This window comes from Antennarius striatus, chromosome 5, assembly GCF_040054535.1.
Source record: "Antennarius striatus isolate MH-2024 chromosome 5, ASM4005453v1, whole genome shotgun sequence".
Classification (NCBI taxonomy): domain Eukaryota; kingdom Metazoa; phylum Chordata; class Actinopteri; order Lophiiformes; family Antennariidae; genus Antennarius; species Antennarius striatus.
Window position 1 is genome coordinate 21,201,023 of NC_090780.1, and position 137,750 is coordinate 21,338,772.

The 137,750-nt window shown below is 42.6% G+C and overlaps 13 protein-coding genes and 2 long non-coding RNA genes across 26 annotated transcripts in view; 9 read left to right on the forward strand and 6 right to left on the reverse strand.

Moving 5' to 3' along the window:
* trpc4apa (transient receptor potential cation channel, subfamily C, member 4 associated protein a) overlaps positions 1–8,504 on the forward strand; it is a 9,359-nt gene extending 855 nt beyond the window's left edge. The window contains exons 2-18 of the mRNA XM_068315915.1: positions 842–970; positions 1,070–1,186; positions 1,269–1,326; positions 1,406–1,461; positions 1,661–1,789; positions 2,754–2,955; positions 3,053–3,238; positions 3,328–3,470; positions 3,551–3,682; positions 3,786–3,844; positions 3,926–4,111; positions 4,232–4,322; positions 4,443–4,583; positions 4,699–4,810; positions 4,891–5,003; positions 5,127–5,333; positions 6,234–8,504. Of these exons, the coding sequence (XP_068172016.1) occupies positions 842–970; positions 1,070–1,186; positions 1,269–1,326; positions 1,406–1,461; positions 1,661–1,789; positions 2,754–2,955; positions 3,053–3,238; positions 3,328–3,470; positions 3,551–3,682; positions 3,786–3,844; positions 3,926–4,111; positions 4,232–4,322; positions 4,443–4,583; positions 4,699–4,810; positions 4,891–5,003; positions 5,127–5,333; positions 6,234–6,371 (2,199 nt within the window). The 3' untranslated portion in view covers positions 6,372–8,504. The remainder of the gene's footprint in view (positions 1–841; positions 971–1,069; positions 1,187–1,268; positions 1,327–1,405; positions 1,462–1,660; positions 1,790–2,753; positions 2,956–3,052; positions 3,239–3,327; positions 3,471–3,550; positions 3,683–3,785; positions 3,845–3,925; positions 4,112–4,231; positions 4,323–4,442; positions 4,584–4,698; positions 4,811–4,890; positions 5,004–5,126; positions 5,334–6,233) is intronic.
* Positions 8,505–8,888: 384 nt separating this feature from the next.
* myh7ba (myosin, heavy chain 7B, cardiac muscle, beta a) lies at positions 8,889–22,019 on the reverse strand. The gene is made up of 43 exons (XM_068315914.1): positions 21,942–22,019; positions 21,456–21,615; positions 20,897–21,000; positions 20,652–20,795; positions 20,399–20,555; positions 20,285–20,312; positions 19,903–19,999; positions 19,312–19,332; positions 19,111–19,203; positions 18,933–18,996; positions 18,749–18,847; positions 18,560–18,663; positions 18,339–18,477; positions 18,139–18,257; positions 17,730–17,879; positions 17,407–17,577; positions 17,147–17,326; positions 16,920–17,052; positions 16,749–16,825; positions 16,338–16,425; positions 16,136–16,253; positions 15,927–16,050; positions 15,492–15,628; positions 14,010–14,265; positions 13,687–13,929; positions 13,354–13,530; positions 13,118–13,263; positions 12,948–13,038; positions 12,475–12,864; positions 12,268–12,394; positions 12,055–12,173; positions 11,763–11,959; positions 11,493–11,676; positions 11,189–11,354; positions 10,962–11,086; positions 10,743–10,858; positions 10,466–10,658; positions 10,173–10,376; positions 9,862–9,987; positions 9,587–9,757; positions 9,379–9,483; positions 9,182–9,277; positions 8,889–9,059 (listed from the first exon to the last, which is right to left on the reverse strand). The coding sequence occupies exons 2-43, from the start codon at positions 21,550–21,552 to the stop codon at positions 8,904–8,906; spliced, it is 5,832 nt and encodes a 1,943-aa protein (XP_068172015.1). The 5' UTR covers positions 21,553–21,615; positions 21,942–22,019; the 3' UTR covers positions 8,889–8,903.
* Positions 22,020–38,577: 16,558 nt separating this feature from the next.
* On the reverse strand, positions 38,578–41,016 carry snai1a (snail family zinc finger 1a). Its single transcript, XM_068316254.1, has 3 exons — positions 40,700–41,016; positions 39,657–40,172; positions 38,578–39,008 (listed from the first exon to the last, which is right to left on the reverse strand). Exons 1-3 carry the CDS (start codon positions 40,773–40,775, stop codon positions 38,824–38,826), a joined length of 777 nt encoding a protein of 258 aa, XP_068172355.1. The 5' UTR covers positions 40,776–41,016; the 3' UTR covers positions 38,578–38,823.
* Positions 41,017–43,462: 2,446 nt separating this feature from the next.
* LOC137595889 (uncharacterized) lies at positions 43,463–45,329 on the forward strand. Its single transcript, XR_011035472.1, has 4 exons — positions 43,463–43,618; positions 44,229–44,419; positions 44,530–44,632; positions 44,741–45,329. It is a non-coding gene; the product is annotated as an uncharacterized lncRNA (long non-coding RNA).
* A 3,062-nt stretch (positions 45,330–48,391) lies between these two features.
* Positions 48,392–55,285, forward strand: cyld2 (cylindromatosis (turban tumor syndrome) 2). 3 transcript variants are annotated; one of them, XM_068315533.1, is made up of 15 exons: positions 48,392–48,509; positions 48,725–49,236; positions 49,476–49,605; positions 50,143–50,378; positions 50,459–50,627; positions 52,205–52,337; positions 52,929–53,030; positions 53,107–53,186; positions 53,294–53,360; positions 53,506–53,635; positions 53,718–53,826; positions 53,919–54,037; positions 54,120–54,321; positions 54,644–54,882; positions 54,940–55,285. In XM_068315533.1, the coding sequence occupies exons 2-15, from the start codon at positions 48,805–48,807 to the stop codon at positions 55,054–55,056; spliced, it is 2,265 nt and encodes a 754-aa protein (XP_068171634.1). In that variant the 5' UTR covers positions 48,392–48,509; positions 48,725–48,804; the 3' UTR covers positions 55,057–55,285. The 3 variants fall into 3 exon arrangements, with proteins under 3 accessions (XP_068171634.1, XP_068171632.1, XP_068171633.1); XM_068315531.1 differs by having other exon boundaries at positions 54,644–55,285; XM_068315532.1 differs by having other exon boundaries at positions 48,410–48,509; positions 48,764–49,236; positions 54,644–55,285.
* Positions 55,286–56,774: 1,489 nt separating this feature from the next.
* Positions 56,775–66,181, forward strand: top1a (DNA topoisomerase Ia). The gene is made up of 21 exons (XM_068316186.1): positions 56,775–56,912; positions 57,406–57,430; positions 59,304–59,400; positions 60,066–60,186; positions 60,459–60,505; positions 60,599–60,691; positions 61,250–61,319; positions 61,403–61,494; positions 61,631–61,746; positions 61,823–61,944; positions 62,023–62,145; positions 63,229–63,416; positions 63,498–63,642; positions 64,179–64,322; positions 64,491–64,676; positions 64,749–64,817; positions 64,906–65,020; positions 65,181–65,308; positions 65,570–65,664; positions 65,749–65,898; positions 66,028–66,181. Exons 1-21 carry the CDS (start codon positions 56,880–56,882, stop codon positions 66,128–66,130), a joined length of 2,262 nt encoding a protein of 753 aa, XP_068172287.1. The 5' UTR covers positions 56,775–56,879; the 3' UTR covers positions 66,131–66,181.
* A 1,375-nt stretch (positions 66,182–67,556) lies between these two features.
* Positions 67,557–82,501, reverse strand: zhx3a (zinc fingers and homeoboxes 3a). Of its 2 annotated transcripts, none has more exons than XM_068315029.1 (3): positions 82,118–82,501; positions 70,027–72,907; positions 67,557–67,759 (listed from the first exon to the last, which is right to left on the reverse strand). In XM_068315029.1, the coding sequence occupies exons 2-3, from the start codon at positions 72,711–72,713 to the stop codon at positions 67,687–67,689; spliced, it is 2,760 nt and encodes a 919-aa protein (XP_068171130.1). In that variant the 5' UTR covers positions 72,714–72,907; positions 82,118–82,501; the 3' UTR covers positions 67,557–67,686. The 2 variants fall into 2 exon arrangements, with proteins under 2 accessions (XP_068171130.1, XP_068171131.1); XM_068315030.1 differs by lacking the exon at positions 67,557–67,759 and adding an exon at positions 68,324–69,517.
* Positions 81,966–84,994, forward strand: LOC137595151 (uncharacterized). The gene is made up of 3 exons (XR_011035390.1): positions 81,966–82,097; positions 82,182–82,286; positions 84,722–84,994. It is a non-coding gene; the product is annotated as an uncharacterized lncRNA (long non-coding RNA).
* A 1,698-nt stretch (positions 84,995–86,692) lies between these two features.
* Positions 86,693–90,705, forward strand: fam83d (family with sequence similarity 83 member D). The gene is made up of 4 exons (XM_068315031.1): positions 86,693–87,242; positions 89,042–89,209; positions 89,340–89,464; positions 89,536–90,705. Exons 1-4 carry the CDS (start codon positions 86,781–86,783, stop codon positions 90,224–90,226), a joined length of 1,446 nt encoding a protein of 481 aa, XP_068171132.1. The 5' UTR covers positions 86,693–86,780; the 3' UTR covers positions 90,227–90,705.
* Positions 90,706–91,143: 438 nt separating this feature from the next.
* On the reverse strand, positions 91,144–115,119 carry mafbb (v-maf avian musculoaponeurotic fibrosarcoma oncogene homolog Bb). Of its 4 annotated transcripts, XR_011035397.1 has the most exons (5): positions 114,929–115,119; positions 113,285–113,356; positions 112,982–113,127; positions 91,681–91,751; positions 91,144–91,569 (listed from the first exon to the last, which is right to left on the reverse strand). XR_011035397.1 is itself a non-coding variant. In XM_068315167.1 (4 exons), exons 3-4 carry the CDS (start codon positions 112,982–112,984, stop codon positions 107,391–107,393), a joined length of 954 nt encoding a protein of 317 aa, XP_068171268.1. In that variant the 5' UTR covers positions 112,985–113,127; positions 113,285–113,356; positions 114,929–115,037; the 3' UTR covers positions 106,145–107,390. The 4 variants fall into 4 exon arrangements, 2 of the variants coding, with proteins under 2 accessions (XP_068171268.1, XP_068171269.1); XM_068315167.1 differs by lacking the exons at positions 91,144–91,569; positions 91,681–91,751 and adding an exon at positions 106,145–108,341 and having other exon boundaries at positions 114,929–115,037; XR_011035396.1 differs by lacking the exons at positions 91,144–91,569; positions 91,681–91,751 and adding an exon at positions 111,219–111,347.
* On the forward strand, positions 110,502–114,009 carry si:dkeyp-97e7.9 (DEP domain-containing mTOR-interacting protein). 2 transcript variants are annotated; one of them, XM_068315165.1, is made up of 9 exons: positions 110,502–110,884; positions 110,978–111,156; positions 111,275–111,398; positions 111,599–111,777; positions 111,948–112,169; positions 112,529–112,666; positions 112,785–112,855; positions 113,037–113,141; positions 113,240–114,009. In XM_068315165.1, the coding sequence occupies exons 1-9, from the start codon at positions 110,802–110,804 to the stop codon at positions 113,363–113,365; spliced, it is 1,227 nt and encodes a 408-aa protein (XP_068171266.1). In that variant the 5' UTR covers positions 110,502–110,801; the 3' UTR covers positions 113,366–114,009. The 2 variants fall into 2 exon arrangements, with proteins under 2 accessions (XP_068171266.1, XP_068171267.1); XM_068315166.1 differs by having other exon boundaries at positions 111,359–111,398.
* adnpa (activity-dependent neuroprotector homeobox a) lies at positions 114,324–118,395 on the forward strand. Its single transcript, XM_068315164.1, has 4 exons — positions 114,324–114,700; positions 115,145–115,257; positions 115,478–115,570; positions 115,671–118,395. Exons 2-4 carry the CDS (start codon positions 115,150–115,152, stop codon positions 117,996–117,998), a joined length of 2,529 nt encoding a protein of 842 aa, XP_068171265.1. The 5' UTR covers positions 114,324–114,700; positions 115,145–115,149; the 3' UTR covers positions 117,999–118,395.
* A 2,462-nt stretch (positions 118,396–120,857) lies between these two features.
* Positions 120,858–123,964, forward strand: LOC137595375 (bcl-2-like protein 1). 3 transcript variants are annotated; one of them, XM_068315436.1, is made up of 3 exons: positions 120,858–120,969; positions 121,524–122,144; positions 122,869–123,963. In XM_068315436.1, exons 2-3 carry the CDS (start codon positions 121,647–121,649, stop codon positions 123,007–123,009), a joined length of 639 nt encoding a protein of 212 aa, XP_068171537.1. In that variant the 5' UTR covers positions 120,858–120,969; positions 121,524–121,646; the 3' UTR covers positions 123,010–123,963. The 3 variants fall into 3 exon arrangements, with proteins under 3 accessions (XP_068171537.1, XP_068171538.1, XP_068171539.1); XM_068315437.1 differs by having other exon boundaries at positions 120,873–120,969; positions 121,492–122,144; XM_068315438.1 differs by lacking the exon at positions 120,858–120,969 and having other exon boundaries at positions 121,622–122,144; positions 122,869–123,964.
* Positions 123,965–127,662: 3,698 nt separating this feature from the next.
* Positions 127,663–131,163, reverse strand: gata1a (GATA binding protein 1a). Its single transcript, XM_068316153.1, has 6 exons — positions 131,011–131,163; positions 129,649–129,889; positions 129,055–129,564; positions 128,568–128,713; positions 128,309–128,434; positions 127,663–128,224 (listed from the first exon to the last, which is right to left on the reverse strand). The coding sequence occupies exons 2-6, from the start codon at positions 129,860–129,862 to the stop codon at positions 127,937–127,939; spliced, it is 1,284 nt and encodes a 427-aa protein (XP_068172254.1). The 5' UTR covers positions 129,863–129,889; positions 131,011–131,163; the 3' UTR covers positions 127,663–127,936.
* Positions 131,164–136,511: 5,348 nt separating this feature from the next.
* Positions 136,512–137,750, reverse strand: part of hcfc1a (host cell factor C1a) — a 13,310-nt gene continuing 12,071 nt past the window's right edge. For all 3 annotated transcript variants that reach the window (XM_068315901.1, XM_068315902.1, XM_068315903.1), the window contains exon 28: positions 136,512–137,750. This exon is cut by the window's right edge and continues 258 nt beyond it. The gene's annotated coding sequence lies outside the window, so the exon portion shown is untranslated.

Consider the following 137,750-nt stretch of genomic DNA (forward strand, 5'->3'; position numbering starts at 1 on the left):
TTTGGTTAGTTATGATGTCAGTTTTGTTGACGTCATTTATTTACTGGGATCTTTTGTATTCGAGCGTCACACCTGCCGCGGCTTATTCAAGCCTCTGTATGTTAAAATCTAAAGAGCTCATCTAAATCTCAATCCACATTTAAATAGCTGCATATTTATTTAATATTTTCCTTATAATCCGGATCGTGCAGGTGAATTGGTCACAGGTGTGTTTGTGACAGGGTATGCACCTGCCTATCTTCACCCACTGGGAAGTCCGGTCAAACAGATCAAAGCGCTTTACAATAAACGAACCTCATGGAAAAAAGTGCTTCACCTAAAAAAAGACGTATATTTATTGAATTCAATTAGATATAACCCCTGTATGGTATGTCATCATCTAAAGAATTTTGAATACATCCTGTTTCTTTTACGAGAATTGGAATTTTTGTTGCATATTTCTTTAGTTACATCACTGTCAGAGCCTTTTGCTTTACCTTTTCACTTATTTTTGGTAACTGTTGCACAATTGTCTGTTTTTAATTTAATCTGGGTTTTATTTCAACTGTCATCTTATTGAATAGAAGAGTCACGCACTCCGTTTGTCAGTTCATATTTTCTGTAAAGGAAAATGATCGAAGACTTGGGTTTTAAAATGCAGTTTGTGTTGACTGTCTGCTCTTAATCGACGATTTTATAGAGGGTTATCTCTATTTTGTTAAACAAACATCTTATTTGCCTGAAATCCGTTCTTAATAAGAAAACACACAGCTTTTTACACATGTTTCATCACTGCCAATGTAAATATGTTTGTATTTTCACTATGTGTCATGTGATATTTTTGTCTACCTCTCTGTTATAGCTCCCGGGAGGATTGCTCCAAGAGAGAGATAAGAGAGCCAAGTGGCATGGCATCCCGACACTGCTGCAGAAGCTGTATGAGAGCAGCCATCCCAACAGTGACCTCTCCCATGCACATAGTTTTCTTAAGGTAACCGTGTAGCATGAGCTCATCCAATGTTGTGTGCATTACAACACAACATTTCTCAATGTTGTGTTGCAAGTTTCAAGTGCATTGGCTTTTTGTCAGGTGTTATCATCACAGCTTTCCATGGAGGCCATGTCTTTTGTCACAGAGGACAGGAAGACTGCTCAGGAATCCACCTTCCCCAACACCTACACCTTCGATCTCTTCGGTGGAGTCGATGTAAGTTTGATACTATTTTTACCTGATGCTGTCTGATTCTAGAGAACTTCCACCCATATTTGCTTCTTTCTTTTCCCTGTAGCTGCTGGTGGAAATCTTGATGAGACCCACTTTAACTATGCAGAAGAAAAAAAGCAAAAGTAAGACTGACTGACATTGTGTAAATATGACTGTCATGATCTGACGATGACACTAATGTTTGTGTTTGTACTGCAACAGTGAATGATGACTTGGTCAAGGACTGCCTTAGCGTTCTCTACAACTGCTGCATATGTGTGAGTATCCGATTGCATTTTGTTGGGACCAGAAAAATATCAAAGGTGCACCATAACTTGCTGTCTCCGACCACATGTATTTAACCATGTACAACACTGACTTTGTTTGTGTCGTTTTACTGTCTAAAACCAAGATGATTTTTACAGAAAGAATTCCGAATGTATGACTTGAAGTACAAATCTTTCTTTTGTTAAACAGACAGAAGAAGTCACAAAGAGCCTGGCAGCGAGGGATGATTTTGTTCTGTTTCTTTTCACCCTGATGACAAACAAGAAGACCTTCCTCCAGACAGCGACCCTTATTGAAGATATTCTGGGAGTCAAAAAGGTCAGAGGTGTTCCTGTTTTAAATCCCCAGGTGTCGTTTAGATTTGAACGACTCGGATTCCAAGTCGTGTTCGGCTTTTCTTTTATTCTGTTCCTCAACAATTCTTGATTCCATTTCTTTGAGGGGGCCAGTGAAAACTAGCCACTTGTTTTATTTTTTAAATTTAAAAAAAATCCTGGGTTTACAATAATAACAATCTGTGTGAAGATGGTATTGTTCATTTGAAAGACATCACAGCCATGGGCTTAGCTTTAGGAAACTGGCTTATAGTGTCTGAATTTGAAATTGATTCTTGATACCTAATCCTGTTTGTAGGACCTTTGACCCTGTTGTTGGGCAGTGACACTGACAAAGTCGTTATTTCTCTAATATATTTATTTAAGAAATAGCATTTCCAGGTTTCATGAATAACGTATATTGTTATTTACTTACTCAGGGGTGCAGATACCTCTAATGCCAGAGATTCCTTCTGCCACCTGTCAACCTCATGACCCAGTTACATACCAAACATGATTGAGAATGCTTTTTGCTGGGTGTTTTACATTTTTCGTTCTGGTATTGTTAATTTAAAAATAACACAACCAGGAACTCAACTTCTTCGTACCAAAGCTCCTCCATGTGCTAGCTGCCTGCTGCTTGAGGAGTCTTCATAGCATTCCTCCATTATATTTTATAAATTCCCCGAAGCGATTCTCTTTGCAAAAACCATTTATTCCATAGCTGTCCTCGCTAAACCCTGAAGTCCTTATCTTCACGGTCTAATTTGATAAATTAATTGAGGTTATTCAGCCAAGGTATTTGTGTGATATTGCACATTCTAAATCATATCCATCATGAAATTACAGAATATCAGTGGGAATTCTTTGGGCACAATGTTGCCTGATAACTTGTTAACTTTGTTCAGTCAGACACATGATCAGTCTGCTTTCTTTTTGTTCCAACTTTCTGCGTTTGGATTTTTCAGGAGATGATCCAGTTGGAGGGCATCCCCAACCTGTCAGGACTGGTCCAGAGTTTTGACCAGCAGCAGCTGGCCAACTTCTGCCGCATCCTGTCCGTCACAATCTCTGAGCCTGACGTGGGAAATGATGACAAGCACACGCTGTTGGCCAAAAACGCCCAGCAGAAACGCAACGCCAGCCCCTCACGAGCGGAAGTCAACCAGGGTAGGTTTTCTTTAGCGCAAAATGTCCAAACTGAATGTTTTTAGTGTCGTCGTGAAAGAACATGGTAACGAATGACAAATGGTTGCGTTCCCAACAGTTACCCTGCTGAACATTCCTGGCTTCATTGAGCGGTTGTGTAAGCTGGCAACCAGGAAGGTGTCTGAGGCAACAGGAGCTAACTTTCTGCAGGAACTGGAGGACTGGTACACATGGCTGGACAACGCTCTGGTGCTGGATGCCCTCATGCAGATGGCCACCGAGGAGGCCGAGCAAAGCAGCACAGGTAACACCACACCTGCTGTTTTATGCTCACTCCATCTTTAAGCCTCTGAACTTTGATTTCAGGATGGGTTTTTTATTCCTCACCTTCAGAGTCAGCAGATGAGAGCTCTCTGGCCTCCAGCCCTCTGAGACATCGGCTGCCTCAGTCTATGAAGATCGTCCATGAGATCATGTACAAAGTGGAAGTTCTCTATGTACTATGTGTCCTCCTCATGGGCCGACAGAGGAATCAGGTAAGCATACATCTCCTCCCTTCTGTTTGGTGTCTCTGCAGAGCTAATCTGTATCACTGGCTCCTTGTTACCTTGCAAAGGTCCACAAGATGCTGGCGGAGTTCCGCCTCATTCCAGGACTCAACAATCTGTTTGACAAGCTGATCTGGAGGAAATACACGGCTTCCAATCACGTGGTGCATGGCCAGAATGAGAACTGCGACTGTAGTCCAGTATGAAGCTTTGACTCATTCATCTTTTTGGAGAATGAACAAAGTAACATATTTGAAGTTTTAACATAACCATTAACTGTCTTTATTTATGTTCATTGAGCAGGAAATTTCCTTTAAAATCCAGTTCCTGCGGCTACTTCAGAGCTTCAGTGATCACCATGAGTAAGTAACCACAAATCCATTGTGACTTCTCCTTCTTAAGTCGTGTTTCTTCTTACAAAGTGTTTGTCTCCTTGCGTTCAGGAATAAATACCTCCTGCTGAACAGCCAGGAACTGAATGAACTGAGTGCCATATCCATGAAAGCCAACATCCCCGAGGTGGAAGCGCTGGTCAACACGGACAGGAGCCTGGTGTGTGATGGGAAGAAGGGGCTCCTCACACGGATCCTGACTGTCATGAAGAGGGAACCTCCAGACTCCTCCTTCAGGTCAGCATCGCTTGGGGCGAAACAGGAGATCAAGATGTTGGAAGTTTTGACTTCCATCCTTTTTGACAGCGTCAAGCACCTCTGTGTTGGAGACTCTTAATCTTAACCTTGTTTCTGTAGATTCTGGCAGGCGAGGGCAGTGGAAAGTTTTCTCAGAGGAGCCACATCCTATGCAGACCAAATGTTCCTCTTAAAGAGAGGACTGCTAGAGGTAAAACCACAGCTTGTTGTTTCATCACACATACAGAGATGGTCCACATTAAACCAATCTGGTCTTCATTGTAACCTCTGGTATGTTTTCTCTTCTTTTTGTTTCTTCTTCTCTTGGCAGCACATCTTATTCTGCATCATAGACAGTGGGTGTACATCTAGAGATGTCCTGCAAAGCTACTTTGATCTGCTAGGAGAGCTTATGAAATTTAATATTGATGCCTTCAAAAGATTCAATAAATATGTCAATACTCCAGAGAAGGTACGACTCTAGTCATTATAAAAGATATAAACTGTAAACTCTTTGCTTGCTGTAAATGTCATCTATTTTACAACGCAGAGTGTGTCCATGTTGTGTTTTGATTTGTCACCTGTAGTTTCAGACCTTCCTGATGCAGATCAACAGTTCTCTGGTGGACTCCAACATGCTGGTGCGCTGCATCGTCCTCTCATTGGACCGCTTTGAGAGCCAGACCGAAGACGTTAAAGGTAAACCAGGACAGGAGGAGGAAATGTCATTCAAGAAGACTCAAAGCAGTTGGTTTAACCTGTTGTGTGCTGTTTCCCAGTGGTGGAGGTACTTTCTGAGTGCTGCCTGCTTTCCTACATGGCCAGAGTTGAGAACAGGCTTTCCTTCCTTTTCCGTCTGGTCAACATCATCAACGTACAGACGCTCACACAGGTCTGTCACACTACCTTCAATCACGAATAGATAGAAAACTGACAAGATTATACTTGCATGCATTTTTTTATACACATTTTGTGACACAGAATAATCCCTTTCTGTACCTCCTTCTTCCCGTAGGAGAACGTGAGCTGTTTAAACACCAGTTTGGTGATCTTGATGCTCGCCAGAAGAAAGGCTAAACTGCCCTTCTACCTCAATGCCCTGCGAGAGAAGGAGTATGCAGAGAAATACCCGGGCTACCTGCTTAATAACTTTCACAACTTACTGCGCTTCTGGCAGCGCCACTACCTCAACAAGGACAAGGACAGCACCTGTCTGGAAAACGTGAGTAACTCTTGCTCTCATCAAAACAGTGGAAGCCTCATGAATGACGTTCTTTGACCAAATGTCTGTAAGGGAAGCCTTTTGCAGGTAGGAAGTTGGCAGCGTGATGCGAGGCTCCCTTTTATAGACTGTGTTTTGTGCCTGTTAACCTCAGTGTTCTGTATAAAGGGTTGTTGTTCCACCTCGGAACCAACAGGTGGAACGACTATTCTCCATATCATCACACTTCTGTAGGAAAAGCATGAATTCATGCATATGGCCAGAACTATTTTGGGTCCTGGTCTTTCCTGGATGTTGCGGGAGAAGTATTGTGCTCTTACGCCACATGAGGATTATCGTGATGCTCTAATGATGCATACCTGGGTTTCCTGTTGATCGTATTGGATCACTCGATTCCTAAAGAGGCAGATACTTTGGCTCAGTGTGGCCAAAACATTCCAGTTCATGTGTTGTTTTTTGCTGCCACCGAATGTGTAGGCAGCAGTTTGCTAACTTTACATTGTGATGTCATTGTTGTGTGTTTACATGTTCTGCTGCGCTCACTTACCCACAAATAAAAAGATACTACTTTCAAGGTTGTTGACCCCCTCCTTTTTTCCACATCTCAGTTCTGTGAAAAAAATTTTTTTTTAACTTGAGTATATTTAAGTTAGAATTATACTCATTGTAACTTCAATATACAGTACTTAAATACCTAAACTCTAAGGCATTTGAGTATAAAATAAAATAATCTTTAAGGATTATTTTTAGCATGAACTTGTTGGGTTTGTCCGAAGCGATCTCTTACACAGAACGTCTAACTTGACACCAAATTGAAAGTGTAACTATGACAACATACTATGTTTAGGTTGCTAACTGAGAAGCTTGATCGTTGTAAATCCTCCTGGTTTCTCTCCTCAGAGCTCCTGTATCCCCTTCAGCTACTGGAAGGAGACTGTGTCAGTGCTGCTGGGTTCAGACAGGACTTCTCTGTGTGCCATAGCGAGCTACATTGACGAGCCCTTCATGGATCTGGACAGAGACCTACTGGAGGATTGACCTTCAGTGTGTGCACTCAGTGTGCTGGGACTGGGGCGTGACCAAGGGTCACAAGGAGCATGGACACCTAACGGTGACGAGTCCAGTGAGCTGAGCCATCCAGGTGCTTTGTGACTACGTCCTGGACGTAAAGACTCACCTCTGTACCTTCACATGGAGACCGCGCTCACACATGTAAGAGGATATATTTAGTGCGGCCGTCAACTTACTGTCCTCTTCGTCAAAGGCAGAGGGGGAAATGTGTATGCCCACCCCAGATCGTCTACAACGCTAAAATGAGACAATTTAGGGACCTTTTGAAATTATACTTGCATTGATTGTTTGCTTTAAATAAAATTCAGATAGAGCCTTTTATATAACCTATACAAAATTCTATGGAAGAATATGTATGATTCAACAAATTATAAGAGTTAAGAAATTTTTGTGTTCTCATGTAGCCACAGTCATCCCAGATGTTCAGGCCAGCAGTTCAGCACAGAGGGCTTTTCAACTAACAGCGTTTCTGTTCAGCCTCTCTGTGATTCTGTTTTCATAGGTGGCGATTGATTGATCGATAGATCGATTGGTGCTTTCTGGCCCTACCCGGTTCATTTTAGCTGGGTCAGCTAAAAATAGTTCACAAATCACTTAAAAACCATCCGTCGCAGCTTCAGAAGCTTCAGTTGGGGACTCGGTCTTTATCAGGTTACTTTTGTTCATTTACGTTTGTCTTTGAAAACAGTGGCTTTTAGCTGTGGGTAAAACTGTAGAATAAAATATTGCACAGTTGAACGTTTTGTTTTTATTGTTTATTATATTTTAACACATTTGTGGATTAAAAGACGTCTTCATTTCGTAACAGAATTTGTATCCATTTGTGAGAGATGCTTTGGGAATAGAATAAACTAAAACCAGGTGCAAATGTCACACCGCTTTCATTGTTCCACACAGCGAGATTTGATTTTAAGTGACCTACCAAGTGCCGTCAGCCTCGGACTGAAGGGTTACTGCTTTCTGGGAGTTCTTATAAATCCTTGATGACAAAATGAGAATGACAATCTCTGCGACGGCTCTTTTTTTGCATGGCCCCGGTCGGTTTTCTAGTGTGGATAAAGATGAAGCTGTGGGTTTGACGACAGGTCCGTAATCTGAACATGCAGCAGGTTTACAGCAGGTTTAATCCTGAACGGATTACCAGTGTCTCAAGTTAAACAACCACTTTGGGCAAAAAAAAAAAAAGTACAAATAGATGAGCTACCTCATATTTTATCCTGACGCTGTCGCATTAAGCCACTACCAATGAGTACAGCGTCCCTCCCAGCATGTCATGAGTCCTAATACATGTGTATGTGAATGTAAAAGGGCATTTTTACCCATGATACCATGAGTTATCAGTGCTATGTCGCCTTTTGGATGCAAACATATATCCATAAACACTTTGAAAGCCTTTTATTTTCTTGCTAATTAACCAGAAATGTTTTCTTTCTTCTTAGCCTCCATCCAGCATGTCTTAGATCCGTCGGTGGGTGTGCACATACATTTGAATTAGTTCGTCCTGTGTGCGCTAATGCAACTAGACTTTACAAGTGCTTCTCTTGCAAATTCGGAGTCGGCTGGAAGCGATGCGGTTTCACGGTGACGTGATTTGAGACGAGACTACATCAACGGTATCGTCACTTTCATCGTAGTACGTGTGTTATGACTAATCCAAAACCATCGTATCGTCATCCTCAGTGGAACTGAGTGAGGTTGTTGGTGTGAAAACGTGAATGTTGTGAGCGCTATACATGAGGAAGATCTTTCTGTGTGACGCACAAGAGAACTGGTTTTCAACAGTTATGCTGCACGTGTTGTGATGCTCCTAGTAGGCCTTAGATTTCATTGGTTAGGACACACTGCATAGTGTTGAATACCTTCCTTGTAGTTTCTGACATTCTAGACCCGCTGGAGATTGTTTGGCATGTTTTTTTGAATAATGCATAAAAATCTCACAAGGTTGTGTTTAAAAAAATTCAGTCTTATCATCAATCACAATTATATTTCAGTTTTTCATTCTACTCTGACTCCACCTGTAGCCGACATTCACCCTCATGTCCCTTCTTTCATTTTCCCCCTTATTTAACAGCTGTTTGTCAAAATAAAATCTTCTTTAGACCTTCTTTGTGGGATTTCTATCTTTATCACATGTCCACACTTTAAAAAAAAAACACTCATATTTAAAGGTTTAAATGTCTTTATTTGGATGCATCCTAACAGTCAAGTACAGCTGTTGCAGCTGGCTGGCTGTGATATCTTTGGCTGCAGCGTTCGGGCCTTAACGCATCACTCAGCGAGCTGAAATACACAAGACAGAGATGTTTATTAGCAACCGCATACACAGTGTCATAGAGTTACTCATGACCACACTGAAGATCACATGAGAGGGCTATGTGAGGTCATCTGCCGAGGATTACATCTAGTCTCTTCTATGATTAGTTCATGTTATGAAGCCTTCTGGCTATTTTTAATAAATACTTGCAAAGGTCATATAAATCAGGATCATACTGTAATGCATTATGTATTGGGTTCATTAACCTTGCCGCCTTGGTCGCGGGTGCGAACCCGGAGCTTGTTGACTTGCGACTCGGCCATGTCGGCCCTCTCCTCCGCGTCATTCAGCTCATGCTGGAGCTTCCTGAACCTGGACAGGTTGGAGTTAGCCTGCTCCTCCTGCACGGCAAGCCAGGGACAGAGTTCAGTGACAATGAGCCAAAGAGGGGCTGAGGCGCCCCAGGTACGGTCAGTGATGGAGATAAAATAATTTATGGCTGATGGGACTGCAGCCGACTCACCGCTTCTTCAGTTTGTCTCTTGTATGACTTCACCTTCGTCTGCAGCTTGTCAATGAGATCCTGTAACCGAATCAGGTTCTTCTTGTCTTCCTCACCCTGAGCAAACGGAAAAAAGAAGGAAGAGGAGTCTTGCCTTTAATTTGTGTAATGCTAAACCACTCCAGAATCCTCTATGTGCCTGAACACAGGTGATTTACCTGATAGGAGAGCTCTTTGATTCTCCTCTCATACTTCCGTATTCCCTTCTGATACTCCTGACTCTTCTTTTGCTCAGAATCAAGTTCGTTCTCCAGTTCTTTGACCTAACAGTAAAATATAACCATTCTGCTAACACAGCGCTACAAACGAACGTCACGACCAATTACAGAATCATCACGTGGGACAGACTAGAATTCATTTCCTCACCCTGGCCTCCAGCTTCTGGAGCTGCTTCTTGCCACCTTTGAGGGCAATCTGCTCGGCCTCGTCCAGACGCATCTGCAGATCCTTGATGGTCTGCTCCATGTTCTTCTTCATCCTCTCCAGATGGGCACTGGTGTCCTGCTCTTTCTTCAGCTCCTCTGCCATCATGGCTGCCTGCAGAGTCAGCAGATAAACGTTAAATACGCTTAAAGTAGTTATTTTGTTATGCAAGTACTGTATAGTATTGTATGTTTTATATTCAGTTTCTAGGATATTACATCAGTGATGGCCTTTTTGGCCTTCTCCTCTGCGTTGCGACACTCCTGCACAGCATCTTCCACCTCACCGGACAGCATGGACAGATCACTCTCCAGCTTCTTCTTCTGGTTTATCAGGCTAGTGTTCTAAAAAACAAGAGTTCAAGAATCCTCTTGGGATTAAAAACACAACTTTTGAGAAGTGTGACAATCACTGTTGTCAAGGAAGTTATAGTTTTGCATAAATTTTAGCTAGCAACCTCAGTGACCTGCTAGCGAGCATGAAAGTCAAAGTAGCGTGACTTTACGGTGGTTTTATCGGTGCCTTTTACCTGCGAGTGCAGCAGGTTGACCCTCTCGGTGGCCTCCAGCAGCTCGTGCTCAGCCAGCTTGCGTGCGCGGTCGTTCTGCTCCAGCAGGGCCCTGAGCTCCTCCACCTCGGCACTCAACAGGTTGTTGCGGCGGTCTGTCACCGCCATCTGCTCCTTCAGCTCCTCGTTCTGGTGACAAGTCTCATCCAGCTCCAACTGGATGTCCTGGGGTCACAGGTCATGAACGAGAGCATGATCAGGAGTGTGTTCCATTTATTGGTTGTGTCGTATCAGTTCCTGGGCTGATACCATACCTTGATCTGGACCTGTAGGTTTCTGAGGAGTCTCTGTGACTCTGAAGCCTGCCTGTTGGCGTGGTTCAGCTGCACCTCGATCTCATTCAGGTCACCCTCCATCTTTTTCCTCAGGCGCACTGCCTCATTGCGAGACTTTGCCTCTGCGTCCAAAGTGGCCTGCATGGACTCCAAGGTTCTCTGGTGGTTACGGCTAGAAGACATCATGGATGGAAAAATGAAGTCAATAAAACGGAATGATAATCGGCTATGATTCCAGATCTCCTGGCAGGCTCACCGAAGGTTATCGATTTCCTCATCCTTCTCTGCCAGCTTCCTGTCCACGTCAGCTTTCATTTGATTCAGCTCCAGTTGGATTCGGAGAGTTTTGCTTTCCTCGTGCTCCAGAGTGCCCTGAGACAGACAGACAGACAGACAGACATGTAACGCTTGAAGATTGTTCTGCAGGTCAACTATCAGACCACAGGGGGGAAATGAGAAACCTGAAACTGCTTACTTCAGCTTCCTCCAAAGCAGCTTGAATCTCACTTTTCTCCATTTCCAGACACTTCTTAGCCGTCTCTAGCTCATGGATGGTTTTTGATCCCTGACTGATTTGATCTGACAGGTCGGCTATTTCCTCTGTAAGAGCGGCAGAAAAATAATGTATATTTTTGTGTTCCGTCAGCAAAAACTCATTAACGGTTCAAGGTCATCGTGACGTGAGCTAGAAACAACGCATACCTTGGAGGTTCTTGTTCTCCCTCTTGATGGTTTCTAGATGATCCAGAGTCTCCTCATAGGAGTTCTTCAGTTTGAAGAGTTCGGTGCTCAGGGCTCGAGACTCTTTTTGAGAGCTCTCCAGCTCTGTCTGACACTCCTCATACTTCTGCTTCCACTCTGCCAGCACCTGAGACCCAACACAATGTTTTAGTAGAATCCACCCCACCAAGCCATCAGGTAACCAAACAGGTGCAGACATGAGTTATTATTGCTCTAATAATTTGGATGATTTGTCCAGAAGACAAAAATGCAAAGTTGACAATACCTTGTCAAAGTTGCGTTGCTTTTTGTCCAGGGCAGCAGCTGCAGCATTGGAGCGCTCCAGATCAATGACCAGATCCTCGATCTCCGTCTGGAGTCGATGTTTAGTCTTCTCCAGGGAGGAACACTTGGCATTGGAAGCCTCCACGGTCTCTTCAGCCTCCTGCAGACGTGTCACCAGCTTCTTTCTAACGAGAAATAACACGTTTGACAATGATGCATTCAAACAATCCTTGAGTTTCATCTCGTGCTACGAACAATACACCACACTCACTTAGCCTCCTCCAGCTCCTCGGTCCTCTGGATGGCATCAGTTTCATACTTTGTCCTCCACTGAGCCACCTCAGCGTTGGCTTTAGACAGACCTCTCTGAAGTTCAGCCTTGGCCTCCTGCTCCTCCTCATACTGCTCTCTCAGGAGATCACAGTCGTGTCGAGATGATTGCAGTGCGTGGGCCAGGGCATTCTTAGCCTAAAGAGACCAATCAAGATGTTGCGGCGCAAGTAGTTGAAGTGGACAGTCTTTGCAAGTTTCGTAAATGACCGATGTAGCGATGAAGAGCTGACCTTATTCTCTTCTTCCAGCTGTTTTTTGAGCTCCTCAACATTTTGGACAAAAGAGTTCTTTGACCGTTGGAGCTGGGACACCAAGGATTCCCGCTCTTCAAGTTTTCTGCACATTTCACCTACAAGGGGAGGAGATGCAGTAATGGATTTTTTCACACATCTGTGAATTTTAAAATAAGGAATGGAATAAATGAAATAAAGAGAGTTTCTCACCACTTTCAGTCTGAGCACGAGCCTTTTGGGTGTTGGTGTCACTGAGCTGCCGCTGGAGCTCGTCGACTTTAGCCTTAGCTTCACTCAGCTGGTCTTCATACAGCCGACAGGTCTTCTCCAGTGTAGCCTGTGGAGAGATTGTATTTTTAAGATTGACCAGCTACTACCAGATAAACATCAGTGTGGTCCTTGTTTTTCTTGATCTACCTTGCCCTTGGAGAGTTGCTCCACAGTAGAAGCCAGATCATCAACTTCCATCTTGGCCTCGCTCCTCTCCTTCTCCAGCTTCTGCTTGACTCTCTGCAGGCTGTCGATCTGCTCGCTCAGCTCCGCCACGCTGTCGGCGTGTTTTTTCCGTAAGGCTGCCGTTGTGGACTCGTGGTGCAGCATGGATTCCTCCAGGTCCCGCCTCAGCTTCAGGAAGTCCGCTTCTCTCTTCTTGTTTATCTCGATCTGGACCGAGGTGGCCCCACCGGCCTCTTCCAGACGTTCACTCAGCTCCTCCAGCTCGCGGGCCACATCGCCACGTTGCTTCTCCACTTTGGCCCTGCAAGCCCGATCAGCGTCCAGCTCTTCCTCCAGCTCCTCCGTACGAGCCTGGAGGAACGTAACTGTCAGCTTTATTGTTGAAGCGATGCTTCATAATCATTCAACCAGGCTTAGAGGTTATGAAGTCCCACCTGGAGCTCTTTTATCCTCTTCTGAAGCTGGTTGACCAGGGCTTGCTCATCTTCAACCCTGGTGCTTATTGCGTTCATTTCAAAGTCTTTCCTGGGAAAGTATTTTAAAAATTAGTCAAAATAATCCATCTCTAACAGCAAGATAATTTTTTTTGGTGAGAAAAACTAACTTTTTCAGCTTCTCTTCAAGTTGCTGCTTGTCATTCTCCAAGTCCATCACAGATTCCAAGGAGAGCTTGAGATCTCCCTCCAGCTTACGTCGGACCCGTTCCAGATCCATACGGAGCTTCTTCTCTTGTTCCAGGGAGCCCTCCAGCTGATTCACAACAGAAGGGTTAAAAAAATGTCAGGTCTAAATAATACAACAGAATAATTTTTCTGCGCCGTTCTTTGGCAATAAACTCACATCATCTACTTGTTGCTCCAGTTTAGTCTTGGCTTTGGTCAGAGAGTTGACTTTGTCCTCCTCTGCCTGCAGGTCATCCAGGGTCTGCTGGTGAGCCTCCTGAAGAGCCTTCTTCTCTTTGGTCAGCTTCAGGATGGTTTCATCCAGAACCGCCATTTCCTCTATCAGGTTCTTCACCTGCGGGACAGTAGATAAGAATCTATTTCTCACAAGTGAAATTTAAAAAAAAAAACCCAAACGTTTACTTCCACTAACAGCTTTGGGTTGCCCTCGTGTGGCCTCCTAGTGCCCCCTGGAGGCAACTTACTTCATTACGTCTCCAAGTTTCCTCACCTTGTTCTCCATGGCGTGTTTCTCCTTTTCCACTTTAGCCAGAGTGATCTCCAGGTCGTCGATGTCCTTTTTCAGCTCGGAGCACTCGTCCTCCAGCTTGCGCTTCTTGGCGAGCAAATTAGCACTCATCTCCTCCTCGTCCTCCAGCCTCTCCATCAGTTCTTTCACTTTGGCCTCCAGCTGGATTTTAGTCTTGATGAGCAGGTCACAGCGGTCCTCCGCATCGGCTAGATTGTCCTGCTCCTATGTGAACCAGGAAACCCATCATCAGCATTAATACTACACTACCGAAGTTGAGCTCCAGAGTAGAGACCGCCACTTACTGCCTGCAGCTGCAGAGAGAGGTCATTCTTCTCTTGGATCAGGCTGACCTGCCTCTCCTCCAGCTCTTTGCGTTTGACGTCAGATTTCTCCAGAGCCTCCTTCAGTTTAGCCATCTCCTCCTTCAGAGAAGCCAGCTCTTTCTCGGTAGCGGCGCTCTTCAGCAGAGGCTTGATTTTAAAGAATAACTTCATCCAGGGCCAGTTTTTCACAGCGTTGAAAGCCCGGATGTTCCACTGGATGATCATCAGAGCCTCCCTAAAAACAGGAAATGAAGAGTGGGGGTAGGACAGGTTGAATTAAGTTCTGGAACACCTGAACACCACAGTTTGACATGTTTGTGTTCACAGTTATTTATGCTTTAAATACGGAACACATTTGAGACATCATGTGCTGGTCTGACTGAAAGAAAAGTGGAGGTCATTTCATAGACCCGTGGGAAAGCAGATACAAAAGTTTAGTCAGCACGGATGTTTTAAAGTCGCCAAAGTGAAGTTAAGATCGCCTAAAGAGAAGAAGGTCGAATAGACTTATCCAGGAACTCCCCTTCTAATTATTTAGTTACTGTACTTCTCTTTGGCCTGCTTTGGATCGGATCCAGCTCCTAATGATGCGACATGAAATCATAAACCTCGTGCTGCTTTTGATCTTTCATAACTGTGACCGAACGCTGCTACCGGATTGATTTAGGCTCGCTAGAACGGCGCCTGGCCGGCCTAAATATGGACCCAAGAACAGATCGGTTCAAGGACTTCCTGTCACTGGTTCAAGAGTGAGTTGGAGTGAGCGTGCACCCTGCCGGGGTAGGAGGTGACTCCGTGAGGGGGTGATTGCATTTTTAACATGACTCCATGCTGGGTGTCTCTCAAAGGTGGGCATCTGTGTTTATTTAGAAACTAAAGCCCTCTGTCGAACGGCTGACTTAAATCCTCTGTCACCCAGCACATATCCCACCGCCGCACTCATTTAGAAGTACAGGCGCCACGGACAAAAGGGGCCAGGGGCCATCAGGGGGGGGAGGGGGGCCCGGGGGTATTTTTAGGGAGGGTCTGTGCAGCTGTCACTTGACACATGTTGCCACCTGGCTTTGAGGACACCGTCAACATTGTTTAATTTAGAGCGAGAGGACGGAGAGAATGGCTTCAAGAGGGGCGTTTGAGGGGTGTGAAGGAGGGACGGAGCCCTGATTAACCGTAGTGCGACACACATGCCTGCTAACCATACAAGGGCAAGCACACGCCTCACACACGCCAATAACGGCGCCCTTGCATTCTACAAGTACTGGAGCGGGGTAGGGAACGCCAAGGTGTAGCTGAGAGGCTCGTGACTGATGGTGAACCTGTTTGGAGCAGGTGGAGGAGCGTTTTGACCTACGGAGGTATCAAGTTCAGAGGCTTTTCTCTGCAGGTGGTAGTTTTTATTCATTCAGGCTCATAAAACTTGATTTAGCGGACAAAAGTGAAAATTATTTTGGTCATTTTTACCTCTTTGCACACATCCTGTTGAGTTGCAGCCGCATGATTTTCCCTCTGGCGACGGCCTGAAGCATCGTCAGGATTTTGGCCAGACGCTCGTCCCTCATCTCCTCCAGCAGACCCAGCAGACCCGCCTTGAAGAACACCTGCATGGCCCCCGGGAATGCAAAATGAAACACACGGCAAACTAGATCACGAAACATGAAATAAGTATGTTAATTTAAAAGATATTTACAAGTTATATGAATGAAACTACTTATTTCTAGACTGGAATTTATTTTAAAACCTCTTGTCAAGAAGAATACCCTCACTTCATGGGTGTTATTTTTTCATTCAGTTATTTTCTCCTCAAATTCTATTTCTATTTAATCTTTGCTACTCATTTTTTCATGGTAATAATTTGACACCTGATTAAAAAAAAACAAAAACTTTTGAAGCTCGTACCTTCGTGTGTCCAAATCTATACTGGTTGTGGTCGATATCAAGGGAGCCCAGGAGCTTCTCTGCAGCTTTCCTGCTGTCCATAAAGGTGTCTTCTGGAATAGCATGGGGGTTCAGGATGCGGTAGCTGTGTCAATAAATAAAAGACTTATTATCTTCATGATTCAAAGTTGAGGACATACTTTTGTAAATGACTTAGAAGTGCTCTGTACCGCTGTCTGAATTCAGCGTAGAGGATGCGGTTGGGAAATCCCTTCCTGCAGATCCTGATGCCCTCCAACACACCGTTGCAGCGCAGCTGGTGCAGCACCATGAATGGATCGATGATCCCTGTGCAGAATTGTTTTATAAATGTGAGCCCAGTCCCATTTGACCATCTCCCAATCACACGAGGCTACTGGTGTCGTGTGCTACCTGGAGTCTTGGTCTCGTTGGGGATGATGCAGCGGACGAAGTGAGGCTGGGTGCTGCGCAGGTTGGTCATCAGTTTATTCAGATTTTCCTGCAGGAATAAAGGAAAATTAAGTTAAATGATTCATAAAAACAATGCATTTGTTTTAAATATATCATTCCGTGCCTCAAAATAAGAACAAACCCTTCAGGAACTTTGTGCTCAGCGGATGTGACATCGTTGCTATGATTGAGAAAGGAGCCAGCACAGACTTAAAGTGATGTTCATGTGATCAATGCCCTAAACATCACTGCAAGTCTTAACTGCCTCCATCCCAGCTCTCCGCTGTCGCCCATATTCCTCACAATACACATAACATGGATGGATCACATCACCTGCATCGGTAACGGACCGCCTCCCTACAGCATCCTCACCTTATGAAGCTGAGACACGGTCTGGAAAGAAGCCGCCTTCTTCCTCTTCTCCTTGTGGCCAGGCTTGGGCTCGCCAGCTGTGAGTGAACACACAGGGTGATTGATTTGACCACATCAGATCAATCACACTGTAATGTGATTGATTTGATGTCGCAGTCCCGCCTGCTTTACCCGCGTCTGAGCTGACGTAGTTCTCATACAGGGAAGCCAGCAGCTTGTTAGCAGATTTCTGGAAACATGCCACCACTGTTTCATTCAGGGGGTCTTTATTTTTGTCCAGCCATCCAAAAATATTATATGGTACCTTTAAAAAAAAAAAAAGAGGAATGTCCAATTTATTCTTGAATTTATAAATTACAGTTGGAAGACTGTCAAAGCTTTACTGAAATCACACTTACCACTCCAGCGTAGTGCACCAGCTCGAAATGGGTCTCGTACTTTCGCTTCTTGTCCGGACGCGGCTTTTGGAAATTGGGCGACTTGCCGGAGTGATTATCATACAGCTTGGCCTTAAAGCTGCTGTCTGTGGCCTTTGGGAACATGCACTCCTCTTCAAGGATGGACATGATTCCCAAAGGCTGGAGGGAGAGAAGAAGGACTTAGAAACATTTATCATTTATGACCCATTATAGAGGGCAGGATTTTTTATTCTTTTTACCTTTTCAATCAGATCGATGCAGGCCTGAAGGTCCAGCCCAAAGTCAATGAAGGTCCATTCGATGCCTTCCCTTTTGTACTCGTCCTGTTCCAGGATGAACATGTGGTGGTTGAAAAACTGCTGCAGTTTCTCATTTGTGAAGTTGATGCAAAGCTGCTCGAAGCTGTTGAGCTGCAACAAAGAGGAATCGGAAAGGTTTAGAGGCAAAGAGATCATCTGGAGATACGGATTGAATTAGAACGGAAAACCAGACTTGAAGGTGATGATTTTAAACAAACAGAAGCTTAGTCTGTGAAATCTAATTGAAATGTGTATCAACCTACTTCAAAGATCTCAAACCCGGCGATGTCCAGGACTCCTATGAAGTACTGGCGAGGCAGGGAGGTGTACAAGGTCCGGTTGATCCGACTCACGAGCCATTTGAACATGCGGTCGTACGTGGCTTTGGCCAGAGCACCAACGGCGTAGTTAACCTACCGCACACACACACACACACACACAAAGTAAGAACATAACAGTCGTTCCCATGGGTTTCCTTTGTTGCCTAGATACCAGATTGTGTGAAGTATTGATTGAATGAGATTTAAAAAGCTGTCCCTCGTCATCCAGAAGAATTAAGACACGGAATTTGTTCTTTCATTTTGCGGTTTTGCTCAATTGTGTTTAATGTTACAGACATTTATCCTTCATATTGTTAGAACAAAGAAAACAGTGGATATTCTGTCTCCTCACCTGTTCGACATTCTGTCCCTTCACCACGTACTCGTTCCCCACCTTCACCCGTGGGTGCAGCAGGCCTTTGATGAGGTCAGCTGAACTAACTCCCATCAGGTACGAAGCCTTATCGGCACCTGGGGATCAAACAGTGGAAACGTGTCAAACTCATTTTTTATTAAATTTTATTTTTCGTAAATCAGTCGTTGCCGCCTCACTTTCAGTGCCGTCAGCCTCCGCCTGCTCCTCACGCGGCCTTTGCTTGAATTTCATGTTGCCGAAGTGCATGATGGCTCCCACTATTTTATAGCAGCCGTACTTCTCATCGGGAAGGAAACCCAGGATGTCCATGGCGTGCTGTTAAAGAATCGCGAAATGTTATCACAAATCAACTCAATGCAACTAAATGTTTCCAGCACACAGAGAAAATAGATCTTACATCAGTGGCCATCAGCTCCTGTCCGTCATCCATTGTCTCCACGGTCGTCACGCCCTGGGAGCAGAAGTGGTAGTCGTACGGGTTGGAGGACACCAGGAGCATGTCTGGAATAAAGAGCTTAGAGTTTAACGCCGCCGTCATGCAGAAGTGAGTAAAAATCATCCAAAACATCCAGAGAACTAAACAAACCTAGAAGCTCTGGCTTCTTCTGCGACATGATCTGGTAATAGATGTGGTAGCTCCTCTCACCGGGCTGCTGGAATATCACTCTGGATTTTTCCAGAAGATCTGAAGGACAAGAAAGAAGAGTGACGCGTTCATGCTAGACATAAGAGAATAATATTAAGATTAACAGATTTGACGATTAACTCACATATATCAACATCAGCTGAGGCCAATTTGCCAGTCGGTCCGAAGTGGATCCGGATGAACTTGCCCTGTAAAGAAATGTTGAAATGAATTGTCTATAAAATGTCCAACAAATTAAAGAGATCATTCAAGTGAATTTATAGTTAGTACACTATCTACACTTCAAGTTTCAAAGTACTCACAAAGCGGGATGAGTTGTCATTCCTTAGCGTTTTGGCGTTACCAAACGCCTCCATGGCAGGGTTCGCCTCGATAATCTGATCCTCCAGCGTCCCCTGTGAGAGAAAAGTTAAAAAATATACCCAGTTACTTTATCTTTTAAAATTTAGAGTTAAATTTAATATGGATTCTTATTTATTTATTTTTGCACAGTTTTAACTCACCCCTGTTTTTGTTGCAGGACCCTGATGCAAAACAATAAAACAAGAAATCTGTGAGTGTCATTTCATTTATACACGACTGAACAAAGCTTTCACCACCACAGAGGAAAACGTCATAACTGGACAATTAGATACAGGTTGTTAAAGCTGTGGTAAAAACCAATGGCTACCTTGTTTTATATGATGCAGTGTGGTGATTGCAGGGGAGAAAAAGGTAGGAAAAATAAACATACAAAAGCACATAAAAGTCAAAAGCAAAACTCAAAGCCAAGGGAAAGATAATGGAAAATCTGGAGCATAAAAAAAAAAACGACATGGAAAGGTTGAAAGAAAAAAATGTTTTAAAAAAACAACAAGAAAGCAGAGTAAAGTGGCTGGAAGAGGTTACACCACACATGAGGGTAAAGATATGAGTGCAATCAGTTCTCACAATCACCATTTTGACAGAGGAAAATGTATGGAAACGGTTTTAAGGGAGTACACGGAAGGATTCCTGGGGCCAAAAAAAAAAAAAATTAAGAAAAAGAAGATACAGCAAAAAAAAATAGAAAAAAAGCTGGGGAACAAAAATACGGGTTGCCACATCAGCCTTACTCCTTTTTTGGCAGGTGTGTCCCCAAGAGCTGCCACAATGGCAAAATACTGAATGACACGTTTCGTGTTGACAGTTTTGCCAGCACCGGATTCTCCGCTATAGGTGTGTGAAAAAATGACATACAAAGTGTACACACATTGGATAAAAACTGTTGACAAAGCTGGTAAAGGTAGTGTAAGTCAAAATCATGACACTGCATGGCACAAAATTTAAGAAAATGTAAAAAAAGTGAAGAATAGATTTTAAAAAAAGACAAAAACTATAACTATTTAAGGTTGCTGTGTGTGGGTGGTATATTTTTATATAGTTGTTCATACATTTACGAAAACATTCCATCTCTTATTTGTGTGAATTGGTGAAGTTGAAGCAGACGATACTTACGTGATGAGCATGGACTGGTTCTCACGATCTGAAGAAGAGAAGGATCCATGACGAGTGGATTGACGAACGTACCAGATCGTATGCTCTTCTGTGTTTTGCGTGTCGAACACTCACTGCGCAGCATGTCGTTGTATGCATTGTCTGCGATGGAGTAGATGTGCGGCGGCATCTCGGAGCGCCGTTTGCCTTTGTAGACGGAGACCACGGGGGCCGTGTAGACGGGCAGCCATTTGTATGGATTCACCGCGACGCAGAAGAGCCCGGAGTAGGTCTGAGGAAACACAGAAGGGTCAGTGGCACCCCAGCTTGAGTTGAACTCTTTCATTTATTCTGGACAGTCACGGGCCTATAGAAGAGGGATACTCACATAGATCATCCAGGAGGCGTAGCGTCTGCGCAGGTTGTGCAGCACAGAGGCCTCATTGAGGTGTGTCAGCATGGCCATGTCTTCAATCATGTCATACTTAGGAGGATTCATCTGCTGGATGTCGCCGTCCTTCACCGTCACAGTCTAGTTCCCAGAGACACAAGGAGGAGAATGTGGTTTGGAATGGGTTTGTTTAAGGGACGCCTTTATGAATTCATTAAAACAAATTAATTACGATGACTTACCTTCTTGTTCTTGGTTTCAACGATGACTTTGTCACCGCTGAGCTCCTTGATCTCGATTTCGATGTACGCCTCTTTTTCATCAGGGATCCATGCTCGCTTCTTACCTAAGAGAACAGTGGAGGGTCAGCATTAAGGGAGGAGGAAAACTCAAAAGACAAATACAAATATAGGCAGGAACAGTGAAAACTGAATTTCTGCAGAAATTATTTTAAATTATGTTTAGGAGGCATTTTGCAAAAAGCAAAATCACAAAAATTAGTGAGAAGTTTTAAAATTTTACCACAAAACAAAGCTGATGTTGTTAAATTTATTTCCACCATAATAAAGCACAGTAATGACATTATTACACAATTTAGTATTGCAAACATTGCCATTCGTTTCTGTAAAAAACTCCGCAACACCAACCAACTACCACGAAACTAAGGGAATCACCATCTGTTCATTCCTTTTAAATTTATACCAAAAAAGGAATTTAAAAAAATTTCACAATCAAAACTCAGTTATTTTCTATAATGCATAAATTGAATGTAAAGTTTCGTTTCCGTAGTATTCAACCTACCGTCGAATGGAACCGTCGTTGCAGCCAACAACTCCACGTCGGATTTCCGCAAAAACGGTGCGGCGTCCCCGAACTCCTTCAAGTCAATGGGCGACATGGTGGCAACTCCCCGCCGGCCCCCAAATCCTGACGCACCGGTGACACACGAGGTGAGGAGATCCTTTGGTTAAAAAAAAAACAAAAAAACCGAGTAAATAAGTGAATAAAATAATCAAAACTGTGTGTTAGGTTAAGTAGTTCTGTATGCGTTCAGGTTGTTTCTCTTCCATTAATGATGGAAACTGCAGGCCTGCGTGGATCGGTAACCTGCCCGTGCGTAAAAGGCGCAAATCCGCTATCAGCAAATGAGAGCAACATAAAGGTGGAATGTTAACTGACGCGTGTCAGCGCGGGTGATTAGTACTTGATATGGCTTATTAAAATAAAATTATTACTCTAACAGACGCTTTAAAAATCAGTCAATCCGCGCGTAAAATGACGACCTACCAAACAACGGCGCAAAGTTGTCCACTGACCTCAGGACGACCACAACGAACTAACAGCTTGGTGAGATGTGCCCTCCTTTATAGTGTGTTTGTCAAGGTCACGGTCAGTGGACATTTGTCCCTCATTAGCATATGCCACCTCCTCTAACGCCTATTGGTGCTGAGCGCTTGTCTCAATTGACACAAAAGGAAAGCTACGTTTTTGTCATTGCTCTAAACCCAAGCCGGCTATTTTTGTATCCCAGTTATTTTATGCACTGTACACACTGCAAGGGAGTGTGGAGAGAGTTGCATGAGGAGCATCTCTGTATGGAATTTTTTTTTTTTTTTCCTCGGGTAGTGCATCATTGCTTCCATCAGGACAGGAATCTGAGTCAATCAAGACTGGAAATTAAAGAGAAAATTTCTCCAAACCAAAAGATCATAAGCATAAACTCTTGAACGGCCTTGAATATACATTACATATTGCGCTGCGCTGCTCTTGAACTCATGTCCCTCTTAAGTAACAGACATGCCGGTTTTGTGTGTGTTGGTGAGTACCAGCACAGATGTTTGCTATTGTGTGTGGTCACAGAGGATGCAACCTTAGAAGAGATTATTTCAGGAGCAGTGTGGCATTAAACATGCTACTATAAATACACAACATTGTATTAATAGGGAGAAACATGGCGTGTGACTTCTGTCACACAATAAAGTGCTCCATTAGAATTAAAATTAGAAAATGCAAGCAATGATTTATTTGATCACAAACTCTAAATCTTTGATTTTATTTTATTCTGTTCTCTTTCCGATTCCGTGACGCAGCGATCGGCTACATCCAGAGTGTTACGCCGCGTTCGGCCTGAGATGGGAATATTCCACATTTTGCCGGTAACTTTCCCGTGAACGTCCTACATGGAATTTTTCCAGACGGAGCTGCTATAAATCTGTGTTACCAGTAATTCTGTAATAAGGACTGTGCCTCTCACACTCTGGCTCCACCAGATCTGACCTTCAGAGCAAGGGGAGAGGTTGGTGCCTGGTATGAGAGCAGGGTGACAGTGCAGCACGGGGGTGGGGAAGGGGACCACAGTTTCTCAGAATAGACAAAGCCAGAGTCCAGCATTCCTGATAGGGAGATTGACTGTTAGCTGCTGGCTGTGTCGAATTCTACAAAAGCCACGCAGCTCAGCCAAAGATGGCCGTCCGCTGGCGGGTGGAGACTTTTGCTACCTCAGAGTGGAGATAGGAAGTGATTCTTCTCAATAAAAAAGCAATCAGAAACGATGGATATCCCGACTTGAGTGGTGGCCATGTTATCTGTTGCCGTGGCAGATTGAGAGGTGTTGCTGTGATGGCTCAAACTTTCTTGGGCATCAGTTAGATAGAGCGGGCCGGAGCTATTCTGGGACAAGGGGCTCTTCAGAGAGGCAGAGCCTGGTTTGTGTACTATGTCACTTGCTGCAGCATTTGAAAAGCTGGCATGCTGATAACACATGAGGAGAAGATGAATCCCAAAGTCCCCAGAGCTGCTGGCTTTAAATAAGTCCGCATACTCCAGCACATAAACACACAGACACACACGCACGCATAGTGAAGTACATGGGCCGTTAGCGCGGTCCCCCAGCACATCTCTCTGCACCGCTCTGCTGCAGCCCTCCGCAACAGCTGATTCCTGGGAGCCACAGCTCTCCTTACGTCCCTGGAGTTCCTCAAAATCATTTAGACCTGAATGTGACCAGACCCATTCATTCTCATGTTTTGATTATTAAGCATATGTGCAGCTTTAAATTACCTTCTCAAATGAAATGACCAAACTGATGACCGGCAGCGGGCCTCGACCTCCAAAATACTGGGACAGAGTCCTCGGTTCGTTCTGGGGGAATTGGCCGGTCGACAGTTCGGTGATGTGCGAGCGAGGAGGCGACATTTTGGGCGTCGAGGATTGATCTGAGGGCTGGTCACAGTTGTTTTAGATCATCATACACCAAATGCCAACAGGCTTAGGTAGCGAAATGGAGAGAGATTGGGAATTGTGACTCTAGTCATTCTCAGCAGTGTTCAAACACATGCGGCGGTCGCGTCTCTCTCCACGCTCGGCTTCTGGAAAGGTGGATCAGCATCAGAAACAATCCTGTGTTTCTATCTATCTATCTATCTATCTATCTATCTATCTATCTATCTATCTATCTATCTATCTATCTATCTATCTATCTATCTATCTATCTATCTATCTATCTATCTATCTATCTATCTATCTATCTATCTATCTATCTATCTATCTATCTATCTATCTATCTATCTATCTGTCATCTTTATGTTTACATGATGCTTCATTTTGCATTGTTTTGTTATTGTTATTATCATCATCATATTGACGATCTTATTAGTATTTGATATTAATATTATTATCATATGTATTATCATTATTATATCTTTGTATTTTTATTGTTGTTACTATATTTTTTTATTATTATCGATTAATTTTTTACTTGAATATTTATGTATTTATGATTTCTCCCTCCGTTAAAGTGCAGGTCTGCATGCTTGCTGACAGAACACATTTTCGACTCTTGTTCTGCTCTATGGCGGTAACCTAAAATGGGTGGTGAAGTAGTGTTTCATTTTGGATCAAAGCATTCATGGAGGGGGGATATTTCTGTAATCGCCTCGCGCCTGCCCACAATACCTTGCAGCAACTGTGTGGGCTCAGGTCTTAGCCATCAGTTCACCAGAGTGGAGACGGGCTGACGCGCAGTGCACACTAAAGCCCCAATTACTCCTCCACACCCAGTCCTGCTCCCCGAAATCCACCCATACACAGGCAACAATAACACACGGCAGAGTTAATCAGTCTTTTAGCGAGCCTTGATACCTCAGCTATTAACCTCTGGCACCAGACAATACCCTGTTCCTCATTGTGCTCAGTTGTGGTCTGGGTCAGTGGGCCCGGCCCGGCCTGCCAGCCCTGCCCTCAGTATGCATGGCAGCCCTCAGCTGTCTTTCTATTTCAGGAGCATGGAGGCATACCTCGGCCCAGCTGGGGCATCGGAGACAATGGACATGCTGCCTTATCCAAACACAGGCCCGCAGACAATCTGACGCACTCCAAGATCCCAGTGAGAGCCCCACTGCTGCCGCTCCTGCCCAATAAAGCAGAATGAAAGGGTTAACGAGGCTGGAACGGACACACACGGGTCACAGGCAGACCTACGGAGAGACGAGTTTGTCGTGTGATAACAGACGGAGATGCAGTCACACACACACACACACACACACACACACACACACACACACACACACACACACACACACACACACACTGGTGTCAGTGCTGTCTGCAAAATTATGTATGACGTTTTTTAAAAAAAGCGTTTTCGAGAATCTGTTTTTATCTGGATTAGTTTGACCATTTACCATCAGATCACAGACAAAGAACCTGGAAGTGAATTTATCTCTTTGGATTTTGAATTTGGTTTCTAAACGGACACAATGCCATGTTTGACACAATTGAAATTCAGTTTCTCTCCTTCACTTTAAGCAGTGGTTGAAGGGACATTTGTTTGGAAAGCCCTTCACTTAGCGACCTACAGCATTTGACCATCAGGTCCACACACACACGCACACACACACACACACACACACACACACACACACACACACACACACACACACACAGGGTAACGTCCTGTCAGTGTGGCTCTGTTAAAGGCGTCCGGGGATGCAGGTGGCGGCGTTCGGCCTCCGACCATAATTGCTGTTTAGACAGAGCGGCTGTCACAATGATAGGCATTTCAGTGGGCCGCGTGGCAGCTCTTTTACAGTTTACACAGGCTCCCTGCCCTCCTATATTTCCTTTATGCACACATGCACATGCATTCCTGCATACACCAAAGTGCGTGCTTACACACAAACACCATCGCCACTTCTTCCCCCACAAGACGACGTCACCTGTTGCCTGTGGCAACTGCTCAAACGCGGAGGGAGAGGAGGAGAAGTGGCAGCACATGTGTCGCTCCATCAGATCGGGAGTTCATTTAGTTCATCGGTGGCAGAATGGGAGGAATCGATCAGCAGGGGAACGTCTCTCTGCAGACCTCAGGAGTCCTGCAGCTATAAAGCAGTTGGCTGTTAAAGATGGGGTAGACTGAAGAGAGTATTGGTGTGATCAAACCTTTCTGATTGGCTTTATATGGATGTGCAATCAGTAATCAATAAATTAGAAAGTTTAGAGTGAACATCCCTTTGCCCAGGGTACTCTTGGTAAAACCACAATATCTGAAAATCGTTTCCAGGCTACGTCAAATCAAAGTCCTCCAACAATCCCTGGATGTTGTTGCATCATTGCATGCAGGTCAAACATGACTGATGTCACCATGATGATGTCATCAGACACAGATCTAGCTCAAATTAAATAACGCCATCTTTGCTTGCGAACACAGTACCAATATTTAAAATAATGTTTTATTGTCATCATAGGGTTATGAGTTCAATCAAACAAAATATGATTTTGAAAAAAAATTATTATCAAAATAAAATCCTACATCACAGATCTACTACTTCACAAAAATCTGACAAAATTTGTTCATAACTTTTTGATAAATCTAAAGGACAAAGAAACAAATTTGTCAAAACTCTCATTGCCGCAGGAAATAACTACCAAACCAATTTTTTTTCATTTAAAAAAATTTTTTTTTAATGTCCAACAGACATAAAAAATGTCCAACGGATTATTTATTAATGTATTATGTTGATGCATGAATAAAAATAGTTCAATGTGCCAAAATGTATTTAAATGTATTTACAGTCTGTGGTGAAAGATTAATGTATTGTTCAAATATAAGAAGAGTATTAAAGACTTCACCTTTATATCAGCAGACATGAAGACTCATGGTGAAACATTCCAGACTTTAGCCTTACGCTCTGTTTTAAAAATAAGCCTGACTCTGACCATTAAATCTTAATTCTTCTAGGACTTTATAAAAAACTATTTTGTCATGAGATAAGTCTGGATGCGTTTGCTGTCTTCAAGGATTTGTCAAAATTGTTACCAGTTTTTTATTATGATCAATCAATATGGATTTTTCAATGGCTGATGCACATAATTAGCAGCAATGGCTGATCTGATTAATTCTGATATTACTGTGTTGTTGGTTTACATTCGACAAAAAATATTAATAATCTATTTTAAAAATGAAATATTAATATTATTTTATTTTTATTATAATAAAAATATTATTGAGCTACATTTCTCCACACATTATAGAGTAAGCAAGTCCTGCCTCATTTATAGATTCTTACTAAACAAATGAGACGTTGGCTGATGCTGATCATTTTTGTAATCAAATAAATTGTAAATTTTTAAATATTTTGTTTTTTTTAATCATTAGTGGTTTATGAGTAATTAACAAACACAAATTTTCCAAAATGTCATATTTATTTCATGGTTTCATAGAATTCATTTGAATGACAGTAACTCTTCATCCTCTCAGGTGGTTCCACGTTTTACAGTAACCCGACAGACCATGTGTGAATCAGCCCTCTCCATAAAATACGTATTTTAATCTCCCATACTTTAAATATGATCCGTATCTGGACCCAATTGCACATGTGGTTGGATCGTCATGAGATGTTCATGCTTCTTTTTCTTGATGATGCCAAATTTAGAAAATAAAAAGGGATTTATTTCACAGAAAATAAAAAAGTGACATCCATGGGTGGATCCACTCCGACACAAAAAGTCATCGTACCCCAGAAACATTTCAGCACATCTTGTCTTTAACTTTTGTTGCTGGAAGGAATAACTTAATATATTATAAGGTAAATAAATGTATAGTTATAAATAGCATACATCCACATAGCTAACCTTAAATGAATGTTTCACATGTGTTTTATAGATGTAGGTTTCATTTTTCTTGACTAAACTTGTGCTGCTCAGCTCCAGCTTTATTCAAAATCTCTACCAGCAGGGGGCGACAGCCAAGGGCCCACCTCTTGCCTCCTACTCTGGCCTTTGAGAGCTCCTTGCTGCCAACATTTAACAGCTAGTCACAGCTATGTGGGGCCCCAGGACGATGAGAAGCAAGAAGCTGGAGCAGGTGAAGAGAGTCCTGGGGGAGCTCCTGCTTCTCCGTCTGAGACGCAACAGAAGGATCAGCTCGGCATTCTGGGAAGTGCTTCTCGCCGGCAGCAGGCCAGACGCTTGGACAGCTGCCACCAAGTGTGTCTGAACCCTTCTCTTCCCTACATTGCATATAGCACACAATAAGGCAGTGTGTCTGGCATCTGTTGTCATCTCCTAATTGACGGTGCTGGAATAGTGTCAACATCAGAGACTGTCGACTCGAGGGAAATTGTCTTACCTGTAGACGACACCAGAACAGAGGCGAAAGGAAATCTGTGTGGGAATGCATTTCTTGTAGAAGGATATATTTCATTCTGAGGGTGTGTTACGGGTCATCATGTCAACTACATGTTGAGTTTTCCCCCGGTCGTCTCAGCTATCCTGGCTAGTGCTGCCCCCTACTGCAGCAGGGCATTAATTACATGTCCCCACAAAATATGTAAGCCATTGCTCCCTTTACGACATGCAGTTACAGTACTGTAATCTTAAATGATATTATATACACATTGTGTATCTTTATTTTTTTATTAGCTAGATTAGGAAGCTATGTATGACTTTTAATGATATACATTTCCAATTCTGGAGAGTTCAGGAATCCAAAGGACAGACCATTAAATTTTGTTTGTGAACCACACCATCGTCCGGATCCTGATATCTATAGTATCGTATAGATACTGATATCATCTAGTAATCCAGAGTGTTTAAACTGACAGGGCTTATGCTGAAGACTTGGAACAGAGGTTAAGTTGTGGCTGAATCTGTGATGATTCAGATCGGTGTTGGACTGTCAGCATCCTCAAATGGTACGGAGCTTGATTGTAAAGAAAATCCACCATCAGAGACTAATTATCGAACTAATGATGCTTAAGTTGTTCCATATTTTAAAGGTTAGTTTTCCACACGAACTGGGTCATGTTATATGGGTCAACCTGTTGTGGTTTTTTTTGCTCTGACTGAAAAATGGGATGCTATTCCCAAAGATGACATCATTCAGAGGTTGTGTCAGTCCACATGGAGGCGGCTCTCTGATGTCATCAATGTTGATGGGAATCATACAATTACTGATTGTGCAAACTGTTTCATTCTCCAGTTGAGCAATTTATGCTGCTCACATCTTTAGTGTTCTCAAAACAAAATACAGAGGAGGACAAAATACAGGTTTTAATCCTCATGTGAATTGTAACTCACACACACCTAGTTTACAACACCTGTGGTGTGTTTCACTGCAAACTCAGCCAAGAGAAGCTCTGGGAGTCTTTAAATGTAAAAACATGTCAGTGTGAGGTTAGAAGATGAAGAACATTCGTGTTTCGGAATGAAACTCCCTCAGCATTTTTTATTTCCATTCTGAGTGTTGTAACAAAGCATCGTGAAAATCTTAATGACATGTCTTGTGGACAAAAAAACACACACAAACATGGAGGAAATTAAAAAAAGACACTATAACTCTATCAATGGTGGTGAATCAGGACTAAGGGTGACCTAGAAGCTGGTTCTAATGTACGTAGTTACAAATTTGCTGCTTTTCGTTGATGCAGTGTTTCGACTTTGTCAGCAGGGAGAGCCCTGTTCATACATGACCGGTAATGTCACAGGTCTGAACCAGTTCACATGTGGCCAGTTAAGTCGGGGAGGAAGCACCAAAGGAACCTTGTGACTGAACTGCACCTTGCAAGCAGCTGGTTTTACAGCTAACAGAAACATGTCGTGTTAGGAAAACTTTTGTTGAGACAGTATTTTATAAGAGCGCTTCAGTCTGTCATAAACCCTGTATTCACTATGTACACGTGTGTTCACTATTACAGCTGAGCTAATTCCAGCGACAAGTCATTAACAAGGTGTTTCTCCATGTTTCTCAATGACAGGAAGGGGATATCTCATAGGAAGTGGAAGTAGGAGCGTCCCTCTTTCTCACACACACACACATTCACCCCCCGTGGTCGTCCACCCGCCTGCCCATCCTGTAGCTGTGAGTGGTGTGAGCCAGGAACACCCCCTCTCTGCAGGGCTATGGCTGCCTGCTAGTGTTTTGGTAATCGTCATCCTCCCTGACCTGCTGGCCCGATCCTGGCGCCAGGAGTCTCCTCGACTCCGCTCCACCTCCCCGAGCCAACCACCACCCCCCCACACCCCCCAAACTCACGGATAATTCAGACCAGCTGTTGCAAGGTGCCTTGCCTACTTCAACCCACTATACTCACACTTGCCTCTTCCACAGTCTCCAGTTTGTCTTGGGGGGGAAAAAAGGCCCAGCTGTGGGGTTTTTTGGCAGTCTCAGTCTTTGCATGGGGTCTCACTGCGCGTAAAATAAATCCAAGTCAATCACTGGCCTCGTTCCCATTCTGCAATAAATCAGCACTGTGTCTGGATTTGATGTTGCAATGTGGAAACACACATCCAGTGGGTATCATGCTACAGCAGAGAGCGAAACGCTGATATTTGCTTTTCTGCTTCTCCATGAGAGTCGATGAGCAGATTCCTCTAAGCGCTCAGCGTTAATCAAATGGAATGTGTGTCACTGTGAAATGAGAGTCCCGAACAGGCTTGAGTTTTGTTGCAGAGCCATCCCTTCCTTGGAGTCACATGAAGAGCATGTGCATCCTCCATGAACAAGTGATACTGAGAAAGGATTCTGATTTATTGCCAAGGAATGTTTGCAGAGAAGGACTAGATTCGCCTCGATTTGTGACAGATTATCTCCCTCCTGTGTTGAATTTGTGTGGCGATGACTTTTCTTTCAGAACATACGTGCTGAACATCGTCCATTTTATATTTTCCTGTGTCTTTTTTTGTTTTGGCATTCAGGGGCTCTGTATAATATAAGGTGCCTCTCTGTCTGTAGTCTAACCACAGCAGGACTTTGGACTGAGATGTAGGGGAACCCCTTGCTTTTAACACCCCCCTCCTACCCCAACACACACACACACACACACACACTCCACAAGCTCGACACTGCTGACTACCGGGGCCACAGATGAACTGAGTATGTGTTTCGATACAGAGGTTTGGATTGTGTTTTCCACGGCGGCGGTGGTGGTGGTAGTGGTGCGGTGGTGTCTTAGAACAGCAGTAGATGGTTGTCAAAGACAGAGGCCTGACGGAGGGGGATGGGGGGACTGGTACAAAGAGCTGTTCTGGTGGAACTATGGAGGAAAATAGTTCATGCTGCACTGGGATTTCCTGCCTTTGCCCTGGCTAGCCCTCCTCCCCCCCTGTCCACCCTCTCTCTGTTTTCAACGCCCTTCAACAGTATGGAAAGTGCTCCGACAATTTTACAGCTGGGGGATTGCCGAAGCAATTGATTTAATTAAAAAAGATTGCAGGGATAACGGGGTGAGAGATTCAGCGCTGAAAGTTTTCCATTCTTCCATTTCCTCCCTTCATTTGTCCCGCAAACAGATTTCGGTGGAGATGATTGGTTTTGACACAGAACAGCATCTCGTCGACATGCGACATATTTGCGTGATGTTATCTGATCTGCTATCGCACACAGCTGGAATAGGCATTACTCTGCACCGACATCCGTCTCGCCAATGGAGGCACAAGACCAGCCACGCGGCTTTTGTGAAATGTCGGAAGGACAGGTGTGTCACCATTTGGGCCGCTCTCGGACGTATCATGTGGGTGTCAAAGAGGAGGTAGTTGAGGATGAGGGGGGTTTAACATTAAACCTGTCCCTCTCTCTTCCAGGGCTTTGATCTTAGGTGCTGGCGGTAGAGCTCGGGGACATGTGTCACTCATTAGCGGTTTGGTGACAGTGTGCTGGCTCGCATGTTTTTCCTAGTGTGGAGCAGAATGGAGAGGATGCTGGGTCACGGGGTGTTCCTGCTAATAAATGCTGAGGGTGGTGTCGGAGCTTGGGGGTGGGGAAGGGGGAAAAAAGAAAAAGAAAAAAAGAAATGTGATAACCAACTACGTGCCGAGCATCTCTTTCATTATCCTTTGTGGTGCAAACACTAATGCTAAACTGATAGCACAGGAAGTTGAATATTCAGTTTCATTGAAAAGCCTCGCTGCCAGCGCTCACTGTCTTAGGAGGGGAGGGGGAAATGGAAACCAGATGTATGAGATCCAGCGTGAATATGTCAAAGCTCCCAGACTATGTCAGTTCCTCCGCGTCCCATTGGTGGACTGGAACCTTTCTGCACTGTCATCAGTATTTGTCGGTAATACTCCCTCCCTCCCTGTGTACATCACATACAATCTTGGCTGCTGCCACGACCTGGAAAGAAGCTTCAAGGTTCCAAAAGAGGATTTTTTCCTCTATTCCTTAGGTTTCAGACCTCACCACATTCCTCAAATTTCAGGGTAACTTCCCATATCCCAGGGCTCAGTCGGGTGGCAAATCTCTCAGCACTCCTTTGTGGATAGATTGCTTTCTCTTCCTTGAGAAAATAACAAGCCATGGAGTAATGACTTAACAAGCAACAGGATAATGGCTTCAACATGTGCAGCAATGTGTGTATGTCTTTTTGTGTGTGTGTGTGTGTGTGTGTGTGTGTGTGTGTGTGTGTGTGTGTGTGTGTGTGTGTGTGTGTGTGTGTGTGTGTGTGTGTGTGTGTGTGTGCGTGTGTGCAGAGATTTGGAAATTGGGGGAGTGCTTCCTTATGTCTGTGTGTGTGTGTGTGTGTGTGTGTGTGTGTGTGTCTATTGTTTGGGAAATAACCCTGCAGAATCAACTGGTTCTCTGTTTGGTTGCAGTTGTTTGAAAGCTGGACCCCTGATGAATAGACTCCTCTCCTCCAGGTCTGGAGCCTTTGAGCCTTTGGGGAGTCAACAGTCCCGATGCGTCACAATGACAGGGATGGCCTGTGGGGTGCTGGTGGGAGTGTCGAGTGTTTTCCATCATAACCAGCTGCTGCGTTGGCCTCCCACACAGACAAGCCCTCTTCGGAGTGCGATGTGTGTTTCACCTACGCCTGTGTGTTTGTACCTGGGAATGCTGGAGACTGGATGACATGTTTGCTGACTAATGACAATTCAACAGCGGTTAAATGTACGCTGTGTCCGAGTGTTTGCACGTGAAGCAGATCGTGTTTACTATCTGAGTTTTGATGCCGCGCATCTGTTCCAGGTCCTTACAGCCTTGATAGTCTTGATATTTATTGGAGCAAAATGAAGAACACTCCCCGTCTTGTCCTTAGACACAGACAAACCAAACTTCTGTTCCAAAAACTAGATTTGTCAACTTGTTGAGGCTGTTCATGGGAAATGACTTTCTAGATATGCTATCAATTAACTCCAGTCTACTCTGAGTAATATTTATTTGCGCGACGTGTTTAGTTGTGGCATGACTCTACTTGCCCAAGTCGTTGTTCCCTTCGTTCACACACATCTGTCTGAGCTTCGACAAATCAAAACCTCGAAAAGTAGGGAACAAGTGTTTCCCAGCGCAGCGTTTGATGCTGTTTACACATGTTACACCGGGACATGTCTTGACAGGTGAGATCAGATACACATTACCTCTTTTATACAGCAAAGCCTCCGGCTACAGCTCAACGTCCTTTCGCACCTTACCTGGGAAAATATGCTCAGGTGCATTCCAGTGGGTTAAGCAGGTGCTATTTGTCAGGTGAACAAGAGTCTTCTGATGACTCTTTAACCCTGTTGCATGAAATATCACAGCCATGGTGCCTTAAATAAGCAGAGCCGTTAGTGTAGGAGACATTTATGTGTTTATTCTAAACTAAAATTCTCTGTTACATTACATTTTGTCATGACGATGACAGTTATGGTGCCCAGATCATCGATCAAGATGACTTTGGACCCACCTGACTGTTTGTTGTGCCACAAGGTTGATATTTGAATATTTTTTATAAAAGATGCTGCATAACTTTGGGGTAGATTGTCATAAGATACCCAGTTCCATTCAGGAAGAATTGTAATCCTTTTTTTCCTCATCTTTTTATGTAGCGACATCATTTGTTTTACATTTTTGGTTTAAAACCACAATCCTTCTAAAATAATTGTGTTCCCATCGGATGTAGTTGTATTCTGCAATGAGGGCGAATTTTCACGTGTTAACATTCAAAACAGTCAACAACATTATACACAGAAAACATCAGGATGTTAGCTTTGTCATGTGAGCGCGCTGATGTTGTTTTGTATCTTATACTACTAGCATGCCTGCTTATGTCGGTCAGAGCCTTAAGCTTGACTGTTGATTCTGGTTCAGTCAAGTAGTCACATTAGAATTATTATCATATTTTCATTCTGTTAAGGTCAAATCCATTTTGTGTGCTTCCGTGGTAAAGCAAAACTTTTTTCTCCTCAGTTCCTTGAAATGCCACTCAAGAATTGAGGAGTAATGTTTTTGCAAGAAAGCTGGGTCACAATGAGAATCTCTTGTTTCCTGTCCCGGGGTAGAAGTCAGGTTTATTTTCTCCCTCCGTCTCCAATCCAATCCCACAAGCCCCGATGTGAGGCAATGCCCAGCAGAACACACAGAGGAGAAGAGGAGAGCTTAGGCGCCATGCATCCTTCCAGCTCTCCCCCTTTCCCTCACACACTCTCACTGGCATTGAATCCATTGCAACACATGTCTCTGATCAAGTCCAGCCTGCGTCATCAGTTAGTAAACTCCAGGCTCCAGGAAAACCAACAGAGAGTACATTCATAACTGGCGACCCTGTGACTGAGTGTGTGATTCATTACTCTTTATTATGCACCCCCTACCCCCATCCCCTAACCCCAACCACTTCAATCCAATTCGGCCTTGGGGCTACTCCACAGCCTGATCAAATCCATCATTAGGCATACTTGTGGTGTTACCGCTGTTGGCCTTCTTATTTACCAGATGCAGCGGTTGTGTCTCTGGCCCGTTTGCAGCTCAGCTCTATATTCTGAGATTTACATCAGTATTCTCGACTTCACTTTGTGATGAAGAGTGCGACGGGGCAGCAGAAGGCCTCCCGGAGACTCCCATCAGACCCAGACGGAGAAGGTTATTAACTACAAAGCATTAGAAAGTAATTAAGTGCTCTTGAGCAGGGTGACAGACATCGAGAGGTGCTAATCGTGGCGAAGAAAGCCAAGGAAGTAAGGTGAGAGGCGCCCGGGGAGTACAGCTGAGGATAGGATGTTGGCTTTACTGCTATCAAAACTGAGCAGGCTTTCTATTCTTAAGCATGAGCATGAGGATGGCTCCATTTCCACACTTTCAAATGGCAGCTATTTCACACTAAATCCAATGTTGGGGTTTATATTTTCCATGTCCCACTTCCAGATTAACATCAAGCTTCACACGTTAGTTGGATCATGTGTTTCGGATAATGTCACACTTAAACTGACACGTATGTGATAGTCAACAGCAGTCTGCACACATGTAGTGTCTGTGATGGTTCCTTTAGAGGAGGTCGCTGACTGAAACACAGTCTGGGTTTAATGTCGATCTACAGGATCTTCCTGGTTGAGTTTCTGCCAGGTCAGTTTAGTCACGAGCGCAAGATGAGTCCTGTTTACGAGATGCTGACAGCTCCTTCCTGTCTCCCATGCAAAGAGCCTTAACTGCTGCGCCGACGACCACTCCATAGTTTCTGGCCACCAAACTCCACCCTGAAACTTGGCTAAAAGAGCAGCCTTGGGTGGGACAGCTGATGGGGGGATGGGCCACGGCGCTGGTAGCAGCGAAGTGCAGCAGCGGCAACGACAGTACCAGCACTTGAGCTTTGCAGCTCCTCAACCCCGATCTGCTTTTTTGGGTAAAGTAGGCCAATGTAAACTCCCACTTCCTGTCGGCCTTGTCTCAGAGGGAGAGAGATGATCCTTCTGTGAAGAGGGAAAGGGCTGCTGCTCTGTAGGGACTGTTTCCACTAACAGGCACACACACACACACACACACACACACACACACACACACACACACACACACACACACACACACACACACACACACACACACACACACACACACACACACACAATAGAAATACAGCCAAAGAGGCAAGCTCCAGAGTGAGTGGGAGAGAGCCAATGAGTGAGAGAGCAAGGAATACACAAACACAGTGGGGTTCAGGAATGTTAAACACATGCTTTATGGCATAAATAGCAGCCACTTTTGGTAAATTACAGTGAGTGCTCTGGCACTGTAATGCACACAGCAGAAAAACGCTCTCAGATTTCTTATCCAGGCCCTCTATACTCCACAAAGAACAAGTAGGGGAGTATGTTGCATTTTCATGTTTCTATAAAAAGGCAATAACAAGTACGCTAAATTGTGAGGCAGCAAATTTGAGATGAGCAAATACACATACATGTAATCCATTGTGGAGCCAACAGGTATAATGAGAGAGACAAACCAAATGTCTACAGAAGACAACGACAAGAAAGAATTTTGAGGCTAAAATTGAGCATAAATGAGGCTCGTTTCAGCCGTCTTTTTTGTGCTAACTGGGCTAACACCCTCACCTCAGGACACACCAGCTGACATCATCAAAATAGTCCAGAGCTAACCGCCAAGATGTTAACAGTCCTCTTATCCAAGAGCATCCTGGGTAAAAGTCGTGAGAGCATAATGGCCAAAGGGGGGATGATCAAGGACTCTCTCATTAGTTCCATGGCAGACCCGGTTGAGGTTCGGACACAGATGTTTGAGTGGTGTTAAAGCACGAGCGTCTGAAGTGCTGAGTGTGAGGTGAGTCAGTGCTACGTGCTGCAGTGGTCCTTCAGACTGACTGGTAGCTGTGAGCACATTTCCTGACTCAAGTGGGAAACAACCGTGCCTGTGGAACAGCTTACTTCACTCTGTGCTGGCCTGGCTGGGCCTCAGCCCACGCACAACTACTGACTGACTGACTGACTGACTGGCCTGACTTACTGACTGAGAGCAGAGAAGAACCATGGGAACCCAACGCTCCAGTCTGGCCTGGCTCTGACTCACTGTCTGGATAGAGGAAGAGGAGAATTCTATGCTCTCCCTGAGGAAGAAAAAACAAACACACTGCAACGGTGGATATAGATTACTGGAATTCCACTATAAGAACATTTCAAAAGGTGTTGTGAGCATATGCAAATATTGTACTGGAGTGTAAAGATTAGCTGACTTACACTCTCTCAATTGCACGCCCAAACACACACTCATTTGTCCAGCAGTGTTTGCACAGTGAGAGTGAAAGGTAGGTGGCAGGTGGAAGCTAGAAGCAGGTGCAATCCGTCGTTCGCATCCATCAGTGTGTTCACCTGCACATCCGAAAATTCACTCCGCCACCAATACATAGATGGCGAGAAATCTCCCAGTTAATGATCTATCAGCCGTTAACACAACCACCACATCAAAGTGAAACCACTTCTATGTCATAAAGGAAGAGATGAAATTATACACCTGGTGTTTTTATGCCAAATGTCACTGACAGAGCAAGTTTTTAATAAACATAAATTACTTTATTGAATGAAAATTTAGCAGGTACAACATACAAGAAAATGGAAGTCAACACACAAGCATGGTACAAAATTGACATAAGAAAAAAATTGAAATCTGCACATTGCACTATAAAACACTGTGGCAAAATGTTTAGGAAAGTCAAAATTCAACTATACCCATTTACAGGGTTCTGATCACACATTAGATAACCATGCCTCCATACTGTAAACCTTTAATCTTTGGTCCCAGCCTTGTTGCATTTCAGACTGTTTGATGCTAATTTCTACTAATACTGCAATCAATGTTTATTTTACATCCACAAATAATAACTGAGGTAAAAAGAGGCACATTTTTGGTTTCAGAATTATCACAATTTCAAGGCACAAATTCCTTTTTTTTTTCTTTTTTTTAAAATAAAATATGGCTTTGAATGTTATTATTATTAACACTGTGGTAACCTTGAGTGCATGGCTTGCATTATGGCCCACCGGTCAGCCGGGCTGCAAAGTGAAGCTTCTTTGGAAAATGAAAGACTTGACTGACTGAGTGTCTTTTCCTATCTCTGAAAATCATTAGATTAAAGAGGAGGTTTGATGTAGCCAAAACAGAGACTTAAAACAATCCTCGCCGCTAAAGACTCACGGGTGCCTTTCTTTTGTGATGACATGCTTCCTCTTTTTTCCTTTAAGCAAACCAAGGGCAGTGGAAGTCACCTGCTATCAAACCAGTGAAGGTCACGGCTGAAGCACCTGTTAGCACCTCGTCTATCTACACCACAGTACCAGGGACAGCTGTGTGTGCATTCGCTTGTTTGTAAGTGTGTGTGTGTGTGTGTGTGTGTGTGTGTGTGTGTGTGTGTGTGTGTGTGTGTGTGTGTGTGTGTGTGTGTGTGTGTGTGTGTGTGTGTGTGTGTGTGTGTGTGTGTGTGTGTGTGTGTATGTATGTGTACGTGTGTGTTCTGAGGCACGTTGAGAGATTTATGCCACCCACGCACCCATACCTCTTGGCAGCTGTGTCTAGGGGCCGTGATCCAGAGCCGGTCGGCACCGAGACAGAGACAGCAAAGAACACCTCTTACCCCAACGAGTTCACTACAGATTTGGAATGGGCACAATAGCAACAAAGGGTTAGGTATCAAGTGAGTGTCTGAGTTGCTGATTTGGTCCAGCCTCCAAACCTCAATCTAGATTGGAGGAAAAAAAAAAAAATCCTCAGAATTTCTTTTACCAGAGCAGATAATTTAAACGGCTTATAACGGCATATCCAATAATGAAACTTGATACCCTCCAAGTCTCTTAAAGCAGGCTATTTCATGCTCTTTGTGGCGTAACAGTTTGTCAACAGGCCAGCTGGGCTTGTGTTGCCCTCCACTGTCTTGAACTCTTCGAGTTGGGTCCTCGCTGTCTGTCTCTGGGGCGTCTCTCACACCGCGGCGGAGCAGCACCCTGAGGAGCTGTGTTTCTGCAGCAACGACATGCGGCTGAAGGTGCGAGAGCAGATGCCACACTGGTATTTCTTCACCTCGGCATGGGTCTGCAGATGAGCCCGCAGGTTGGAACGGTCGGCGAAGGCCCGGTTGCAGTGGGGGCAGGAGAAAGGGCGCTCACCTAAGAAAGACAGGGAGGAAATACGTCATATAATTTAACTAGCACACCCCCCCCCCCTCCTTTTTGTGCATGGCTTTTAACGGCAGTCGTCACGCAGCGTCAACAGTCAGGCGCCGCCGACCTCACAGGAGCGTTCCATTAACACCTCTCGCACACAAACACACACATTCTGGAGATAACGAAGAAGCACATGCTAGGCTGGCTAAGTCTGAACCTGAGTGAATTAGCATAATGCAATCAGAGGTAAATGAGATTAACACGATAACAAGTTGTTGCCGCTCACAGATAGCAGAGAGCCTCAAGGCGTTCTTCTAATCTTTTTGTCTCAACAATCTGCAGCCATCAGATTATAAACTGATGAGTCATTGTTAGAGTTGTATCAGTGATCAATAAGTGCAGGGTCCACAAAGGGCTTCCCTCGACGACCACGTCTGCTGATCAGCTGACTGAGCTCATCAAATTGATTGTCATGGATATTCTCCTGCTCCTTCGCACCCAACCCCAACGGTGGAGGAGCGAGGATTATACACACACACACACACACACAAACACACTGATTTATTCACCCGTGACTCAGCAATACATTGGAAATTTTTGCAGATAAGAACGGATGTGACACGTCTTAGAATTTCCTCATGCGTGTTTTACCTGTGTGTGTACGGATGTGGCCGCGCAGCAGCCACGGTCTGGAGAAGGCCTTTCCACAGGTGGTGCACACACACGGCAGTGTGTGAGAGCGGATGTGCATCTTTAGAGCCCCCAGGCTGGTGTACTCTTTCGGGCAGTGTTTGCAGAGGAAAGCAGGCCTGGCTGCCGTGACGACGGTCTCCCTTTCCTCCTCTTCCTCGGGACGGGTGACGTGAGCCATGACGCCGGTGCATTTCATCCGCTGGCGAGGGGCGTATGTGTGTACGGGCTCGGGGCTTGGGGGGTCCGAGGTGCGTCCTTCGTCTTCCTCGCCGCAACTGCTGGCGCTGCTGCTGAGGCTGGAAGGGGAGCTGAGGTCCAGGGGCCCGGGGGTGGCGGGGGGCTCTGTTTTGGAGGTGGGCTGGTAGAGGGTGGACAGGACACTCAGGTCCCACACCAGACTCGTGAGGCAGGTGGCAGCGGAGGTGTTGTCCCCTGTGGAGAGCTCAGCAAGAGGATACCTCTCCATCAAAGTGTCTGCCAGAAAGTAGACAATGGTTTAACCGTCCAGCCAGGACACACACATCCAGCACATATGACTAAATTATGGAACAATAGTCCAAATAGTTCAAAAATAACACATCACTTCATCATAAAGTTGAAATAACCGAAAATAAACTACTAGTTTTGGTAATGCATTCCTATTTTTCGCCTCAGCTAATGAGCATGTATCTGGAGTCATGGGAAGGTTTTCATGGGCCGTTTCCTCCCACGTATTCACAAGGGCTTGTAACATGAATGGAGCTCTGTCCGCTGGCAGATAGAGGAAAAGTGTTTTAACGCTCCTGACTTCGACGAGGAGCAACGTCCAGTTAAACAGACACAAATAAATAAAGAATAAATTTTTTTTTAAAAATCACAATGAATGTAGAAAAATCTATCATCATTTGACAAAAAGATTTGGAACAACTCAAAAGATAACGGAGTGGTTTGAGTTGTTTGCGCGCTTAAACAAATATACTATTATGAGTCATGGAAGAAATACAAATAAGTTTTCTACTCACCATTTTGATATTCCAGTTCACTGTAGTTTGGCTTTTGTTTGGCGAAGTACTTTTTGACTAAGAAAGATCGAGGCATTGTCCTTGTCAGCGTGCGTAAAAGTATCCTCTGGTCACGACGCACAGTCTTCACTGGAATGAAAATAAGTGGATCAAATATTTCTCCTCAGGATCGGCATATATGCAACAAATACCCCTTGTGAACTACAGCAGAGACATGTGTGTATGTGTGTGTGTATGTGTGTGTGTGTGTGTGTGTGTGTATAGCTTCCACATAAGAGAGTAAGTGCTGGCCTCTGCTCTCAAATACTCTGACACAGGCAGTAGGGGTGTGCTCGCCCCGAGGGCCCTCCCCGCCTCCCGTATCACAGCTCAAATGGGCAGGATGGAGTCTTGCGCGCGCGCACACACACACACACACACACAACACACACACACACACACACACACACACACACACACACACACACACTGTAACAACAAAAACACTAGCCCCACAGCGTTTACACACAGCAGTCGAGTTGTGTTCACCCGCTGACAAGTAATGGTGAAGAGATAACTAAATGTTGCTCTAACTGGGTTTTAATGACTGCGTGAACGATGCGCACTTGGCACTTTCTGGATCAATTACGCATTTATAGATGCCTGTAAATGTGATGAAGAGCAACCAGGACACTTTTTTCTTCTTCTTCTTCTTCTTCTTAATGCTGGTTTTCATTCCCCATTTTTAGCACAATAAATACATCTATTACAAATCATTGTGTCAGGACTGGTTTTTTTTCAGTGTAACTGTTTGAAATTGTCGCCTGTCCGCTTAACATTGACGCGACATTTCCGGGTCGCTTTATCTCCAAATCTGGAAATTGCGGTAATTTGGTGGTTGAGTTGGTCATAGATTTAGTTTTTATTACCTGTGGCGTTTTGAAACGAGGAGATCCGAAGATATGAACAATTAAACTGCCAGTAGCGATTGATTGCTATTAGATATACATGAGTAAAACTTGTTTCGATCCCCGTTGTGAGACGAGTTGACGTGGTGACGTCACGGGGTACCTGCTGCTCCTGATTTGACGGAACTACACCCTGATGCACATCTGCGTGGAGCAATTGCGCCATCTTCTGGACACATACTACACTTAACCAGATCACCTCGACGAACAGGTTCCACAGAGACTCACCTGAGTTTCCTCAGTTAAACCCACCCGTCTTTACATCCAACAGTCCCAATCCAAACTAATCAAACCAATCAAAATCAAATCCAACAGTTTCAGTGGAAGAGTAACTCTAATTAAATCCTCCACTGAGCGCCATAGGAGATCCTTCCGGCCTGTAACCATCAAACTGTAACTCCTCACTGAGTGTAAGGAGCCATGAACGAATTTAGAATTTAATATTGTGTTTGTTGTTGGTGTGATGGTGTTGTTAAGGGCTTGTGTGATCATGTTAATGAGGGAATAAGTAGGTCAAGTAGATGTGGGTGAGGATGTTAATGTAGGTAAATAAGGACATCTGCTCACCTGTGTGGCCGGAGAGAGAAAGAGAGGGAGAGAGAGTGTGAGGGGCGTAGACATGCTCTTTGGTGACTGTTATTTTCTTTGATCACTGTGATCTCTTTGATTACAAGTTTGTGCTCAGTTTCATGAGTTTATGATTACGCCCCACTTCAAAGCAGTGATGTGTTGTAATTGTCATCGTTTGTGCGTTCATCCGTTACTATGCAACCGTTGCGGATAGAAAGATGAAACAAAAAGCACATTACTCAGGCAGCAAAGGGGATCAAAATTAGATGATATCCTTGAATTTGAGAAAACTAGGTCAAATTTCAACTTTTGTACACTCAGCAACTGGATAAAATAGGAAGACGAGGAAGAAGGCCAGTGTGAGTAAGACCATAGATCAAAGCCTTGACCTAACTATGCACTAGCTTTGATCTATGGTCTTACTCACGCTGGCCTTCTCCGTATGCACTACTAAATGCACTATTTAGATACTACTTTCAGCATCCAAAGCTGTTTCAATCAATCCACTAGTTGAAACCTGTCAGGCTTCTCAACGATGGTTGATGGGGGTGCCAGGGTGTGTCAAGGGGGGGGGGTGTCGTTGAAATGCGAGTTTCACCTGTAATCTAGTGAGGGTCATCAGCATGAGACACATCACCTGTGTTGTTACACTGAGACAATCTTTTGGGGAGTTTCGAAAGGACCTGATTGTAAATGGGCGAAAGGGGATGTGACAAACCCCCACCCCCCCTGTTCAGATATGGCTTCTCCACTTTCACATGGATGACCTATGTGAACATCGTTATCCTGACATGAGCGTCCCTCTTCCTTGAGGTGAAGGAATATTTTTTTTTCTTATTCGGACGTTTTCTATGTTTCTTTCTGGAGCAGTGCAACTGTACCGAAAAGTAATTCCTGCTTGGATCAATTCTGGCAGACCTGTATATTTTTATAGATAATAAAAGTCATTTCCGCAATAAATCTGCGTGTTACATAACTGTTTGTAACACGTCCGCCTTCGCTACGACGAAAAAACCCCCACACATTTTGAGGAATATTTTATTTTTATCATTCATGGATGTTATTTATAAGTTACCGTTGTTTGCATGTACTGTATTTTAAAAATCGAACAAGGTCTGAAGGTAATAAATGAAAACTGTATATTGGAATTAAACTCAGACTCAAATTAAAGCGCAAACTCCCTCCCCGCTCTCTGATTGGTCGTTGGCTTGCAGTGGGCGGAGCCACAGGGTGTTGAGTGCGGTCGGTTGAAGATTTAAAATACAGTAGGAAACAACAGTCCGTTAGGTTGTAGCGCTGCGGGCATTTTAAACATTCACCATAAATTAAACGAAGCTGTGGATATTTAGATTTTGTCAACTCAGCAATGATCTGCGACTGGAAGTGAAAGAACTAAAATCAGGTAAGGACAGATATGGCTCAAAGATTTTACACTAGACAATAAAAGAACATCTATGGACACGGGCGACACCATTTAAATTAAGGTTTTCGCTGCAGCAACGAAATAATATTTATTACAACATGACAATGCGCGATTTAAATACCTGAAACGGAATGAAATGACTGTCATAAGTCACTTACAGTCATTTCATCTGAATGTGAAAACAGATTTTTTTTTGTGTTATTTCACATATTACATATGCCTTTAATATCAATGCAACACCATTTTAATCATTGTGCGCTCGACATAAAAACACCTCTGTCCCATGAAGGCTGCAGACTTGGCTTTGCACTGATGTTTGATAAAAGAAGCCCCTCCCCCCGTGTCTCCATCCAGATGGACCCTAACAATGAAAGACTTTGGGCATCATTATTCAAGCCACTATTACAAGAAATATCATTGGACGTCCTAGTCAGCTGACCTAATTTCTTCGAATTTTGAAAGACATTGTAGGAGGGCTCTGTCAGCATAACCCACGTCCACTCCCACAAAGTGGGATTAGTCAGCATCACTTTGAGAGTACAAACTCAGAGATGACTTTGTGATTTAGTATTTTTCTTGTATTTGGCAGACAAAGACTCTCTACTCCCAAGCTTAACAAAGAAGGGAAGGACAAAGCAGAGACAACCCTCACAGACAAAAGAAAACCAGTAATGTTCCAAACGATCAGCCGTCTTCTGTTTGGGGGAGAGGAGCAGACCCCCGTGGAGGTCAAGTCTGTGGATGGAGCAGAGGAAGAGTGGTTTGTCATCGGTCATGTAGGTCAGTGACATGTTGTTGTTGTTGTTTTTTCTTCTTCTTCAAGCAACAATGGGCAGCTTGCTCCTTCACCCTATCGTACAGTACACTAACTGATTTGTGTGTGTCCACAGACACAATTTCAGGGGAGAACCAGATTGCAGAACTACTTGACCCACAACCACCAAACTCTGCTCTTCATGGAGATTCAGCAGCAAACATGGAAGATGATGTCGGGTAAGTAGCAGGAGGAATCACCTTTGTAATGGATGAACACATTCATTCCAATTCCATTAAAGTGTACGGTAATCTAGAGTGATGATACATGTTTGTGTTCCTCTGCAGTGTCTCAGAGATCGACTCAACAGATCCGAGTAGAATCACCACCAGGCGGCGCGTCACAGACTCCATTTCTTCAGCTAAAGCTCTGCTCGGAGCGACACACTCAACCTGCATCCAGAAAACTCGGACGTGGACAGACCGACACCACATGACTCGTAACGCCACCCATCGTCAGAACCTCATTCGCCAAGGAGTCCAAAAGAACCTCTTCCACCTTCAACAGCCAGGACATTGCAAACTTAGCCACTAAAGCTCTGGTTATATAACTGCTGGGGTCAACTAAGAAACCAGCCTAGAACATTCATCTTAGAATCACCAAACATGTACTACAATATCTAATTATTCACACGTTGTAGGATTGTGTAGAGATACTGTAAGCTATGCATCTAAAGCTGATGTAACCCATTGTAGCACTTAACCTCAGCAGGCAGCTACGTTACAGCTTGTTCTGCATGTAACTTTGAAATGAAGTCCACCTCATAAAATCCAGTGCACATTATCGTGTAATTTGTCTGACACTTTTTTGGGTAAAGTTTTTTTTTCATGTACGACATGCAATTACCTCTTAAGTACTTGGTTAGAAACCTTTTTATACAGCAATAAAAACTAAAAACTTGTAGATTGTGCTTTATTTATGCGTATTTAACGGTATATATATATATATCTTTAAATATATGATATCTATCATCTTTGCCTTTGGACCATTGTTCTGATTCTGCATATCTGCCTTGAGGGAATCTAGGTGTGGTCATGTCACATATCATCCTGCTATGCTCAAGGGTTAAATAACACTCACTGCCCGCAAGGGAAGAAGATCAATTATTGAATTTGATGAAATTATTTTTGCTTCGTCTTCTATTCTGACTTTTACTTACTTATTTCTTACGTACATGCAGTTTGATGCATTTTCAATGCAGTTTGTCAATTGAGCTGCTGCTGTTGCCATGGAAGGTCAAAATGTGATCGAAAGATCACATTGTCTAGTTTAACCATGTACCCAAAATATAAATTGCTGATGTCACCTGAGGGTGACATAACAGAATGTGAATCCTTTGTGTAAATGTACAACTCAGGCAATGTTGAAGGTAAATAATGAGCAGCTACTGTTACATTTAAGATATGTTCTTAGAAGCCCTGCGCCCTCCTTCATGTCTGAGGATGACCATTGTGGAAAGAGAGCTTCTCACAAGAGACTAAAATGAATGTGATTGGGATTCAATTATTAAATTAACCAGTTATGTAAGCCAAATTGTACCTCGTTATATAAATGAGGTCAAATAAATTGAGATATCAGATCTGCAGCTAAATATTATTTTAACTACTGAGTGATCATTGCCTTGATGAACTCATTGATGGATTTATCTGTAGAAAATCAGAAAGTTCGACAAACATCGGTTATGCCAAGACTTTTATTGAACTGACAATTTCCAGTTTGAACTTACTTAACATGAGAAGCGCAGGATGCAGAGAATAATTTGCATTCTCGAATAAATTATCATAGAATACTAATTTACTCAATCAATTTTATGTAATTAATTTTATTTTATGCTGAACTAACCAATTGGTATGCCAGACATTTAATGCATTTCCTGTCTGCTCTCACCTAATCAGCAGTCAATGTGCAGCGATTTGCCAGAAGAACAATTACTCTACCCTTGATTCTCCGCCGACAGAACTGATGGCTGTAAAATAGTCGTGGGACAAGATGACCTTATTGTGTAATTACCTCCAATCTGACATAAATTATCACATCAGGAGCTTATGAGCCACTGGATTCAGCAATACTCATTTTATCTTATCACTTGGCTTCATGATATTGCAGTTCCTGGACAGAGAACTTAGGAGCACAATCATAACACAGTCACGCCTCATTTCTGCTGGGCATACTTGCCAACCATGGTGTACACGCATTAGAAATCTCACTGAATAAAATACCTAACAATGAATTCATTTTACTACTTGCATGACAGGATATCAGAGTACATCCAAGAAAGTGGACCACATCATCTTATGGGCACAATAGAGGTGCCAGCATGGCAGAAACGTGGGAACATGAAGCAGTAAGCAGTTCTGGTGAGTATGTGTTAACCTGGGTTTGACAACTTTAAATTGTAAAGGTTTGGTTGTTATTCAAAGAAGATTTTCAGCTATTTAATTAAATGAACAGTTAGTTTTTTTTTGCTTTGAGGCATGATTGGTTTGTTGTTCTTTCAAAATGAGAAAAATGACAACCTCTCCTTGTGGACTTCATTCCTAATCTTGCCCAACTAGACTGACAATATTTAGTTGAGCAATTTGAACATATTAATAATTCTTTGCATTCCAAAATCACCCTAAGGTGACTTCACAGGTCACCATGCAGTTTATGGTTAGGGGGAGGGTCAGAAAGTTCAAGAATGTAGACAAATACTTGTTTCCTGGGGACAAAGATGCCATTCCGGTCATAACATTACCCACTTATAGTAAGAATAGCTTTATCACTCACATGAATATTGTTTTTTCATGGATATCTCCCAAGGCCACATCGTAAAATGCTATCAGGAGAAGTTATTTGTCACAAACTTGACATTTACACAAACTGTTCGTGTATAATGTCAAGTTATCTAACGTTTGCTTCCCTTGCCTTACCATAATCAACCACCAGGGGGCAGTCCTACTGCAGACACCACTTATTCAACACAGTAAAGTTGCCTTCAGTCACCAATCATGTCGAATAACCTCATATTTCTGAATGGATTTTTACATTAAAGATAACAAACTGAGCCGATGTGTCGGATGAAAACACGACATGTATGATATACATGGTTAAAAAATTGTGACTCTTACATGAAACTGATTTAAAGTCAAGATACTACATTCATACCAACTGAATCACAAGGTGCAACAGGTCACATGTGTTCAGTCTGCAGCAGATAAACACGTCAATCAAAACGTTGCACATCGGTCATGAGACACTTTGAACATTTTGCTCATTTTTTTTGCTTGACACCGTGAGGGACTGATATTCCAGCAATGTTCATGTCCGGCAACCTCTGGACATGAACTTCTCCCCTGGGGGGTTCTTAAGACGCAGAATGTACATATCTGTGTCAACACCACTCTCACGAAACATGAACAACTGGAAAATGAGCTGACAGTCCCCGAGGTGTATTAACATCTAACATCAGATCATCTCTTGTTGAATCACTGCATTGAAAACAGAGCGCGCACTGGAAGGCTTCGCTTTACGCGGACGCCAAACCTGAACCGTGTCATACCCGTGTCGCGTCTGCACCCTTCTGTTACCATACAAACACTAAATGTTCCTGTAAAGTATAGGTTTTAATCTCCGAGAACCAGATAACCATCTCGTTATCCTCATTCGGATCCATTCGTAATTCGAGGCGGAATGTCACACAAGTTGCGCTCGCCCATGTTTTACTTCTGATTTACATGTTTTTTTCCCCCCTGCTATCAAAATGCTTTAATTTAATACTTAAATATTTAATGCTTTCTTTTTTTTTAATGCAGAAAAAGACGAGCTCTGTTTGTTATCTCCTGTCTGCTCCGTCCATCATCGACTTCTGTCAAGCGCGTTTTTTTTAGGCGGAGCGCTTCCAGGTGGGCGCGGCGCGTCGCGCACAGGTCTGTATTTAACCGCGTCCAAGTTACCATGATAGGCGTTCTAGTCAGGAGGAAGCGAGAGCGACCAGCCAAGCCCTGAACTGCTGTGACCATTTGATGTATGGAGGAGTAAGGGACTGAACACCCGCAGGGGATTCACTTCAAAACAGTAAGTAACCGCATGCGCTTTCATTTCTTTACACTTCCTTTCTAATTTATGATGATAATTAGATTTTATAGACTATAAGATTATTTATCAGAGTACAGTTTTTTTTTAAATAATTAAAAATTTATTTCATTATTTTCTTCCTACATTTTACTTAAATTACCCAATCTGGAGCTGTTGTGACACAAGATTGTTATCCACCTGTTGTGTATCTGCAGGTAGCTGCTTTTCTAAGAACCGCATCTGCTTCTACACAGTTTAAAAGGCTCACTCAAACAGTACGAATAAGATATTTTCAATGGATGCCACAAGTCCTATCAAAGAGAAATTTTTCATTGTGCTGCGTGGGAAATCCAGCAAGGGCTTCAGCCGCGGATGCATCGGCCGTGTGGAGTCCGAGCAGCGTGGGGAGCTGTCGGGGCTGTTGTACAGCGGAGGCAGCAACAGGGTGAGCCGCAAGAATGGGGGCACCGTGAAGAGAGAGGACACGTACCCCCTGACGCGCCATCAGGCCCAGCTCCTGCTCTTTATTCCAAACGCCAACAGGCGCCTGGAGCTGCTGTGTAACCTCCAGCTGTTCGCAGCCATCTGTGAGCTGTCTCAGGACGACCTGGTGGTGGTGAAGCACAAATCAGGACACATGCCCGCATTGATGAAGAATATCATGCAGATTGGGAGGAAGGAGAACCAAGATGATGTGTGCATGCTGGGTTTTGAAGTCAAGTTTGTGGTGGGTATAAATTTGTTTGCCTCAGCTTCAGAATGAGTGTGTTAGGACTAAAAAGTAAGGCAGTCAAGGAATTGTATTCCAGCAAAGCATGACCAAGATATGATCTTTGTTCAGCGTCACCTGTTCAGATTGTCACAGAGATGTAATGTCAGAGTCATTATCACTCAATACTCACACGCACATGTGTTTCACCTGCTTTCATCACATCCAAGTCTGTATTCTCTTGTTCTTCCCTAAAGGACCAGGATTTCAGTAAGTCTTCCAAGAAACGTGCATCTCTGCCCCTGTTCTGTGCCGCAGACATCATCCAGGTGGTCTCATCGCACACCCCTCCCCCGGTGCTAGAGTGGAAAGACAGCAGCTGCGAGAGTAAGTAAAAATGACAAAGTCACTCGCTTGTTCAGTCAATATAGATCCTAACCCCACAATAGTTAGGGGTGATGGGTTTATCAGACTAAAACCAAGTTTAGTTTCAGCATAGTTACCTCAGAATGGACCAGATCTGGCGCCAAGGGGAAAACATTTTAATGGGCATGCACCATTTCATTTTTCTTCCTTGACCCTTGAGGGCCCTTTCAAATATTTTAAAGCCCTTATATTTAAACTGATCTGTTGCTGATTTCTAACGAGAGGGCCAAATTCCTGCACATTCCCTCAAGCATAGAGCTCCAGTCCTCGCCCATAGCGCTGAGTCTGCAGGAAACATAGAAGACATCAGTGAATAACAGGAAATACTGGTTTCATGGCTGCGGAATGTACAACACTAAATAGCTTGGTGTTTGAGTACATCATGCCCTCTTCGCTTTCTACATACCTCAAATTATTATGCAATCGGATAAAATCAGCATGTGACAGGACTCTTTGGCAAACTGGTGGCGTCCTCATGCTCTCCATATTTACCCCTAGGTCTAAATAGAAACTCCGGGACATGCATCACCTCCATGCCAAGTATAGGATCTCAACCACGTCAACACACAGAGCAGAATGCCACACAAAGCCAAAGTTCGAGTGCATCTCCTGTGCCTTTGGAGGTCGGATCTATTGTGGAAGTGATGTCCAACACAGGCGTCAAAGTCTACGGGGTGATTCGGTGGTTGGGGTTCCTTAAAGAGAAATCTGGTCAATGGGCTGGGATTGAATTGGTGAGTGACTAAAGTTGCGTGCAGTCACATTTTTTGTTAACTTTAGGCAGCAAAGACTCATCGTTTGATTTTGTTTTCAGGACTTTGATGTGAGAAATTGCTCTAATGGGACGTACGGAGGTCAGAGGTATTTCACCTGCAAAGGGAGCCGGGCATTATTTGTTCCCATCACAAAGTGCAGTCCTGACAGCAGGTTTGTCTGGAACTCTGCAGAAAAGGGGAACCGCAAACGCAGTCAAGGATCCTCAGGTTAGATACTTCAACTTAATTAGTACATGTGCACACAAACAGTTCAGATTTCCACATCACACACACACTTGATATTATTATATTTTATCAATGAATGTGTGCAATAAGGGATGTGTTTCATTTCTTTCATTTTTGTGTGTATCACCCAACCTCATCATCTGTTGAAGTGCTGCCAAAGTGTTGAACACAAGTGAAAAGAACAGTCAAAACAAGGGTGGATATGGGGTCAGAGGTCACAAAAGGTCCAAATGCAACCCAGTATGGGAAAATATGGCAAACCTTTTTTCCCCCTTCAGTAAGATTTATATTTCATTCCTTTTTTTTACTGTTAATTCAGTAAATTTGGGGAAAAAACATAATTTGATTTATTTACAAATCATACTTAAAAATGTTAATTGTCATGTTTATTGAACATTAAATTGGGGTGTGGAATACATAATACTGAGACTTTATTCCACATGTAACAGGTCATGTACATTATCACAGCATGTAGAACAGTTTATAATAGAAAATCTGACAATTAGCTTCACTGCTGAGGTGAAACATAAACTACACAATAGTGTAGGTTTTTTTTTTTTTTTAAATTAAATGAACTGACATGCCTCAAAAATTCTCACACATCCAATGTTGCTGCTAATCTAGACTGAACTCTAAGGAACCCATTGACTCAGTCATCTCCATTTATTTAACAAAGCCTGAGGGTGAAGAGCTTTGTTCACCTAAAAGTGTTGTCGACTGGTAGTACAATTCTTAGGAATGGGAATGCCTTACACAGCGAAAAGAATCTTTGTGACTGTGAGGAACATAAGTGCAGGTATCTGCTTATGTAATTTCTCAGAAGTATGACTGCTTGTTGACCTCAGCCACATGTTGTTGTTGCAGTAGTTAGGAATAGTCTAGAATGCAGTCAAGTTGAACCCTAATCTGTTTTCAAGTTGGTTGGACTTGATCTGCTCTCTGTCTCTCACTGCATGTCTGTCACTGTTGAAGGGGAATTAAGGCAAATTCTCTTTGAAATTCTTGAAATCATAAGTCTAAAAACTTTATTTTATCTACCAATTATGTTGAACACATAATTTAAAAAAAGAAGATTTTTGCATCAAATCTACATTGGAGGATCGTTGATTATGATAAACAAAGCCTGACATTCACACTGTGATGGCTTTTTTTATTGTCGTTAAGTCATCTTCCATCCTCCTGCGCCAATTACCTGGAATCAGTACCACCTGCAAAGCAATGTGACTTCATCATCGCTCACAGGTGTCTTGTATTTGATGAGCGCCCTACAAAACAGCTGCCAGGGGCGCTCCGAAGGTACTCGCGTTTTCAGGCATTGGATACGTGGCTCTCTGCTAAACCAACGGGTCAAGGTGGTTTATTTTCACAGCCGTTTGAGGAGAAACTATGGTGTTCGAGAAGCCTAATGGTTTGTAACTCTCTCCTGTTTTTAAAAATGTCCACAGGTCTGCCAGTCTGGGATTTGGAATTGGTTAATTTGTCTACATGTTCTCCTTGAAGTTGGATTGTGATTATCTGGTTTGCATGATGGTTCTAGATTAAATGTGTTTTGTTTCCAGTTCCCCCGTTTGATCCCGCTGAGGACGACACGCCACCGGTTCCTGCATCCCAGGTCTTGACCAAAATGGTTGGAAGAATGAAAGGGATTCAAGGCCAGGTCAACTCCTGCTACCTGGACGCTTCTCTGTTCATGTAAGAGTTCATCTTGTTTTATTTTATTACTAATTCAATTTGGAGCAGATTTTGTAAAACTAAAAGTTTGAAGAAATGACTGAAATTTAAATTCTACTGAATTGTTTGGGGTTTTTTTTAAAGTAGCTGACAAATTGGTATATAAGCTCAGGCTGTCCTTTTACTAAATTCAATTTGCTTGAAGGCCATGCAGCTGTTCAAATGGCTCAAGGCAACACTTTTTTTTTCAGACCTTCCCCAAATGCACAATGATTATTTGATTATCTGCAATATCAATGTTACCACCTGAAAAGCATTCCCTCATCAGACATTGACAATTAAAATTATTTAAAATGTTTCCTACTCATTCTTGGAACATCTTTCCATTGGTTAAATTGTAATTTGTCAGCATTAACGTAGCTAAGAATTTCTTATCAGACAATCCTTATAAATTCATAATATTGGCCTTTAAGACGGCAGTTAAGTTTGTAAATTGACATAAAATGTGCCATTACTGAGAATTGGAAATAATGGGAGTATGCCAGTGCACCTGGAATATAACATGGTGAATGGTTAAGGTGCTAAGATGAATAAATCTATGCTTTTCTGTAGTTTGTTTGGTACATCCGTGAACCTGGAAATCTACAGGAACCCTCCTGAGACTGAACATCCCTTAATCTGCGCGCTCAGAGAAATTATGAACCGTTTGCGCAGGTAATGGGACAGAATTGTTGGTATATGCAACACTAGTATTTGAAGTTTTGTTTGCTCACTGATGGTACATTTTTAGATATGGATTTGTGCCTGCTGAGAGCGTGCAGAAATTCCGTGATGGACTTGGTATTGACTCATTCAAGACAGACGAAAAAGGTATAAACCCATATTTGTCACCTGCACTGTTAATGTTTTAATTGAAGGGCTTTAGTCTTTGCAACAACACACTGAAGCCAACTGAGTCACAACTGTTCCATCTGCAGACCCAGAGGAGTTCATCGTACTACTCTTCCAGAGGGTGCTTTGTGCGCAGCCACTGCTCAAGTTCAGGTGGGATCCTGATCTGCTCGGCACTTAACATGATTTGGCTATAAAATCATTTCCTGAATGCTTCTACAAACGATGCAGCTACCAGCTTCCACAAGATTTTGGTCATTTTTCAGTGTCGATCAAAAATGACCCTTTTGTTTTTTAGGTCAGGCGAAACGGCCAATGATTCCTACGTCCTGCAGCTCATTCTGGACAAGGACCAGATGGTCGAAGTGCCTACAGTTCAGCAGTTACTGGAAACGTCATGTCAATTGGTTGACCTGAAGTTTGAAGAGGTGAGGCCATTTTCTTTTATATTTTTCATTAACTGGGAAGCCGCTAAGAATTAAAAAATTTTTATTCATGTCCTGTTCTCAGGCACCATCCATTCTGATGCTTCAGATGCCAAGATGTGGAAACAAGTTCAAGATGTTTTCTCACATTATTCCATCTACTGAGCTGGACATCACCAATCTCCTTTTCAAATGTAAGCAGATGTGATGAGAACTGATTCTAAAATGATAATTTTGTATTTGGTTCAATTTACTTTCATAGTCTTTGATCACTAATTTCAAACAGATCCAAGGGAATGCTATTTCTGTGGGGAACCAGCTAAGATGGAGTGTGCCCAATGTCTGCTTGATGATCAAATGCAGCCAGGAAGAATCAAGCAGTACTGCATTGAGTGCAACACCCGTGTAAGCAAGTTGCCTCTCTTCAGATGTCGGTTGTCTCCAAGCATCCTAAGGTTTTAATTCAAAAGTTGTCGCTGTTTCCTAGGTGCACAATCACCGCTCCAGGAGGAATCATCTCCCCAAAGCTTTCGCGCTGCCAGAAGAAGCGGCCACAAACACTCCTGACGTCCCCAAGTTGGAGCTGTTTGGAGTGCTCTGCATTAACACCAGCCACTATGTGGCGTTTGTCAAGTTTGATCCTAACCCAAAATCCTGGATCTTTTTTGACAGCATGGCAGACAGATATGGTAAGATTATCATCTCGATTTGATATTTTGAACCCTTTTGACAGTTTGAGACAAGTCACATTTTTGCAAGTTTAAAAGCGATGCATGAATTAAAATTTAACAACATATAAATTCCCCACAATATTAGAGGCCTTAAAATTTGTAATTTTTATAGAAAAACCTTTCAATATGAACCAGTTTTAGCTTTCAAACTTTTGTTACTTTATGATTACCTCTGACTGCTTAATTTTCTGATTCAGCCTTGACAGTGTTTGATAAAGCCGTGCTCTGACGTCTAGTCTTATCACTTGAGACGATGTCTGATGTCATGCTGTTCTTGCAGGTGGCGATGAAGATGGCTTCAACATTCCCCTGGTCAGGCCTTGTCCAGAGATGGATGCCGTACTGTCTAATGTCAGACAGTTTGTAATGATACCGGAATTGGCGAACCGGCTGCTGTGTGACTCGTATATGTTTTTTTACAAGAACCCAGCCAAGCCATTCAAAATGCAACCACCAGGACCCCCACCAGCACCCGCATCAGAAGCCGAATCTGTACCCCCACCAGCACCCGCATCAGAAGCCGAATCTGTACCCCCAGAAGCCGAATCTGTACCCCCACCAGCACCCGCATCAGAGGCCGAATCTGTACCCCCACCAGCACCCGCATCAGAATCCCCACCGGCACCCCCACCAGCACCCGCATCAGAATCTCCACCGGCACCCCCACCAGCACCCAAAGCCCTTGAAGATTAAGACGCAATGTTCTCTCAACAATGTCTTAACGTCACATCTGAGTTGGCAAGATGTTGTTCATTGCATCCCAACAGCAGGAACTGAAATGGATGCTTTAAGATCAGGATACTACATTGTTTAAGGGCAAAAGGAATGTTGATTAGATTTTTAGCATTGTATAACCTTGGTGTATACTGATTATGCAATGAAAGATTGAGCATTAATAAACTTTCTAAAAAAATCTCTCTACTTTTGGTTTGTGTTAAAGATCATTTGGGTTTCATTACTTTTCCATTACCCGGTAAATTAATCTTGTAGCAAGTATACTCATGTACTTGGTTGCCAACTAGATGTGTACTAATTACTGCCAGTTGGATAATGTGACAGTTTTCCACTTTTATAGTACAACATGAAAGCATTGGGCATTTCTTTTGGAATCTATACATTTTAAAAATCGGCTCTCGGGTGAAAAATGTCAAAGATTTAAACGACTGCTCCCTTACCTGGCAAATGTTTTGAGGTAGGATCACCTGAAAGATGAGACTACATTGGCAAAGGTACTTCATTGACATTTACTCCCATATTTAAGTGGGTGTAAAATTCATTTTAGTCATAGGGACGTCCCATCAGACACAGGCAATATAATGGCCTGTAATGCCCTCCTGTGGACAGAACCAAACGTGGCCACGAGTGCATTATTCCACTAAATACCTTTTACTGCCAGCATAGATGCAGACCCAGCATTACTATAAATTTCTGAGGAAATGTTGATGGAAAAACATGTAAACACCTTGGTCCTTTACAATATGATAAAAGGAAAAAAGGGTTGAATTTACTTCAAAAAAGTCTCAATTGATTGCCTTTGAGGTGTCCTAAGCATATAAACAGTCAATTTCTGAAATTATAAATGGTTTGCTGTGACGAGTAAAAGCAATACACTGCTGATTAATACACTGAGCTACCTACATACCTTCTTATACTGTATAGGTATAGTAATTTCTGTAATGTTTCAATATGTTTATTTCTATATTTCTTGTGTACAGTTCAGACCTGAACAGAACATTTGACTTGCTGGCCACAATACCTTTTTACATATTTATGTATCGATTGAATTATGATTGTTTATTTACATGAACTTGTTTTTGGTTATTCTTCCTGGTTATTTCTGTAATACTTTTTTTTGTAACTGTGCATAACAAGATCAACAAGAATTTTGTCTAATTTTTTTTTTGTTTTACATACACATCCAAAAAGGCTGATTTGATCACAGTTCCTTATTAGGTCAAGCAAGATAAAGCCAGGAAAATGCAGAGAACGCTGCCAAACATTAGGCCTGACAAGTGCTCCCATTTGACTGATTGATTTTAAAGTCAGAATCATGCAATTAAAGCGAGATTTCTGAGAATAATGTCAATATTCTGACAAGAAAATGAAAATTCTGTGATTTAAAAAAAGAAATCTGTGAATAAAGTCAAATGTTATATGAGATAAAACTCAACAGTTTCAACAGATAGTAAAGTACAGCAGTCAATTACAACATCAATCAAGTCAGAAAATAACTTTTAAAAATATCAAAAAACTCAGTTTTGTTTTTATATATTTTTTCGGGGTTATTCGGGATGTTTGTGTGTTGAATCGACAGAGCAACACGTTTAGGGAGTGGGAGGAGCTACACTGCCCTGTGCCGTTTAAATACGTGCGCATGCGCATTGGTGTATTATTTGGACTTCTTTCTTCTCTGCAACGTTTGAGTCTTTTCTTCATTCTGGCCGCATATCCTCGCCGGTGTGTGAAGCGTTACACGTTTCTCATTTTTGATTTTTCAGTCAAACAACGCGAAGGAAATGAGTGGGGACCATTCCCACAGCGAGGACCAGGTAATGCTGAAAATATCGTGGAATGTCATCGCTTTTGGTTTTCGGATACGATTTATTGATACCTTTCTGTTTGCCTGGTTTTGACAAGGTAACTTAGCTAGCTAACATGATTAGCCAGCGCTAGCGCACGTTAGCCGAGTGTGTTTGTAAGCCAACTCGATATGTTGTCAACAGCGCCTTGACATGATTCATCTGGCGTGTATTTTTAGTGTTATGATAAAATAAAAACTGGTTAGTATTCAATTTTGTATGTGTAGTAGTGAAGTGAAGGGAATAGTGAGTTAAAGATGCATTTATTTGACGTTAGCTTTAGCTTCTGATAGCCGTAGTGACTTTTTATGCCAGTCAAGCCTTATTATTAGCCAGCGTAGCAGTGTAGCCTAGCTAGCTTGAAAGCTAATGAACTGTCGCTTGGCCATCCAGCAAGTTCAAAGTTAGTTAGCCAGTCAGTTAGCTGCTACGAAATTTAACATTCATCTGTTTGATTTTTCAGGTTGACGGTGGCGCTCGGTTCAATGGTAAGTAAATGACATCCAGCTAACAGGTTTCCAGATCATTTTCCTCTAATTCTGGCATAGCTTCACCGGCGAAATGTAGCGCTGCGTTAACGTTAGTTCTCAGTAGAGGACAGAAATGGCGTCCAGAGACTAAGTCCTCTGTCTCACTCACAGGCACCTATTGTTCAAAAGGGAGGTAAAATTAAAGCTCTTCCGATTAGTATTTTTTCGATTACAATCCTTTTTGGCAGACATCTGGAGGTGTTTTATCAGTTTGTCGCGTTAGAATTAGTTGTTGTTTCGGTTAAAACACCGAATTTCTCACCTGAAAGTGAGGGTTTGGGGGTTGAGGACTTAGTCTCTGCGCCATTTTCTTTTTCGGTGTAGCGGCCTGACTGCACTGCAAGCTGGAGCAGCCTGGAAAGTGTGGATGGCTGTGTGCAGGAGAAATGCCAAGGCTTGGTGCTTTTATCAAGATTCAATATGCTGGACGAGAAGTCTGTTTTAGCAAATTATGGATCCTCTTGAATGCGGATTTTGTTTATCTAAAGTTTTATTTTAGTTGCAGGGAATTGACATGTCTCCCCAAGTGAGGTTAAAGACTGAAGTTTGAAGAGCACAGCAACTGCAGCCCAAATTAATCATCAAATTGAAAGTTAATTATATATCACTAGTAGGATAAACTATAATATTCTACATGTTTTGGAATCTTTTTAAATGCAGCTATCCCCCCCCCCCGATATAAAAGCTTTTTTTAAAAAAATCTATACTACAGTATAGTATAGGACAGTTTAGGATAATGAGATAATATAAGTGTCTCAAAGATAATTGAACTGATATTGACCCTTTTTTTTTGTATGTACATCCATATTGTTATAACACAGTTGTGGCAGTCTACCTATTTAGTTTTCTTTCGTAAATGAACAACATTTAACTGGTGGATAAAGAGTCGTTAGCTTGATCTACAAGGGAATGGTATTCACTTAAATCTTTATCAGTTGTATTGAAATCTATTTAATAATCAGTTTAGTTTAGCTATTTATTAAAGCTGCCTAATTGTTGACTGGCCTGTGTATTTTGCTTACATATTTTTGATTATGACCCTTGGCATGTTTGCCAGTCAGTCATGAAAATATTCTGAGGTACTGGATCAACTAAAATCAAATTTATTGAAGAATGATATGCTTTACATCTGAGAGGATGGATTCAATCATGTCATCTTAAAGAGATGAATACTGTTAGTATAAGTGATGGAACTGCCAAAGTAAAAGACAAGCCTTCTGATTTAAGTTTCACAAATGCATACCTGCTTAGACTTTAGTTCACTTTTTTTGTCTACCCTTAGCATACGAAGGACTCCAGATAACTTTTTAGGTATCTATGATTAACCAATCAACTCTTGAAGTCTACTGTTCTAAGCCTACCAAATGTATTTTTTTTGTGTAGTGTTAATCTTGACTTTAAATCTGATGACTGCTTTTTGTAGTGAGAGTGAAAGCTTATTTTGTTATGTAGCATGTTTAAACCTGTCAGATGGTTCATGCAGTCTCAGTTTGTGCAGTGAAACTGTTTATTTTCAATCTCAATGCGGCATGATAATTAGATCGCAGTTTGTGTTCAGTAGCAGTTTAAAACTCATGTTTTTACTTGAGGCAAGTGTATATGTCAGTTGATAAACTGCTGTAGTTTGGTCACTTGAGCACATGTTTAACAGACGTGTTTTAACAGGAGTGCAATATTTACCATTGTCAGTTGTGTCTAAAGTCAAGCCATAAAGCTGTGTCGCTATTTATCATAGTTACACAGCAATCCTACCATAAATTTAGCCCGTTATTGCTTGACAGTAAATGCTTTGCACACTTTGAAGAATGTGTTGTTGTTTTTCCCTCTTCAGACTCCCACAAGCATAAAGACAAATATAAGGAGAAAGAACACAAACACAAAGACCACAAGAAAGATAAGGAACGGGAAAAATCAAAGCATGGCAACAGGTATGGTCCGTACGACTAAAGCAGTTGAAAACGGAAGGTATTGACCTTCGATATTATTAGGTTTTTTGAAAAATCTGTTTAATAGCTTTATAATCATATAAGAAATAGTTTGATATCTTTTTTCAGGCGAAGCACTACTTTAGATCTCTTCTGAAGTCTTAGAGATGCTAATTAGAGGCTTATAATTCAAAGAAAACCTATTTCTAAATCAGATGTTTAAACAATGATAGTGTTAAGCAACCTACTTTGAATGTAGTATCTTTGTTTGTTTTCAGGGTCTTCTTTTTGACTTCTTGGACTTACTGATCATTCATTCTATCGATCAGTAGGTAATATAAGGAGGAAGAACGACACATATGCTAACCAGACCACCATGGGTTCACTGAACCCATGGTGGTCTGTGAAGTTCCTTTGAATTTAGTTTGATAGAAAACCTCTCATGACCAACAATATTAACATGATCGTGCAGTTGTCAGTGATGTTCACTTTTTTCTACCTTTCAGATGAATATCTTAAATTTAAAACACTTTGCCAGTTTACTTACACTATTATAGGGATAAAAAATGCTGCTGTATGATAAAACAAGACATTCCACATATTTACTTGAGTAGTGTTTGTATTAAATAGTTGAAGCTGCCTAAAAGTGTTCTGTTTTGTCACGCCAGTGCTCACAAGGACTCCTCAGACAAAAAACACAGAGACAAGGAGAAGGAAAAGATGAAGCACAAAGATGGTAGCACAGACAAAATCAAGGACAAGCACAAGGAGAAAAGGAAAGACGACAAGGTGAATTACTGTGCTGATAATTCATGAAACAAATGGAATATTCGTTTGCGAGTATTGTTGTGGAATTCAAAGTCTGTATGTACCTTTTTTTTGTATATGTAAGCTCTGTCAATTCATTGCACATTCATAGGCCAAATTTGCAGCTTATGTTTCATACATGGGTATTAATTTTATTATTAAAAAATCTGTCATTTCATGATTAACCATCACAATTGAACCTTTGTGTTGACAATCCTGTGCTGTTCTTATTTACATTTTTGTAAATGTTTCAGATGAAGTCCTTTGATGGTAAAGTCAAAAAGGAAAATGGTTTTTCCGGGTAAGGAGTTGCTCCATATTTCCCGTGACTGGTGTGTTTGTGTTGATAGCAGATGTTTTTGCCTATTTTGCGAAATCTTTTTGTCTTTTGCAGTCTTCCACATGTCAAGTCTGAACCTGAGGATGATAACTACTTCTCTCCTAAACATGAGAAGTCCCTAAAAAGAGAACGGGATGAAGATAATGAGTAAGTGGAGATTTGTTCTGCGTGGGGAAGGAAGAGACTCAAATATTAGCTAGGTGGCTAAATAAAAGCTGTGGTAAGATGGTTGGAAAATAACAAGCTTACAACTTGTCAGCGGATGCAATATAGTGCTAACTGACGATGTTTACTTGTCTGATCTTGGCCCCGATGCTCAGGATGAACAGCATAAGCTTCCTTTATTTTGACAACAAGGTGGATTAATCCTGCTCAAATACCTTGATTGTATACCTTGCGGGGGGAAACATAAATTATAGCCAAATTTGTTACCTCAATATTTTGTAGAAATGAGTTTAAAGGTCTCCTTTCTACCGACCGTTTTGAACTGAATAAGCTTTTTGGAATATAAGTGAAACCTTCAAACCCTAAAACAGATTACTGTAGGTTTTTTTAATTAATTTTAACAGGACAGTCTCGTAACAGCATCCCAGAAAAGTTGGCTAGCTGTTAAGAAAAGTGACGTCTTCACCTCCGTGTCTGTCATTTTGCCAGATTGTTTTGTATAGTTTGTATGTTATCAGCTTTGTAACATTTTTTTTTCAGTTATGATTTCAAGCCCAAGAAGATTAAGCTAGAAAATGATAGAAAGGCCAAGAAAAGAGAACTAGATGAGGTGAGTATTAGCTTCTAATGACAAGTTGTTTTTATTCCCCACTAAATATTAGCATTTACTAGGATAATTATTTTCCATTCTAGGATGTTAAACCCAAAAAGACAAAAGACAAAAAAGGAAAAGTTGCTGATGGAAAAAAGAAAGCAAAGAAAGAACCAGAAGAAAAGTGGAAATGGTGAGTTCTTTTTCTGCCATCTGTGTTTCTGCATGTAGCTGCGATGTGGTGATGTGGATATGTTGTGTGTCATTGGTCGGTTTGCGCAATATTTTGTCTGATATGTTCAAACAGCTTATTTTGTGGTTGATTTCAGGTGGGAAGAGGAGAGATACACAGATGGTGTCAAATGGAAGTTTCTGGAACACAAAGGACCAGTTTTTGCACCACCGTATGAGCCTCTTCCTGACAAAGTCAAATTTTACTATGATGGTAAGGTTTTATATGACGGTTTAACTATGGAGTCATGCAATAATATGTAAGCGTTGAAACACCTATTTTTGCATAGGTAAGCCAATGAAGCTCAGTATGTTAGCGGAGGAGGTGGCTACATTCTTTGCAAAAATGCTGGACCATGAGTACACTACAAAAGACATCTTCCGCAAGAACTTCTTTAAAGACTGGAGGAAGGTTGGAGAATCAGTCCTTTTATTATTTTTGTAAATGTCAAAGATTCCTGTTTTTTAATGACATATTGTGCTGCTGCAGGAAATGACTTCAGAGGAAAAGTCAAAGATCACTGACCTGAAAAAGTGCGACTTCACTGAGATGAGCGAATACTTCAAGGCACAAGCAGAAGCCAGAAAGAACATGACAAAAGAACAGAAACTGGTCAGTTAATAAGCAAAGTTTGCCAGCGCTTACTTCTGATCTTGTTTGTGTTATCAAAACTTGAGCTATAGTAGAATGTGTATTATCTAATATCTACACTATCAACCATGCCTATGTCCATCTTTAATTACATAGCTAATGTAGTAGTCACTGAAGTGGCGGTCGGCCTCAGCAGTCCTTCAGCCTTATTCAGCATTTCTTCATCCCACAAAAAACGATATAAGTTCCTCAAAGCAAGAAAACCACACAACATCACAAAGTACTTTGCCGGTCTGTCACAATAAGATTGATCGAAGACTTGACGAGTATTATATTTAATTCTAAGAGTTAAAAGGTTGGCACAAAATAAATCAAGCTTTACTTCCATGAACACAAAACAAAGGAAAATTTGTGTTCAGATATTCGGTGTGATGTATTAAAAATTGGGATCAGACTTCATAAGACTTAAGTACCATAATTATTAGATGCTGTTAACATTTAAAAACAGATGTCTAATATTAACTCAACATTTCATCAGTCTTAAGTTGGTCGTTGCTATTTGATGTGGTATAAAATTATATGTATAGCTCTATTGCAATATGAAATTAAACAAAACCACTGTCAGACTGACCAGTCCTGTTTTTCAGCTACAGTATTTTCCATACTAAAAGGCGCACCTGTCGTTTTTTAATGTCCTCATAACCCACAAGAGCCCCTTATAATCCAGTGTGCCTTATATATGAAAAAGGGTTTAAAATAGGCCATTCATTGAAGGTGAGCCTTATGGTCCAGTGCGCCTTACAGTGCGGAAAATGCTGTATATCCTTTAAATGCAGTGTTGAAATCAACCAGTTTGAGTAGTTGGCAAAGTGTCTCAAGGTTCTTAAGAGGTTTCACTTTACATTAAATAAGCGATTCTGTCCCTCCTAATTGGAAAAAAAATCAAGAATTTGGAAGCTTGACAAATCATCCACCTTGAACAAACATGTTAACACTTTGTGATTCTGTTTGATGGATTGTTGCAAGTTGAAGAATGTCTTTGCTCAAAGTATTGACTGAAACAAGATGATCACCTGACGTGAAGTTTCCCCCCTCTGTTTATAGAAAATAAAAGAGGAGAATGAGCGTATTCTGCAGGAGTACGGCTACTGCATCATGGATAACCACAGAGAACGTATTGCTAATTTCCGCATTGAGCCACCAGGCCTGTTCCGTGGCCGTGGAGATCATCCGAAGATGGGTATGCTGAAGCGTCGCAGCAGGCCTGAAGATATTATCATCAACTGCAGCAAGTGAGTGAGAGGTTCTCTGTTCTCCTCCTGATCCTGATGAACTAATTTGAGGAAGGTAAACCTTGAATGTGCTCCTCATAGGGACTCCAAACATCCTGAACCTCCTCCAGGTACTAAGTGGAAGGAGGTTCGTCACGACAACAAGGTGACTTGGCTGGTGTCGTGGACGGAGAACATTCAGGGCTCTATCAAGTACATCATGCTGAACCCCAGCTCGAGGATCAAGGTAGACAGATGGGAAAAGTTTTATCCTACAAGAATGTTTTGACCTAGTTTTAGGGGCTCTGAGCTAAACAACACCAGATACTATAAAAATAATAACAGTTGGATGTTGTTTGAATTTTGGCAGTTCTGCTCTTCATTTCCAGTAATGGATGCTTCTCAAGTCAAAACAGGCCATATGCTTACACCCAGAAGTGAATTTATCTTATATTATCTGTTCTGTATGAAGATTGTGTCATTTACTTATCAGTGACACAATCTTTATACACATTCTGCTTGCTTGGAGTCAGGCGAGGTAGGCTGATGCAACACATCAAACATGTGACGTTCGCTGATTTGTACACCGTGTATGGAAGTGATTTTAGAATGTAAAACATTGGTTGCCACACTGTCATTCCTGAAATTCTGAAGATTCGTTAAGAGAGCTGCATACAGTATGATGCAACGCAGGCAGGGAACATGCTGTCCTCTTCCACAAACTCGCCATATGTTTGACACACACATTTCCCCTAATTCTTTTGTACGTGCTGTTGTCTGCAGGGAGAAAAAGATTGGCAGAAGTATGAAACAGCTCGTAGGCTGAAGAAATGTGTGGACCGCATCAGAGCTCAGTACCGTGAAGACTGGAAGTCCAAGGAGATGAGGATCAGACAGAGGGCTGTGGCACTCTACTTTATTGACAAGGTGAAAGGCATGATCAATATTGACTTTGGTGTGTGAACATCTTGTGGTGTTAAAATATAATGTAATTGCTATTTAACAACGATGAATTTGTGAGAGGGCGTCAGTCAGTGCTGAAACGATGAGGATGATGTAAGCCTGCTTAAACCCGGCTGCCCTGACGTCCTCTAGCTGGCACTGAGAGCGGGAAACGAGAAGGAGGAAGGAGAGACTGCGGATACTGTCGGCTGCTGCTCCCTGAGAGTTGAACACATCAAGCTGCACCCAGAGAACGAAGGTCTAGAGTACGTGGTGGAGTTTGACTTTTTGGGTAAAGACTCCATCCGCTACTACAACAAAGTCCCTGTGGAGAAAAGGGTAAAGACGCATTTTCTGGTTTTTATTTTTGATTTGGTTTCTATGTATTCATGGGTGTTCTGCCTGGTGTAGGTGTTCAAGAACCTTCAGTTGTTCATGGAGAACAAGGACCCCGATGACGACTTGTTTGATCGCCTGAATGTAAGCAAAATATGACCTGTGTCTATAATGAGGAAATTTTATTTCAGTAAAAATGTCTGGCGGTTGCTGACCAGTATTTTCCTTCCAGACATCTGTTCTGAACAAGCACCTTCAGGAGCTGATGGATGGGCTGACAGCCAAAGTGTTCCGTACCTACAACGCTTCGATCACGCTGCAACAGCAGCTGAAGGAGTTGACAAGTGGTACGACTCCCCTTGCAGTTACTTCATCAAGTTCCATGTAGAGTTAAAAAGGACGTGCAGATGGCAGTTACTTGATATTGGAGGTTTTCATTTGGGTGTGACTGGTGTCATAAATTGTTGTACAAAAAAAAACCTCATTGTACTCATTGTCCCTGCCTAGAGGAGGACAACATTCCAGCAAAGATCTTGTCCTATAACCGGGCCAACAGGGCTGTAGCCATCCTGTGTAACCATCAGAGGGCTCCACCAAAAACATTCGAGAAGTCTATGCAGAACCTCCAGGCTAAGGTGAGCATGTGATTTGAGAGCTATGTTGTTTTTATTTTTCTTGACAGCCCCATGTTTCATTTATAAGTTGTATTGGCATTCACTGTTTTTACTGACAAGAAAAGCACTTAATCGCTCAACAACAAGGGCAAAAGCAAATGTAGAAGTAGCAACAATATGTTAAAGTATCTTAGTACATTTTAAGTCATGTCCTGTCAGTTTTTGATCTTTGCACTAAGAAGCGACATCACAAAGTGTTTTCAAACCAACTGTTTATCTTAGATTGATGCTAAAAGGGACCAGCTGTCTGATGCCAAAAGAGAACTGAAGAGCGCTAAGGCTGATGCCAAAGTACGGAGAGATGAGAAATCCAAAAAGTAAGTGTGTACAAGTTGGGAACAGAAAGGTGATTATGTCCTTGTTCCACACATTTCTGACTTTCTCCACTGTTGGTTCTGAAGGGCTGTGGAGGCCAAGAAGAAGGCTGTTCAGAGGATAGAAGAGCAGCTCATGAAGCTGGAGGTGCAGGCGACTGATCGTGAAGAGAACAAGCAGATTGCTCTCGGCACTTCGAAGCTCAACTATCTGGACCCTCGTATCTCTGTGGCATGGTAAGATTAAGTTCTGGGGGGGGGGGGGGGTGTCCATCCATGGTTGAGATGTTGTGGTAGTGGGTGCACAAGTTAATACCATTAGCTGACATTTGAACTTTGTCTTCATATTTTTTTTGTGTGTCCCAGGTGTAAGAAGTGGGGCATTCCTGTTGAGAAGATCTACAACAAAACCCAGCGTGAAAAGTTTGCCTGGGCGATCGACATGGCAGATGACGACTTTGAATTTTAAATTCAGATTGTGGTTTTATCCCATACTTTTTTAATAAATTGGATACCTGTTTGTTTTTAGTTTGTTTTTTTTTTTAGCTTAACCGAATTTTGCTCGATGATGACCTGACCAAGAATTTCAGACAGTCTGAGCAAGAAAAAAACAAAACTGCAGCGACACGGTAAGACAAGATGAGGCCATAATGAAGGGGCAGCAGGGTGTTTTGGGTAGTCTATAAACATCTGATCTGAGATCAGGCATCAAGGCTGAACTATACCCACAGCTGAGCATCAAGACACACGGTCCCAGTAATCGGAAGAACCCCTTACCTTTGTCTTTATCCTCGTCGTTTACAAAAATTGACGATGTCTGAACTTTGAACTCTGTGGTCCTATATCTACTGTATACAGCAGAAACAAAATGCATTGTATTTTATTTTATCTGTTCACCTGCTCTGTTTTTTACCCCTCCCATGTATTAATGAATTCTATATTTTGCTAGACAAAAGTTAAATCAAAAATAATTCCTTAAACTACACCCACGCGCCTTTTTGAGGAAATGGTAGTGTATGAGCTCGACTTTTTGAGACGTGTGCACGCGTGCCTGTGTGTGAATGAGGGGCTCGACCGTGAAAGCTGGGTGAATATTTTAAACTGGACTATCATGTATTGTTGAACAAGAAAGAGGATGTCTGGGGCAGTCAAGGGGAAATACTGCAAACATGTCAATATTTACTTAAAGCAAGCAGAATGTGAATATTTTGTTTTACAGCCTCCATCAGGGACTTCTTTTTCAGTGTAAATGTGAACCAGTCATTTTTATCCTATAAGTTGCTAGCATCCTCTGAATCTCTCCACTCAGCCCTGTCTACATTTGATTTTGAAGTAATTTAACAATTGTACTGAGACAAGAGACCCCCGGTATCTGTTACTTGAAAATGATGCTATGATGTATTTAAAGTCAGTAAATGGAGTGTTTTTCTTCCCAGAAGAGTATGTGAGGAATATCAACTTTGCCAAAAATCACCAATCTGTTACAATTTAGGCAGTTTTTAATTTGTAAAGATTAAGGATAATGTAACATTTAATGTGAATTATAGGTTCATTTTATTCCACATATGATAGGAACATTGATGTAAGTAGCTGTAAAGTCAACATCCTATTCCTGTTTTACCTTCTGTCATAGCCTTTGATTATGTTTTCATTGAGTTTTATCTCATTGTAGGTTCAAAAATGAATAAATCCCTACAAGTAAATGCCCTTGTTTACCTGTGGTTTTGTGCAAAATTGAATGCATGAAGGGATACTGAGTGTTTTTGAGACCCCATCTCCTAAACAGAACACTTAACTAGCACAGCTGCTTTTTAGGATTTTAACATTGCAACCATAGAAACAGTCTTACCACAGTTATGACATCTTTTATTTTGCCAAACACATGTTCTTTTGTGAAACCTAATGGCAATTGAAAGCCAACTTCATACAATTCTTCAAAAAAAAAAAAAAATCTTAAAGAATGGATTTTGGTCTTGAACAAACCATAGCATGACATGACTCGGTCTTGTGCCTTCTCCAAAAGACCTAATCTGAACATCTGGCAGTGCTATGCCCACAGCACACATTCTTCACTGAAGAGTCGAGGTCTGGTCGCCATCTGTAAATGAAACGAGAGACTTAAAGCTTCGTGATTCACCTATCAAGACAAAACAGTTCCAACGACTGCCTACCAAGAAAAAGTTTCCTCCATCGTTGGGTTCTGACCACCTGCGTTGCCAGCTGCTTACCAGCAGGTGAGGCTGTATGCATCTCTTCAATCCCAATACAGTAGTGATAAACATGATATGATCAAACTGAATTTTTGTCTTGTATCCAAGGTCCAATTCATATTCACCACGGTGCAATGTGCTGAGCAAATAACGAGGCACCGCTGATTAGTGAGTATTCAGTTTATTCTGTAAAGATTCAGAAGTGTAGAAAGGATGATACAACAGAGCTTTATGATCAGATTATTTCATAAAATTTTTTTTTAAAGTGATCATAACACCGTAAGTCCAGATTCCATTTATCTCAAACCAAAATAAATTTGTAACATTCGACACAAGTGCATACACTGCTGGTAGGAGATCAACCTCCAATTTCACTTTGGATGGTATAGCACCGTTCTTAGCTCTTAGCAGCTTGACAAAGATGCAGCTTAATAGGATTCATGTAGTGACTGTGTGTTTATATAAAGACAAGAAAATTCAGAGGAGAGCAAATATCTCCCCATTTGGCTCTCTAGCTAGCACAATATCTCACTCTGTCAGTGTTTAGGGATCAAATTGATAATTTTGCTTGAAACAACATTTTGTCAGTAACAATAATAGTTACAATTACAGCTTAGATAAACATCTCCAAGTGTACAGAAAGCAGCACAAGATTTTATTCACAGATATAGACGAATAGTGACCATCAATGCACTGGCATGTTTTTTTTAAGAACAGCACAGTAGCTGGAAAGCAAGGTGATGAACAGACAGGTCATAGAAACACATGGACAGAGCTGAGTAAGGCAACGTTAGCGTGACAGGCTTCTCTGTTCAGTTTGCAGGGCAGTGTAGTGTATTGATCTTCACAGAGCTGTCAATACCTTAACTGTGGGGCAGTGTGGTTTTTTTTAGCATTGCTGTCTTCATTAGTGCATTGTATATAGTCTCTTGCGTGTAGCTGAACAGCAAAGTGATCACAAACACTTATACAGATCTAAATAAACCATGTTTGATTGCATCTGGACTTACAGTGACTATAGAAGAGTAAATAGAATTGAAAAAACCAAACAACAAAAAAAGTAAAATTCAAGGCAGTGCTGAAGTACTGGTTGCTAAAAAAGTAAAAAATATCACAAAGCCAACAATAACATTTCCTTGACTCATCTTTAATTTGTCCAGTCAGTAAAAACCCTCTTTTATAGTGCAGTTTCAATCATATATATTTCTCCCTCTGACCCAAAAACAAAATCTCTTAGCCGTATCCTATCTTCCCTCATTCAAGTCAGTTTTCCAGTCAGTGTGCGCCTTTTCACTTTCTTTTCGTTTGATCCCTCGTACTGACCTCATTGTGCACCCTCCCCACACAACCACAAAGAAGCATGAAAGGCTTAAACATCACAGGACTCAAAGGTGAGAAGTTCTTTCTTTTGACGATGGCAGGAAGTGATGGCAGATGGAAGAGGAGGAGGCAGAGGAGGAGGAGAGGTGGGTATTCACAGTTACAGTCAGAGTCCAACTGTCCAGCTACAATCACATCTGCTGTCATTATGAACACTCGTTTTAGACCACGGCCAGGGGAGCAAGTCAACCTTTAATCATGGTGTTCCTCTGGTGAGACTGGACCTGCTTCATCACACCTCCAGCAGCTCCATCCTCAGACGATCCCTGTCAGAAACATGCAGACAGACACACACAAAAAGGCAAAGACAACATGTGCGAATTGTGAGGATGGCATTGGAAAGTTCCTGTTGTGTTGTATTATGGTCGTAAATGAGGTTCTGGGTGGGGGTAAAGAGACCGTGCACGGTTTGAATTACCACATGGAAATCCACCTCACAAAAGACAATTGTCATGATTTATTCACATATATTAGCATGCGCTCTCAATATATAATTCAAAGACCCAGACTCCTACGTATCTAAAAATAGGTTCTTATAATAGAGACCTTTGATTGCTTGAATAAACTACTCAGCAGGAGTACCTGTACACACTTCTCCTGCCTCCTTTAAACTGTACATCACGAAGCAGTAACAACAAACAAGCTGTCGAGATTTCATCACTGATATTGTTTTTGTCTCCTTGACTGATAAATTGCACATGGCGTCTGACTGAAGGGTATCTTACTCTGGGTGCTTTTATCACAAGTTCAAGCTCAAGAAGAATGAGTGAAGTACCTGGCTTGATTGGCATCAGTCTGTTGATCAATGAGAGACTGAGTGGCCACTGGCTGCTGGTGGTCCTCTCTTTGCTCTGACCAGGGATCCTGCAACATTCCTGGCTGCTCTGACTCCTCGGGTCTTCCTCGGTCACTGCTCCCCTTGGCCGCCATCAGACCCAGCAGCGGTGAGTATGAATCCTGCCACACAACTCGCTGCCCTGAGTTCAGCCCTGCGTCTCCTTCAAAATTCATGTCTTGCTCAACAAGTTTCTTTTTGGCCACTGGAGAGTCCTTGGGAGATTCAGCTTTAGTACCTCCGTGGCCCCTTGCTTCCTCTGAATCGGCAGGCGGTCGTTGAAAGCTCTCCAGCCACTTCAGTTGCCCGTTTTTGTGGCTGTACCGGCTGTCACTGAACCAGCGTACCACTTCTGACTTGGGAAGGCCAGTCTGGACACTTAAGTCTTCATACTGTTGACTGCTGGGCCAGCGGGTGTTGGAGAAAATCTGTCGAAGAACGAGTAGCTGCTGGGGGGTCTTATTGCCCCAGGATGGTGGCAAACATGACTGCGATGCAGACATCTCGGCACTTTCAGAGTTATTCTCTTGATGTACACCTTCGGACGTAGTCTCAGATTCGTTCATCTTCAGCCTCTTGAAGCTCATCTTGATAGGGTCAACTTTCAACTCTGCGAAACTTCTGTCCCTGGCAAAAGAGTCCTCATCCCTGATGAGTTGGTGTAAGATTGACAAGCCTTTTAAGGGGAAGTCCTCATTGCCTTTACCCTCATCTAAAGTAGATGGGATGCTTTTTGTAATGACAGTCGTGCTGGTGGTTTCAGTTGGGGATTTGCTGGCATGGTTCAGGACGGGGACACTGTCATTACAAGTAGTATCATTGCTAATACTGCTGTTGTTGGTCTTGTGGATGTAGCTATTGTGTTTGTCTTCTGACTGTGTAACTTGGCCCTGCTCCTGTGGATTGGTGATGCCGCTGCTATGATTGTTACAGGTGACGTTGGCTTTGCTGGTGTCATTGATGATCACTTGACTCTTTGTACTGTTAGAACGTTCCAAGCCAACAGGGAAAGCGTTGCTTTTCACATTCGTTTTCCCACTGGTGTCAGTAACACAGTGCTCATCATTATTGCTAATGTTGGCAGAGCAAGTGGTAATGCTGTTGATTGGGCTGCTGTTATGCACCAGTTTCCTCGTGACAGTCTCACCACCATTACTACTGCTGGAATAGCTGCTGATGCTGCTGTTACTACTGCAACTACTGCTGCTACTGCTTCGACTGTTGCTGGTGCTACCGACACAACCTCTGCTTCCAGTCATGTCCAGGCCGAGGCCATTGCTCTTGTCTGCCTCCACAGTGGATTGATTATTCTTGGTCAGTACCTTTGTTGTTCTGACTGTGGTTGGAAACTCTGGGGGGACAATAGGAGTGGAATATGAGACCCTAGTGACATGAGGGTTGTTTGACATGCTTGCCTGAGTGGCCATGACCCCAACAGGCCTTGTTTTCATACTGCTATAGGGAACTTTGGCCAACTGAAAGTTTGGTCCTTTTAAGCCTGGATGCGCAGTGACAGTGTGGTGGGTTACTACATGATTGACAGGTCGTTGTGTAGCTGGTTGCTTTTGAGGCGCTCCGCCCTGAAACACCGTGTTGAACATCTTTCTCCTGGCCTCTTCAATCTCTTCAGGAGACCAGCTTATGCCCTGTTTCAGCCTTTGGGCAGTAAACCACAGTTTTATCTGCTCTTCAGGGAACTCTGAGACCACAGTTAGGTAGCAGAGCTCAGCTTTGGTCGGGTAGGGGAACTTGCCAAAGGATGTCTTGAGAAAGCTGCTGGTGTCCATGGCTGCATCGTAGGTGGGGATGCTGCTGAGAGGGATCATCACCTTTGGAAGGTCTTTATTGGAATCAGAGGAGGAGGGAGAGTAAAGGGAGGGATTGTGCTGGTGAAAGACTTGGTTGGACACTGTTGTCGCAATCACATGAGTAACAGTGGTCCTCGGCATAGCTGGGGCAGCAGAAAGACTGGGAGCCCCGTTTTGGAGTTCAGGCACATTTTTCAGCATGCTAGGGTTTACATCCTTTCCAGTGTCTATCTTTCGTACCTCTACGGTGTGAGAAACCACAATTTTTTTGTGCTCCCCCTTGCCTTTCATCATTTTTGCAATCGGTGTTTTGGTGAGGGAGATCCCAGATTCTTTGTAGTCTTCTCCACTGTCGGTGAAGAGGCTTTGCTCCACTGTTGTTATTCCATCTCTCTTGTTGACTGTTAAGGAGGCAGTGACCAAGCCCTCCATTATCTTAGGGTGGGTGTTAGCGTTATGCAGAGCCAGAGCCTCAAAGCGGACGACGGACAGCCTGCAGTCCAGGCAGTAGAAGGTGGGTTGGGCCCTGAAGTCTAAGTGGCAGTTGTGCATGTGATCCAAAAAGTAGTTCAGATCTCTGGACTCAAAACGACAGCTTGGACAGCGGTATGAACCAACTTTCTGCATCTCAATGCCAATTTCAGATTTGGAGGAGCTGTGACAGAGATGGCCAGACTCTTCTCCAGAGATGCTGAGTATGCTATCTTCTGGGATAGTTGGTAAGAGCTCTGGTAGTGAGCCAAGTATGATTTCCTCACGCACATGTTTGGATTTGGATGGTATCATGCAGGGTACGGTGGATTTCCTCTTGCTGGCCATTGCAAAGCGTTGCGTAGATGGGTCTGTGAGTGACTGTTTGTCCTGTATGATGAAAACAGAGGGCGGGTGGAGTGTGGAGAGGGTTGGAAATAGTTTAGTGTCATGGACCAGCCACTATATCACAGTGTTGCTTCATGCCCTCTTCCACTTTTGGACTCCGGTTACATGGACAGGTCTAACAGCTTCCGAGGGACCTGTGAGAGAAGAGGATGAAAAAGGGAGACATGATATTCTGTTAATCCCCCATCCTTAACTCAGCAATTACAGATACAGCAATTTCAACATCATCAAAATGACAGATAGAAACTGGTTTTATTTGGATAGCAGGTGTATATTTGATATTTTATGAATTTAGCCATGACATATAGTGGATGCAGAAGGATGTAGAGGAGGCCCACACAGGGTTATGAGTGTAGGTGGAAATACAGCAGCTATTACAACAACAAGGGAGTAGTCTGGGACTTTTCTCTGAACAAAAAAGAAGATTTTGTAAATTTTTTAAAATAATGAACATCACATCTTCAAAGAAAATCTACAAAAGAAAAAAAAAAAGGTTTTAAAAAGATATTGATTGTACGCACGCATGCACACACACACATGCACACACACACACACACACACACACGCACACGCAGCCTGTCAGTGTTGTGGTTATTTACTAGGATTTTCAGACTTCTGTCTCGCTGTGTCTTTTTTATGAATTCAGAAAAGACGAGCATGAAAATCGACAGAGCCAGAAAAGACAGCCTAATCCCGGGGATATTTGTTGTTTGTCTTCACTGTTGCCATATGTTTGTTTTTTCTAATTATTGATGCCATGTCCAAATAATTATTTTTAGCTAAGCATCGTGTTCACAAAGCATGCAGTAACTACTGTAGCCTAGAACGTCTGAGTCCAAGAACGCAGATGCCCTTTATTGAAAAAAGAAAAGAAAAAAAAATCCTGACTGTGAGCAAAAATCAATAAAATTCGCTTGTGCCTTAAAATATATATTTAAGCAAAATAAAGATAGCAACTACATGAGACATACGTCTTTAGGGCCTTTCCATTGCATGTGTGAAATGTAGTGGTTTTTGTCACCTGTATAAAGTAAAGTATGCTCCATTCCATTCAGATATCTGGAAAGACAAAGGGAACTCAATGCACTCCTTTTAGCGGGGCATGAAAAAAAGCATCGTAGGAAGCAGATGCACCACGTTTAGAAAAACAGATGGGAACGAGCCATAATCTCTATGATTGCACATTCTATATGTTTATTACATTTTAGCAGGCATTTTATAGAGAGAAATGGATCCATCAGGGGTCAAGGTTATGATAACTTTATTCTAGGGGATCCGATTAGAAATGTCTTGGTCAGAAATTTCACCGCAATCTGGATCTCTATTGATCTCATCGATCGACAATCGGACGTGGCTTTCAGAGACCAGTGTGACCTGCGATGCGGGTTGATATATCTGATGAGAAATTCTTCCATTTTAAGTGAAGTCAAACTGGACTCAGCTTTAAGCAGCATGGCACTTTTCTGTTGAGGGTGTTTTGTTTTCATGAACTGAAAAGAATTTATTTACTATGCAAATTTAGAGACAATGAGTTCATTACACGTTGTCTTGTGCAGGCGCTGCAGTTTTACCTGTTTGAATTGATGAATAATTTTGTATTTTACCAGAGCAGCCCAAAGGCAGAAGTGTTCATAAACATGTAATTTTACTAAAGATCGCTCAAAGGTGTGTTACTGCAAAACAGGTTTTACTGTATACTGGGCTATAAAAATGGTACCTAAAATGATTCTCTCAGTCTGGCAAGAAACAGGAGCCTCTGTTTGTGCCCAACCGTCAAGACCTCAGCAGGAGAAGAGGGAGGACTTACTGGATCTGGTGCAATTTTAATGGAATACACTGGCACAGTCCCGGGTGGAAAAACAGTAAAATGAAAATCACCAAAATTCAGATACGCCTAAAAGAATCAACAACAAGATGAATTCTGCCCGTCGTAAAATAATTTCAATCTTCCACAGATACACAATATCCATTTGAATGTGTTCGCTTTACCTCTCTGCCATTGTTCTCTACTTATTAGCTCCTTCCGAATATCCATCTTATTTTTCTAAATTTGTATTATGGTCTGGATCCAATCAAGCATAGCAATGGAGAAAAAAAAAACCCCGTCCACATCAGGTTATTTTTATTTTGATGGGTCTGTTTTTTTTCTTTTTACAGGCATGATGTTCAAAACATTTTTATCTTTATCTCATAATATTGTTCAATTGTCAGGAATGTGAATCCATCACCTTAAAATATTTAAATGCTATTCAGAAAATTTCATCAAAATCCATCTGTTTTATAGAAGCAGTCAAAAAAGACAAACAGATGTGAACGATCACATTCCATCCTTCAACTCTCATCGGTTGAGGTAACTATCATTCGCATCTTATGGATTGTGAATCCATTGAGTGAGACGTTCTTCACCAGTCTGACACGACGGAGCTGGGATACATTATCTAACCACACCAGTTGTTCAACATCGCCTGCAGTAACCATAAATATGCAAAAGAACACACACTGCTCAGCATCATTGTCTCCAAAAGGTAAACTACTCTTGTGGTGTTTAGGTATTGTTATTTGAAAGTATTTGAATTATCCCAGAGAGACTGGGAATATGTTTTAATTCCATAACTGAGTCGGATGCTCTGGGTCACGCCGTCCTGTTCCTTTTTGGTTTTCATGCCTTTACAGCAGACAAGTGAAGGTGAAGATGCTTTTTGATGAGAGCGAGTGTTTTACTGCCACACTTGGATGCGAGCCACATGTTTTACATTCATCGTTATAGCGCAGCTTCCCCGCTTAATGCAGCGTCAAGAAAACCGACTGACTCTGTGTTTGCGTGCTGCTATATTCATTCCAGGTCTGCAAGTTTCCTTCAAATTCATTTGAAACTGCCGTCTCATCTCATCTCATCTTCCGTGCGTACGACAAATAATATGGTGCATACATGCAAATGCAATACACAGATGACTGGCTGCACAAAGCCATTAGAAAACCACATCCTCAGGCTTTCGTTTCCTATAACAGTCCAGCCAAAAAGGATAGATGCTGGCGTCTCGGGAGTCTTTTAGTATTTCTTCTCTTTCTTCTACGCATAATGAGGTAAAAACACGTCTTTGTTCTCTCACAAAGCCACACATATCTAACGAAGTTTTGCAGGATAAGACCATGGATACGCCCCAGCTAGTGTTGCATTTGGCAGTTGTTTAAATGCTAGAATGTACATAACAAAAAAAAAAGAGAGAGAGAGAGAAACAGCATCAGAGGGGAGACGCCGCTCTGCACCGTCTGCCCGCTGCATGAACTTTTGACACACATAAACAGACGAGCAAACCAAACACAGCCTTTGTGAATCGCTCTCATCTCCCTTTCTAAGAGTGAAGAAATGTTGATGTGTGACACACCATCGAAGACCAGTCTCATCCTCCATCTATCTACATGTACATCTCTCAGATGTTACCTGTTCCAGCATTGCATAGCAGTCTGGGAATAACATCAGCCACCAAAACCACGTAAAACCAGGTTTCAATTGAAGTCTGGCAGACCTCAAAGTCTTGTACTGCATCTTGTTGAGTACAAAGAACACTATAACACACACTTTCATGTTAGTTTGGGGTTTTTTTTCTCCTGTTACGCCGCCTTTGAACAGACTGAAAACCACTTTCACAGACTTCCATTTTAATGCATCCACGTGGATGTTCTCCGTTGCCGGTTGGATGGTAAATAAAAGATAAATCTGTTCCAGAATTAAAGCCCTCAAATGACTGCCCAGCAGTGCACGCTGATCCCAGATAGGCTGTGAGGGCCCAGCTCTTTTTCATTTACACTGACGGATGTTTCTTTGTGAAAGAAAAAAACAAAAACCTAAAACAAAACAAGACAAACAACAAAAAAAATAAATAAAAAAAATAGGTCACCGGCATCTTATGCAGTAATCCAGATTCGCTGCTTTCAGACGCAGGCATGTGCTGTGTGTGTGTGTGTGTGTGTGTTTTGCCATCAGAAAGGTCATGATATCCTCTGACGGCGCACTCGATTAACCCCTGGTGAGGACACGGCGTTCACAGATCCACTGATGGAGGGATTTAGCTTCATGCTACAGAGAACAGCTGTGATAAAATGAGGTCCTATAGAACTTTGTGAAAACTTAACACCGGCTCGCTGTCAACCGGATTGAAATGAGTCACTTTTGTTGGAGATGAAGAATTCAACACGGTTGACGGTATTTGGCCTCCAGAGAGGATGCCGATGGACGCTGTCCTCTTTTAAAAAAAAAAAACAAAAAAAAAAAACCCTCCACCCTTTTGTTCAAACTTCTAAACAAGTGAAAATTTGAGAAAGGTTACAAAACGAATCAGGTCACCTTTCAAAAGAATGGGCTGCTTTATCCAGCGAGAAAGACGAGCGATCGAGCACAAGACAAGGGCTTCAAGACAGGGAGCCATTGAGGGGCTCCTTGAAAAGCCAGGCCTTGTGTTTCGCTTCTGAGGTAAACGATGGCGAACGTCCCCGGTGCATATGGGGAAGGAAACCCTTCACCAGGGTGGGATATTGTCTCTCATGTGACGCCAGACCCCCATCCGAACCACTTCATTCCCCAAACGTGTTTCGAAACAATCTGGATTTCGGACGGGTTTGAATTCTGGTGGCGTTTGTACAGTATGTTCCGCTTCATTTAACAGCAGCTTTAAGATTTGAATGAGGGCCTCCCTTGTGTGTGTTTACACTGTAATTTCCCTAACAATATTGCATTTGCATCTCATTAACATTTATTTATATGCTCCATACTTTTAGATGTCAAACCATTCAGGGTGCTGCTCCCATCTACAGCAAAACCAATTGAGAGAAAGCAGCTTGCATTCCCTTTCATCGCCTCATAAACTGCTGCAGTAATTACAATATTACAACACGAAAAACATGCCCTGTCTACAGCGAGGCTGCTACCACAGGAAAGGGAGGCGAGGCTGCAAAGTGGTTGCTAAACATTAAAATTTAATTCTAAATCGTCCAATGATTCCGACACTCCCTGATCGGTGGGTCGCTAACAGTCAATATTAAGAAACAGTGATTGGTGTTTTTGTTGTGCAGCCTGTCACATGAATAAAAAATGTGAAGGAAGAAAAGAAGACAAAACTCAGACGTTTGGGAGTGAAGTGAGAGAATGACTGGTGTTGATGACAGACTCTGCATTTTCAATATTCCTCCCTGCTGACACCTCGTCGGCAACACATCTCCAAAAAAAACACGCTCCATCCTCACCTCCACAACATTTAGCACCTGCATCTTACTGTCTCTTTTCTCTTTGAACTGCATAAACTGGGAAGGAGTCTCTTGATGCGGCAAGCGACAAAAAAAATAAATCAAAAAATTCTCTCGTCTGCACCACTTTTTTTCCTTCTAGTCTTGTTTTTGTGCCAGTGATCTACACCTGTTTTTTGTTATTTTTTGTTGTTTTTTTAAAAACCAGCTTAAATAATCTGATGAAAAAAAAATTAAAATAAAATTAAAATTAAAAAAAACTCCAGGGGTTGGAGTGGAGAAGGGGAACTCCTGACAAATACATTTAAATGATCCAAAAAAAAAAAAATCTGGTTAGCGGGAACATTTCCTGCCAAATGTCCATTAAATAGATGAATGTCATGTGAGTGGATCAGCTGGACACCCAAATATAAGCCAGAAACAGAGAGCAATTACTGTCCTGCAAAGAGAAGAGATTTGGGAACAATGGCGCCTCATTTATAAAAGGAAACGTGATCCAGTGCTGGGAGCGTTCAGATGGCTGACACTCAAATTGCAATTCTTCTGTTTCCTGGGTGCTTCCTGCCTTCAGCCCATGTGGACTCAAGTGCGTGTTTTTAAAAAAAATAAATTTTAATTATTATTATTTATTGTTCAGGGTGGACAGTTTTCACTTTGGGGGAATTCTTTTTTCAGCTTTAACGACACTGTACGTTTTCCAGCATGACTACGTGTCGAGATGTGGTGTTACGTGTGCTGAAAAACAAATCAGAGACGCCGGGGTCCTGAGCGGACAGCGGGACGCGCAAAGTGCGCGCCGCCTCCGCGCCGCGTCTCCAGATGAAGACGCGCGGCGCCTCCAGTGCGGCGCTTTTTCTCTTCATGGGTGTGTTTGTGTGATTATCAGTGTCTGAATTAGTGTGTGAGACGCAGAAAGGGTGGGGTGGGGGTGTCAGCCATCGCCTCCTCCTTACTCAGACACTCACACTCTTACACACACACACCCCCTTTACCTCCATGACTGCAGTCTCGTCCACTGGGAAACCGGTCGGCGGTGCCACTCATGTGTTAACATCGCCATGGCAACCCCTCTCTTCTCCTTGCCCACCACGCCACACACACACACACACACACACCCACAGTGGAGTCACTTGCCCACACCCACTAACCTCATGACACACACACACACACACAGACACACACACACACACACATAGAGAAAAAAAATCCCCTGGACTGCATCCGGTGCAAGACAAACTTAATCCACATGCCCCCGCCAGCCATCTTTGAAAAGTCTATTCATGGTTGGAGACGCTTTCACATAACTTGGGGTGAGGTCCACAACAACAGCTTTGATTTTCTTTCCCAATCGGCTCGTACGAAAGAAACACACGTCTCATCCGTACACGTCGAAAATGACCTCCTGCCAGGGATGCTGTCACGGAAAAACCAGGGTGCATATCTGCTGCAATCCGCCTGTCTCAGCATCTTTATTGCATGGTCCTGTTTCGTGTTAGGGTCGAGCGCTGCATTGTGCTCCAAACCCTTCTATCTGTGGCCCAGATGAATGACAGACACATAAACCGTAGTGTGCAGAGAAAATAAAATCTGAGTCATGCATCATTTTACATCACTTTTTGATGAATAACTTCTTCAGTTCTGTAGCCAAGACTACAGCACTCATTTGGCAACTTAAGAAAAGAAAGAAAGAAAGATGGCGGTGTAACACACATTATAATGTCCATTCTAAAATGGCTGACATCACAGGCTCCTTTAACTCAAAGCATGGCGAATGCCGACTCCTGCGGACCAAACCTTTCTTTACTCGGGACAGAGAAAGTGATGAGGGGTCTTTCTCCCCGCTGGCCACGGGTTTTGGTTTTTAAAAAAAAAAAAAAAAAAAAAACCTCCTCCCATCAGTCTACAAGTGTTTCCTTTGGTCGAAACTGTGCAAACATTCAATTTCTGAAGGACTTTTGAGCGGTCTGGGCTTCCGTACCGCATTAGTCCCATAATAAAAGCGACACAAAGAAGAATAGAAGACCCAAATTAAAGTTCCCCTATATAGAATGCTGTTCTCTCTGGTGGGACAAACAGGACTCTGCAGTGTGGTTTGGAGATTTTTTTTTTTTTTAGAGGATCATGAGGTATAGCATGCTCCTGTGCTGAATGACTGTTTGTATGAAAACAGTTGGAAAATAGATGTGGTTGGCACCGGATGGTTGATTTTCCTCTCATGGAATGTTATACACCCCACATCAGCTAAATCTGAAATCATGACCATATGACCTTTCTGCCTGTATTTGCCAACAGGATTCAGTTTGAGCCGTGGGAGGCGTGCAGGAACCACAACATCTGCAGCGTTGCTAGAAAACGATGCACCCAATCCTAAAAAGCACGGTTTTCCAGGTATGAGGCAGGTGGACAGACGATGCTCTGCAGAGGGGAGTGGGTAGTGGTATCGGCCCACCACATTGTGTCTGTGTGTGTACGGACAGATTGCTTTGGCCATAACGAAAACTGTGAGCTGTGCCTAATTGCAGGGAGTGAGGGATGAAAAGCAATATGCCTGGCCTCATTAGAGCATTTCCGAGAAGGGAGATTGGAAGAGCGTTCCCAGAGATCCACAAAGGGGGAACTGACATTCCCCTGGTGTAAGAGTTGAGCTGGAGCAAGAACCTCCACGTACGCTCAACGCGCCGGGGCCAAGCCGAACCCAATCTGCTTCATCCGTACAGTAAAGAGCTCGGTTACCTTTTGTTGAGCCCGTCTTAACACAAGCCTGAAGATTAACTATTGGAATGCAGAAACGGCCACTGGACTCCTGAAGAGTCAAAAGCACCTGCTCCCTGAGGGGGAAACCTCTAGGAAGTCCTGAGTTACATTATACACAACAAGATGGCATAGTTGAATAATTAAAACACATTCCAAATGAGAAAAAAAAAATTCCAATGAGGCTGTCCAGGTGGCCGGTTTTTTTTTTTTGTGTGTGTGTTTTTTTGATACTACAAGGGTTGCCTCTTGCGTTACGGACCCACGCATGATCCGAAGAGGCGACATTAGTCAGCACAGAGTTCCCTCTGCTGAAGGCAGAGGGAGACACATGGCGTTCAGAGCTGGGTCATTATTTATGTACAGACACAGCGTGTCATCCTACATGGAGGGTTTTTGGCTTCTTCTTTTCTTTTTTTTCTTTTTCTTTTTTTTAACATGAAGCGTGGCTGATAATTTATAATTTGTAAAAAAAAAAATTTTTCTCCGAGATGAGCTGCGCTCCTCGCTGTACTGTATGTTCCAATGCGCGTGTGCGTAAATGCGCGTGTATGCGTGTGTGTGTGTGCGTGCTTTACATGCGTGTGTGTGTGTGTGTGTGTGTGTGTGTGTGTGTGTGCGTGAGTAAGGCAGCTGCACATGTTGGCAGGAGGGAGAGGAGGAAATGAAAGAAAAAGAGTCCTGTGCATAAACATACAGGCCTACCTCTCTGCTTCGGGCAGCAGGAAAGAAATGCGTGGAGTGGAGCGCAAGCGATCGATAGATGAACATTGATACTTTGGCGTGCGTTCTGAACATCTGTCAGCTCCGAGGCGTTCTTATATCACTGGAGAAGTCTCCTACATGACCCGGTTCGCCCATATAGTAGGAACTCAACACTCTTAGCGCATTCGGGAAATGCAGCCTTGTTGTGCAATAAAAACAGGCAGATACGCCACATTGTATAGCGCGGGGAGCGCACGTTCATCCAGACGGACGATCCGTGGTTGTAACTGTACAAAGTGAAGAATTAACTCGTTTCACTCCATTCACAGGGCTGTGGGGCAACACACCGCCTCGGAGCCGACTTGCCAAACGCGATCAGACACTCTATAGTACCCTTATGAATATTCCCAAAAATCCTCCAACCCCTCCTCCACCTACTGTCGCCATTTTATACATTGGCGACTTCATATAAACTGCCTTGACTACAGCACCAGATGAAAATTCAATATTCAAAGCGAGCAATAATAGCAGTAAACAACTTTGGTGATCGCAAACCCAGAGTCAAATAATGAAAAGGTATTCGCGTTTTGTTTTTGTTTTTTTTTGGGGGGGGGAGAGAGAGAGAGTGTGAGTAGATGCGTCCTTACCTCAACAGTCGGTTGGAAAAAATGGAATCCGACATTAATACATAAATGAATAATATTCTATCAGCTCCGATCGTTGCGTTTGGAGAAGAAGAGGAGGCGAGCGAGGGGTGGGAGTTCTCCTCAAGTGAACCCGGTGAACTGGCGTGAACCCGACAGTGACCACAGCAAGGTACATTACATTACATTAGCCTTCCAGCCTCTGCCACACTGTATGGAGACGGCAAAAACAACTATGGTCGCGGTGCAGGACGAGGCAGCTCCAAAATATATAGCGTGTATTTCCTATGAACACGTGATTGGGAGCGTCATCCAAAATCCAAAAGCCTTTCATCTAAAATTTTTGGAGACGGGCGGGGATGAGATGGAGATGCATGTGTGTGTGTGTGTGTGTGTGTGTGTGTGTGTGTGTGTGTGTGTGTGTGTGTGTGTATGTGTGTAGAATTGAAGGAGAGGGTGTGTATGCTCAGCCCTGTGCACATTTGGGTATGTCGTTTAAGGGCTAAGGCTGCGCTCCTAACGCATCGGGTTATACATAGCTACAATGGCGACGCGGCGCAGCATGCACAGATGGATTGTGTACGTTTAAGTTCACAAATGTGCTGTTTCACTCATTTTCATCACCCAAAAAGGTCCTTCTTAATCAGGTCATATGTTTTGTTTTGTTTTTTTGCAACAGATGACACCGTCTTGGGAGGAAAAATCCTCTTATTATCTACTATGAATATTAATCGCTGAGGGAATTGTCATTTAAAGCACATGCCCAACAGCCAACCGGCTTAAAATAGACTTCTACGCACACGCGTAACACCGGCGGACCAATTTACGCAGACGAATGAAACCGAGTTGTCCGTCTTCATTTTAAAGACCAGTGCACGAAGACTTCTTCCCGTGGATTAAATTACCGATGTTGTTCTCGTGGGTATTGTAGAATGAAGGATGTGACCATCTTTCATGACATTATGTGCGTAAAAGCGCACAGAGAAAAAGCCCAGAAGCCCAAAACCGGACTAAAAAGTTAACAGTTCGGATCTAATAAATATTTCTAAACGCGTTGCATTATTATATTTTGTAATTTTATTATCCAGGATAAGCGGCTTCTGGAAAATGAATGGAAAGATCAATGTATTATCAACAAGTTGAGAAATAGAGTAGGCCTATGAGAGCAGCCAACAGTGGATAAGATAAGCTGACTCTAACACCACTATTATGGACACATACAGTACATGGTAGACATGTCATAGTTACATAACGTCTTATAACGTTTTGGATATATGCGCTCGTCTGTATGTACTGTACGTAAATGTTAAAGTGATTATGGCTGAAAATAAATCTCCAATAAATCTTATGAAACATGTTCATGATAAAAGCATTAACATATATTAACATATAGAGCTATTAGAGGCTCCTAGTATTTAGAACACTCTCCCCTCCCACTTTGTCCTGACTGGGTTCAGACGTTGCCTGGAGCTTCGGCTGCATGAAGTCAGGAAAGACAAAGATCGTCTATGAGGAGAATGGATCACTTAACAGAAAAAGAAAAAAAATCCAGTCTGTGGTTCTGGTCTCTGGGGGTGAAAAGTGTCTGTGTAAAATCATGATTGATTATATTAATCAGTCTAAGGTGTAACAATTCATTTCCTTATTCTTTTCTTAAGTACATTGCTGCATATGTTGTGTTTGATAATACTCTGAAAATTAAAGTATGGGAAATGTACCACAATAAAAACAACAAAATCCATGAACTAGTTCATTTTTAATTTAAATTGTTAATGTTACAGGTCAGTGGGTTTGAATCTTGTTGGAAAGTCAGAGTGTTAGTTTTAGTGTAACTGACTCCATCGTGTTCCTCTGGCATTAGCCCAACATTACAAGCCTGACTTTGTGCCCTGTGGGCCTGCACTCAAGACATTATCCATGTTGAACACAGATCAGACACTCCCAAGAGGTCTCTCGATTATCTTCGGAACCAAATCCAATTGATCTGGGGCACTTTTTTTTTTAGATTGTTTGTAAGTAGGACTGCACACTCAATGTAAGCTTTTGTGCATAAAGCACACAACATGCACATGGCTTAATGCAATCATGCAGTAACCTGAAAGAATGAGGAAAAGGGTCATACCACACGAGAGGGTGGTGATACGGACGGTGTTTCACAGGATTAATTAATTTTTTACATCAGGACAGAATGTCCTGTAAAACACGGTGGCTTAAAACAACTAAAACAAGGTGGGTTGTGTTTAAACCTTGAAGCATGCGGTGTAGTTTGTATTCAGCTTTAGTTACTATGCTGTTTCAGGGATGTAGGACGGCAGAGACAAGGGGAACTGGTAGGAGGAGACACTACATACCAAGATGGGAGAATGAATAGTCATGGATGTGAGGAGAGTCCCGTAGAGAATGCCTGTGTACAGCATTTAAGATTTTGTACTGCGCCCCTGTACAGCATCCACCAGAGGTGGATACTGTTGCTATGGTTACACACAGTTTGTGCACCTTGCCCACTGTTTTAATGAATCCTGATCTCTGTTTTCAACACATACTTTTGTCCTGTCACTTCAGCATAACTAAATATCCCTTTGACCGTCTGTTTTCTGTTTCTGTCAGACACTGTGCTTACCTGACCTGAGGTGCATCCATACCTGAAAAAATCTGGAAAAAAGTTGACTCCCATATGACTCCTTTCCGAAATGTGTTTGGATTCAAGCCTCTTACAGAAGATGCGGATGCTCCCATGATACCTGCATCCTGTTCTGTATCGCCACCAGGGGAACGTCAAACGCTGCATCATCGCAACCAGGGCCACAGCGGCCACTGTGATGTTACCATGATGATGTTTATTTGGATCTGCTTCATGACAAATGAAGTAATACAACCCAATTTCCTGACCCTGGTAATCTACTGTTAACATTTGCTATCATGTGTTTATAATCAGTAGTTTATCTGTAAACACATGAGTTATTGGTTGGACGTGGATCTATTTTGAACAAACATGATATCCATTTGAATAGTTCTGCATACCTCATATTGGTAGCAGTGTCACGTCTCTACACTGCTCCGTTACTGCACTGAGATGGAATACTTATCACCCCTCAACTACCCCTCCCACCATCTTGGTGGTGGGACATCATGACTCTCCCATGCTTCAGTATTTTAATTGTTATTAGGCTACTATTAATTTTATGCTATTAGCACAATTTTATACAAAACAAAGCCCACAATGTTGAAAAAATGTAAAAAACAAACAAACAAAAGTAACCCAGGATCCTCATCCTTATCTCTATCCTATAAATGTGACATCCTATTTGCAATATATAGCATATCTAAAAAATTTTTTAAAAAAGATCCCATTTTGCTTAGTTATTAATGTTTTTGTTTCTGTGGTATCTATTTTGTGCAAATTTCTGTCTTTTATTTTTATCACGACCTTTTTTGTAAATGCGCCAAAGGGGCAGCGCTCTAATTTTGTTTTATTTAATAATTAGTATTTGATACAATGACAGTAACAGCTATTCTAGTCTATTCTATTCACCACCAAATTCTTCCTCATTTCAAAATCAACTTTTACCAAAAATAATTGAACAAAGCAACCATAGACAATGTTGTAGTTTCTTTAAACTCTTGTGGCAGAGGCAGAAAACTTGCACCATGTGTCATGCCTTTAAACGCCGTGGGGTGCTGGCTCAGTTGGTGACATGTCTCACAACAGAAAACAGAAAATGCTGCTCCTCATGACTTCAAAGCAGCGGAAGTATATTTTGCCCCTGAGAGAAGAAAAAAAAACCTGCCCTGCCCTTCTGAATTAACAAGATTATTATCTCAAAATTCTAAGTAAAGCTTTTCTTGTAGACAAAATAATCTTCTTGTTTTTCTGAATCAAAAGATTATCATCCCTGAATTCTGAGAAAAAATGTTAATGGGTGACAATCCGTTATGGGTTTTTTTTTTTTTTTTAATGAAGGTAATATCCCCTAAATGAAGCTTTAATTTACATTTAATTTACTTAAACCCAGTTACAAATTAGCGATAAATGAGACATTTCCTGCGTTTTAAATAACGTAGATGGTATTATCAGTTTGTTAACTGTGCTCAGCAGACTCGGGACTACAGTTGTTCTAACCAAAAACCCATTCTGGTGGGCTGCAAATTGCAGCCAAATGCTCATTTGCTTGCCATCATCTGTTTCAAGTTGCATGTAGATTTTTTTTTTATAAAAGAATTCTCAGAATTCTGAGACAACAATCTCTTAATTTCGGGAAAATTATCTTTTTTCCCCCTCTTCAGACTGCTTCAAAAGGGTTTTGGCATGACTGTAAAAGAGGATTTTACCCTTGAATCACACGATGCTGTAAGAGCAGGAAAAAAGTGTCAGAGTGAGGCATCTTCCGTCTGCCTGGATCTCTGTAGTATAGCCACTTAGGGGCGGAACTTAAAGGCGGAACCAGCAGGCCTGTTTGCATCCGAATGAACCAATTAGGTTAGCTTTACATTAGATTGACAGTCCACTTCAGCGAATCAGCGACTCGTCCTCCTGGTTTTACAACTTCCCGACAGCCAATGCGAATCTAGGAAGGAGGGAAAAAACGAAATATGAAATTTGACTTCTGTGGGTCAAACGTTTACCTGCGAACGTTACCTGTGGAGGAGTGGGAGTAGCGCCTCAACGATGGCTCTGTCGCAGCGCCTGGACGACTCACCGCTGAAGTTCGGCCCTAAACCCACCGGGGGGGCAGACGACTTCTACAACGAGAGACACCGGCTGGCTCTGGAGGAGCTGCTGTCAGGGGGGGTCGATAACTTCACCGAGTTCCTCCGGAAGGAGAGGATTCCCAACTTTCTGTCAGATGATGAGATCCAGGGGATCCGGAGCGCCGCCGTGGCCCCCCCGGTCATCCAGGGGGAGGACCAGGAGCAGACCCTCGGGAGCTCCGTGGACTGTTCGTCCGTCACCTATTTCCCCGAGGTGTCGGACGTGGAGCCGCCCGTGCTGGAGATGGGCTGGCCGGCCTTCACCGCCTGCTCCTACCGGGGAGTCACCCGGGCCGAGGCGCACTTCCAGCCCAGTTACGGGGAGCGCATTTACAGCTGCAAGGAGGCGGCGAGGCGCATGATCCGAAGCGCGAAAGAGGTACGAAATAAACACACTGCACACTGATGTTCATAAAAATAATGCTTTGTTTGTTTTTTCATTGCACCCTGCTGATTTGAATTTCCCTGGGATGCAGGAAAATTCAAATCAGGTTTTTTTTTTTTTTTTGGGGGGGGGGGCGTCAGTGTCTATGATTTTTATTTAATTTGGTGCAGATCTAGATAAAAGTTTGGATTTTTAATGATCCAATAACCTTCATTTGTGTTTGCAGGTTTGTGAGACAGATGAAAGAGTTCCTGTAGTTTTTTTTTTTTTTTAGGCCTATGGTTTTGTTTGGTGTCATCTCTAAACAGGATTTTTATTCTTATCTGTCCAAAACAGCTTCTTTTTTTTCTTTTCTTTTTTTCAAATAGACCCCCTTTCCACAAAAATAAGTGATTGTGTGTGTATCTAAAGTCACATATTAAAATATTTTTTTTCATCCCATCATCCTTAAAATACATACCAGATCGTCCCTGTGGGAATATCTTTGATCTGTCTGAAAATTAGGAGTTCAGGCGTTTGAAATGTTGATCAGAGAGAAAGCAGTGACCAAAAAGATTAAAGAAACTAAAAAAATTTTAAAAAAAATTAACATGAATATTCATGGTGATGTTCCTGATGGGAGCTGTCAGTCCAGCTCCTGGTTTTGAAAGGAAACATTCCAACATGAAGGGGGTGTGTGGCGCTCGCAGCCTGAAACAGGGCCTGTTCGCCAGATGTGTCTCGACTTGCTTTGCTCTCCTCCGGGAACGTTTGTGTTCCCTTTTCCTTAGAGAGCCATAAACTCTGGATTTCCTCTTGGAGTCATGATTAAAACACGCAGGAGGGATGACAAGCAGTAGAAAACAGTAATTGTCTGATTTGAGATCTTCTCCCCTTTAGTGACGTTGAACCCAGCCGCCGCCCCCCCCCATTCAGCAACCTCTTTATCAACCTGCCAACGTCGACCAATCAGGAGAGATGAATGAGACAAATGCAGGAGAGTGACAAATGGAAGTAAAATTAAATTCACTGTGAGCAGAGGAAATAAATAAGAGGGTGCCGCAGTGCAGAGATGTAGAACATTTGAGGTGAAATTGGAGTGTTTTGTCGCTACCCAAGAGGGGAAGCGGTGGTTTTTACACGTATTGATGCCTCAGTGGTTCTAATGTTGCTCTCAAGATCACCTTCACCAGCAGAAAAACATCATCTTCGTCAGCTAGGCCCGTGTGTTAGTTTCATGGAGTCTCGTGATGACACAAGCAAGATGGAGATGGAGCGTGTTTAAACTGAAAACGCCACAGGAAGCCTAAAGAAAGCAGATCTAGACCGCAGATGCAAAGAGATTCCTGACTCGAGCTTCATTTGGAACAAGATTTAACGTGTGCTCTTAAATCTCAGACGCATAAACAACCGATCCAGCTCCTACACACACACACACACACACACACACACACACAATCTTGCCACGGCGTGTGAAATTCCACACTACCCTGTGAGAAACGTGAAACTCAGCGCAGTCTCGAGCTCCGGCAAATAAAGGCTAGCCTTTTAATGCACCTATTTGTCTCCTGTATAAAAGTAACTGCTTTGCTGACCAAGCGTTACTGCCAATTGCCATGGTAACACACCCCAGTCAATAGAAAGCTCATCAGGACACACATTACTGCGTGTCTGACAGAGATTTGCAGCTCTGTTTGAATGAAACCTCGCTTTTAATAGTAAGAAATTCAGGGCGATGTGCTTCGTGTGGGAGCGAACCGCTGCAGCCCCTAAAAGGAATTCTATTATATGAACTCTGTAATTTTCCACTGCAGGTGATTGCCATAGTTACAGACTCCCTAACAGATCTAGATATCTTCAAGGATCTTCAGGAGGCATCCGCCCTCCGCAAAGTGCCTGTCTACATCCTGCTGGACCAATCTTGTTCCCTCGCTTTCCTGAAGATGTGCAGAAACGCTGGCGTTCGCCTGGATGACCTTCAGGTATGCCGTCGGATGACTAAAAACGAGACGTGACTCAACGTTTTATGACATCTGACAACGTCCTTGTCAGGACTGGGCGTGTCAGCACTGCTCTCTTAATCCTTCTTGCTTTGTTATGTGATCTGTACAGCAAATTAGAGTGCGAGTCATAACTGGAACGACTTATTACACCAGATCAGGGGCGAGGGTGACCGGGAAGGTTCATGAAAGGTTCATGCTGATCGATGGGACCCGTGTGGCGACGGGTTCTTACAGGTAAGCATTTTTAGCTCAAATATTCATGCGTCAAACCCTCGTGCAGACGGTTAAATCGCTTCCCTTCTCAGGTTCAACTGGACTGATGGCAAACTGAACACCAGCAACCTCATCGAGCTCTCTGGTCAGATAGCAGAGAAGTTTGACGAGGAGTTCCGCATCCTCTACGCCCAGTCTGTACCTCTAAACACCCGAGAACCTCCGGCTGAACGAAACAGCAACACCTCAGAACTCCTCAAAGGTTCTGTCCCCTCCTCGCCGTTCTCAGCCAGAGCCAGGCCTGTAGATCTAGCGTGTCTGACCAGCACCCCCTCGCTGAAGCCCAGAACTGTCGCCATCCACCCCACGTGTGAGACCCCGACTCCTGATCGCTGCAGAACCAACCCGACCCTCAAGGAGGACTTGCAGGAGGAGATCCTGGCTGGCGTCGTCTCCTGCCGCTCCACTCAGGCCAGCGGTCCGGTGACGGACACCCAGACCGACCTCCAGCTCACGCAAAGCCCTCGTCTCACGACGCCAAAACACATCGGGCCGAACCGGATCACCACCCCCCGCATCGTCTCTTCAAGGAAGATCCCGCCCACCCTGAGGGGCGCCGAAGGCAACTTGAAAGAATGTTTCCTCAAGCTGACCCAGGAGCGCCAGCAGCACTACTCCACCATCCGCTCCAAACTGGAGCACATGGTCACCACCCTGTCCCACAGACGGGAGCTGGTGGACGTCACCAACATCATCCACGGAGCAGGCGTCCACAATAGGTAGAGGGAACACACAGACTGTGTTCGCCAGCTTGACTCCAGACTGCCTGCTGAAAGTGCAGGCGAGTGTGTATGGCCAACGGCCAGACGTGTGGACCAGTTTGTCTGCTGGAATGTTGATGAGCTTAATGGTGGAAGGGCTGTGGCAAAAGATTAAGGTGTTTGAAATAGTTTTGGCTTCTTTTGTCGAATTCCAGGTTTCGTTTATGTTCTTCTGTGTTTGTTCCTGTCCTGAAAAAATGTTTTGGGTGCAATGTTAACACACATTTGTGAATGATACTAACATCTCACAGGCATAATTTTAATGAAACACTGTACGATAATCATTCGTAGACCCTAACAGATTAAAGAATGTTGTTAAACCTGGATATCTGCTGAATGAAAATGCTTAAAAAAAAATTTTCTTTGGGGGGGGGGATATGTGACTGCTGTGAAGGCAACAATCCAGAGAGCAGCTGGCTCTCACTGCCTCCTTCTAATAAATAAAACAGTATTTTCGTAGATGAGTCCTTGTTTTTTTTGTGTTCACTTCTAGCTCCACTGTACTTTCGATGGAAAATTAAATCTGCGTGAATGATGTCCTAGAAAACATTTGCTGAGAAGTTCCAGGATACAAAGGGAAGCAAACGCCAAAAGCGGATTCACAAAGGAAACCAACACCTGTGTCTTATGCAGTGTAGTTCCTTCATATAATTAGTTTAGAGACAGCATCTGTGATACTGGCACCTCTGTTGATTACACAACAAATCCCAACGCTGTCCAGGTCGGAACTGGAATACAAACTTTGTCACAGATTGCAAACGCAGATGAGGATGAGGACTAAATTAACACTCCTTTAAAATCTGATCAGATCTGGCAACTTGAGAATGCTTCCAGTTACAGTTTATTGTGATTTAGAATTTTATGTACAGACAATTTCTAGAGAAGGGAAGTCATTTAGAAGTAAGCAGAGGGCTGGCAAGATGTTGGCACCAACTCTGCTCCAGTCTTCACATTCCACGCTTGGACTCAAAGGTCCTGCTGTGACCAATAGAAACACGTCAGTGTCCGGCCTCCGGTGGGAAGTGTGCCTGGAGTTATCAATGTATCACTAACTATGAGCGTCTTGTGGCTAATGGTTAACTTTGCTAAGGAGATTGATGTGTGTTTCACCAGATAACAAAATGTGTGGATGAGTCCACGGAGGAGGGAGGGCGGTGGGATGTATCACATTAGAGAGAGCGAGAGCAGGAAGTAGAAGGTGATGAGATCATGTTTTCACCTATTTTTCACACTGCATGTCAAATCTAAATGAATCTACAAATGTTTCATCGCTATCGGCAACTGTATCCAGATTATGATCCGGGTCTGGGAGACACAAATACACATTTGAAGGGAAATAGGTCAGAGTATTGAAACAGAGACGTGACACTGATACCATGTACTGTATCTGCAGGGAGATAAAATGGTTCGCTTTACCTTTTTTTTACTTGATTTGTGTCATCTCAGTTGTACGTCTTTTTGCAGTTGTTTCGGTTTTGATTGTTCTCCTGAAAGGATAAAAAGAGGAGAGGATGAGGTTTTGAGATTTGGGATGGAATAAGCATATTTACATGAGAAACCATGAGAGAGAAGACTCAGTGATGTCTGTCTTTTGTATGAAGAATGATGCATCTCTGACAATCACTGGAACAAAGCCTGGAAAGTTTTCTGCTTGAGAACGGCCTTGGTGGAGGTTTGTACTCTTCGACCGCATTCCAGTTCTTTTTTGCAGTGAAAGCAGTTTTAAATGCAGGATCCAACCTTCATCATGTTTTTGATTAAACTTTACGTCATACAACAAATCCAAACAAAGGAATTACAAATGATGACATGATTAATTTGCGTGTATACGTCTGCATCTTTTAAATACTTTTCAAGAAGTGATTGATGACAGACTACGTCATCAAACCGTGATTGCTTTTCATTTTAATTTTGATATTCTATCCATTTAATAAAACTCATATTTTGAAATCATTTAGTGACAGTTATTGTTGAAAGCGAGGCTTTAGTAGTTGTGTGCTTTATATTTGTTTATCTATTCAAAATAAATTAGTAAATGGACTGAACTAACACATTAAAATACAATTTTTAGAATTTTTTGTACTTTCATTGATGATTTAATTTGATGTTGCTTTACATTCCACCATATTTTTTACTCCACCCCATTTATGTAAGTAACAATGATGTAAAATGTGAGACAATATTAAAATAAAAATGTAATCTCCTGTTCTAATTATATTGCATGGAGACGAAATGCATAAAAATAGTTTTCGCAGTTGTTTCCCGTGCAGCACAAACATTGTGTTACTTCACACTTCCATATTTCTTGATGTTGGTGATAATAAACATACGACATTACTATCCATTCTGCCTCCAAACTGTGAATTCCTGCCTTTATTTTTGGAGTAACATTTACTACAAACGGCCACGACTGCAACCACTAATGACAAAAATATCAAATGCATATAAAAGCAAACAGCTGTTTTGTTAATGTTTGTCATGCGATCGCCTCATTATCATTTTCTGCACTTAACCTCGCCCACAGAACAACCTGCTGCAGGCCTCTCACCAGCTCCTCCCGCGGAGCGTGTGTCTCCACCCGGGCGAGCACGCCCTCTGCATTCATTATGTAGAACAAACCCACTGATGGGAATTGATCTACTACATACTAATTGATCTGCAAGTTCATATGATGATGTTAATATGCGAGAGGAAGGGATTGGCTGCTGCATAGCAACCGCTGACTGTAGTCAAGGGCAATGTAACCTCCTCACCGCGTTCCACATTTTACAATTTAAATAACAAAATAAAACACATAAAAAATTATAGATTTTTCACTTTTTATTTGTCATTTTCCCTTCATAGAAAAGCCTTCGTTCACTGGGATCCTGATGAGGATGAGCGCTCGCTGTAACACTAGCAGGACTCAGCCAGCAGAGAGAGTCCTGTCCTCAAAATTTGATCCTTGCCTTGCTTTTTCTTTTTTGTTCTCGGCTTGTCCTGCTTTGCTCTACTTAAAAAGGAGTGTTAGTACTCTGGTAATACCAGTGTTTATTTCCATGAATAAAACAGAATGATATCTACGTTTTTCACCACAAAGATTTGACCTTGTGTTGTTCAAAATTCTTATCACAACTGTCTGAATTCATTCTGAGGTCTGAGGTGAGCGTATATGGAGGAGCCACCGTCTCACGCCGTCTTCAGCCACTTATGATGCATATGCAGAACTCTACTGGATGGGCAACTGCTGTTCCTGCTGCATGCTGGGTAAAATCCTTGTGTATGTTGGCAGGTGAAACGTAAAATCCCTTCTACCATAAGACTTAAATCGGTTTGTCAGCATGCACATGTTACTGCTCTCAATTTTAAATCACACCCATCCTGATGCAGAATTGTACGGGTCGTAAAATTGACAACAGTCGTCCTTTAATTCAGGGAAAATAATCCACACTGGTTATCAAATAGAACCATGCATGCAAATATTTAAATAATCATGCATTGATATGACTGAGATCAATGAAGTTATGCTGCTAATTAATTAATTCCATCACGTGCTCATTTTTATAGCCGATCCTGATTCTCTGTGTATGAAACGTGGATTTAAAGGACGGGGGTTGTTTGCGTCCCGCAGGATGACAGAATGGATCAGGATGATGCAGGCAGACAGCATTCGTCATACAATTGATTATTGGATTTGTATCCATCACCCTGCATGTCCATGTAGACTTCCCCCTGAGAGCGTGACGGCACGTGCTGGACGTCCATCTGTGACTAAATGTACTTGTTATGGCGTCGTTTCATCACATAAACCGTCGGCCGTGTCAAACAAACAGTCCCAGCAGCGGCTTTTCTGTCGCGTGTTCTAGATTTTGGCTGGAGATCCAGCAAACAACAAACATCACGTTTGGCTTCTGACACACACTGACAGAGTAAAGTGTCTCTCCTGGTGCTGAACATAAACCTTTTAATTACTGAAAACATGGTTGATGAGTTTGAAGCTTGATTACTTGGCCTTCATTAGTCAGATTGTGAGCTGTAGTCGCTCCCAGAGGCGCAATTTGGCATCTTTAAACATTGCCAGCCTCGGTATTTAGCAATTACATTTACCCCTATAGTGTGCAACCAAACAGGTGTGTGCAGACACACACACACACACACACACACACACACACACGCACACACACGGTCATGCACATGTTTTATTATCAGCTTGGACAAGCAGGGCTGGATGTTAGAAATTTCAGTCAGTTCTTTAATTCAGGGAAAGAACCTGACTAAAAGGAAACACTGATAAAATGTGCTTGGAGTGCTGAGTCTTACCTTTCACTGCCATAATGATTTCGTGTTTGCTGTGCCATCTTGGCATTGTTTTCCACCGGGGCGGCCGGCGGTTGTCACTACACCGAGGAGGGAGCGTTCCGCCTTAGGCCACGACACACTGATAATGAATGTTCCGCTCATTGGAAACTAAAGTGTATCTGGATCTCGCGGTCGGGATCCGACCGTTGTTTGGGTGTGTGACTCAGACAAAGTGACATGCTCGGATGTTGAGTTTGCACAACAGTCAGTCACTTCCCCCCCACATTGTGATGCAAATGCCAGGCCGCGGTAAGGCTAATGCAGGTGGAAGGTATTGTTGATCATCTCTTTGTGCTAAACTGCATGTTGAGCTTTAACACGCCGTCCGGCAGCCTGGCTGCTATTTTTAGGACGGTACAGCTGCTCCGTAACAACCAGCAGTCCTTTAGCAGAGATTTATGGAACAAGCCTATAAGAAGCAGCTGTAGTTGTGTTGGGTTTTTTTTTTAACCGCTTGCTGGTCAAAAGAGAGCAAGTGGAGGTCTGTAAAGAATTATCAGCGGTCTCTCTAGAGTGTGAGGGGGCGAACCTTTTGAAAATCTGAGGTGTAATTGGAGCATTTTCAGGTCGTGCTATATCGTTTCTGCTCGTATATAATAGTTCCGATCTTCTGGCGGACCTCCACTTTGTGCTGCAGGTGAAAGGTCATCAGAACACATAAATGTTGTTCTAAAGCAGGGCATCCTGGGTCGATGGCGCCGCCGCAGATGAATAAGAAGACATCTGAGATGCTCTGATGGCCTTGTTCCCAAGATGTTAACATTTTGAGAGACATTCTATTGTTTGCTAATGAACAGAGAATTTTTTTTACTTGCGTCAATTTGATGTTTCTACAGAAAAAATCTTGTAAATCTTTTGTGATATCTGTCATTTGAGGTCAAAACGGTTGTCGTTTGGTTTACAAAAAACCCTGGATTAAATCTATTTTAATCACTTATTCTGCTGTTAATCTGGTACTGAGGGTTAAATGTTATCAGCCAACAGGATGATTCTTACTGTTCGATGTTCAAAACCACAAAGCTGGCTTCTTCCGGCGCTGCAGCAGTGAGTCAGAATCCGGTCATAACGCCACCTGGACCCCACACAAGTTCAACAGTTGTGGTGAGCTGCACCCCCCGCGACATTTCACGTCCCGGTTCGTTGGCTCAGCAAACTGCCTGAAAAAAACAACAAAATCCTCTGTTCCTCGTGACTCTCAGTTTGTTCAGGGAAGACGAACTGGACAAAGTGTTTTTAACAAAAAGTAAGAGTTAAAAATTTTACACCTCGAGGTTCTCTTGATATCTACTGGTCTGGTTTACCACAACCTCAGTCTGACCAGTGCTATAAGTGTGTGTGTGTGTGTGTGTGTGTGTGTCATAAACTATGTGCAGGCCCCTCGGCCATACAAGTAGCAAAGCTTAAGTTTCACTTATCAGCGCCTGTGTGTTGTCTCCATTATTCAAAAGGACACCTTATCAGCCAACACGGGTCTCTGTGTGCTCCACACGATGATGTCCTGCAGTGCTCCACATTAACTCTGGTGTCTATTTCAGCAGCTCGATCCATTTATTGATGCATGTCTTCCATTGATCCCTGCATTGATTTGCCATGCAATCCATTACCCATCTGTCTGCTTCAGCCGGCTTTTAAATGATTCCTCAGATTGAGCTATTAAGAGGAGTAGTAGTGAAGTTCAAAGGTTGGTGATACATTCAGGAAGGTGGTGGTGGTGGAGTGTCAGTGTGATTTGGGGGATACAGGTGTTGCATCACAAAGTGTGCTGCAAGGTGAGAATGGATGTAAACAATAGAAATATAGTTTGAAGTGATTACAGAAAACAAATTGTGGTGAATGTAGGAATGTTAGGTATCAACAAAAACTAAATTCAAAATCTCAAACTTTACATAATTTACATTTGTTCATCTGGCTTGATTTATGACGTCCATATAAATAAAGTTCAGCACTAAAAACCAACGATGTTAAAAGAATTTTTTTAAATTCTCAACTCAGTCCAGAAAATTTGCAATCAGGTGATTATTTTTTGCCACACTGTCAGGTGAATATTTATTGTAATTATTGATAGCTTGGCAATGTACTACTACTATATTTGAAATACACCTACACCAACACAGCTAACACTAACTAACATGTATTAAATATATTGTTTGTGTAATCCATTCACAGAGTGAACTAAAATATGATCACAACAATTTCTAGTTTTATGCCAAAACAACTTTTTGGCTGCGCTACAGCTAAGCTAATTGATTGTCTCCAGGCTCCAGCTTCACATTGATTGGACAGATATGAGAGCAGTGTAAATCTTTTCATTTAACTCTTGGCAAGAAAAGTGAATGAATATTTCCAGACTGTCAGAATATTCCTTTGCTTCAGAAGTTTGAATTCGAAGCCTGAAGCTCATGATTATTTTGACTCCATTGGGATAAAAAAAAAAAAAAAAAAAATCCAGTCAAAATACAACAACTTGTGTTTCATGGTTCCTGAAAAGTTGACATTTTGCAGGTTTTCACTTGACATCAGTGATATTTAGAAAAATAGACTCTCTTTTAAAATGCTGGAAATGTATTTGTGGATTTTACTTTTTAAAATTTTTTTATTATCTGAGAGTTCTAGTCTATTCAGGTCAGTTTTTCAGGGTAACGCTTTAATCTTCTGGGAAAAACGCACTTTGAGGAAACAAAGAAAATGCCATCAGCCAAACATAGATGTGGGGGTTTCCAGATTGAGATGCAAGATGGATTCATATATATTCATGAATTCAGTCAGAAAAGTCAAACGGAAGCAGTATGATAATCGGGGAGTAATTGCATTTTTCCCTCCAACTGTTTTTTGGCAGAGCTGAGAGTCGCATCCTGAGACGGTCTCTCCAGGAGTGTGTCACGACGCTGAACGGTGGATACACTCTGACCCCGTACTGGAAGGCCAGTCCATCCACAGCGGGGTCAAGTGGCGGTTCTGCCAAATCCAGGGGATTCATGGCTAACGTGATGGCTATCATTAGTCTCGATGGTCAATTATATGTTTAATTAAGCAAGACGGAGATCAGATAATTGAACTATTGACTGGCCTCTCTTGGTTACATCTGTCTTCTGATTCCGATGAGAATTCTTTCATTTACCGGGACTAAGACACACATTCTTTTCTCCTGCTGATGTCTAACCGGAGAACTTTTTCGGTTCAATTTTCAAGATTGCACACTCTTTCTCTTCCAGGTCCTCAGAAAGTGCCATTATAAGCTCTCCAAAAAAGACACATCCAAAAGGACCATATTTCAAACTATCAAGCCTTTTTTTTTTTTTTTTATACTTGTCAGTCTGCTGGATACATGTCAGCAGCCGTCTGAAAAGTGCTGACACGGCTGCCCTCCTGTCCGGCAGCCCGCTCCCTCTGTGTGAACTTGGATTTAGCTCAAGGGTATAGCCACCCTGCTAATGTGATGTAGCTCCAAGAAGGAAACAAATTGGCCTGACGTCTCATACACTGCCTTGTCTTGATTGTGTGATGGCTTCTGCTGCTAATGTGCTACGATGGGCAGACCTGTGCAGGGAGGGAGATGACTGTGTGTTATGTATGTGTGTGTGTGTGTGTGTGTGTGTCTGTGTGGTGTGTGAGAGTGAGAAAGAGAGGGAGGGAGTGGTGGAGAGAGGGAGGGAGGATGGGGGAAGGGCCACAGTCTGCAAGATCAGCACAAGTGGAATTGCATTGATTCAGTTAACTGCAGAGTTGGAGCGTGATGTGGAATTGTGTTTATCAAGGGTGGAGTTTACAAGATCGCCTCCATTTTGGCATCATTTTCTACATTGCATTCATAATCAGTCCCTGTTCTGGTATTTTCTGCAATAAAATATTTGATTCTCCTTATGAGTGTGTTTTTTTTCTGAACCTGGACTTCCATAAATATGCAGGAAAATGAGCAGGTATGTGTTTCTTACTGATATAACACCTTTATTTAAACGGCTGCATGACACAGTTCCAATCTGTCCTGTTCTAAAAACATAACTGTGAGCAATGCTGGCGCAGCTCACAGTGATGATGCTGGCAGATGCACACCGTAAATGTCCCCCTAATCTGTATTAATCTACAATATCAGATGTAAAATCAGATGTAAACAGCAGATATCATGTTCTGTAAGACACCAGGAAATGTGCCGCATATTCCGAGCAAACACAAACTCGTGTTTAATGTTCGAATCAAAGCCACTGGCCCAGAAAAGACATCTGCTGATTTTTTTTAGCAAACTCCTAAATAAATTCCAAACGTTGTGTATTTATAACAGCGAATAAAGCAGCTTGTATTTGAGTGTTTCTGGTGGTTGAAGTGAGACAAAACAGATTAAACACATTTATCATACTAAAAGCACGATATAAAAAGAGCGAATTCTTAAACTGACTCATGTTTCGCATCATATAAAATCGGCCATTATGCTTTAAAACTATAAAGCTGGTGTTTTTATGTCTTTAACAGCCAGATGCGAGCAGCGTCCACGTCTTTTTGGCATTCAGGGAGGATCCACGTGTTGTAAATTATCCAGACTCTTCCTTAAACGTACGTTAGAGCAGGACATGTAGCAGATGTATATTTTCTTTTCTCCTTTACCTCTCTTCCCCTCTCTTTCCCCATTTCCCCTTCGAGCTGTAGGGAATTATTTGTCTCTACGGCTTTACCAACCCCCCCTCGTTGTTTGTCATTTTGCTGATGTAGATGCTTTTTCATATTTTTGTATTCTTATCCACCTGCAGATGGATGATCCATTTCACTTATACCTTAGAAGAGTGACTGTAGCCTAAGTCAATATTTCTAGGGTGTTTTCAGCATATGGAGGGCTGACTGGAGAGGGACAGCTAGTTAGCAGCAGTGGCGGTGGTGGTGGTGGTACTGGTGGCGGCGTAGGACACTTTTTTTATCCAGAGTCAGCAAGGGTAAAATGTCAAGCATTTCTTAGAGAAGCAGCTCCATAGGATTCCATTCAAAGCTTTAATCTTAATTGAGAGCATCGCACATTGATATTCCATAGGCCTCTTTGCCCTTCGCCTCTCAGCTACTTTCATTTAGAGGACAGCCGTACTGCACTAGAGCATAGGGATTGCTTTGTCAGACAGCCAAGAGGCCAAAGGCAAGGTCAGCCTTTCTTTGTAACGGTGGCTCACGCTGGAGCGGAGGGTTCATCTCTTTGATGCTGTCAGGACTTTTATGAAAACATTTCATAATCGTCCGGAGTAGAACTGAATGAAATCTAGAGCATTCCAACCATATACTAGCATCAAATAGTGTGTGGGGGGAATCCTATTTCTGAGGGTCATTTTGGTAGTTTCACAGCTTTCTGACGGAACAAGCGACCTCCTGGAGGGCAAACGGAACGGTGTGGACTAAAGAATCATATATACATATTTAGCAACAACAATAGTTATGCTAAACACTATCTGACATATGATTTAAGATTGAGAGCTCTCATTCTTTACAATAACATCACTTATTCCCTGAACAAAGAGGACAAACTATCTGACCTGACAGATGCAACGATAAGACCCACAGCATCATATAAGGTGAGAACGAGGAGGAGGAGGAGGAGGAGGAGGAGGGATGGCAACGCTCTCGCCACTCCTGTGGGAAGACTTGTCCTGCCACCCTTCCAGAAGGGATGAAAACAGATGGAAATTCAAGCGTGTGACGCACAAACACACAGAAAGCGTTTGCAGTTGAGCGCACAGCCCCTATCAGAGGGACTGAGGACCGAGCTCGCCTCCATTTCTCATGCTGACACCGAGGAGATAGCGGCGCAGATAGGCATGCATGTGCAACCTGAGCGTAAGCAGGGCTGAAAACACAAAGACTGAAGGGGGTTATACCATATGATCCACCTGCCACACTTAAAGAGCTATTTGGGAAGCACCTCTCAAGATAACAAGTTTCTCCTTCTCCTAATGAAACACTAAATAAGGATTAAAAGATTAGTCCTCGATGAGTTGTTTTACTTGCACAAACTATGAATAATAGGTTGCTACGGAGGGACGGCGGCTTCTGACACATTTATCAGCTGATCAGCTGATAAAGCTTCAGAGGAGCTGCTCCTATTTCAAAGTCTCCTCCTCTGGTGGGAAAGCCTCTCAGAAACGCCTCAAACAGTCGGGCTGCAAATCTATGTGGACAACAAAGCAACTGAACTCCTCATTGTGACAGAATCTTTAAAGAGAGGGTCCAGCTAATCACATAATCAATAAAATCTATTCTAACCAGGCAATGATAAGGTCAGCCTTTCCAGAATGTAGGCTGACCTACTTTCCAAATTATAACCAGACGCAAGAACCTCGTCAAAAATAATATTTTATCGCATTTAATCACATTTAGATCTGAACTCTAGATTTAGCAAAGTTTGCAAAATCCGCGTCTTAAAATAACCGTGGTGAAATCACACTATCACTACTGGTTTTATTTTGGGCGACTTTTTCAAATAAGAGGTTTTTTAACGCGGAAAGAGGATGCGTGGGGTCCGCACACGAGTCAAGGCTGTTCCTCTGCTCGGGATTTAAATATAGCCTCGCCATTACTGCTGTCACTCACAGACTTACAGTGACCCCTTGACCTCGCCTGTACAAAAGAGACTTGAAGCTGACACGCTCACTCCAAATGTTTTTCACCAGGGCAGGAAAACAGAAGCAGGGACACGTGTTTGGGATTTTTTTTTTTTTTGGTTGCCGTGATCAGAATCTCACTTCTTTTTCTTTCATTTAATTCCAGGGTCCAGTCTGTGTAAAATAACTGGACACAGCCGGACGAGAAGTTCCCATGTCAGCACCTGACGTGTAGGTGGATGTCAGTCGTGTTGTTGTTCAGCCTGGACGTGTCGGTGCTGCAGGCCGTTGCTCGGCCACGTGTGGGCAGCATGCTCCTTTCACACGCTTCACTTTCTCTTGTGACCGGACTGCTGCTCTCAAAATCATTTACAGCTTAACATCCAGTTATTTTCGCCTCGTAAAAGCTGTAAAGTCTCATTAAGCAAGTCAGGAATAAGCTGCACTAGTTTAAAATGTGAACCGGTGTAAAATTAGATGGTTGAGTTGTTTCCAAAATTGACTTTCAAGGCAAGATGAGCTCATCTTTGTGTCAGCCGTCACTATGATGACTTTAGTCTAGTTCAGCAACAATTAGATGGAATAATAATGACAATAACCTTGTTTTCCCTTTGGGTGACATTTCAGAACGTTGTAAACCTGATTGTGATGCTTGAAACTTTTCAGTTCTTTTGAGAAGTTAAGATTTCTTTTATTTCAGCTGTAAAATTCCAGAACAAAGTTACTTCCTGTATCTTAACCGCTAAAGGAGCAAACAAGTACTTGGGGTCACTTTAGTATAAAAGCCTGCCTCCCCATAAATAGATCCCTTATAAATAGTCCAACCTCTGCACACGGTTTGGTTGTTCCTCAGTCGTTGCAGCAGAGGTTTAAAATCGAGTGCGATGACAAAGACGGTCGAGGTAAAAAAGGTTTGAGAAGGTCTGCTCCGTCGACGTCTCGGCACTAAAGAGAGAAGAACGGAGAATTAACGGCGCTTTGGGTTACTGCTTCTGAACGGCACGGCGGAAGAATTATGACACGAGTCACATCTCGACATGACACATTAGTGCGAGAGCGGCACACCCAATTCCAAAGAGGCCTGTTAGACTTTAGCAGAGCATATGACACCGCTGCCATTTTCTCGTGTCAACGACACACATAGAAACTTATTAAAAATGGCTCTGAATGGGATGCGAGCAGAGGCCAGGGTGGTTTACAGCTCTTCACCATTTCATTTACTTTTCTCTCTTTCTAACACAGCTTTTGAGAAGATTCAATTCAATCTCCCAAATTCCATATATGGTTCAGCTATCCTGGAAGTTGAAGTTTCTTATGTATTTGAGAGCCTAAACCCCCACCCCAAGGAGGATGAACCTGCTTCCCAGGTGGTGTTTAAACACACCGGTTTGCACATGCTGCCGTCTGAGCACGAAATGATCCTTAATCAGCCGAGCTTTGTCAACAGCAACCGAGAACCACAATGACTCGCCCCATGCATAGGTAGGCTGTATGCTGGAGTGGGGTGGGGGGGCTGTCAGGAGGGGAAGAGCCTGAGTTAACCTCTGTGGCTCGTGTTTCTACTGTGCACTAATGGAGGCCTGTCATCATTATGGACAGAAACAGGAGGGCGCCTGCCAGCTGCATGACCCCCATAAAACAGAGCAGGAAATCCTAGCAGGGAATGAAAGGGAAAGAGATCTCTTCTTTTTTTTCCCCTCCTCTCTCCTCTTTAATGATCCTTCCTCCGCTCTCTGGCCTCCTATTTATGTGGGAAATGAGCGGCGTCACTTTTGCAGGAAAATATTGCTTAAAATAAAAAACTTACGGCGCTGAGGCTCCAGCTGTTCTACTATAGATTAAATTAATAGTCACTATCGTGTCAGTTATTTTTGTTTCACCTCTGTTAAGCCTGTTTTAGAGTATTTCTGTCACACCGGGAGGAACCTGTATAATCATTACATACAGTAGTTTGGCCTTTGGTCTGCGACCAAAGTCCAGGGTCTGTAATTTAACTGGACTCTGTCATATTTCTCTCAGTGGCGTCAACTTAAACGTGACAAGCACTTTATCAGAGGGACTTCCTATCAGATCCCCAGGAGTCCGAGCACAAACACGCTGAACACAACGTCCCCAGGAAGTCAGATTCCTTATGGCAGCCAATAAGACAGCAGAGCCAACTTTATTGTGGTGCTAAGGCTACACATTAATCCGCTCCGTTAGAGCCCATCATGTGATAACTTCAGTCATTACCAGTAGTATAATCATAATTACTGTGGAACCACTGGGTTTGTAACCACCGAGAGGTGGGGGAGTCTTTACAAGCCCCACCAGCGGAGGCAATCAAAAAACAGACAAGAGTGTCTTCAAATAAACAAACAAACAAACAAGAAAAAATCACTTTGTTATTCAAAGTCTGCACAGACTGCGTGTGCAATATCCATGGAAGTGAGTGTGCGCGCGTGTGATCGATGCATGATTCACTGTGTCACAACTGTGCGCAGAAACGACTGGACATCCTGACCGGAAACCGCAGCCGTCGAAGCTGCGTTTTCCTGCGACACGAAACCCAACACTCTCACAAAGAGTCACTTGACTGGACCCTCATATAGGAAGTGAAAGAGGAAGCCCCCCACCCCCCCAACCCCCCACCACCCCGGTCCATCCTGTCCTCCATCCCGATCTCTTGCGCGGTGATTCACGTGAAGCCGTGAATCTTAGATGAGTGTGAGGCTTTTGCTGTTGCAAAACCACAAGCCAAGGAACTGGCCCAGGCTGGAAACGGCTCGCCTGTTTTTTTGGGGGGTTTTTTTTGGGGGGGGGGGGTCATGTGTCTATTGTGTTGACACATAAGATTAATGATAATCGTTACAATGAATGCAGTATCCACTGATTGATCAACGGGGTTTGTTTAAAAAAGAGAATATTTACACAGCTGATCAACTTATCTGCTTGTTTTCGTGTCAGGAGCTCCTCGACACGACGGCGGAGCTGGAGGCTGATGTAATATCACAGATACCAGTGGCCGATGTGCCTATGGCGTCTGACTAGTGGGGGCCTGGTGGCCTCCAAGCCCCTGGCTGTGTTCATTGGTGAGAGTGTATGTAGCCGCGACCGCCTGCATTCCACCGCCTCTCCCCACACAATGGTGAGTATCTGCAGCATTCCTGTGTCTGTGTCCACTGTCTGAGAGGCAGCCAGGCCCGTCCAACCACCAGCGCTCGGGGTTGGCGTCGAGCCTCCGCTGCACATTTCTAGTGTTTTCACTTGACAACCAGCCGCGTTGGGCATTATTCGTTGTGTAAAAAAAGCCACATTTGAGTCCGAAGCCAGATTGTCACATGAGTCACCGTGGAATCAAAAAGGATTTTGAAATAAATTCAGATGATGTTGATGATGATGCTTCCCTTTTAAAGCCACTTCATCATCTACTTCTTACTATTTTTTTTTCCATGCCATCATTCTTTCTCCTCATCTGTTTTTTAAAAAATGCAAGCATGTCTATTCTGAAGCGTTTTCGCTGCTCTTTATCCTTCTCCAGCTATTTAGCTTTCTGATGCCACAGCCGTGCAGACACCTTTCCCTCCTGCTGACTCAGTAGCCAGCCTCAGGCGCTGTGGGCTTGGGGGGGTGGGGGCGGTAAGAGTGTGTGTGTGTGTGTGTATGGGGGGGGGGGCTCCCACATCACGTCCACCAGCCTATCACATGCTAGGGAAAAGAGCTGGCTAATCGTTTCTACAGTGGTACCCTGCACACTGTCACACAGTACCACAAACTGCTCTCCTCGCCTCACGCCTCCACCGGGTTTTTAACGCCGCTGCTTAGAAATCTACAAACAAAATGTGTAAAAAAAAAAAACAACGACACAGAAATGTATGAAAAAAACATGTCACTCCAATGTTAGATACTCAGTTCCTTACCATTTCATATTATTATGTCATTTCTAGGAGACAACAGAACATGATTTTATATTTAAATAATAGAAAAAAAAGCAGCTACTCCAAAAGGACGTTTGTGAGTACACCTAAATAAAAAAAGAGGAAGCCTATAATTTTAAAATGTAGATATAATCACCACTGTTTAATGCCTTCTTTGCCGTAGCCATCTGGTTTATTTTCTGTTGTTTCACCTCGACTGCATCTTTTACAGATCAGGCCTGTTTTTCGGAAAGAAAGTGCTTTTGCACCTGTGGTGTGATTTCAGAGCTGCTTTCCCTCAACAGAGGGGTGAGGTCAAAGCTGTCACGGGTCACACATGAAAAGAGAAACCTGGATTTCAGGCTCAAGGGAGGCGCCTTTAACGGAGCCACCTGCCCGGATGAACTCTCGCTGAGGGTGAACGGCGAGAAAGTCTCCTGAGATAGAGTGAAAAACCATTTAAGATTTTGAGCACACAGACCATCACAGGGGTTATAAACTCAATTTACAATGTGACCACTTATCTCACATTATCACAATGGCCTTGGAACCATTACGGTCATCCAAATATTACAGTAGTCCTGAACTGAGAACGATCTAAGAGCTGGAATTTTGTTTAAGATTTAAAAAAATGTTAAAGGAAATAAAGGATTCTATGGAGGAGCTGTGTGTTGCGGTTGTTGTTTCTCTCTTCCTCTGTTAATGAATGCAGAGGTGATCTATCTGTCTGAGGAAGAGAGCAGAGGGGAAGCCTGATTTCCAGTCCATTTTATCTGTGCCCCACAGCCCCTGCCAGTCAACCTCGTGTGCTTTCACATGCCGGGGTCCCACAGGAAGCAGCACTCCACGAGGGGCAAAGGTCAGCCAAGAGGAGAAAGCCACTCGTCCTTTCATTCACCACCGAACCAACAAATGCGCAGCGGTGTGACATTTACTGCGCTCCTTCCTTTGGCCGTACAAAATACTTGCAACACGACAATAAAGTATAAAATATATAAGCATTCTAAAACAATTTCAGGTTGTAGATTGACTTTATAGCAGACTTTTATACAGGAGATACATACTTGGAATCTGAGTATCGGCGCTGCAGGAAAAAAAAAAATTGTCGATTATATGTATTTACTCCACCGTGGAATTTATTTGTCTGTTAGCAGGATGCAAATTCAATTTGGACAGGTTTATCCTGAAACCCAGTGAGAAAGTTCATGTGGCAGGAGAAACCCATTAAATATTAGAGTGGATCCAGGATTTTTTTTCCCCATTTACTTTCACGTGGAGAGATCCCCCGTGGGCGGCTGTTAACTCCAAATGTTATAGACAACTGTGAGACATTTTAATCAGAGATAGGCAATGAGGATGGGAACAGGTGATTGACATTTTGAGAAGAATACGCCCTGTAGGACAGGAAATGCTGACGAAAACAGATGTTCCTTATGATAAAGGTTACGGACCGACTCCAGTTTTAGGTGGATGTTCTCATTGTGACAGAATCTAAATACTGGTGGCTGTAATTCTTGTTAGGGATGAAAATGGTTTTGCGTTTCTTCTCTTCTTCTGTGCAGAAAATTTTCAATCCAATAATTTAATTACAATCACAGATTTTCAAGGATGAATGTTCTTTTACAATTCAGAAGGTTTAATATTTTCATTGTAAAATTTGAAAAAAGTGTTGAGGTAGAATTAAAACTTGAATAATGGGACTATTGTGGATGAGTGGTGAGGTTTGTTAAATGAATCCATCAGCACATTAGACGCAATTTAAAAACTCACAATAGGTTTTATTGATCCATCGTAAATGAAAAACATAGCAGATGAAAAGCAATTTGCATGACGATATATTATCTTAAAAAGAAGAGCCAACGAGGAAGACGTCTGTCCAGCAGAATCAAATTCATAAAAATAATTGAAAATGTCATTTTGAGCATCATTCTTCTCTCTTTATATATATATTTTTTTGTTCTAATGAAGCATGAAAAGAAAATATCATTTGATGTACAAAACTTAACAAAGCAAAAAAAAAAAAAATCACCAAAATGAAGACTGGCCAGTAACTGAGGCAGAAAGGATTAAAATTGTCTAAAAAAAAAAAAAAAAAGAACAAGAATATTCTCTGATTTCAAGTATTGTCCTTTCCAACAAAATACAGATATGCTTGTATAAAATAAAACATCTCACACATGTCCTGCATGCATGCCTCAATGCAAATTTTCCATTAATTGTTGCAAGTTGTGATTATATGAGAGAAATCCTAATGTCCAACTTTAATTAAACTACAACTGAATCCGTGAGTTTGGATGGGGAGAGCTTCGGAAATCAACCCCCCTCACATTAAATACTCAGGTGAGGAAGGATTGTCACTGGTGGAGCCAGTTTCGTGGTAACAGTTCGCACCGGAAAGTTTCTCACATTTGAGTTTGTACGCGTCTCTCTCCCGAACCAGTCTGTTGAGTTCGTGTTTCAGCTGCTCGACCTGTGACACCAGGCTGGTCTTTTCGTGCTCCAAAATGTGCTTCTGCTGGACGCGCTTGTAGCGGCAGGACTGTGCGTAACCTCTGTTCTTCAGGGTCCGGCGCTTCTGCTTCAGACGCATCATCTCATCTTTGCTGAGGCCTCTGAGGAGCCGGTTGAGCTCCCTGACGGACATGGACACCAGCTGCTCGTCTGAGAACGGGGTCTCGGTGTTGGATCGCCTCTCGTGGCGGCTGTGCTCGCTTTGGAGATGGTGGTGCGCGCCGAGGACCTGCTGCGCCTCCGGTGACTGAGGAGACCCGCACCCGATGTCATCCTTGAGGTATGGGTCCTGGCAGTGACTGCTGGGGACGCCTTGCATGTCAGGGTGACCCGAGAGGCCCGGGTAGTGCTGGACCGGCTCGTTCAGGTGGCCGTACCCGTCGTATTCGGCTTGGAAAGGCGGCGGGTGGTGGCTGTGGGGCGCAGATGGGTGTCCCTGCTGGGCCGTGGCTCCGATCAGGGCCTCCATCGCGTCCTCGGGTGTCAGACCAAAAGCTTGGGGGTACATTTGTTGAGGGTAACCCCCGTTGTTGGGTATCCAGAAGTGGTCGCCCCCGGGGTTATTTCTCTGCTCGTTTGGATTGAGATTCGGCGACGAGGGTACTGAGTTGCAAGGTGTGCTGCCGGGGGTGGAAGAGACCGAGTCGGGTCTCTGTAGCTGGCTGCACGGCCCGAGGAAGGAGCGGTCCACCCCTGGCATCGCCTCCTTCTTGACGCCGAACTTCATCAAGTCGAAGTCACTGACGAAATCCATGGTTGTTTTCTGCAGTCCCAAAAGTGAATGCGTCTCAGTTGTCATAGTCAATAACAAACTGGTTCAGAGAGCTCCAAAGATCCACTGATATTTCATGCAGTCATTGAAAGCGATGTTACTTTTAAGGGAAAAAAAATAGTTCCTAATTCCAAACTTTGACTTCAGCTCAAACGAGAGAGAGATTAAAAAAAAAACCCAACAACAACTCGCCTCCCACCTGATCAGAATCTGCGAACAGATGAGTCTGCACGGCGCAGCCTGCTCCGCTTTACGCACACGGATCCACTGATGTCAGAGGAGTCCACGTACCTCTGGCTGCTCAGGAGACGCGCACTTTCTTCATAAAGCTGCATTGGCATGATGTCACGAGACTACACCTCCACCATCTGCTCCAATGAAAACACGCTGAGGAGGGCGATTTGCATAAAAGCTGCGCTTTGCCCTCACGAGCAGTTCGTGATGATCACTTGACCAAAAATTTTAAAATGTACAGCAGCACGTTCATTTCTGCTGTTTGGTTTTTTAATTTTTTTTAAAATTTACTTTACTTTTAAGGACAAACGCTTCCAGCAGTTTATTATATCTAACACACCAGAAATTCACTGGATGTATGGAATCTACTCGCGTCCACTCTACAGTAATAATTACAATACAAATTCATCTTTTTAATCTTAATCTGAGTTTTTATTAATGTATGGATTTGTAGTGGGTTTTCAAACGTCGTCACGACCGCTCGATTTGGCAAGAAGTGGCCGTCAGACGGGCTTCACGCTGTCTGTACACTAGAGAATACTGACCTCTAGCGGCCACTAGCAGACACTGCATAGGGGCCAATATCCCACGTCTCCACCCTGGACGCGGTTGTTATGTACTGTATAAGGCTGATCTTTAATATATAAATTAACTAAAGCATTGTTTTGTTTGATCAAGCTCTTGCTCTCTTTTATGTCATTTATTTCAATTTGGAAAATTCAATACTTCCATGATTCCCACAGATAAGGAATGTGTAAGTAAAAGCTCAAACATGTGTGACAAAGCCTATAGAATTTTAAAGTAGGCAAAAGGTCGTGACAGCAAGAGAGGTGACTGAAGGTCGGAACTATGTCCCCCACCAGAAATCATGAGTCCCCTGACGACAGCTAGGACACAATGAAAACATCTGGCATGTTCCTGGATCACCCCCAATGGTGTCCACTGGGAACAAAGTGCACATGATATCAAAGGGTTAAACAACATGACAAGATAGAGGACTGAGGCCAAAGGCAATAAAAACTGCTGTCCGGGAATGTAGAGGCATTGTTTCAGTGGGTTTTAGTCGGTGGGAATAAAGGAAAAGAGAAGACAGAGTGTCTGATAAAGGATGGATCGGGGACAAAATCAGGGATTCACGCCAGCAGGGAAGGGTCACTGTATGTACTATAACTAGGACTTATGTTTACATGATGACATCATCATAAACACTACAACTAGATATCATAAAAAGGCACATGTGGATTTCAGTAGAATACATAGTACTAGCAATACTTAATACATAAATAATAGTAGTACAATATTAAAGATGAGAAATGCAGGATTTATCATCTTTTTTCTTATAATTACTTGTTTGTTTTAACGAATACTGTATAATTGAAATAAGCAATATCATGGATGTAGAATTTATTACGTGACGTCTTTTCCCTTGTTTTCCTTTGAGACTGTCGTCACATGAAACAAATAGAAATCTTACAAAATCCTATGAAAAGACTTAGTTTTTGATTCTGGGAGTGTAACTATTCCACCAAGATGTTTTATGGAAGGTAGATTTTACATGTTCATCATCAATCACATAACTGACGGAGAAAACATAATTAATAACCAACAAAAACAGAAGGCCAGAACCGTCACGTAGATGTTTTTCTGAAACAGCCTTTAAAATGAGAATGTTGAGTCAAAGCAAATCAACCGATCTGTAAAGGTGTGTCTTCTAGGAGTCATAACATGCACAGACACATCAAACAAAAGGAGCTTTATCTACTTTGTGTTTGCATAGTTTCAGATTCTAAAAATTGCAATCAGACACAAATACAGTCTCACTGGGAGCAAAACATCTATTGTGTCTGTGTGACCCAGGATATATTGATCCCTTCCAAAAACCCAGATTTTAACCCCAGGTATGGATCTTATGGCCAATAGTGGTGGGACATCCTGAGTTGTCCAAATGTCTGGTTATATTTATTGACTTATTATTATTCTTACGTGTTAGAAAAGGCTGCAAATTGATATAAAATCTGCATGAGCCTTAATTGTAATTTGTATATTTGTGACATGTGGACAGGTAGGTATCACCTATGTCCCTGTGTCTTTCTGTATACACAACATCTTTCCCACATGGCAATGAGGCTCTGAGTGTTTCACCTGCTGTTGTGTCAACACAAAAAAGCCATTAATAAGACTTATGGACACTCACTTTGTAGTCCAGAGATAACAAACATGGAGCGAACAGGTAGCGTTAGGAGAAAAGCTATGACCAGACAACATAAAGGAGAGGTCATGATTGCCGGAGAGCAACTCAGGTACGAAGGGACCGGCAGGGTGGGGGAGGAGATCTAATTCAAGCTGGTGTTAAAGTTTTAAATTCTGGTGGTTTGTGTGAACTTCATTTCAAGGTTGAGGCTCCACGATGGAAAGCTGATCAAGGACCGACGCTACCACTTGCGCACGTATCCCAACTGCTTCGTAGCGCAGGAGCTGATCGACTGGCTGGTGAGTCACAAGGAGGCCCCGGATCGAACGACGGCCGTCCTCCTCCTGCAGCACCTCATGGATAATGACATCATTCACCACGGTGAGAAGGAGGCAACGACACGAGTTTAAGCAACCGAAACAACTCCTGTGAGAAATGATGTCATTGCAGCTTTATTTAGAGACTAGCCCATCTCAAATTGTGTGTGTCCTTTTGTTAGTCTGTGATAAAACTCCGGTATTCAAAGATGCCAAATCCCTGTATCGCTTCTGTAAGGATGATGGAACCTTTCCCTTCAACACAGAAGTGAAAATCTTCATGAGAGGTCAACGCCTGTATGAACAGTAAGCTGTTTGATGGGAGGGGGGGTTCTGTTGTGAGAGAGGGAACAGCTGACCTTGAGGGGCCAGATCATGATCATACAAAATAATCTGATTAATAGACTGGGATTACAGTTTCAACACGGTAATCTCCTGCCAGATGTTACATGTTAGATTTATGAACAGTCTCTTTTTAGTTAGTATTTTTATGTCGCTGTCTTCAGACTGGTAGGAGACAGGAGCTCCATCCTGCAGCTGAGGGAGGAGCATGGCGTTGCATATCAACGCTCCTTTCCTGGCTGTCAGATGATTGACTGGCTCCTTCAGAACGGAGAAGCAGAAAGTCGTCGTGGAGGGCTGGAGCTCTGTCGCGCATTGCAGGAGCATGGCATCATTCAGCACGGTGAGGGGCGTCCTCATTTGCCCTTTCAAGTGCATGCGGTTATAGGAACCAGAGGGCTGCTAGAAGTGGGGGATTTTTGCAGCGTGGAGAAAATACACTGAAACATTTCATTAAATCCTAAACTGTCACCCTTTTTTGTTTTGTGTTTTGCTCTGTTCCCACCATTCTAGTGTCAAAGAAGCGCAACTTCTTTGATAGTGGACTGCTCTATCAGTTCTGCATCAATTTCCGGCACCGCCGCCGTCTCTCTGAGCTGTTAAATGAAAGCGAACAAAACGAGCAAAACGGCGATGGAGGTGTGACGGCGACGACACAAGAAGACAACCACCCCGACAGTCCGTTTGTTCTGCGAAAAACCCAACCTCAGGAGTGCAATAGTGCTTTTGAATCTGGTAAAAAAAAAAACAAATATATACAGTATTTTCAACACCATAAGGCGCACTGGACTATAAGGCGCACCTTCAACGAAAGTCACATTTTAAAACGCTTTTTCTTATATAAAGCGCACTGGATTATAAGCCGCATATGATTATAAGGTGCACCTTCAATGAATGGCCTATTAGAAAACTGTTTTTAATATTTATGCCGCACTGGATTATATGGCGCAATGTCGGTTTTTGAGAAAATTACAGGCTTTAAGTGCACCTTATAGTGCAGAAAATACTGTACTCATATAAATCTATATTCTTTTATGGGCATTATGAATCTTTTTCGTGAATATTAGTTATTATTGATATTGATTTGATTACAGTGGGGCCAAGAATAGACCTGAAACAGGTTAACAACGGGCGTCAAGGCAGCTTGAATTCTCTTCAGCTTCTGTCAGCAGGTTTTACACCCCTTGCCCCACTGTCTGCAAATTCAGTCGGGAGATGCAATCCAACATCGGGCAAGTGTAAAAACTGTTATTCACAAAGACAGAACATTTGGTGTGAAATGGATCGCATCAAGGATTTCTGGTGCTGCAATGTCCAAAACGTAAACACTGTGATTCAATAATTTTACAGTACTCAGAAGAACTTTTACATGTGAAGAGCTATTGGCACCTGGTGCACCGTTCATCAAAAAAGTGCTGACAGTGAGTTCTTGAAATGACACATCCACCTATCAATTATGAAATTAGTCCTACAAAGAGCACTAAGTCTTCATAAAATGCATATCAAGAACTTAACACAATTTTTGGACCAATGAAGTTGTATCTTACCATGTCAGCTCAACTTGACAGATATTTAATTCATGTCTTCCTGCGGTCGTCACAGATGATAGCCGACGCCCTGGGTTGGGGCTTCGTGGTCAGAGGCATGGCTCCCTGTTACGTGCAGGCTGTTGACCCAGGAAGCCCTGCAGCAGCTGCAGGAGTTAAGGTGGGACATATAGCGCATTATATTCATGACATTTCAAGAGCTATGGAACCATACAAGTTAGATTCAAACAAAAATGCACCTCATATAATGTTTTTTAGGTCCGGCAGTTTGTGTGTCAGGTGAATGGACATTGTGTTCTCTACCTGGACTATAAAACCGTCTCCAGACTGGTGATGATGGAAACTCGCTCTCTTGTACTGGAAGTTATGGAACCACTGGAATGACAACAACAGCTGCTATTTCAACAATGCATATTCTGTTCCTTCACATCTTTACGTGTATTAGATAAGAGATGCAGAATAATACATTTCTAAAGCAACACAAGGGGAGTGTACAACATTTTACACAATCGGGTATTATGATGTCCTCCATCAGCAGGGATTAGAGCAGCAACCCTGGACTGGAACAAGCCTGTGGGACAGGTGTCAGTTCTTCTGTCATACCTGCCTGGTGTTGCAGCTGAAAGGGTGGAGGATGTTGAAACTATAGCTCCTACTCATTCAACAAACCCCACGCATGCTTAATGGGGTTTAGATCAGGGCTCATTCTAGAACTCCAAAGTAACTGCACTCTGTCAATACTATTTCCTCCCTAAACTTTTGTGTATTTTGATAATGGAATTAGTTTAAAGAGGGAGTAGTCGTTTGTGATTAAGAGAAGAATATAAAATTAACTAAAATAAGATTAAGATAAGATAGGATAAGATAAACCTTTATTCGTCCCACAGTGGTTGTAACTTCAGCTGTGTGTTTTCTCTAAAAAAATATTTTCCATTAAAATTATCATGAAACCATCTCCATAGAAATGTCCAGCAAATTTTAAGTTAGAAATAAAAAGAATTAGTAGTGCGTCTCTGAATGTAACGGCACTTGATGGAACATAAATGTAATTAAAAATAAATTAATAAATAAAAATACTTAATTTAATGAAACACCAGAATGGGAACAGTTCAATTGGCCCTTTGTGAGGGGTGAAGCGATCAACATCTCTGTCGCGTCTGAGCGAATTTGCATAACATTAATCCCCTAATCAATAAAACATAGTTTTTTCAGGTTGAAAGTATAAAATAATCCCATGAAAACAATTCGTATGAACTTCAGAACACAAAGACGAGGCGCGGATCGCGGATCCATGCTCCGACTTCCGCTCTTCTGTCGTCGCCATTTTGGATTGAGCGTAGCCTCAGTTGGGAAAGGTAGCGCTAGCTAGCAGACTTCGCTCCCCACCGGCGCAAGTACAGTAGTTTACCTGAAGGCTGGTGGGTGGTTTTGGTTTAGGCATCATTTTCCGGAGCACACTGCTTTCATGAGATGTGCACAACCTCCGGCTTGCCTTTCACTGCTCCCGCTAGTCCACATCTGCGGCAAAGCGGATGTCAGCTAACTTAGCTCGCTTGTTTAGCTAGCTGTGAAGCATCAGCACCGGCTTTGAGGAGAAGAGCATCGCCTCCAGTTTTGTTTTTGTTTTTACGCGGAGCCGACCTTCCAGTTCAATTATTCGTTTGATATTTCTGTAGTAGGACAACCAGGGTACAGATAGCGCCCCAAACGCGTTATAAGGTGAGCGGAATGCATCGGTTGGCAGCGCTAGCTTGGATGCTAAATACAGTTGTGACCAGCCCTGTAAATGCGGGTACCAAAGCTAACAGCTAGCGCTAGCAGGCAAACGTTAGCAGACAAAGCTATCTGCATGTAAACATCCTTGTCCCGAAATCTTTGGTCCCAGACGGCATTGTTTCAGTGTTTGTTGTCAACTTAATTCAGAAACGAATTAACGGTGAAGCATACCTGCTGAAAAGTGTGTTCGGTGTGTTCGGATCCGCACTGGGCCACTGAAGTTTTGGGATAACGCTGTCCTCCCATCATCAACACAATGACAGTAATTAGCTGCATGAAGAGGAGCACTGAAAAGGCGTGTCGACTGTCGGGATGTTACGATCATGGTGATTATTCATTGCGTTTAAATTGCCGTGATTTAAATGAACGCTTTGTTTGCTTTTTCAGGAGAGATGTATCAACTCCCAGTAAATAATCTTACAAGAATCAGGAGAGCGAGGAAACAAGTGAAAAAAGCCTTGGAAGACATTGGACTTGAGTATTGTAAGGAGGCATCAGAGGTGAGTGTGTTTTATTTTGTGTGGAAGCGCCTAATTATAAATATAGTATTAAGAAATTTATATCTGTGAAATATTTTATCTCAGGGATGTGATGGAAATATCAAGTTAACCGTTTAAGCTTTGCAGAATGCATCTAAGACTTGTGTGACAACATTATGCAAATTGTTGTTTGCACACAGTTGCACACACAGTTTAATACCTTGTTCAATTCCTCCTGTAGGAGTTTAGAGATTTTTGCCCTGATGACCAGTTTGTAAAGGGCTCTCTTTGCCTTGATATCTGCACCTGGGACCCATCATCCTCTAAAACACAGGTAAACCCTCCTTCTGTATCCAAGGCTGTCTCTAATTTGCATTCACAATCCACCACAGTATTTTTTATGCTGTTCCCCCCCCCCCCGTTATTTCTTATAGGAATACCGATCAAAGCCATTTTGCTGCACAGAGTGTTCCTTTTCCTCCAAATACTACTCAGGCTACAAGAATCATTTTCGCAATGTGCATCGTCAAATATTTGACAGTAAAATTCTTCTCATCTGTCCATACTGCACATTCACCGCAAGCAAGAGAACTTTGGAAACGCATGTTAAAATATTTCACATGCCCAGTTTATCACGACAGAACTATGGAAACTCGCAGGGAATTGCGCTCGGAAAGAAGGACAAAGCCTATTTCGATAGAGGCAGGCAGGGAGATGGTGTGGAAAAAGCCATGTACTTTTGCAAGAAGTGCTCGTTCCGGGACACACTCTACAACGTTGTGAGAAGACACATCTACAGGGAACATTTTCAGCATATTGTCTCACCTTATCTTGGTATGGTTTCTGATTCATCTGTCAAAAATGGTGCTAATCCAATCAATGGCAACAACATCCTCTGTAAACGCTGTCAGTTTTCCACTCGTAGCTACGAGGCTCTCGTACAGCACGTCATTGAGTATCACGAACGCATTGGTGCCCAAGTAACCACCATGATAGGACATGCTAACATTGTAGTCTCCAGGCCCCAGTCTTTAGCAGATACACTTCAGAAGGGGCCTCTGATGGTTAACAGGGGTCATTCGCATAGAATCGACTCTATATCTCAACCAGTAATTGGCTACTTAAAGCCAACGGCCCCTATTTTTAAAAAACAGTCTTCCATCATAGCCAGTAAAGTGCAAAACATGGTTACTGGCAACAGCATTGTGACTGAAAATAACACGGGTGTGAACACTTCGCAGACGCAGAAGTGGAAAATATGTACCGTTTGCAATGAACTTTTTCCCGAAAACCTTTATAATGCTCATTTTGAGAACGCGCACAAGGCAAAGAAAGTTTGGGCACTGGCAAAGTACATTATGAAAATCCACAACTTTACTAGCAAGTGTTTGCTTTGCAATCGTTACCTACCGAGTGACACGCTGCTCAACCACATGCTAATCCACGGGCTCACTTGTCCACAGTGTCACTCTGCTTTCCATAGTGTGGAGAACATCATGGAGCACGCTGCTCAGGCTCATCCTGATGACTTTGTCGGACCCCCCGGTGCATCCCCTTTAACCTTTGATCTGGCTATTAAACAAGATAAGTCCAGTAACGTACAACTTGTTGTTCTTACGTTTAATATGAAAGACTCGGTCAATGGTCAAGATCAGTCCGCACCTGCTCAGAATAGTATTCCGCCGCTGGTAAAAGTCACTGTTCCCAGACTGATGGAGAAGAGGAGTGAGGCTCCTGCTTCTAGAGGCTTCCCTACAGCAACGCACAAGGGTGAGGTCGGAAAGACTCTGTGTCCGTTATGTTTCACAATCCTCAAAGGTCCCATCTCAGAAGCTTTGGCTGTGCATTTGAGAGAGCGGCACCAAGTGCTGCAGACAATGCATCCTGTCGAAAAAAAAATGACATACAAGTGCATTCATTGTTTGGGGGTGTACACCAGCAACATGGTGGCCTCCACAATCACGCTGCACCTCGTGCAGTGTAGAGCTGTTGGTCGGTCCCAGGCCAGCCAAGGCTTCAAATCTGCTTTGACTCTCAACTCGTCCGGGGCAGGCTACCTCAAGAGGCAGCCACCAATGCAGGTTATGTCCAACCCAAAGAAGATGAAGTTAAGCAAGGAGTCAAAGATTTCCTCTATAACTTCCGCAAATCAGTCTGCATATGATGGCCTGGCACTAGATCCTAGAAGCTTTGAGCACAAGACGTATGAAGCCAGAAAAAATTTCCTGACGTCTTACTTCAACAAAAGACCATACCCATCTCCCCTGGAAGAGGAAAAGCTTTCTGCAAGTCTGTGGCTGTGGAAATCGGACATTGCTCGTCACTTTGCAGCCAAACAGAAGATTTGTGAGAGACTATGTGAGACCAAGAAGTTGTCTGTGCTGCTTGGCTTTGACATGCACGCCATCAAGAAAGTTAGACATAACCTGATGTTTGAGGAGAGCAAGTCTGATAGCTCTGTAGTGGGGAGATGTACGGGCATCAAGTCTGGTACTCCAAAAACAGACCCAAAGAAACGATTTGAAACGCTAAACTGTACTTCAAAAGTCAGCACATGTATGGAGACCATTTCAATTGACTCGGACAGTGAACCAGAAGCAGAACCAGAGGCAAGACCTTCTGAGAACGGAAGCCTTGATGAAACACAACACAAGAGTGAAATAACCCAGGAACCAGAAATCCTGACAGAACCTGTGGTTACAGAAGTTCCCTCAGAAGAGCATGAGAACAGCTTGTCAGATGGTAAAGAAATGCTTGGATGACTTCCTGTTAGCAAAGGTGTGCCTTGGAGTGAGAGGTCAGTTAAACAGTGTTCGCAATGGTAACAGGCTTAACGTCACAAATTACAAATATTTGATCAAACAGCATGGGTCATAAAAACTTCACGAGACATGTTACAACCATTGGAATAAAGAAAAAGTTGAATCATACTGCATACGTATATGATATGTAAGTAGCATTGTATCTATTTAAACCATTGTTTCTTTGATTATTCATAAAATCTGTTCACCTTTTGACTGTCACTAGATTTTTTAATTGGGTATGCCAACTTTCCTACTTTCGTAGTCATGTTTGCTCAACTGTATTATATTGTCATTTCACATTAAAAATGTAGGATACGCTAATTGCTTATGTACATGTTTTAATAAATGTTTGTTTGTTTAATAAAGGGATTTTAATTTTTTTGTCCCCATGCATCAGTCACTAAAGCCAGCCAGTGAAAAGCCAATAAAAGCATTTGTTTGGAACAAAAACAGAAAATTTAGAATCTTACATTTTGAAATGTTAAATATTGCATCAAAATAGTCAATATGCAAATCAATGTTTAATTGAAATGTAATAGAAAATAAGACAAAGATTACTTTTTTAATTTGATACTGACAGTTCAAGGAAGGAAAATTTAAAACTTCTACTATTGAATACAGAGCTAATGGGCTCCTAGGACATTCACAGGTTTTTAATGGGGTTTAGGTCAAATCCCATCCTTGAGTATTCCACAACCATCAGTGACACCGTCCTGGTCCCTATCCTGCCTGCAGATGTAATTTTCTACACAATTGTCTTGCTTTCCCATACAGGTGGGCATTTGGTTGATAAATGCATCAAAGGTATTGATATAAAAGTAAAACTGAGTATTGAGTCGAGGCTGTCCTACACATACGACCGATAATTCTCTTAAATTATTCTCTTGGTGTAGGCCCCATCCTCTGACTGGCTCAAGGACTTTCTGACAGGCAGGCCTCAGTCTGATAGAATAGGAGGAAGGACTTCATCCAACATCATCACCAAACAGGAAGTGTAGAGGGTGAGCACCTTTAAATATCTGGGGTGGTCACATCCATGAGGATTTCACCTGGTCACCATTCAGCTGGTGAAGAAAGCCCAACAGCAGATGCACTTCTTGAGTAGGTTTGTACTTTTTTTTAAAAAAAAAACATTTTTAAATCTTGATTTTTTAATTTTTTTTTTACTTTTACTTAGATACTTTTTCAAGAAAAGGCTGACTATAACACCAGGGACACCAGGCAGGGACCCCAGTCACCCCCAACACAGACTATTCACCTTCCACCTTTCAGGCCGGAGGTACAGGAGTCTGGGGTACAGGACATCCAGATTCAAGAAACCTTTCCCTATGCCATCAGGCTCCTTAAAAGTCGACAATCGTTTCATAAAAGTTCAACCTCTGGCAGTGTTTCACACTTTTATTCACCATCTGCTGCTATATCCATCATGCATATTGTGTAAACAACTGTCAATATATAGACATAGTATTTTGATAGCTTGTTTTGTATATGTTATTTTATACTGTATATACATTGCTCAAAAAAATTAGAGAAACACTTCTAAAACACATCAGATCAAAGCGGGGGGGGGGGGGTGATCTTGAATATCTTGATAATAAGTAGGTATGTATTAGTAACAAAATGATGCCACATAATTTAATATAAATGAAAACGATCACCCGATGGGGGGGGGGGGGGTCAAAGACACCCCAAAAATGAAAGTGAAAAAATGATGTAGCAGACACTAGTCCATTTTGCCAAAATGTCATTGTAGCAACTCAAAATGAATCTCAGTGGTTTGTGTGGCCCCCACATGCTTGTACGCATGCCTGACACTGTCGGGGCTCCTAATGAGACGACGGACGTTGTCCTGGGGGATCTCCTCCCAGATCTGGACCAGGGCAACAGTGAGCTCCTGGACAGTCAGAGGAGCAACCTGGCAGTGCCGTATGGACCTAAACATAACGCCCCAGAGGTGTTCCATTGGGTTTAGGTCAGGTGAACGTGGGGGCCAGTCAATGGTATCAATTCCTTCATCCTCCAGGAACTGCCTGCAGACTCTAGCCACCTGTCTCCTGGAATCTCCCCATGCTCTTGAGACTATGCTGGGAGACACAGCAAACCTTCTTGCAATGGCACGTATTGCCATCCCAGAGAAGTTGGACTACTTATGCAACCTCTGTAGCGTCCGGGTACCACACCATGCTTTCAACAGAGATGTTTATGCAAGCCAAATAAAAAACTACAGCAGTAGAAAGTCAGTCATTAAAAAATCAGCCAAAAGAGATGAGAAGGGGGAAAAAAAGTGTCGGTGACCTCAACCTGGAAAACCATTCCTGTTTTGGGGACCGTCTCATTGTTGCCCCTCTGATGCACCTGTTTTTGATTTCATTAACAACAAAGCAGCTGAAAATGATTAACAGCCCCCTCTGCTACTTAACTGACCAGATCAATATCCCAGAAGTTTGACTGATAAGTTGCTATACCCTGATTAAAAAGTGTTCCTCTAATTTTTGAGAGCAGTGTAAATATGTTGGTTTTTAACAACTCTAGTTGCATTATGTTCAGATGGCAACTGTAAGTTTTTCTTTGTGATGGGAAACCCTGTTACTTCAACCTACACATGACAATAAACGCTTTGAATCCTTTGATTCTTTGATTCATTTGAACCCTAAACTTGAAGTACTAAATAAGCACTACGACACCGACACAGGCTTTCCAATGGTTTGGCTTTCATTCCACGGATCCTTCGTATCCGGTCTGCCGCAGACGCTGATTGGTCCAACGCCAGAAGGAGGCGGGATTTACAGCTTTTACAGTAGCGGAATTGGCCAACCTCCAGCGTGCATCACTCTTCAGGCCACCGAGTCTGCAGCTGCAGAAATGTCCATATTGCCTTCGTGTTCGCAACTCTCTTCGTAGCTGCTTTCTCAGACGTTAGACGGCTGCGGTAAGTAAAACTCTCGGAAAATGTTTCGTCACATTAGCACTGTGGTTGTAGTTTGTCATGCTTTTTTAATACGTTTCCTACTGTTTACAAACAGCTAGTTAGCACACAAAGCTAAAACTAGCAGTGTCTGCGTTGCAGCCAGAGATGTCAGCGGGGATAGATTGGCATCTTGACGCATTTATTTGGCTTGATTTGCCGTAATATCGTAGCGACTTCACTCCGCTGGCTTTAGCCGTGCAATGTGTATGGGGCTGCTGTTAGGCTAACGTTTGCTAACGCATGTTAACGTCAAATGTTTGTTTCAGTTTTCCATAGCATTATTTTAATTTTTGTGCACCGTTCCTCTTATCCCCTAGTTTTCATTCATTCTGTGCAACAGCAGGAAATGAAGCTACCAGCATTAGAAGTGAACATTTTACGCACAGCTAATGTGTGCTCATGCAGCAGATAGTTCTAAATAGTCTCTAATTAAACTGTATTGACCAGCAATTATATCACTAATATATTAATGGTTGCTTACAGGAATTAAAGTCTCATATTCTGTATGGTTGCAGGATGCTATTTCTGGCTGCACCATCGAGGTACAGAGACTCTGACTGACACACCGAGGAATGACTGGTGAAGCCATGACATCTGATTAGACCACATCTGTGTTGGAGGTTCATCGTGTGGGAATAATGTCGTACACTAACAGAGATCTGGTGGAGTTCTTTGTTTGCCACAAACTGTCTCTGAACAACTATCCAACCTCTGTGCTGAGGCCAGAGGATGAGGAAGACAAACCCAACTCTGCTGCCAGAAATGGCTTGCTGGTCAATGCCGATCAGCCGGGGACACCTTCATATCCAAGCGCCAACCTAGAAGCCGTTCAGGCAGCTCTTAGGGACTCAGCAGAGGAGTTTGAACTGCTCTTCACACAAGCATTTAGCAATCTTTCCTCACAGCTCAACATCACTCCTGAAACGGCCTACAATAGCTTTAAAAGTGTGATGGATGAGGTGTTCCAGGATGGAGTCAACTGGGGACGTATAGTGGGCCTGTTTGCCTTTGGTGGTGTGCTATGTGTAGACTGTGTGGAGAAGGATACGAGTGAGCTGGTTCCCCGCATTGCAGACTGGATGACCACGTATCTGGATGAGCACATTAGTCCATGGATCCAGAGCCAAGGAGGATGGGTGAGTTGGGATGGGGTGAAGTTTTAATCACATTTTTAGGGTTTCAGAAATCCCTGGTGACTTGTTCCTTGACATGAAATGGTTCCATGAAGGGGACATGGTGTAAGTGTTTATATTTAGGGGAAAAGAAAAGAGCCCTGCTGTTGTATCAGAACTTGATACCTTTGGTTGAAAAGCGTTGACTACTTTTTTTAAATGACACAAACCACATCATTACCTAAAGCTTCCCATGCTACTCCTGCAGCATAGTGGAATTTTCTGGCCTTTATTTTAAGACACTAGACACAAGACCATTGGATTTCAAATTGTTTTTTAGGATAAATATTCCCTGATTTCCTTGATTTGCTCCACTGCAAACTAAGTTTTTTTGTAACAATTTTGTAGGAGAGGTTGACATTCTTGTTTCTTTTTATTAATTTATTTTTTGCAGTATTTAAATATTAGAAAAAATTTTAAATTTAACCGAATATATCCAGACATGCAATGGCAATTGTTTATGAAAGACTAAACAGATTTACATCTTCTTTACTTGCATATTCAATGTAGTTAGAGGGGTTTAAAAGTAGCTCTTGTGCTGCATTGGAAAATTCAAACATGTAATTTTGTTATTTTTCAAAGCTTTTATTTTTAGATTTTAAATGGTGGTGTTCATGTAATATAGATTTTTAAAAATTAACAGCATTTTTCTAATAACTAATTTCCTTTTATCTTTTTGTGCTTCCAGGACAGCTTTGCTGACGTTTTTGGAAGAGATGCTGCTGCAGAGGCGAGGAGGTCTCAGGAGACTCTGGGTCGATGGCTGCTGGTCGGGGTGGCGCTGCTAACGGGAGTGGCGGTCGGCGTTCTCCTCGCCAAGAAACAATGAAGGTGCTGCGTCTCTCGTCCATCGCGGCACACCCCGCGTTATGCCAACAAAGATGAAACTAAATCATTGATGTTTACAAAAAGCCCGGTCTACTTGTGCACTGACAGGAAGCTGATTGGCTAAAGCAGATTGTGGGCATATCCAGAAATATGTAGCTCGATGAGCTGCTTTACTTCTCAACCCGCTTTGTCTCGTGTCTTTTTTTTTTTTTTTTTTTAAATAGTTTTTTCAGTTATTCAGAGATGTCAATTCTCCAGACTGGAAATGCTTTAAAGGAACCCGATAAGCTAAGAGACATTGAAAGAGATGCAGCTGGTTTGATGAGGCTGTTTATTTTTTATCCTTTTTTTTTTTGTGCGTGTGTGTGTTATCCAAGGACCAATAAATTACTACTTACAAACTGACAGCTGACAAGATTCATTTGATTCATTTGAATTCGAGTTATTTTTCTTTTTCACTGTGTGATGTGCAGCTCCTTTTTTTTTTTTTTTTTTTTTTGATGTATTGAGATTTTAGGCATGCTTCAACAAATAAAGATATTTATGTTTTTCTTGTGTCTTTGTTTTGTTGGGTTTACAGATGGTTGTATACAGTCTGAGAAATTATACTGTTTCAAGATGTCTTGCGTTCTTGGGACTCTCAAATGTTCTTATGAAGGCTCCAGTCTTCGCTGCCCGTATCTCACATCTATTCAGCGAGCTCAAATTTAATAGCATGAAGTGAGACAAAATGTAGTTTTTTCATTATTAACCTCAAAAGGAGAACATTGTGAGGCCTTATTGTCCTGCCTGTTCTCAAAACAGATGTATGACCAAGTTATTTTAAGCAGAGATGACTACCCTCTTCATACTAACTCCAAACCACAAATTTATTTAAATGCTGCTGTAGATCTGTGATGAAACAAAGTCCCTGTATAGTAAACATTTAACAGTGTTGGGAAGTGAAAACACATGGAAATAAACTATTTTAGCTTTAGTGTGAGATCAACCACATTAATATTTGTGATGTTTCAAGCTGTCAAATCACTTTTAGGCCATGTTTGGTTTAGTAAAAACAGACTTTGGTTTGTTAGTTGCATCTTATTTTAGAAGTTACTCAGTTGAATTAAAAGACTGAAGTATGCATTAACACCACCTGCACTCTGGTGTGTGGGAAACATCAGATGGAGACCCCAAAAATGGCTTATTTTAGCATTTTGGTTTATGTGTGACTATACATAAAAAGTAGGATAGTCTGGATCACAGTTGAATTTTTATTGATAATTTTTATATAGATTCATTATAATTTAGATGAAATACACATTTTCATTGATTTTATTTTACAAAAAGATTTTTTAAAACTAATGTTATATTTAGACAATCTAGATTTCTCCAGAAAGTAGCTTTGCTGTTGTTGGTCTTCCAGTGTCGAATACAACGGATAATCTAATCGATGCTTTTGAGGCATCAATTGTTATCAAAAGGCTGACATATGCAACAAATGAAAACTAAAATCAATGCAGTCAGACTGCAACATCCCGTGACACCCCTGAACGCAAAATTTTACCCTGACCTACTTTCAGAGTAATAGGTCAGGGTGAATCAAAGCATAGGTAGATCAAATCAGTAGCTTTGATCTATGGTCTTACGCTGGCCTTCTCCTTCGTCTTTCTATCTTACCCGGTCTTACAAAAGTCGAAATTTAACCTTGACCTAGTTTTCTCAAGGTCAAGGTCATCATCTCATCTTTATCTCCTTTGCCACCCGAGTAATGTGATTTTTGTTTCATCTTTCTATCTGCAACGGTTGCGGAGATATTTGGTGGACGTACTAACGGACAAACGGTCTAATAAATGAATGCTGACAATTACAATACATTACCGCTTTGAAGCGGGATGTAATAATACATAAGTTATACCAAAACAATTTTAGGGGATGAAGGAGATAATGAAATATTGTGCATAATGGATACATAAAAGTCTATTTTACCAGATGAATTGCTCTCATTCTTATTTTTATTGTAAGGAATTCATGCAAATATTTCTGAATTCACAGCTGCGTGCTTTATGCCGTCTTTAATCATTGTGTCGGCGTTGTAGCGTTGAAGCCTCCTAAATTCATATTCAGATCATCTCCATTATAAAAGGTGACAGGAATGAATATGACAACATGAACCACACACACACACACATACACACACACACACACACACACACACACACACACACACACACACACACAGAGAGAGAGAGACACACACACACAAACACATACACATATGCGTGTTATCGCTAAACTGCAGCGTTCACGGTTTTACATCCTGTGACAGTTTGTGTGTGTGTGTGTGTGTGTGTGTGTGTGTGTGTGTGTGTGTGTGTGTGTGTGTGTGTGTGTGTGTGTGTGTGTGTGTGTGCGTGTGTTTGTAGAAGCTGCAGTTGTTGTTCTGATCTTTAGGGGGCGCCCGTGCACCACACTTTTTCAAAACCGTGCTCCATACATGAAGCTTTAGCAGCTTCCTTTATTTAAATATTATTCTCCCTCTGAATATTGTAGTACAGTAAAATTACATAATTCTGTTGGTCAGAAATTAGTCTTCTTTCTCCTTAAAAATGGCCAACATCTGACGTTGCACACAACCCAAAGACAAATTGGCCCAAAGGAGGTTAAAATGCATTTTACAGGCTCACCGGGGTGCCAGTGATAAAACAACCCATGAAATAACAAATAACCTCTTTTATTATTTCTGCCATAACTATTGATATATTGTACAAGTCTGCAGGATAAAACAGACTTAATGGGAAGGGAGAGACACTGAGGGAGCGGAGTGAGAAGGCCACTAACGGATGGCCTTGTGAGCGGGCCTGTGGTTGCTAATCTATCCCTGGCATTTGTTGCCATTTCCCCAGAGCAGAGCTGGCAGCTGCTGCAGATAAACAGCAGATAGAGACAGTTAAGGAAAAGAGTATAAATGATGGATGTGCTTGCCAAACCATCTCAATTCTTCATTCTTCATCTCTTTTTGTGGCACTTATTTTTCTTGTGTGCGTTTGACTAACTCTGATTATTGTTTAGGAGGGAACCTTCAGCTAAATGTGGAAAGTGGATCCATATAGAATTTCCTTATTACATTCCCTTATTATTGCAGTCCTGGATTAGAGCTGGTTTATCATCAAAACACATGAAGGTGTGTCTGTGTGTTATGCACTGTCACGAGTGTGTGGTGTGCACAGATGTACACAGGAACCTACCCTTGAAGGTGAAACCAAATACGTAAATGAAATTCCAATTCCTCCTATGGGTCTACAGGAAAACAGCACAGGTGTGATTTTTCTCTGGTGAGTCTAAAGTGAGGCGTTCAAGGGTGAAATGTCAGGTTATGATAATGGACCGGATTCATTTGACCCGAGCGTAACACGCTCATTCTGAAACCTTTCCGTACTACAGACGACACCGATGATATGGCTTTTTCTGGTGTCGGGTGTGAAGTGCATTCGGCGCCCCCCGCTGACTAACTGACAGGGAGTGTGTGAGCAGCAGCTCCGGCAGCAGGTGAATGGTTTGAGGTCTGTGACCTCGGTGATAACATATCAGTCAATACACAGTCATGAGTGAGCAACTCCTGCCCTACTGCTCAGCATACAGGAACTGTGCTGCTCGTGCACGCCCTGCACCACTGCCTGAGTGACACCAGTGTATGAAGAGCAACAATTATGTGTGTTTTGCATTTAAATATTTGAAATTATCCTTTTTTCTCAGCATGTTTTGTCATCAAACTTCCTGTTAAAAGTCAAATTTAATCTGAGCCAATTTCACACGCCTGATCAATATTTAACCTCAGTTCAAGGAATGGGATTATCTGTGTGTAAACAATCACAGTAGGCCAGAAATGCATTCCTTTTAAGTGATGACACCGACATAGAAATTGTAAAGACTTTGCAATGTCAAAATCAGTTTTTGTTATGTTTCAAAACCACAACGCTTTATTTTCTTCATTATTTTTTGGTTTAAAACATTTTACAAAACAGATTTTGAAGCGTAACTTTGCATGGGAATTGACAAACACACTTCAGAATAGTACAGGTCAGTTCATTTACATTTAACTTTCTGCTTCAATCTTGCACACAACCTATGACCAGCCACTCATTTTGTAGTCTTATGTGTGGAAGTTATATGCATGAAAATGAGCATTCATTGATCAGTAAAAACAAACAAACAGGACAAAAGTTGTGTATGTGTGTGTATGTGTGTTTCTTCATTGCTCAAACACACACACACACACACACACACACACACACACACACACACAGGCACACACACTTTTCGAGATATGAAACCATGCTGCAAGTGTTGCACTTTAGCTAAACGTCTGTCACTTTGCAGGATGGATAATTTGCATGCATGCACATTTACGCCGTCCAGCGTGGCTGCTGTCTGCACAATGAGCCCAGTGTACCTGAGCAGGTACAGCGAGGAGGCGGCACTGTAGAGCTGAATGGACAAACTGTGTATTCAAATGACATTGAAAGCAGACGCTGTCATAACGCCGACACATTAATTATTATTTCTATATAAAGTTTGAGCGTGGCCTTACTGCAAACACAAAACGCTAAACCAAAGTGTAATTTAATGTTGTGACTAACAGGAGAGGAATTAAGACTCGGATACTGCAGCTGCATCAGATTTGAGTTTGTATTTACAGTTGAAACAATTCTTTTATGTGATTAAACCAGTAACTACACACACAGATTAGAAATACCCCCCAAAATAAACATAAACCATCTTGAATTTTTTTTTTTTTCCACGACATCTCTTGTAGAAGCACATATTTACACACACACACATAAATAACTGGCAAAGCAAAGCAGGCTTACAGATTCCTAAATACACACACAGACACACACACACACACACACACACACACACAGCTCCCAGGTGTGTGTTTGGTGACTTCACACCAGCGTGGGCACCATGCTGGTGTTTAGGTGGTGTGTGTAGTTCAGGGAGGCGGAGGGATGCAGGGGTGACGGCGTGGGGATGAGGTGAGGCGTGTGGCTGTAGGTGAGGAGGGTCCCGGAGCTCAGGGCGAAGGGGCTGCTGTTGATGTCCAGCGGGGCCGGCTGGGGCCCCTCTGAGAAGGGCTCGAATACGGCCGCCTTTTTGCTCTTCTTGTTCTTGCTGGACACTTTTCGGTTGCGCGTTTGGATGCCGTCCTTTTTCATGGTGAGGGGGCGATTGATCTATGGAGGGGGGGGGGAGACAGAGTATGTGAGATTTTACAGCTACAGGAAGTAGTCATGACTTTCCTCCTGCTTGGGCCTCACGTTGTGTAGTTTATAGTAGAGCCCACACGCGTTACACACGGGCTCGCCGTTGGCGTTGCGCCTCCACAACTTGGTGGTGCTGGTGTGACAGTTGGCGCACAGAGTGCCGGCCCGCTTGCTGACGATCTGAGTCACAGAAAAAAAAAGAAGTGATTACGCATTTCAAACTATTTTGGATATTTATTGATCATTTCCCGAGTGATCTTTCTGATCAGCCAATCAGAACGCGTTCTGCTGCTGCGTCCACGCCATTCCATACCAGTCTCTTTTTGGGTCGGATCAGCGGTCGGTTCTGGCCATTCATCTTGTGGTAGAGTCCACAGGCGTTACACAGGTAGTGTCCAGTCCCGTCCCGGCGCCACAGGGGGGTCGCTGTGGCCCCACAGTTCACACACTCTCTGGCCTCTGAGCGAAACCAGCAGGGATGTTGTGAGAACACGTAGAGCGTTTTGTTTTTGAAATTAAACCGTTTTTATCACGTGTTGTGATGGATTTAAAAGTTGAGATTGAATATTTATTCATGATCTTTTATTTTTAATTATTTATTTGTTTATTTAGCACCATGTAAGGTCATGTGATACACCTGAAATTACAGAACAGCCACAAATCGGACCTTGTGGTGAGAGCTGCTGTATTCAAGGTTCAATTTCAGTCAAACTTTTAAGAGTGTCCTCTTCTCATCTAATAAAATTACAGAATTATCAACATAAAATCAGATAAATTGCTCAATCCTGATGTATTCTCACCTGGAGTGGATATTCGTATCTTATTGTGGAGTTTCGGGGAGAATGAGGGGTTCATCCAGGACCCGGGGCCTGGGTGGAGGCCAGTAGAGTTGTAGTCCTGTGGCCCCGTCATGTAGGAGCTGTAGGGGCCCATCATGTGTGGGTGGGAGTGGGATGACGGGGTGTAAAGACACCCAGTAGCAGGGGTCAGGTTCAGGAAGCTGCTGCTGGCCCCCAAGGCCCCCAGTGGGCTCAGGCGCTCGGCCTTTAATGCCTCCTGCAGCTGCGGGCTGTCTCTGCCCTCCCTGCCCGGAGACGAGTATCCATCTCTGGAGTTGGTGAAGGAGGAGGTGATGCTGGGGGTGTAGAGGGAAGAGGGGGTGTGCGGGTGCAGCAGGGTCTTGTTGAGGGGGCTGCTGCTCCAGGTGGAGACCGCAGGGGCGTTGTACGGAGAGCTCAGGGAGGGATTTCCCAGCCCGTCCAGCAGCTGGAAGCTGCTGAGGAGACCCGGAGAGCTGAACACCTGACGGACTGAAGAAGATAGGAGGAGAAAAAAAATCAGATGATTTCAGAGGGAGGACAGATGGATGGATTTGATGGAGTAGGAGCACCAACCTGAGCTGTGTCTGTAAGACGCCGGCGATCGGGTGTGGCTCGGGTTGGAGAAGAAGGAGGGCAGGCTAGCGAGCTCCGGGTCCTGGCTGGAGAAGAAGGCCTCCCCTTCTTCTCCTGGAGGCAGCAGGCCGGATTCAGGGGAGAAGCCGGCCAGAGGATCTGAGCTGAGCAGGGCTGGAGACACCCACTGGGACGGCTCTGAAGAATCATCCATGTTGATAGAAGAAACCTCGACCTGCAGCTTTACCACAGTAACCAGTCCTTTTGAGACTTGTGTCAAATGCATCATCAACAAAGGCTGAAGGCTTGCATTTGGAATGTCTTGGATAAACTAATTTGACTTTAACTGAAGCATCTATGCCACAAAAACATCCTAACCTGAAGGTCAGGGAAACGGTCTCCTATTTTAAAGTTATTTTTGTTGGAAAAGGCAAATGTGATCATCACCAAACATTTAGGAGGTTGCCTTTCTACAATAGGTGTGCCAGCTACAGGAATACAGGAAATAATTCCTCAGGGACGCCTCAGAGGGTGAACGGTACAACACCCCAGCTAAAAAAGAAAACAGCCAAATCCTAATTCCTTTTCTGATTCCATTGAAGTATAATCTGGGTCGTGATAGAGCTTTAAAAACGTCAAATCTTTCAATACAAGCAGAAATGACTGCTTTAGGAAACTGAGTCAGAATTTCATCAACAGACAAGACCGATCTGGAGCTTTATCTTTAGAGGAAAGAGAAGAGGCCGATAGCGTTTGATAAAGTCTGAGAAAATCTGATAGACCACATTATTATGGTGCTAAATATATCCACACAGCGATAAAACCTGGCCCTAATCTCATCTGATTAATAGAAATCTGCCAACCAAGCATGAAAACACAGGAGAGTCAAAACACAGAGAGACGTGCTGCTGAAATTAGATTTTAATGAGATATTAACGTGCAACAAAGATCACATTGAGGTAGGTTTAATTATTTTAACTGAACAATCTTTCACATAAACTTTCTTAATTAGCTGGAGGATTAGTTATTACCTCACTGATAGATTAGTAAGTTTAAATATGGTGCAGTTATTTTATAAATTCATAATTTGTGACAAAGGATTCATTTCACCTCTATGTGCTTAACGCAAAATTATTTTATTAAATTGCATAATATATATATATATATATTAAACCCTTAAAACGGAAAATCACAAAAATCAGTCTTCACTTTTCACACATCTACAAGTCACAACAAATCAATCAATCGATCGATAAATGACCTGAGATGATATTTTAAATCGATGCAGTCGCTTTCACAGATATGAGCTGGATGTTGGTGATACCGGTTTGTATTGAAGAAGAAGAGGCAGGTGTTACCAACCTGAGTGGATGTCACTGGGGAGGAAGACGAGCAGGAAGTGTCAGGGTCAAAGTTATGTCTCCAGGAGGAAGGTGGAGCAGCTTATGAGTCGACCTCACTGCAGATCTGCGTCTCCAACCACCAACTAAGTTCATGGCTGAGTGACGGTCGGTGGGAGGGGTTGGGACAACTTTTTTGAAAGACACACCTCTTTGGCCCCGAGAGGAAAAATTTGTGACGTGACATAAATGTAATTTATCTACAGATGGTGAGAAAAAAAGAAAAAAAAAGTCTTTTCAAAGGAGTTTCAAAGATGGCGGGAAGGATGAAGGTGTCGCCTTCTACACCTGGTTCCTCTTTCTTCACGACCGCTTGTGCTGTTAAAATATATCTGATGATTTCCACAGAGAAGGCCCCACATTTAAAACACATACAAGCAGAAAACTAAAATCAAATTATTAAGATGATTTTTTTAAAAATGCATTTTATCCCTGTTGGATGTATGAAGACGAGCTGCTGCCAGCAGGACAGTGAACTTGCATAATGCTTTTTTTGTCTGTTGATGGAATGAGCGTACGGCCCCTGATAAGGCAGGTCTCCCACAGAAAAGAGTTGACAGACATTTAAACAAAGAAAATATAAAATGCAAAGAGTTAATTTCTTTGTGGTCCAGGCAAAGCTAAGCGTGGAGCACAGTAATGCAAATCGGAGAAAAAGAGCTGCAATCATGGGGGAGAGATACGAGCTGGACGCGACCCGGTGGCTCACAAGCCCCACGCTGTCCGGCTCATTTGGTAGTCAAAGTAGCTCACCGACTTTCCTCCCTCATGTTCCCGGACAGTTTTCAGGGAAATCAGGGGAGAAAACTGTTAGAAAAAAGTGTGCTTTTTTTTTTTTTTTTTTAAGTGCAACACTGGACTTTTGATGATATTTCATTGTTGTTGTTTTTTTAAATCTGGCGATAGAGATGGGTCAAAACAGATTATCTGTGATCAAGATTATCTCATCATATTCAAGCAATACAACACAATAATAATATTTGACAAATACTGTAATCACATTATCGTTCATACATGTTTTTGTGTTTGTTGTTTTGTAACGATGACGTTTTTTATTTGCGTTCAAAGAATGAACATTTTTAATGCGGTTAACAATTGTATTTTCAGATCAGCATCATAATTTCAGTTCAAAAAATTTGCAATCGATTACCAATCATTGATTATATTTAAACACATATATTCTGCGTATTTACACTGTCAAAGGAATCGATTTTGAGTCATTCAAAAGACATTTGTAAAGTATTCATGACATTTGTAAAGTATTCATGTACATGTATCGTTATAAAAACTACCATGATGTTTCCTTTAACTAACTCATCCCTGCATAGACGTTTCTACAAGCCAGACTTGCAGAGGTCGCCTTCATAAGGTCAAAGGTCAGGACACACAGACTGAAGTATCCTTCTCATTAGGTTCAGACAGTTGCCTCAGAGACTGATGGTGAAGATGAAGATGAAGAATACTTTAATTATCCCAAAGGGAAATTATTTAACTGTGGGTGATGTGGACGATGTGCTTGATGAGAAGGATTATCCTACATTCATCAACACAAACTTTATATCTGGTTTTCAGCCCCATTTTGAGCGACTTCTTCTTCTCACTGACGAGGAAATGTGGTTGATGTTTTGACCAATTTTGTTTTCTGCAGCCTAAAATGGACGGGCTATTCAAAGGACGCAGAAAACCACAGGGGAAATATGGAAGATTTGGGCATCCGTCCATCCATCCATCCATTCATCCATTCATCCATCGCAGTTGGCTATGGTCAAGAGGAGGGGAACACCCTGGATGGGACGCTCATTGTGGGAGATGTTTGAGCAATCATGATATAATTACATTAGTAACATGACTTATAATGTCTTAATAGGATGAAGACCTAGTGCATGCTGGGTAGGCTCCAGCTTCCCACCATCCAATGGAACAAACGCATCTTGATGCTAATCAAAAGTTAACTTTGGTGCTGAATTGGGATCCGGATGCTGGATCCCGGCGGCGTCTGGTTTATTCTATCAGGGACGGGGGCAGAATGAGCTGAACCGGTCCTTGTTGGTACGCCTGAATGAGAGGAGAGAGAGAGAGAGCGAAATGAGGTCTCGGCGGCGAGCACAGCTGGGCGGGGCTGTGGCTGCCGCTGCTGTACGAGTGGAGCTGCTCTGCTCTGATAAGAAGCTATCAAGATGAAAGGAGGAGGCCAAAAGTTACAGGACGGCCGCTCACTGTCATACAGCAGCAGAGATGCACGCAGACCTACAGGACATTGCAGCATGTCTGTGGTTGTAGGCCTGCAAACACACACACTTACACTAAAACACACTCAGACACACAAGTCTTGCTCTATTGACAGTATCTACGTACAAGCAGGTGGAGCTGGGACTGGACTGGTCGGACAGTTGAGCGGATCGGTTGTCGCTGAGTGACGGATGGTGTTGTGTGTCATCAGTGAACTTTGGGGACAGCTCACTAATTCCCCAGAAACAGTCTTCTGTGTAGGCGGTGGTCTTATCTCTGCCAAGCAGCGCTGCAGTAACATACCCTCTGCAGCCCTCTCCTTCTGTCTCACACACACAAACATACACACTCATGTCAATACACACACTGTCACCTCCTTAGTTGTTTAGTTTTACAAGTTTGCTTTTTTTTAATCCAGTGCATTTTTATTCAAGGAGTGTTAATGTGACTTCATTGCGATGCATGGTGTATCAGGCAGCGTGTGAGTGTGTGTCCACGCAATGACTAATGAAGTGAGTCGCTTCAGCACCCCAAGCTTGTCACCCCAACACTACTCACAAGTCACAGCTTTTCAACTGCTGAGTTTGTGCAATCTGAGGACACCAAGACACAGACATGACATCATTACCATGTCGTAATATATTTAATTATCATTGCAATTCATTTAGTTTAGGTCGTTTTTGGTTTTTCTGTAGGATTACTCCAAAGCTACATTCTACCTAAGGCCAGATTGGACAGACACTTCAGGTCAAGATGAAACGGGATCATTCATTTTCTGTAACCAAATCCTGTGTGGAGTGATGGAGGGCTCAAACCTGTCCCAGCCGACTTTAGTAGGGAGGTGGAGTGACCCTGGACAAAATTTCAGTTCACATCAGTCCATATAGAAATAAAAATGACCTGTGCTCACCAGTCCACCTGTATGGCTGGTCTTGCTGTGAGGTTCTGTTTGGATTTATGGTGAAGCCTTTTTAACTTTTTTTTTGTAATTTAACGGTAATAATAGATTTTGAATAAAAACAAGAAATGGGCATATTTAGGTCATCAGTAATTATGAGTGTGTGCAGTTTGATGCTGATTGAAAATAAAAAATCTGTATCCACCAGATTTAAATATGTTTGCCCAGATGATAAACTAAAGACTGAGTTTGTTTTGGACAAAGTTCAGTTGAATTAGCATATATTTATTCCATTAGTAGTGTTTTATTGATCATTGAAATATTTTTACTTAAAAGTGACCCACTTTGAATCATTATGAGTGTATGTTACGTTTTGTGTAACATTGCATGTTTTATATAAACAGATAATTTAGGTCAATTTTACACATTCTAGTAACCCTGGTGTTTCACGTGGTCCTTTCATGGAAAAAAACAAAACACACAACAGTTCCAACAGGGAGAAAGCTACATGTCATATTAATTATCTTCATTACCTGAGTGATGTGACGACAAATTGATTCTGGAGAGATGGGACTCACCTGAGGCCGACACTGCCCTCTAGTGGGAGATATATTATAATTCAAAGTAACTCGTTTCCTAAATCGATATTGTAGCCTAAAAATACATCAAAATCACCTCGGGTCAAAATAAAACAAAGCTCATTTTGTGTTTTTAATTCACTTTTGCATCACGAAGTTGCCGATTTTAATAGTCTTTGTTTTATTCAACAATTTTGACCCGTTTTGACTTTTATTGTGAAATCAGCTGAGTCTTTATGTGACAGGTCAAAGGTCAGAAGTCAGACATGCACGTGCACAGCAGCGCTGATGTGGTGCGTTCACTGTAAGTTACTGTGGACACTTGTAGTGCTTAAAAGTGTTATTCATTTTTAGTTGAAAATTTAACACAAATGATGGAAATTAAATTGATTCGTTATTGTCTTGCTTAAATATAACCATCAGTTAACGTCAGAAAGAGATTGTTGTTTATTATTTCCATAAATACCTACAGTAACAATGAGCCAGCTCGTTGATGACAAACATAAATTTAAAAACTACGAGGAACACCTAAAGGCATCAGCATGAACAAACCAGAAGAAAGGCAAGTGTGAGGAAGTCAATGTTACCGATGCTGTAAGTTAAAGAAACTCCTTTAGACGCAGTTTGACTTATGATTCAAATTCACATTTGTGTAAACATTTAGATCTAGTTTGTGCCCTTTTATATTTTGTCCTTGTGTGACCAGCAGGCCTGTGGTTTGTGAAGACACGAAGATGAGTTCCTGCCAGCAGGTGATCAAGCTTTTTTTTTCGATCTGTCCCATGAAATGAGAAAAGACACTAAAATATTTCTATGTTTAACATGTTTATTTTTTTGATGATAAAAGATACATTACTCCCTACAGTACAAAAAACACACATTGGAAAATACAGGACATTTCCAGATAACCTGCAAACAGCCGAGAGAATCTTGCAACACCTGTCCCATTGTGGGAGGGAAAGTTCAGAGACCTCGGCACTGCTGATGATGACCTATCTAACGAGGGTGCAAAAATAGTAACCCAGCAAAGGTACTGCGGAAGAAAAGGACACAAACGTATACCACATGGAGAGAGAGCAACAAACTCATTATTAAATGTATTTTTTTGAGAACCTTCAGCTTATGGTCTAACTTAAGGCATCACTACTAAAATACACTGCTTTTGCATGCATGTCTAGTTTTGTTCAACAGACACACCGACACGCACAAAAATCATGAATGCATATGGAGAAAGATCGTTTCTCCAAAAGAAATCTGGCGAAACCACAAACGGATACCAAGGGCACCAGACGGCGAGCGAGAACCTCGGTGCTCATCCTCCTGGCCGTTTGTCACAAATGAATCCACCCTAAAAAGTGTGGAGTCACGTTCTGGTCAGAAACATACTCCCTGTACAAGTTTGGATTGTAATGAACCTAGCAGTGATTCAGACTCCTACAGTGAATCAGCTCAACAGAAGCAAATTAGAACAATCAGGGAGACTATATATATTTATATATATATTTGTTTTATAAGCAAAGACACAAAAGGCAATCAAGAGATGACCAACATGTAAAAACTGTAGTTATATAAAAGGCCAAGATGTTTTTTTTTTCCTTTGTTTTATTCTTGCTATATGAATGAACTAATTTACAGGTGAGCGCACTCCGGCTGTGTAATCTTTCTTCCCCCAAAAAACATCCCCATTCAAAGACATACGGGTTGAACATGTCACAGTTAGCTTGCACACCATCTGTAGTCTGAAATACAGAGCCGTGGAAGGAAAAAAATTAAAATTTATTCAATGGATTCACATACATCAATAGGATAGGAAAAATGTGTCTACTAATATAATTTGCCATTCTAAAAATTAGAAGTGAGACACCACATTCATGAGCATAAAACGTGGAGGAAAACTGATTGGGATATTAGGGGGACTGCTATGAAAAGATTTGGATGTTATTTTTCCTCATGCCCCTTGTAATTCCATGTTTGGCAAACAAAGCAACACAAGCATTGAGTAGTAAACAAAGTAGAAACTCTCCTCTCCCTGGGTCCACTTCAGTCCTACAACCTCTGCGATTCTACTTGGAACAAATACAAAAGTCCTTCTTTCTGCTGTGACCATCTGTTAACAACGAGAACATACAACCAACTGAATGAAGACTTTTTTCTTTTCTTTTTTTTTAAAATACACAGTGGCAACCTCAACACAGCCACACAAACTTTCCTTGAACACAAACTATGGGGATGAACAAGTTTAAAAAAAGTGATGTTCTTAAAAATGCACACAACATACACATACACATAGGAGAAAAAAAAAAGAAAAAAAAAGCTTAAAAAATACAAAAATAAACTACACAAAAGATCTGCGTCATTGCTTGCTAATTTTTTGGGAAGATTTTTGCAATTTTTTTTGTGTGTATGTTCCAAGTCTCAGTCCTAACAAAGTCTGTCGTTCATTCTCTACAAATTTCTTCCTTCGTCACTCTTTTGTCCACTTTGAAGTGTTGGTCACCAGTCCTCGTCTTGGGAGTAAAAAGCGCACAGTGATGACATTACCAGGAGACTGGAGTCCAGTACGATGACTACAGACTTGTTTCTTGATGAAGCAAATTAGAGCAAAAAAAAAAAACCAAAAAAAGGAAAAAAAAAACAAACGATGTCCTCTTTCGTCAAGGACAAGTGCTTTGTTTGTAACCATACCGATTTTCCCTCTCAGCTAAGCTAATGCCTCCTCAGCCGTTTTCAACACTGTACATCATTTCATGTAGTCTTTTCTCTACATCCAGATCCCCAGATTCACAAAAACTGAAAAATAAAAAGTTACCATTGAGCTCAGGCTGGCTCCCAGTTGGTGAAAGATGTAAATGCTTCTCTATACTGCTAACTACTGAAACAAGCCAAAAATGTTAAACGATCGAAAGGGGGGGTATGACCGAAAAAGATAATGTGCTTCTAAGTTTGTTTTTTCTCTAAAAATAGTATGAACAAAAGAACGAAGACAAAAGGAGGGGA

What these genes read in the sequence shown, in the direction of transcription:
- si:dkeyp-97e7.9 (XM_068315165.1), top strand. Translation starts at nt 110,802, where the DNA reads ATGGAGCGAACAGGTAGCGTTAGGAGAAAAGCTATGACCAGACAACAT. An exon ending in GGTCAACGCCTGTATGAACA is followed by an intron (nt 111,399 to 111,598) that starts GTAAGCTGTTTG and finishes CGCTGTCTTCAG; the next exon opens with ACTGGTAGGAGACAGGAGCT. An exon ending in TCATCAAAAAAGTGCTGACA is followed by an intron (nt 112,856 to 113,036) that starts GTGAGTTCTTGA and finishes CGGTCGTCACAG; the next exon opens with ATGATAGCCGACGCCCTGGG.
- LOC137595375 (XM_068315436.1), top strand. Translation starts at nt 121,647, where the DNA reads ATGTCGTACACTAACAGAGATCTGGTGGAGTTCTTTGTTTGCCACAAA. An exon ending in TCCAGAGCCAAGGAGGATGG is followed by an intron (nt 122,145 to 122,868) that starts GTGAGTTGGGAT and finishes TTGTGCTTCCAG; the next exon opens with GACAGCTTTGCTGACGTTTT.
- snai1a (XM_068316254.1), bottom strand. Translation starts at nt 40,775, where the DNA reads ATGCCTCGATCTTTCTTAGTCAAAAAGTACTTCGCCAAACAAAAGCCA. An exon ending in TGAACTGGAATATCAAAATG is followed by an intron (nt 40,173 to 40,699) that starts GTGAGTAGAAAA and finishes ACTTTCTGGCAG; the next exon opens with ACACTTTGATGGAGAGGTAT. An exon ending in CCACATCCGTACACACACAG is followed by an intron (nt 39,009 to 39,656) that starts GTAAAACACGCA and finishes TGTCTTTCTTAG; the next exon opens with GTGAGCGCCCTTTCTCCTGC.
- zhx3a (XM_068315029.1), bottom strand. Translation starts at nt 72,713, where the DNA reads ATGGCCAGCAAGAGGAAATCCACCGTACCCTGCATGATACCATCCAAA. An exon ending in ACTGATGCCAATCAAGCCAG is followed by an intron (nt 67,760 to 70,026) that starts GTACTTCACTCA and finishes TTTCATTTACAG; the next exon opens with ATGGCGACCAGACCTCGACT.
- top1a (XM_068316186.1), top strand. Translation starts at nt 56,880, where the DNA reads ATGAGTGGGGACCATTCCCACAGCGAGGACCAG. An exon ending in ACCCCAGCTCGAGGATCAAG is followed by an intron (nt 63,643 to 64,178) that starts GTAGACAGATGG and finishes TGTTGTCTGCAG; the next exon opens with GGAGAAAAAGATTGGCAGAA. An exon ending in CCTCGTATCTCTGTGGCATG is followed by an intron (nt 65,899 to 66,027) that starts GTAAGATTAAGT and finishes TGTGTGTCCCAG; the next exon opens with GTGTAAGAAGTGGGGCATTC.
- adnpa (XM_068315164.1), top strand. Translation starts at nt 115,150, where the DNA reads ATGTATCAACTCCCAGTAAATAATCTTACAAGAATCAGGAGAGCGAGG. An exon ending in ATTGTAAGGAGGCATCAGAG is followed by an intron (nt 115,258 to 115,477) that starts GTGAGTGTGTTT and finishes TTCCTCCTGTAG; the next exon opens with GAGTTTAGAGATTTTTGCCC. An exon ending in CATCATCCTCTAAAACACAG is followed by an intron (nt 115,571 to 115,670) that starts GTAAACCCTCCT and finishes TATTTCTTATAG; the next exon opens with GAATACCGATCAAAGCCATT.
- gata1a (XM_068316153.1), bottom strand. Translation starts at nt 129,862, where the DNA reads ATGGATGATTCTTCAGAGCCGTCCCAGTGGGTGTCTCCAGCCCTGCTC. An exon ending in TCCGACCCAAAAAGAGACTG is followed by an intron (nt 128,435 to 128,567) that starts GTATGGAATGGC and finishes TCTGTGACTCAG; the next exon opens with ATCGTCAGCAAGCGGGCCGG. An exon ending in TCTACTATAAACTACACAAC is followed by an intron (nt 128,225 to 128,308) that starts GTGAGGCCCAAG and finishes CCCCCTCCATAG; the next exon opens with ATCAATCGCCCCCTCACCAT.
- fam83d (XM_068315031.1), top strand. Translation starts at nt 86,781, where the DNA reads ATGGCTCTGTCGCAGCGCCTGGACGACTCACCGCTGAAGTTCGGCCCT. An exon ending in TGATCCGAAGCGCGAAAGAG is followed by an intron (nt 87,243 to 89,041) that starts GTACGAAATAAA and finishes TTTCCACTGCAG; the next exon opens with GTGATTGCCATAGTTACAGA. An exon ending in TTCGCCTGGATGACCTTCAG is followed by an intron (nt 89,210 to 89,339) that starts GTATGCCGTCGG and finishes TGATCTGTACAG; the next exon opens with CAAATTAGAGTGCGAGTCAT.
- cyld2 (XM_068315531.1), top strand. Translation starts at nt 48,805, where the DNA reads ATGGATGCCACAAGTCCTATCAAAGAGAAATTTTTCATTGTGCTGCGT. An exon ending in TTGACCTGAAGTTTGAAGAG is followed by an intron (nt 53,636 to 53,717) that starts GTGAGGCCATTT and finishes TCCTGTTCTCAG; the next exon opens with GCACCATCCATTCTGATGCT. An exon ending in GCATTGAGTGCAACACCCGT is followed by an intron (nt 54,038 to 54,119) that starts GTAAGCAAGTTG and finishes GCTGTTTCCTAG; the next exon opens with GTGCACAATCACCGCTCCAG.
- myh7ba (XM_068315914.1), bottom strand. Translation starts at nt 21,552, where the DNA reads ATGTCGCCCATTGACTTGAAGGAGTTCGGGGACGCCGCACCGTTTTTG. An exon ending in ATGACAACTCATCCCGCTTT is followed by an intron (nt 18,997 to 19,110) that starts GTGAGTACTTTG and finishes ATTTCTTTACAG; the next exon opens with GGCAAGTTCATCCGGATCCA. An exon ending in CTACGTCAGCTCAGACGCGG is followed by an intron (nt 16,826 to 16,919) that starts GTAAAGCAGGCG and finishes GTTCACTCACAG; the next exon opens with CTGGCGAGCCCAAGCCTGGC.